The following is a 136317-nucleotide window of genomic DNA, read 5'->3' on the forward strand; positions in this document are numbered from 1 at the left end:
ACACCAGCTTCTGCCTTAGCATGGGTGGGGGGCAGTGGGGAAAGCCCCCTGAGCCTGCGGAGCAGGGACCACACCAGTCAGCCTCGCTCCTGCTGTGCACCCCCAAACCATCCCTATTTCAGGAAATGGGGATCTGGACCGTCCTTATTTCCCCCGGAGCAGGAGGCAGCCGGGCAGTGCGAGCGCTGCTGGAGGGGTGCATTACAAAAGCAGTTTCCTACGCTGCAGGAGGGGTGAAGCAGGTTGGGCAGCTGGGCTGGAGGGTGTGTGTGGGGTCAGTATTATAAATAATTCTGGTTCACCCTACCCCCATGCCTGGGGGCTCATCGTGGGGCTGCAGCCCTAGAACCAGCTGACTTGGTTGGATTTGAGTCCGGTGAAGCACATGTTGTTGGAGCAGCCCCCGCCGTAGCTGGGGGGGCAGGCTGAACATGGCCTCCCCACCTTGTACGGCGCTTCTCCCAGCCAGTTGCCCCTGAAAAGAGAGGAGGGCATCACCTCTGAGCACCAGCAGCCCTCTGCTAGCACTGGAGCGAGGAGGGAGGATGGCACAGGGTGGGGGCTTCCCTCCGCGCACTTACTTGATGGCGTAGTTGCAGACGAGGAGGGTGGCGTGCCGCCACGTGCTGCCCCACACTTGGATGTTGGTGCAGGTGCTGAGGGCACAGCCCAGGCGGCTGGAGGATGCCCACACCATCTGCATGGGGACAGAGAGCAGACAGTGGTAGTGACCAACATCCTGGGCAGCCCACAGCCAGGCACCCTGGCACCCCGCGCAGGGCTGCGTCCCACGGGGGCATCGCATTCTGCCCGCCCAGATTTCTCAGGCCGGCTGCTGTGCCCGGCACTGGCACTGCCTTGTCACAGAGCTGCTTTGTCACTGTCCCTCTCCCACCTGCAGCCCATGCTGCCCTGGAAGGGGCTGCCTTGCCAAGCTCACTTCAGTGAGCAGCAGAGTCTGAGTCACTTGTCTGATTCACCCAAATTAGTTCTCAAGCCTCATCCTGAAGCATGTTGGGCAGCTTACCCTGCACACAGGGAGGTGAACCAGAACCAGAAGCTCCTCCTAAAGCCTCTCCAGGCTGAATTTCTTCCTTACAAAATGTACCCTCCTGCCTGTTTGCAATCCAAAGCATCCCCACAGATGAGCTGCATGGGGATGCAGGTGCTCAGGTGCAGGTTGGAGCCAGGCTGAGGAAGGAATCAGGGGCTGGCACAGCTTTTCCACCAGGCAAGGGAGCAGAGGGATGTTTTTCCACCCCGTGCTGGCCAGGCTTCCAGTATGTGCCAGGGGATGAAGGTGCTGAATTTCCAGGGAGCTGGACACAGCTGAGCACTATAAAGCTGCCCCATCACAGAGGATTCATGCTCAGTGATAACACAAAAGGGATTTGGCTTTACCTTCACCTTGAAGGTGCCAGTGGGGTAATAAGGAAAAAAAAGGCCAAAACAGGGAAAAAGGTTTTGAAAAAATGGAAAACCTCCCAGGCAACTGTCCAGAAGGTCCCAGCTGTGCCTTGGTACCACAGAACCATTTTGGAAGTGACCTTTAAGATCACTGAGCCCAGCCCTAAACCCCGCACTGCCAAGTCCATTTGAAGGAGGCAGCTGCCAGGGTCTGACCCCAGGGGCAGCTGTCACAGGGAGAAGGGCTGCTCCCTGCACCAGGGGCGACCACAGCAGCCCTGGCTGCTGTCCTGTGGGCTGTGGGGGGCTGCACTTCTCACCTGTGTGTAGTGGCTGCAGACAGAGCCGCTGCATTTGGAGGGGCAGCGGGGGTTGCACTCCCGGGGGTGGGGGAAGGAGTAGTGCTGCTTCTCCTGGTGCCACGACCTCACCATGTCCACCACGGAGCGCTGCCTGCAAGAGGTGCTGGGTGTGAGGGGGGCTTCCTCCACTTCAGCTCATGGGAAATGGAGAGGAGGGGGCAGAAGGCTCCACATTAAGAGACTGAAGGAGAGAAATGGGATGGGGCAGGGGCAATGATGTCTTTGTGCCAAGTCCACTTGTGCCCAAGGCCAGAAGACCTGGCCCTTGCCAGAGGCACCTGAGCTATGGGACCCATGGCAGCTCTCTTCTCCCACAGGGAGTTAAGCAGGGACAGAGCAGATCGCTGGTTCCTGTGCCCTGAAGAGAAGGGATTCATCCTCCCCACAGGAGCAATGGGCATCTCTGGTTTCCCACATCTACCCTAGTGCAAGACTTGGACCCTCCTCCCTGGGGGCTTGATGTGCTCCTTGCTTGCATCTCAGCCCTCTGCAACTCCAGTTCAGAATCTCTCTGCTCCTCAAAGGGCTACTGCTGCTCCTCCTCCTCCTGCACCACCACAGGAGGAAGGGGGTCTCCAGGAGCACTCACCTGCCTGACTGGATGGAGAGGTTCTGCCCCATGTATTTAATCAGCTGGGGGGGGCCGTGGTCCCACAGGCAGCGTGCAGCCCACGCCTCCGCCGCCCTGGCCAGCTGCTCGTCCCACACCTGGCCAAGAGGAAAGGAAAAGGGCAAGCAGAGATGTGGAGTGCCTGGGGGAGTGTAAAGGAGAAGCCTGCTCCCTTGGGCTCCAGGAGGGTCTCTGTGCACTCACAGGCATCCAAAAACCAGCACTCACAGCTCAGGGTGGAAAAAGCCCAGTGGAAGCGTGGCAGCATGACCAGGAGAAATGAGCCACTCCAGCTGCCCACCACAGCTCCTGGGCATGGATGCCCCAGAGTGGTGCAAGCCCTGCATGTGTATCTCCCTCCAGGGATGGGCTCCTTCTTCAGAAGATGAAGATGAGCCCAGGGCCCTGCACTCTTGCTGCAGCTTGCAGCTGTCCCCAGACTCCACCTGCAGACTAACTGGTGAGGACAGCTGGTTCCTTCATGCATCATTGAAAGGTTCCTCACCCATCCTGAACCACTTTGGGAAGATGTCTGGAACAGTTACTTCGGAAGGCAGGAATTTAGGCCAAGTAATAAGCAGTGCAGGATGCTCCTGGGCATGTCTGACCTGCTCTGGTACCCAGCAAGATGGGCTGCCAAGTGCTTCTCCCAGACTGGCATCCAGGGACCACCCATCTGCTCCCATCCCCTCTCTGGGAGCAGAGCAGCATCTGGTACCTCCTGCCCCAAGGGTCCCACTCTATGCTGGCTGGAAATCCCTCCTTTTGGTGTCTCACATTTCTCCTCCCTGTAGGGCTGGGTTAGGAGTGACAAGCAGGGTGGAGACAGCCTGAGGTGATCTCAGCCCAGGGTGGCCTTCCTCCCTCTGGAGGTGCCCAACCCATCGAGGCTGTGCAGCTCCTCTCTGACCTGGTCCTGCATCTTTTTTTCTCTCCGGGGCTGCCATCTCTGAGCATGGTTCCAAGGAATTGGCACTTGGGACAGGGCTGGCCTCCCAGCTGCATTTAGGGGAAAGGCATCTACCTTGGGTTGGGAGCTGAGCTTTTCATGTTCACAGCCACCTCCCTTCCCCCACTGCTGCCTCTGCAGCTCAGCTGGATGGATCCTGCATCCCACAGCCTGCAAGCGCACAGACAGTCCCAGGTAGGGGACCAGGGGTCCTAAATCTGCCCTGTGTGGAAACATCACTCTGTTGGGACTCTATGTTTGCTGTGCAGAATCTGCATGGGTCTGCCCTGCACCAGGGACTAGAAATGTCCCCTGGGACAGACGTTCAGCAGTGAATCCAGGGCAGCCCCCTGACATCCCCATGTGTGGGTACCCCATCCCTACCAGGCTGGGTGTCCACATCATAGGCAAACCCTTGGCCCCCACTGCAGCACCTGTGAGCTGTGGACCCAAAGCCACGCTGCCAGAGCCCCACTCACCATGTACTCCATGTTGGCAGCCGGAGGGGACACCTGTGCCCGCACTTGGTTGTGATAATCCAAAACCAGACCCATGTCGTGGGGGGAGAGGTAGCGCTTCCGACGGCCCCGGGGCATCCCCGCGCCCCACGGCAGGCCCACGGCTCTGCCCTCGGCGGGGGACAGGAGCTCGGTGGCATTGGGCAGCAGGAAGGAGCTGGACTGCTGAGACATCCAGAAGCCCAGGGCGGTGAGGTACAGGTGCAGGCGCGGCAGGGTCATGCTGGCCCGGCCCGGCCCGCGGCGACCGCGGCGGCTGCGGCGGCTCTCTGCTCCCCACGGAGGTAAGCAAGGACAGAGCCGAGCGCCGGTCCCCGCTGCCAGCACGTGGACCTAGGAGAGAAAACAACACAGGCACTGCTCAGGCTTGCAAGCTCCACTTCCCAAACAAGATGGAAATAACTTTTTTTAATTGTTTTTATTTCTTTTTCGTTTTTTCTTTCTTTTCCCCCTTCCCCCCCCCTTTTTTTTTTCCTCTCTCCTTCTTCTTCCTCCCCTCCCCCCCCCCCCCCCCCCCCTTTTCCAAGTACTTCTTTGACAGCAACCTCCCTGATAACCTGTTTTACCACAGCAACTTCCCCAGGACAAGCCAGAAGATGGCTGGGGATGGGGAGATGGTTTTCTTCTTGTTTCTTTAAAAAAAAACCCCAAACAACAAAACCAACCCAACCCAACCCCAAAACACATAAAATCCCCCCCCAAATCGGTACAAAATCTCCCCCATTTTTCACTCCTTGCACATACCTGCCAGGCAGGGGCTACTCGGGAGCATACTGAGCATACTGCAGCTGCCTGCCTGGTAACTTCCCAGGCGTGTGGTGTGCGGAGCAAATCCCCGGCACAAACGGGACTCACACAGACGAAGAAGGGCACAAGGAGTGGGAAAAGCAGCTGTGAGAAATCCTTAGCAGCCTTAGCTCAGGGAAAGGAAAATGAACCGCCCCGAAAGCAGGATAATTGAAAAAGAAACAAGGAAAATGCTGAGCTGTCCCCTGGTCCGTCAGCCGGTGCAGCTTCCCAGCATCTCTGCCAGCCCTTCCCGGAGCGGCGGGGAGGATGTTCCCCCGACTACGTACCGTGAGGACTGAGCCAAGGGCAGCCGAGCCCGGCGGCAGCGGCGGCGGCGGCTGGGGTTGACCTTTGCGAACAACCTGCTGGGTCGGATGCGGGCGGCAGGTTTAGCCTAGCCCCGGCGGGCAGCCCGCTGCAGCATCTGACGCAAAAGCTGCATCTTAACTCTTCCCCTGGGAATGTCCTGAAGTTTGGAAGCAGCCCTGCTAGGAGATTTATAGGCTGGTGGAGGCATCCGCGCAGTCAGGCGCACGCAGGCACGCTGAGCCCTGCTCCGTGCCCCTGGGGGAAGTGAGCAGAGCCCAGGGGCTGCTGGGTGGGGGAAATCTCACGCTGCCTACCTGGAGAGGTTCCTAAAGTTGTCTGTTCATTCCTCCCCAGCTGGGGTCTTGCTGGGATGTGGGGATAGGGAAGGGAATCCAGGTCATCGAGGGATGTGGAAAAGATTTTCCTCAGCAAGGCAGTGGCAGGGCTGGCAGCTGGGAACACCTCACTTTGGTGTGAGCTGAGCAGAGGGCAAAAAGAGCCCTTTCTGGAGGTGACTGGGAGGGGACATGGTGACCACACATGTCCCTGGGCCAGCAGCTCTCCCTGTTAGAAATAAAGTCACTTGTGGGCTGGGCACTGCCACCCATGGGTTCCCCAAGGACCAGGGCTTGTCACAGCCTATGGGGCTCTACCCATATCCTCACCACTGCCTTGGGCTGTCAGTGCCCAGCCAGGAGCATCCCAGGGGAAAACAGCCCTTCCCCTGCAGTCTGGGCTCCCCTGGGCAGTCCTACTGACATCCAGGTGACTGTCCCCAGGGAGGGGAAATGACTGAAGAGGTCTGAAAGCCGTGGACAATCCTGCGGCATCGAGAGTGCTTCCCTGCAACATCCCAAGCAGGCACCATGCCTGGGGCCAGCAGAATTATTGCAAGGCATAAAAATGAGAGCCTGGCAGGCTGGGGTGCAATGCCCATCGCATCTCTTCTTGCCACCATGCTTGGAGACAGTGTGAGCAGCCACATGTGAGCTGCAGGGGGGCTTGCTGCCATCATCCCCCTGTGCCACAGCTCCCCAGGCAAGAAAGGTGCTCACCCTGCACCTCACCAGGACACAGATGGGTTTGGAGCTGGGATTCGACTTTGGGCTGCCTGAAGGGGAGTGCCGAGGCCAAGCTTCCTCTCCTCAGTGGGCATGAGGCATGGAGGCAGAGGCATGAAGCTGAGACCGGAGCATGACCACAGTAAAGCTGGTGCTCAGATAGGGAGATAAGGAAGCTGCTGGGATGTGTGGGGAGGAGAAGGCAGTCCCACGGCAGTAGCCCTTCACTGCCTTTCATCCTCACTGGTTTGACTGGGGTGAGAGTTGAGAATCCTGGACACACAACTCTTGCCCCATGCTAGGACTGACAGCACATCTCAGAGCCTGGCTGCACCCAGCTCCCCCCAAGACTTGTCATGAAACAGAAGCTGAGCAGGAGCTTGAGAAGCAGACCTGAGCATGGGGAGGGAACAACGTCCAGGTGCTGAGCTGATGTGCTCAGCCTCACCCTGCTGTGAGCCTCTGACGACACAGTCCCCTGTGTATATTTTTCCTGGCATCCACTCTCTTCTAAAGCAGCTCAAGATGCTGTGGGCCCCCAGAGCAGATGGAGGGATGTTTCCACCCCCTCCCCACTCAGTGGGTGGGATTTTGATTGTGCCAGCAAGGAGACAGGGAAACTGCTCCCAAAGCATCTCTGGCCCTGTTGCAAGACTGTGAGAGGGGATCCCTTGGTGCAGAGGGCAGCAGCACCCTGAGCACTGGCAGGGCTGGGCATACTGCTGGGGGCTGTGCCATGCTGTGAGTGCCAGTGCTGGACGTGTCAGGGTGGCTCCCAGAGCCCACCAGCTTTCCAGGCTACTTGTCCTAGGGAGTCTAACCAGCTCAGCTTCACCTTCTGAACACCAGACCACCTCCAAACCACCTCTCTGCAGGTGCTGGATAAAGCACCGTGCCCAGTTTGCCAACACCCCTATTTTATGTTCACCTGTATGCAGAGGTGCCAGCCCCGGGGGCTGGTGGCAGGACAGCCCTTGGTAATGCTCCGGGAAGGCACACCCAGAGCTGCCTCCAGCCCGGCTATCAAATCTCAACGGCAAAGCTCGGAAAGGAGGTTTCATTCCCAGCGGATTAGAAAGGCAGATGGGGACACGCAGCAGCAGTCTCAACTGGGGTAGATTGGGGACGTAGTCTGAGCAGGCTGGGAGGAGCTGCTGCTGCCAAGCGCACACCAAGGTAGGGAGGACTCTGGGGCTGCCTGATGGGGAGGGGTTTTTAATGATGTATTATTTCACAAAAGGCAGAGCCCTGAGCACTGAAAACTTTCCCAGGCCCATGAACTGCAAAGCTTTGCCCTGGAGGGTTTGTTAGGAGGTTTTATTTCCCCGGAGCTGGGGCAGAGCAGACCCACTGCAGCTCCTGCTGCCACGCAGAAGCCACGCAGCAGCCCTGCGGCCCCGAGCCCCTGCGCCGAGCCCAGGCGAGGGTTTTTGTCTTGGGTGCAGCCTGAAAGCACTGCTTGATCAGCACTCCGCGAGACAATCCAAATTCCAGGAACTGGAAGGGGGTTTGTGTCCCTGCCAGGCGCAATATCCTGCAGCCCAGACTGGCCCCGCTGCCAGAGCAGACGGTATCTGCCGCCAGGCAGCCAAGAGGCTCACAGCGCTCAGCTGGACACCGCAGCGCCGGCAGAGTCCCGTTTGAACGAGCCTCGGGGGCGGGGGGAAGAGAGGGAGAGAAATCCCTGGGTTCACAACGCTCTCTTTTGCACAGACGACCACCCATGCTTCTAAGAGCAGCAGACAGAGCAGCTTGCTCCGGAACGAGCTGTCCAGGCACTTGCAGGATGTCTCTGCTGTGGTTTCTTCTCCCACCTGTTGGCTTTGGGCATCCCCCATCGCTCCGGCGATCCAGGTGGCAAACGGTGACGTGAGCCCACACAGGACTGAGCAGGGCTTTGCCCTTTGCTGAGGGATGGGATCTGCTGTGGTGCCTGAGCATCCCTGTGCCTGGAGGTTGTTGTGGCTTTCCATGGCAGGAGCCTTCTCTTTGCTGGGGTGAAATAGAACAAAACCAGAGCTTTGCTTGACCAAAGCTCTTCCCCCAGGTAATACACAAACTCTGTTGCCCTAGTGAAATATTCCCCTCTTATGAGCAGGCAGAAAGCTCATTTTCCAGCTTTGCTGAAAGTTGTTCCTTTCCCACAGTCCTGCTTCAAACACCACCAACAGCCCCAGCCACCCCGGTGCCCATCCTGGCAGGGAAGTAAAGTCAGGCATTTCTAGAGCCCTGTAGAGGTCCAACATCCAGGGCTCTGTTTCTGCTCATGCATCATGAAAGGAGATCTTGATTCTGACTTAGAGGTTAGGAGATTTGACCTCCTCATCTTGTGAGATGAGAAAATCCAGGCTGAAATCCTGTGAATTTATTTGGGATCTCCCTGGTGTGAAGCACCCTGCTGAGCTGGAGCCCAAGTGAGACCAGTCCTGAAGTCTGAAGATTTCAGAGTCATCCTTCTTGCCAGCTAGGACCAGCTCCTTGTAGATATTGAATCCCTTTCTGAACCAAGCTGAGCCTTGGAGGAAAAGGTGACTGAAGGTGACACTGAAGAGGTGACTTCCCAGACTGGGAAGGAGGGGATGAATTCCAGGCTGCCAATAGAGCTGTCTGCCCTCCTTGGACAGAACATGGGGATACCAGATTGGGATGGGCTCCTCCAAAGAATTCAGCTTTTTTTTCATTGAAATTAAAGATGTTTGACAGGTTTTGAACCCCTTGTCCCTGGCATCTCAGACACTGAAGGAACAGGGCAAAATTGCCTAGGGGAAATGTCAGGATTTTAATGAGAAACAGAACTGTTCCTGGCATTCGCTGCTAAAACCTGGGGCAGAGCAGAAAGCCAAGGTGCAATGTGTGTTTACCTCAGTGTCCCCTGCTGTGTCAAACAGGCCATCTCCACACCCAAGAACCTGATTTCTTCATGCCAGTGCAGAACAGTCACGCCAGAAAGGGGGAGAAGTTAAGCACAGGCTCCTCAGATCACCAGCAAACAAGAGGGCCAAATGAGTCTGGCTTTCAAGGGGTTCCCTTGCTCCTGTTGATGCACTCACAGGATGGGCTCAGTGATGGGCACAGCACAAGGCAAAGTGAGGGTCTGGGTGCTGGGAGCCCAGGATCTTGCTGAAGGATTACATCTGCTCCAAATGCTGGTAGATTGCAACACTCTGGGGTTTACCTTTGGAGCAAACCTGAAGACAGCCCATGTGCATTGGCCAGAGCTTGCAGGACTGGTTATGAAGGGTGCTGTCATAGCTTCATCCCAGACTTTTCCCTGACACTAGGCCCATGGAGACTTTTCCTCTCCTAACCCACTTGGGCAGTGACCATGCCTCCTGAGCAGGGTTTCTGCTCTGGTCAGCCAGCAGCAGCAGCACCACAGCTAAGATCCTACAGAGCAGCCCCTCAAAGAGAACATCTCCCCTCTGCTGGACTGTGGTCACAGAGGGAGAGGAGGTGACAGTGCTGGCACAGTTCATGCTGGGGATTACCATATGTGTGACCCCAGATGTGCAGTCAGGTGAGAAGGGACCACAGCAGAGAGATCAGTGGGACAGGCCAAAGAGGGTGAAGTCCTCTTTAGCTATTGTCTCAGCTACTCAAGGCATCACAGCCTGCCTAAGGCAGCATGCTGATAGGGTACCTTGCAAAGCCTGGCCCAAACTCTGGCCTTTGGAGCATTTCCATTACCAAATGTGAGCTGCTTCACTACTGCCTCCTGCTCTTTCCAATCACAAAAGCACAGAACCCTCTCTGGCTGTCTGCAGCCCATGGAGCTTGCTGTAAAATCCACCCAGGCTTGTTCCTGTGCCAGGGCCAGGGACTTGTGTTCTCTGCAGTAAAGCCCACAGTCCTGAAGCCACAATGCCTGGTGCCTGCCTCTGCTTCAGGTGCAATGTCCACTTCTAACCCACTGGTTCCACTTGCACATGAAAAAAAAGCCAAAGGAGAAAACCCAGGCAGGTGGCAGCAACATGGACAGAGCCTGTACATCTGGGTCCAACCACCCAGGCTGGGCTCAGCAAGGTGGCCCAGACCCCACAGCCTGGCTACAGACCCACTCTCCAAAGGCTAACTGGGCACTGACCCAGCTCTGTGAGTCACAGCCTGGTCCTCTTCCTGGTGTAACTGGTCAGGTCCTGACAGCAGCCTGCTCCTGGGAGCCTTTAGTGGCTGAAAACATGCCAGGACCAATGCTTTGGTGGCATAAAGTAAAACCCACTAGTTTTGAGTCCATCAAGGCTACTGGGATCCTGCATGATCTCCTTGGTCAATAGGTGAGAGTCAGCCCCCATCCACCCCCTGCCACCATCCCCCATGACACTGTTGGAGTTGTGGTCCCCACCAGCAGCCCATGACTGCCCACAAGGGAGCTGGGAAGGCCACTGGCTCCATCCAGCACCAAGGTATAACTGGAGCCTTTGAAAGGTGAGACATCTTTCCACCAGCTCTGGAAATAAATCTCTGTGAATCTGAGTGCTGCGGACAGCAGCCTCTCACAGAGGGGTTTGACAGGAGCTGGGCTAAGTTTGGAAGCCACTTCACAACTCCCATGGAAACTCCTCTCAGCACCATCCAAAGAGAGTTAGTCTTGTGTTTGCTCACAGCTTACTCCTCAGCCCGGAGATGTGGGTGCGTGGTGGTCTCGGGGCAACAGGGAGAAGAGTCTGGGAAGTGGAGCTCATTGCACCTCCTGTCAGCTGAGACCAGAACAGACCCAAACCTGGGGCTGGGTCTTGGCACTCCTCACCCCACAGCAGCTCCGCGCTCACCGCCCAGCAGCCCATCCCCGCTGCACACCCACCGCCTGCCCACAGGGGTGCAGCCCTCAGCCAGCTCTGCCCCTGCACAGACAGGCATCAGTCAGCAGCCCCGGAAAGGTGATGGGGGGTGGTGGGGGGTGGGGAAGGGCGGTTCTTACGTTGCCTATCACCGGCTCCCCACATGGGTGAATTTCAGGTTCGGGGGTGGGAAACTCGTCAGTCCCAGCAGGAGTTTGTTTCCCATCCCATGAGGCAAAATCAGCCTGCACAAAAAGCATCATCTGGGGCCAGCTGAGATCATCCCACACAGTGAGCACCACCTGTGTAATGCCCAGAAAATGCTGCAGCCCTGGCAGAGGGCTGGATCAGCTGCTGGCTGGGGGCTAGTGGGTCACAGCCCCAAAAGCCCAGACCTGGCAAAGTGAAGCCAGGATGCTCTGGCAGCCTTACTGTGCCATATTCTTGCTTGGCCAGGTGTGTGGCACAGCCTGGCTGCAGCCCCTGTGCGCTCAGCCCCTGCCATTTGTTTTCCAAGATCAAAATTAAGACAGCAACTGAGTACCTGGCCCCGGAGCACAGGAGGGTTTGTCGTGGCTGCACAGGGACCTCTTGCTCCTCTAGCTCCTCTTCTCAGGGGTGGCCCTGCTGCTCATGTGCCTGGGTCTCCACTGTGGCACTAGCAAAGAGCCTCCAACCATCCCCACCAGCGCAGGGTTCACTGCAGACCACTTTCCATACACATTTCTCCACCTGTGCTGTCACGTTGGTCACATCTACCAGAGGACTTGACCAGTCCTGCTTCGGAAGCATGGGAAAGGACACCCCTGAGGGCTGCACAGTTCCCAGCTGGGCCCCTTGCAGCCCCAGCACTTCCTTCTGTGTCTGTCAACATCCAGCTGTGGGCTCCTGGCTCAGAGAAAGGGAGGGTGGCATTGCCCCAGGGGTCATGTCCGAGCAGGGGGTGCTGGGTCAGGTTTGGGCAGGGGAATGAGCCCCCTGCACCCTGCTCATCTGGCACTCAGCTCTTCCTAGTTTTTCCCTTCCCTTTTTCCTATTTAGGCTGGGATTCTCCTGCTGGGCTGATAAGAGAGAGGAAGTCTGGGAGCACTGATGGGTGGTTTGGTGGCTGGGGTCAGCAGCTGGGAGGCCACATCTCCCCCTCCACTGGCTGCTGCAGTAGAGACACCACAGATGGGGTGGCCCAGCAGAGCCCTCTTTCCAAAATCAACACTCTGAACCCCTGTAAGTGGGTTGGGGAGGGATGTCAGAAACTGGATCTATTGGTGGAAGCATTCCATGATGGTATGAGTCTGTGTCTTCTGGCACGGGGGGCTCACAACGTCCACCATTAAGCCTGTGGCAGCAGGAGGGGGATGCCATGAACAGCTGATGCCCACCTGGACTGACTGGGATGAATGAAGTGGTTATAAAGCAGCAGTGCTGGGAGCAGGGCTGGTTTTCTCCCCAGACAAGAAAAGGCCTTTCCTCTGCAGTGATGGAAAGGATGAGATGGCTCTGTGAGTTTATGGACTCTGCTGAGGGAAAGCCTCTAGGTCTCCTCACCACAGCATTTTGTGTCTCCCCACCTCCTGAAGCAGGTCAGTAAATCAACAAGGCTCCCCTCTGTGCTGCTGAACCCCCTCCAGCCCACTCACATAGATGACTGCTGAGGTGATGAGGGGAGTTAATTGACTCTGACAAATATTTACCTGCTTCCCTGGCTTTGCAGAAACCTCACTCCAGCCCCAGCTTTGAAGTGGAGTTCAAAGCCCCAGCAATGCTGACGTCTTAGGGGGAGGGAGAGCTGCAAAAATACTGCTGTACAAGGAGGGCACCAGGTCTCTTGTCCTCCTTGGAGGGCACTTGGTGCAGTACTGGCATCTTCCATCATCTCATAGGGTCCTGCTCATCTCCCCACGTCAGGGTACGATCTGCTTTGCCACTTGTCTGGAACCTACATGAAATACCCAGCCCAAAGACAAGCCTTTTCCATTTACCTTTATTTTCTTTTTCCAGTGAAGTGGCAGAAACTGCTTTGCTTCTTGTGGCTTTTCTGCTAACCTCTAAAGGGTGGCAGCAGTCTGGGCTGAGTCGCACATCTGCGGTGGGCTCCCGTTTAGCAGAGTGCCCTGTCTGAGCTGTGCAAACAAACACTTGTGAAGAGGATCCTGCTTCTCCAGGTGAAGCTGATAAATGCTCTGATTTAGCTAAAGCTCCAGGGTTTGGCTTGCATTTTATTTTTCAGCAAGCTTCAAGCTAAAGGGGGGAAATAAATGTTTATTCTCAGAACCGGCAGAACCCGGGCAGCGGGGGCACAACCTTCAGCACTCACCTCCTCCTCTTCCTCAGGCTGCTGCTGACACCCCTGAAGCACTGTTGATCATCCTCCATACTTTCCTTGCCCATGGTAAGATGCAGGCTGGATCACAGCGTTATGGGAGCTGCTCTGTTCCTGGCAGACTGGGATGTGCCAGTCTGATCTGCTTCATGCCAGCAAACTGGGCCAGACCATAACGGACCAGTGGTGGCCCTGCCAGCCTCTTGTGCCTGACACTAAAATATCATCAGAAGCCTTAGAGAAAGTGCAGAGGCTCCCTAACATTCACTGTGGGCTTCAGCTGCTGTTTGGGAGCATGTAACCCCTAATGGCAGTTCTCCTTCTGTAGCTGGTGGGACCCCACAGGAAAGCAAAGTGAAGGAAGTGCTCCTAAACTCCTGCAGAAGCTGAAGAGAAGAGCTCTGGATGGGACAAGGCTTTGGGTTTCTCCTTGAGGCAAATTAGTTTCTCTACTGCCTTAACCCTGGGGTTGGCTGCCCTGAGCATTGCTCTGCATGCTGCCTTGCCTTCTCCCCTTGCCGTCCTGCCCATCCTGTCTTTCAGATGTCACCCACACCACAAACCCCATGGCCTGGGGCATCCTCCTTTCTCCTGCTGGTCTGAGGTGTGAGGCAGCCTTCGGTGAAGAGTGCAGCAAGGTGAGTCAGGTGAAAACCTGAACTGAGGATCTACAGAGCAATCATTTCATGGTATCATAGAATCAACCAGGTTGGAAAAGACCTCAGAGATCATCAAGCCCAACCTATTACCTAATACCTAACACCTCCTGACAACTAAACTATGGCTCCAAGTGCCACAACCAAGCCTTTTTTGAACACCTCCAGGGATGGTAACTCCATCACCTCCCTGGCCAATCTCTCTTGCTGGGAAGAACTTTCTCCTCACCTCCAGCCTAAACCTCCCCTGGTGCAGCTTGAGACTGTGTCCTCTTGTTCTGGTGCTGGTTGCCTGGGAGAAGAGACCAACCCCCACCTGGCTACAACCTCCTTTCAGGTAATTGTAGAGAGCCATAAGGTCTCCCCTGAGCCTCCTCTTCTCCAGGCCAAACAACCCCAGCTCCCTCAGCCTCTCCTCAGAGGGTTTGTGCTCCAGACCTCTCATATTTCTTGTATTAAAGATCCAAATGAAGGCTGCCATGACCCTGAGTGCACTGCCCTGCCAGCACACCCCCTGATCCTCTTTTGTGGTTATTAGTTTTTATCTACAGAGCAGTTCAGTAGTCACCATGGCCAGGTCAAACTCAAATCCTGATTTCCAGCCAATACTTGTGTAAGGACCCAAGCCAGTAAAGCACAGCTCCAGTGTTCTCTACCTATATGTTTTAGGTTTACACTCAGTGTCTGTGACTTTAGATTGGGGACTGAAATAGCCACAGCCACGGTGTGTGGCTGGCTGTACCACTCAGCCAGCCAAAGAAACAGGGCTGTTCACTGTGGTCCCTGCAGCCACTCAACATGAAGTCACTTCCAGAGCTTGCCCCTGAATCCATGAGTGGTTCTTTCCTGCAAACATGAGCTAAAAATGCTCCAGGCAGGTTGGAACTGTTCGTATTTCTGACTCTGAATGAACAGACACAGACCGTTCCCTTCCCCTCTTTGATCAGTTCCAATAAACAGCACTTCCTTCAGCTCAAATAAAAAGGAGGTATTTTGGTACATCAGCTCAAGGGCCACCCAGCAGAGGGTTTGAGGGAAGTCATCACCACGGCTTTTGCACAATGTTTAATCTATGGTTGATAATCAAAGACTCAGAGAATGCACTGGGCTGGAAGGGACCTTTAAGTTTCATAGTTTCATAGTTTCATAGTTTCATTCAGGGTTGGAAGGGACCACAAGGATCATCTAGTTCCAACCCCCCTGCCATGGGCAGGGACACCCCACACTAGATCAGGCTGGCCAGAGCCTCATCCAGCCTGCTCTTAAACACCCCCAGGGACGGGGCCTCGACCACCTCCCTGGACAACCCATTCCAGGGTTTCACCACTCTCATGGTGAAGAACCTCCTCCTCACATCTAGCCTGAATCTCCCCACCTCCAGCTTCATTCCATTCCCCCTAGTCCTATCACTACCTGAGATCCTGAGAAGTCCTTCCCCAGCCTTCCTGTAGGCCCCCTTCAGATACTGGAAGGCGACAATTAGGTCACCTCGGAGCCTTAAGGGTCATCTAGTCCACCCCTCTGCACTAAGCAGGGACATCCCCAGCTAGAGCAGGTTGCTCAGAACCCCTTCAAGCCTGACCTGGAATGTGTCCAAGGATGGGGCCTTCACCACATCCCTGGGCAGCCACCCTCAGAGTAAAGAACATGCACATACAATCGATCACAGGGACTAGCACAACAGATGTTGTCGTCTCACCCTGCTTCTCCTGCTGAGGGAGCTGGGGTTGCTTAGCCTGGAGAGGAGGAGACTCAGGGGTGACCTTATTGCTCTCTACAACTACCTGAAGGGAGGTTGTGGACAGGCGGATGTTGGTCTCTTCTCCCAGGCGGCCAGCACCAGAACAAGAGGACACAGTCTCAGGCTGCACCAGGGGAGGTTTAGGCTGGAGGTTAGGAAGAAGTTCTACACAGAGAGAGTGATTGCCCATTGGAATGTGCTGCCCAGGGAGGTGGTGGAGTCACCATCATTGGAGGTGTTCAGGAGGAGATGGGGTGCTTGGTGCCATGGGTTAGTTGTCTAGGTGGTGTTGGATTGGTTGATGGGTTGGACACGATGATCTTGAAGGTCTCTTCCAACCTGGTTCATTCTACTCTATTCTATTCTGCTAAGGGGCTGTTTGATTTGGGGTGTAGGAAGAGGAACTCCCTAACATCTCTGGGAACTCTGGTTATTTTTAAGCTCTTCAGACCATTATCCCACCCCTCTGCAACCTCACAACCACCTCTGAAATAAATGTAGGAAGGAGGAGAACAGAACCTCTCCCCTGTCCTCCTCAGGTTTGGAGGGTAGAGAGGAAAAGGGACTTGCCTATGGCTGGAGAGGGAGGTGATGACAGCCACAGACTGAACCCAGCTCTTCAGAGCCCACACCCATCACAGGACCATCCCTGCTGCAAACCAAAGCCTATCATTAGTCTGCTCTGCTGCAGCCTGGCTGTGCAGAACTAGAAATGTAAACGTTGGGCAGCAGCAGGTATTAATTTGTAGCACTAATAAAGTTTGTGCTGCTGAAAACTGAATTGATTCTTTCTTGTGCTTTGCCCCCCTAGCCCCAAGTATTTTGCTCTTTGGGTATAACCACTAAATAGGCTGAAAATTCCCTGCAGCTCAGACCAGACCCTCCCTATTCATTTGAGGAGAGCTGGAGGGGAAATGTGTGACCTGCAGACGTTTTTATGTTGAGTTCAGTGATACTTCAGCCTGCACAAATTCCCTGGGGTCAATTTCCATACCTTTTCCCAAAATTCTTGGGGTTTCAGGACTGGAAAAGCCCTTTCCCATTTGTTTGGGCAGCCACTCAGCTGCTGAGTTAACATGGTCTCCTTTCTGGCTCTCAGCTCAGCACCTCTGCTGTAAATAACCCAGGAGAGCTGCTCACAGGAGCCTGGCTTTGAATTTTCAATTCATTTTTTTTTGCCTTGGTTCTGTCCAGACCAGTGACAAGCCTGGGGTTGACAGCAGGAGCATCCTTCCCCTCAGAGACAGGCAGCAGAGTTCCAGGCCAGCGTTAGGGGAGAGCTGCTATGCCCTTGCCCCAGGCACCATTTCAAAGGCATCGCTGGCAGAAAGGAACACAGCAGAACCTCTCTGGGTTTATCTTTGCTTCTTAAGCCCACAGCTAGAAGAGAAGGCTGCAGAGCTCAAAGCACTGAGGCTGAGGGACAGTGTCTCAGCAAAGGGCTAGAACTGTCTTAAACTCCAAGCTCAAACTCCTACCAGGCAGAGAAAATACAGCACCAATTCTGCTTATGCAGCACCTCTCAGGCAAACACCCCAGGACACTCAAACTCAAACACAATCAGTCATGGAGATGTGAGCAGCCTTCAGCAAGCAAAACAGAGCAGGGGAGGCTGGTGAGGAATGAGGGCAGGGCCACCACCGCCACCTGCATCCAAAAGGAGGGGCTGGGGCTGCCGGGGGCCTGGGCAGGCAGTGATGGGTGAGCAGGTGCCAGGGAGTGTGGGAATCACTGTGAGGCAGGAGGACAGGCCAGGAAGAGAGGAGGTCTCCCAGGTCCAGCTGGGCCATTGCTAGTGGGGTACCCTAGCACTGAGTGTGGAGACACTGACCAGTGGCTCTGCTGGTCCCACTAGGCAGCGTGCTCAAAGGGTCACCATCACCTCCTGCCCCTGGAGTCATAGAATCATAGAATCAATAAGGTTGGAAGAGACCTCAAAGATCATCAAGTCCAACCTGTCACCCAAGACCTCATGACACCTTCCCTGCAGTGCCAGTGTGCCTGTGAGAACCCATCCTAGGCCAAACTCAGGTCAGAAAAGAACCACTGCTTGTCTTTTGTAAAAAGGAATTTGGTAGCTTTTCTCTCCTTCTCCTTCAGGCATCACTCTCTGGCTGCAACACAGAATCACAGAATCAACCAGGTTGGAAAACACCTTCAAGATCATCAAGTCCAACCCAATACCACAGAGCAGTGCACCCAGAAATCTCACAGTTACAAAATAGTGGGGGTTTAGTTCCCATTCAGCAGAGTCAGGAGGCTCAGTTTAACTGTTTGAGCTGAGAGTTCAATCCAAACTTCTTGATCCTGCTCCACAGCAGCCCTCCAAACCTCCAAGCCACTTTGCTTTTCAGTGCCTGGACACTCCCATGCTAGGGCCCCCACGATGCCTGAAGGTTCTGCAGGACTTTGTTGAAGGGCTGAGGATTTAAACCCCAGTAACTCATCCTGCAGGTAGTTTTAAGGCACAATCAACTTTGCAGTAACGATCTGGCCTTCTCCTAGCATGCAACATATCAGAGTGTGCTTAGCAGGAAGAACTTGTGAGGAGGGGGTCTCATGACCTTTATGCTGGAGGCTGTGAACATGGCTGCAGCGTGTTGAGTTGCAGCATCATTTTCTCAGCATCATGCAGCACCATCAGCCTGTCTTCCAAAAAGGTTTGAATTTCTCCATGGCTTATTTTAAGCACCCAGAGCTGCCCCAGTCTCCTGGGAAGGGTTCTAAACTTGTCTCTCCACAGACTGCATACTGAGACTCTGATCCTCAGTTCTGTGGAAGGCATCCACCCCAGTGTCACAGCAGCAAGAAAGCCTCCTCTGCCCTCAGGGTGATTAACAGAATCACCAAAAGGAGACACATTAATTTTCTAAGCAACTAAGTTATTTAAAATACCTCAGAGTGTCTTTGTTCTTGTCCCAATGAACAGTGAAATGCTTAATACAAGAGGAACTCTAGGACCAGGAAAGATCTCCCTCAAACCTGCTGCAGCTCAGGAGTGAGGATGCTCTTCACTCTTACTTCAAACCTCTGCTCTGCTGCTGGGATCTCCACAGTCCATGTAAGTGCCCTAAGCTCCAAGTGGCTGAGCCTGCAGGGACAAGGCTCACCAACCACTCTGAAACTGCCTTCTACAGCCCCTAATGAATCTGGCCCCACAGAGTTTAGAGGCAAAATGTGATTTCTTGATGAAAGAGAAATGAATTGTTGAGGGCTTTGGTTCAAATTCAACCAGAAACAAACATAGCAACACCAATTTTGTAATCAAATCATCTTCAATCAAACTTCAGCTTGAATCAGGCAGTGATATGGTGAGGCTAAGGGAAAAGATATGAAGAAAAGGAAGGACAGACACCCCTGCTATACCTAACACATTAACTCTGTTTAGTATGGTTTTTACCTGCCACAGGTGGACCAGGTCTCTGAGAGCTCTTTGAGAACCTTCTGCAGTCCCCCTAGAACAAACCTTATTCCCTGTTCATGAACAAAAGCCTTTCCTGCAGCCTTAAAAGACCTAAATTCCACTTCTCTGATTCTTTACAGAAGAGCAGTGGGCTCCTCAGAAGGACTGTTGGCTTTGGCTGGTGCACAGGGCAGCAAATACATGGCCCAAAAGCAGAGATTTACTCTGAATCTGCAGGACACCTGGACCCAGCTGAGCTTTGCTCACTGCTCTTGTGAGAATCCATGATTTACAGAGATAATCCTCAGACATTTCAAGCTGGGCTGAAGATAGACACATTTCCAGCCCATGCCATCAACTCCATTCATCTGGAACAGGTGCCAAGCTTATGAAATCCTCCTGCTGTGTGGTAGACTCCACAGCACGCTTCATTAGCGACCAGCCGAGCAGCTCACCACCTCCAGCTCGCAGGCATTGCAAACAGTCTGGAGATCAGAGACCCAAACCTGGGAAGCAAAGGGGGCAAGGTTTCAAAGGCAGTGAGGATTTAGGCAGACAATGCCAGCCTCTGTCAAACCTGCTCCCAGCCCCTCTCATCCTCACTCGTCTGAGTGCACGCAGCTGTCTGTCTTCTCTAATTCAGGGCTGCAATGCTTGTGGCTGGAAGTGCTAGACGTGGCCGTGGCCGGCTGATTAAAAACAACATCTAATAAATTGCCAAATGCCATTTACCCTGGATAACCTCCTTAGCTGAAACTCCCTGTATCTGCTGGGGCTGCTTTGATGTGTCCTCCTGCTCTTTCAGCCCAGATGTTGTCATAGATTTGCTGACGGTGACTGCAGCACAGCTTTGAAATGCGCTCTGGCAGGAGACACTTTCCCATCCTGTCTCGGATGGGATCTGCTCTTTTTCTCCCCTCTCACATTTTTCTTACCGAGGCCATGGGATGAATAAAGGCTCTTTGTTCATGCAGCCGTTCCTCTGCTTGCTGAAGCTTTTCTTATTTTTCACAAACTAAGCTGAAATGGCAGCAGCAGCACTTCGACAGATGAGATGGGCCTTAAATACCAGGGTGATGGCCAGCACTTGAACACCGCTTTCAGCTGCAAACGTGCACACTGAAAAAAGGTGTGGGAACCTTATGAGCCCCAGAAATACTTTCTCCCTCTCTTTTAAGCCTAATTAAAATAATAATAATAAAATAAAGGCTACTGAGTGAGGAAATTCTCCCGTTTTCTCTTGAATGTGATGGTCAGACGCTCTCAGAGGGGCTAGCACCGTCCTCTAGAAGTGGATGCTCGTTTATAGCACGAGAAATAAACAGGCTCAGATTCTGCCAGGGAAGGTTTAGGCTGGACATTAGGAAAAATTTCTTCTTTGAAATGGTTGTCAAGCCCTGAACAGGCTGTCCAGGGAAGTTTTGCAGTCACTATCCCCAGAGAGATTTAGAAGATGTGTAAATGTTTTGCTGAGGGACATGGTTCAGTGTTAGAATCACAGAACACCGGGTTGGAAGGGAGCTCAGGGATCATTTGGTCCAACAGCATGGTCAAGGTAGGAGAAACTTCTTCGCTAAATGGGTTCTCAAGAAACGGAACAAGCTCCGCAGGGAGGGAGGTGGCTGAATCTCCGTCCCTGGAGGTGTTTCAGAGCTGCAGAGCTGTGGTGCAGAGGGCCATAGTTTAGCCCCAGGCTTGCTAAAGTTAAGAGAATGGTTGGACTGGGTCTGCAAGGGCTTTTCCAACCGGAACAGTCCTGTGAGGGGCACCCTGTCAGGCTAGAGTGCCCAACGCTGGGGACTCCGCGACTTCCCTGGGGGAGATTCCCCTGGCTGCTCGCTCTCGTTGTGCAATAGTTCCACGGTGTGTGCGGTTGGCATCTCCGCAGGGTAACCTGCACCCATTCCCCATCCCTCAGCATGCGCTCCCCGCAGGGAGGGAGTCTCCAGCCTCCTCTGGAGTCACGCTGCGGGCGATAGGGAGGCGTCCCCTAACCTCAGCGACACGTGAGTTGCTGCGACACGGACACGTGTGGGCTGGCGAGGCGCCAGAGCCCCGCTCCCCTACGGACCGAGCCCCCTTTCAGTGCCGCTCCCGAGGCGGCGCTGCGGGGACCGGAGCGATGACGCTACGCGTAGGCGCAGCCGTTTGCAGCCCGGCGGGCGCCGCCAGGGGGCGCCGGAGGGATGCGGCTGCAGGAGCGCCGGGCGCGAGGGCCGTGACGCGGTACGGCGGCCGAGCGGCGGCGGCGGCGGCGGGGCGCGATGGAGCGGCTGGAGCGCTGCGGGCGGTGGTGGCGGGCCGCGCTGGCCAACGGGCGGGTGCGCCGCCGCCTGCCCTGGCTGCTGCTCGCCATCGTCCTCGTCGGGTCCGCCCTCAAGGACAACGACCTGGTGCCCGAGACGCCCCTGCAGAACAAGCGCAACCCGCTCAACGTGTGAGGAGCGGCGGGGGGGAAGCGGGGCGGTGCAGGGGACGGCAGCCCTGCGGGTCGGGCCGGGGGGAGCCGGGGGGGCTGGGGACGCTCGGCCTTAACGGCAGCGGCTGCTGCGCTCCGGCCGCCTGTCCTCTCCTGGGGCGGAGGCGCTGCCCCGAGGGGCCGGGGGGGTGGCAGGGGGGTGGGGGCAGGACAGAGGGCTGGAAGCGGCTAGCAGCTACCCCCGGCTCGTGTGGGCCTCGAGCGGGCAGCGGGGGCGGGCAGGCCGCGGGGCTCAGCCGGAGGTGGCTTGGTAGCGGCTGTGGGTGACCCAGGCCGGTCCCAGCGCCAGGGGTTGTAGGGGGTGAGGCTGGTGAGGAGTCAAGACAGCGTGCGCCGGGCTGTGGGGTGGTGGAGATGATGATTCCTGCTCCTGGTGCCTGCTGTGGTCTACAGGACCGTCAGGTATCTGAGCAGGTGGAGTTTCTTGCTCTGTTTCGCTGTTGGGGTGGGTTTTTTTGGAAGAGGAAGAGAAGGGTTATTCTTTTTTTCTCTTTAATTCCCTGATAATTCCTCGTGTTGGACTGCAAACTGGTGGTTACTGATCTGGTCTAAAAGCAAGCTGAGGAAAATAAGTCTTTGAGCACCTCGTCTGAAAACAGAGTTGCTGCTGCCCCTTCCAAGTGCTTAGGAGTGATTTTAGTGGCTTAGTCATCACCTTTGAACGTTCTGAAGGGCATGAGGAAGGCGATGAGCTGGGCCAGGGCACGTGTGCTTCACCTGCTAGGGGTCAGGGAGTTAAAGCACAGCTGCTCTTTTGCCCTGTGACATGGAGGCTTTTGTACTTTACTGATCCCAGTTTGTCCTCTGGTGATGTGTGGGAGAGGAGCTGATTTCAGTGTGGTTGAGAAGGACTGGCAGGAGCACTTAGTGAAACTGATCTTGCAGTAAAGAAATCACTGCAGTCCATTTCTCTCCCTTCAAAGAGAGGAAGGTTCACTCTACTGGCAACTCCTGAAACGATTTCCCCCCCCCCCCAGATTACTTGTCTGCTGAGCTGCTGGCAGCAGTTCTGCCAATAGGCTCTTCTTCTTTTAGCTGTCTGAATAAAATGGGGGTTTCCTTTTCAATTACTGTTCCATGGTGGCAGCTGTAGTTGCCATGCAGATGCTGTGCCTCTGATAAAGGAAGGACTCCTCAAGTCTTGGGCAAGGCCCTGACAGGTTTTGTTAGAGTGTTAATGAAGATACAGCACCCTGTGCCCACTTGGCTCTGCTTGCAGTGCTGAGGTGATGATGAAATAATGACTGTGTGCCATCACACAGCTGAATTTCAGCTCAGCCACAGACCAGAGGTCTGCTTTTTTGAGCTGGGGCATGGGTAACAAGGGGGCTGCACACTTCCCCTCTCATACCAGCTGATGTACCACAGTACCACAGTATCACCAAGGTTGGAAGAGACCTCGAGGATCATCGAGTCCAACCTGTCACCACAGACCTCATGACTAGACCATGGCACCAAGTGCCACATCCAATCCCCTCTTGAACACCTCCAGGGGTGGGGACTCCACCACCTCCCTGGGCAGCACATCCCGATAACCAATGACTCTCTCAGTGAAGAACTTTCTCCTCACCTCCAGCCTAAACTTCCCCTGGCACAGCTTGAGACTGTGTCCTCTTGTTCTGGTGCTGGGTGCCTGGGAGAAGAGACCAACCCCTTCCTGGCTACAACCTCCCTTCAGGGAGTTGTAGAGAGCAATGAGGTCTCCCCTGAGCCTCCTCCTCTCCCGGCTAAACAACCCCAGCTCCCTCAGCCTCTCCTCACAGGGCTGTGTTCAAGGCCTCTCCCCAGCCTTGTTGCCCTTCTCTGGACACCTTCAAGTGTCTCAATGTCCTTCCTAAACTGAGGGGCCCAGAACTGGACACAGCACTCAAAGTGTGGCCTAACCAGTGCAGATTACAGGGTACAATGGCTTCCCTGCTTCTGCTGGCCACACTATTCCTAAGGCTTTTGAAATAAGCCTTAAGAGAGACAGCCAAATGTGAGGAACACAAGTAGCAGACCTGCAGGACCAGAGGAAGGACTGAGCACCTGCTGCTACAGCCTAAGATGGACACAGACACACACTCCATGTCATGAGCAACAGTGCCAGTGACAGGGTGAAGCAGGCTTTGTTGGAAGGTGCCTGTGGGAGGACAGGAGATCCTGGGCTGTGGTCTCCTTAACACATTAATAAATTCACTTGCACGTGCTCCGCTGCCAGATTGGAAAGGAGAAGTAGTGGACTGAGAGGTGGAGGGGTGTGTCTCTGCCAAAGGAAAGCTCTCACTGACAAGGGAGACAGCAAAGGAGCAGACATGGTGCTACTTCATTTTGTGAGGTGGTGATGGAGGAGAAGCTTCATGGGCTGAGTAGGGACCAAAGTCAGCCCTTCTGGCTACCTTATTCTGTGCTGAGAGGTTGAGGTTGTGAAGGGCTTTGAAAGCCAAGATCTTTGGGATGGAGGAGGAGAGTCAAGGGAAAGGGTTACTGTGGCCAGGGTGGCAAGCTAAAAATAAATCCTTTGCAGCTGCATTTCAAGTAGGGCAGAGTGGAGCAGGTTTGTAGGGTAAAAGGGATTGCAAAACTGAACTGCAGAGTGTGACAAGTCTGAACAAGGGCTCTGGGTCTGAGGGACACAGCTGGAGGACCTGGCTGAGGGTGGAGGGCCTGAGAGAACAGTGGGGAGAGGGCTGATTTCAGCTGTGCTTTACTTTGGGAGGAGGGCACAAGTGTCTAATTCAGATGGCTCTGAACACTGACACTGAAAAGCCCCTCTTGAAGCAGCACCACATCCCACAGCTCCTGAGAAGTTTCACATTTCTCTCTTGGCTTTCCTCTGACAGGTTGCTGTATCTCCCAGGGAGGTGGTGGAGGTGTTCAGAAAAGGATTGGCCGAGGCACTCGAAGCCATGGTTTAGGTGTCAGGAGGTGTTGGGTATTAGGTAATAGGTTGGACTTGATGATCTCTGGGGCCTTTTCCAACCTGGTTGATTCTGTGGTTCTAGGTATTTCGTGAAGGTGGCTTGGGCATGGACCTTGTGGCTTCTGCTTCCCTTCATGGCGGTCACCACCTACCAGTTTGCCAAGAGCAAGTTCCGTTACGGCCGCACCAAGAGCGTCTTGCTGGTGCTGCGGCGCCTGAGCGCCCTGCTGGTGGGCACCGCCGTCTGGTACGTCTGCACCGGGCTCTTCCTCTACATCGAGAACCTCACGGGGACGTGCTCCAGCCCCGCCGGGGCCGGCGAGCTCCGCCGGCCGCCCGCCACCAAGCAGGAGTGCCGCCAGGGCAGCGGCGTCTGGGACGGCTTCGACATCTCGGGCCACTGCTTCCTGCTCTCCTACTGCGCCCTGCTGATCGTGGAGGAGGTGGCGGTGCTGGAGGGCCTGGCCACCGAGCAGAACTCCAAGCTGCGGGCCCTCATCGACGGCCTCTTTGTTTCCCTGTGCCTCCTCACCGTGATCTGGGTGTTCATGTTCCTCTGCACTGCCCTTTACTTCCATGACTTCAGCCAGAAGATCCTGGGTGTGCTGATAGGCCTGGCGGCTTGGTACGGGACGTACAGGTTTTGGTACTTGAAACCCTTCTCTCCTGGACTGCCTCTTCCAAGTCTTCCTCTGAGTTCCAAGAAATACAGCTACAGCAGATAAAACCACTTGTGGCAGGGCTGGATTTTGCTTTCAGCACTGGAGTAGTTGATTGTAGGATGGTTACTGTGTCCCCGCTGTACGGTACGAGGTGCTGGGCTGGAGGAACCCAAACTGTAGTCGCCACTGGCTGACAAGTGGCAATGAGCTTCTTCCTTGGGAGAAAAAATATGGCTGCTGGAAGAGATCAGCTCTGGGTTAGGAGCTGCTGGCTGCCCTGCTCAGCAAAGAACTCGGAGCTTGGATCTGTTCCTCTTGCTGATGAACGGAGGAGCGGATCCAAGGCTGACAGAGGCCTTTGCTCAGGTGTCAGATTCATTCTCCCTCTTTCTTTTTGGTTTATGTCTGTCTTAACTATCACAGGTGAGCCAAACCTGGCTATTCATGCTCCTGGTCATTGTCTTACGGGGAGCTCTGACAGTGATGGTGCTGCTGAGTGTTGTGGAAGCCTCAGCAGTGTGCAGCACTGCTGGGAGGCTGCAACAGCTCAACCTAACGACACTAATTTGCCACAATGCTGCTTAGCTGTCTGCACCTTCTGCAGCAGGGTGCCCCTGAGGTGGAGTGTCTGAAGCAGACTGACTAAATCCCTGCCTGCCTTTGAAGATGAAACTCTTGAAAACCAAGCCTTAACTTTCTCCTTAGGTGAAGTGTCTGCAAAAACACTTTGGTCATTTTATCCTTGACAGGGAAAAAAAACCCAAAACCCAAACCCCCTTTCAATGTTGCTAAAAGCTTTGATTTGAGAACTGGAGGTTGATTTTGTTTTTAGATCCTGAGAGTTGCAGCCTTTGCAACAAGGAGCACTTTGTGGTCTGTTCCCCTAGAGAAACAATGATGTGGTGTTAAAGCCACATAGCTTGTAGCTGCTCTTTCCCCAGCAGCCTGCTTGGTAGTGGGTGAGACACCTTGTTTGTCCTAGGAGCTGCAAGCAAGGGTGCTTGGAGCAATATTTATTCCTGCTTAGCCAGCAGTATCAGCAAGCTGCTTCATTTTGATTGCACATAAAGCTGTGTGGCCACTTTGGATGTGGCTGAAAACCCACTACTGAATAGAACACTACTATTAGGTAATGAATAGCAGTGAGGTAGGATGGCTTTACTCATCATATCTCTCAGGCATTTATCATAGCCTTTATCTCAAAAAGCCTTTTATTATTTCATAGAGGCTTGTTGATGACCCAACTGCACACAGCTCACTTGGCAGTCACAGTGTGAGGCAGCCAGAAAGGGCTGTGGGCAGGCATGTGGGCAGGCATGTGGACAGTGTCTGCTCCTCTGACAGCAGCCTGTGACTCCAAGGGGATTGTTCTGCTAAGAGCAGGGCATGATGCACCACAGCCTAATCACCACACCTTCCCTTTTGCCATCTCAACAGCTCTCTTCCAGCAAGAGAGCAGCAGTGTTTGCAATAAATGCAGCAGTGTAAGTTCCCCCCTGTGGCCTGCCTCTGAGGAGAGTTGAATTCAGCTGAGTGCCTGCTGAATTCAGTGGCAAGTGGAAGGTGTTCTGGGGAAGCAGACATCACCTCTCTGAACAAAGCTCTTTCAGCAGGTTCTGTATTTTCTGCTCCTCCTTTTGTTTGTTGCATTAAACTGCCTTTTGAGCTGACCCTTCAGAAAGCTTGCACTGAATAACTCATATTGGGTTTAACTCAATCTGTTTGAACAATGCAAATTCATTTGCAGACTTCTTTTGGTGTAATGATAAGCCTGCTCCCAGCAGAGTTAAGCTAAAGCAGAAGCCACCTTCCCCATGGAAAAAGGATTAAATACCCAGAGGGTATTCTGGTTAATTTCATTACATGGAAATGTCTCTGTATGTAACTGTGCTGCACAGACCCAGCCTTGGACCAGGAAGCAGTGTTTATTGAAAGCAGCTGATTGCTGATGTTCAGCTCCACAGGTACTTTGTGCAGCCACTGTGTTGGATCTCTCTCCACTCCTCACCAGTGTCCTTTTGGTTCTGGAAGCCGTGTGGCATGTGATCATTTGCAAAGCTTTTGTTTAAACAATGAAAGAAAGAAAAACACTGGGAAACTTTGGTCAGTGTTTGTGTCATTGAGAATCTGTTCCTGATGCCTAAAGGGATGCTGCTGCTCTTCATCTCCTGGGGTGTTCCAGCCTCCTGGTGCTCCCGTGACTACTGAAATGGGAACAGACTGACTTTGATCATTCTGCAGTGTGTGGAGAGGTTAATGCAGCCCAGGTTCTCAAAAGTGCAGGGCATTAGAAGAACCAAACCAAAGCCATGCCTGAGAAAAGCCAGTTCCCTGCTGTGTGGCTGTTACCCCAGGCAGTTCATTTCCTAGACATGGACAGTTGCTTATGGGAGCAAAGGGGCAGCCTGATCCTTGAAGTAGATGGGAAGAGCCCTGCAGGCTGCAGCAGTGCCTCTGAGTTTGGAGCTCTTAGTGCTGGTGTCATTCTTGGTACCCAGGGACCATGTGCCAGCTGTGGGCTTCAAGTTCCCTTCTGCTCCAGACCTTTGAGCCTTTGGGCTCTGTTTCAGGGCAGGTCTTTGCTTCTTTGCACTTTAACTGGAAACTAAAGTTGCAGGTTTGCTGTTCATGCATTTGCCATCACTTTTACCTGACTGACTTCCCTCTCCCACATGCCCTTTTCTCATGAGAATGAAAATGCCTCTGTGCAGCAGATGTATAGCCAAAGAGAGAGTGCTGCACGTGGCCAGATGTGATGTCCTGTGCCAAGGCACAAATCAGCTGGCAGCAGGCATGAATTTGCCCCAGGCTGGTTTAAAAGGTGTCACGTTTTAAGGGTAAATTTTCCTGGTTGGTAGTGAATTCCTGGAATCATAGAATGGGGGTTGGAAGGGACCTCCAAAGGTCATCCAGTCCAACCCCCTCTGCAGTCAGCAGGGGCATCCTCAGCTAGATCAGGTTGTCCAGAGCCCTGTCAAGCCCCACAAGGGCAGCAGCTGTAATCACAACAAACTTTGCCTTTCACTGTTTGCTTTTCTGCATTAAAGTGTTCCTGCTGAGCCATCTTTCTGTGTCTGGGGAATTACCTGGGGAATTCCTCTCTCTGGCTCCTTCCTGGCATATTCCTTCTTTCAGTGTCTGCTGATGTTTGTGCAGCCTGTTGTGCGTGCTCTGTGTCACAGCATGTTTACAGGAGCAGCTGTGACCCAACTGATGAGGCTGAGGCAGGGCTTGGTGCCTTACACATTTTCCTCTGTAGGGGCCAGGAGGGATGGGACTCTCAGCTGGAACACCCTGGGAAGATTAACTGGATTAGGACTCATTTTCACTCTTCACTTACCTGGGACTCCTCCAAAAGTTTGCATCACTGGAGGCAAGACAGGAAAGTTCAGATCTTCTGTAAGAGCTCTGAGCAGCCCAGACTTGAGCATGCCTGAGCCCAGCCTGTGATTCTTCCTTAAAGTCTCAGTCTGAAGCAGACTCTTCCCTGCTCAGCAGTGTTGTTGGGTTGTCAGTTTCTTTGTGCTGAAACCTGGGTTGTGGAGCGGCTGCAGAAGTCACCCTCTGGAATGTTTGGATGTGTGGCCATGAATGGCAAAGGGACAGACACCCAGCTCTGCACTGCAGGGGCTGCTGTGATAAGCTAAATGCTTGGGAGAATGGTCAGCACAGGTCTGTGGTCACCCCTCACAGGGAAGCCATACCACTGTAGCTCAGAGTGGATGCCTGCAGCTCTGCAGTCAGCCTTTTGCAGCTCTGCTCAGCCTGTGTTTCTCTCTGCTCACTCAGAAGCCTTCTTCCTGGCATTATTGCTTTCCATAGCTCCCTCGTGCCTCCTGGAGCACAGATTAGTAATAAATGCTCTTTACCTCTGCCAGGTGCTTGCTTCCCCTGTAGAATTCTCTCTTCTTTTATGTATGTCACCAACTCCTAAGATGGAAGTAATTAATTCTAGCAAAGAAAGGCTGTTGGGACTCTGAGCTCCTAGCTGAGCACTGTTAAAAGGAGCTGTCTGTAAGGTGTGTGCCTGGACAGGACATCCTCAGTGTTGCCCTGATGTGCTGGAGGAGTTCAGAGCCATTCCCTGCTCAGTTGCCCTCTTCCTGCCCCTATGTCCAGCAGTTGTGCTGTGTCTCCCCAGTGGTACAAGGCTGGAGAAAGGAAAGCATGGCACAAAAGTGAATGCACATTGGGATTGGTTTTTGTCTCATGTCTCTGAAGCCTTTTCCCATGTCCAGGCTGGGTCTGCTGTGCAGGTTTAGGTTGTGTGTTCCCCCTAGTCGTGTCATTTGGTGGGGTTAACCTGTGGGAGATGTGGTTGCTGTCAGAGCAGGCAGCAGGCAGATCCTCAGTGTGATACCAGCTCTCTGCTGAAATGTCTGCCCTGAATCCTGCTCTGTGGGGACTGGGGAGAGGAGCAGCGCCGAGAGGTTACACGTGGTGTGCCTGTCAGTGGCAGCTTTACATCGTGACTCACTGCTGGAGAAAATGCAGTTCAATAGCTCCTGCCTCAAAATAGCTGTCTCTGGTGGAGGGAGCCATGCAAAGCTGATGGCAAGTGAAGATGCAAAGCCTGGGGAGCCTTGCAGGCTGAGCTGTGGCACCCAGGCCCACCGGGGTGGTGCCAGCGCAGAATGGCTCCCGGGAGCTCTCTCCTTGCTGCTGGTGGAAGCAAGGACAGGTTTCATGTGTGCTTGCTCTGGACTCAGCCTAGCCCACAGCTCTCCCAGCACTGTGCACTCTCACTCCAGCTTTGCCAGAGCCTGACCTAACTGGGCTGGGGTTCAGGAGAATGGCAGTGACAGAGCTGTGAGGGGCTGAGGAAGATTTTGTCGTCTCTCGTGATTGGGAAGTTTAGAAACAAAACTATACCTGGGTGGCTTTGGGGCTTGTTTGGTTTGGTTTGGGTTTGGTTGGTGGGGATTTGGTTTGTTTATTTGGGGGGTTTTCTTTTTTCTGCTTCTGGCCAAGAATCCTCCCTCCCAGTTGCTGTTCTGCTGTTGGCTGGAGGGAGTGGAATGGAAATAAATTGCTTTTGGTAATCACGAACAGAAGAGCATTCCAGCTCACCCTGCAGGGCATGGCTGGCATGACCTTGAGCTGCAGAGAGTGTGGGGAAGCAGCACTGAGCAGAGTGCTCAGCTCCATGCCAAGCAGTGCCTGCAACCCTCAGAGCTGGCTGCACCCTGGTCTGGTTGCAGAGCAGCTTTATTTGGGTAACTCCTGCAGCTAAAAAGGATTTAGGTCACAGGAGAATTGCAGTGCTGGTAGGAAAGGGCTGAGGCAGGAGGCAGGGAAGGTGGGGGGTGGAGGTGTTAGTTTGAGTGAAGGATTTTTAGCAAGGCTTTGTCTCCTCCATTCCTTGGCTGTTCCTTCTCAGATGTTGGGATGGGAGGTGCTGTGTCCACTGGTGCAGAGCTTCACAACCCACGGGCTCCTGACTACAGAAATGGCTCTGAAGATGGTCCCCAGCTGTCTGCAGCAGGAGACTGAAATTGAGGGAGGCCAAGGGACAAGAAGAGGGTAGGACAGCAGAGACTGGTAAAGAAAAGAGCTGAAAGTAGGCTGTTGTGCAGAGGAAAGAGACAAAGAGGAAACAAAAAACTCCAGTGAGGTCCTGAAGACTGGGTGGAGGTTGGGCCTTGGCTCATCAATACTCATCAGCCTCCTGGGGACAGAAATAATCTGCTGGGCAACAGACTCTGCTGGCTGCAGGGCCAGCCTTGGGCTGCATTGCTGCTGGCTGCAGGGCCAGCCTTGGCCTGCATTGCTGCTGGGTGCAGGCTGAGCCTTGGCCTGCAGCAGTCAGGTTGCTGCTGGCTGCAGGGCCAGCCTTGGGCTGCACTGCTGCTGGGTGCAGGCTGAGCCTTGCCCTGCAGCACTCAGGTTGCTTCTGGCTGCAGGGCCAGCCTTGGGCTGCACTGCTGCTGGGTGCAGGCTGAGCCTTGGCCTGCAGCACCCAGGTTGCTGCAGTCAGCAGCCCCTGCAGCCACAGTGATCAACAGCTGTGTCCTGACAAAGCAGTTCCTCAGCTGCAGCATTGGTGGCCTCTATGGGGTTCTGCCTGGCACTGGCAGGGTTTGGAGCTGGCTGAGTGTGAAAGACAGTGATAGGAAAGGTGTCCTTTGGGCACATCTGGAAAGCAGCCCCAGGGGAAGGAGAAGGGAGTGTTTGCCATGAAGGTGCTCCATCTGTGAGCACAGGCTCCAGTGTTTTCCCTGCTGCCTAAAGCTGGATTCAGTCTTGGGAATGGCTTGCTTTGGATCCTCTCTGGTGTATCACTGGGGCCATGCTTCAGGGAATCCTTCAGGGGTACAGAATCCGTTCCTGTTCACAGCAGCTTTCTGCAGATGTTTTCATGCCTGCTGGGGGGCTTCAGCTTTTCTCTACACACAGCCTGCTGAGTGTGGGCTGGGGGCTTGATCGTGTCCCAGCAAGGCAGAAGTCACTTTTCTACAGCCCTGTGTGGTAAAAGTAGCTCTGCTGATGGCACAGATGGGAAGTTTGCCTCCTCACCCTCCAGAGTGCCCCAGGTAACTGCAGGTGAGGAGCTGCAGCAGGTAGCTCTTGGGTCATACACCACGTGCTGGCTCTTTGGTTCTTTCACTTTTAATTCCATGCCATCCCATTTTGTGTTATCCCTGGGCATCCCCAAACACTCTCACCACATGATCCCATAGGATTTCAGTCCCACATACCTCTAAGGAACCTGAGAGATGCAGTTGCTGTCGTTGCCTGTGTTATCTGGGTGGTTCTGGCTTTGATCTCAGTGACAGCAGGGAATGCCACCAAGTGCAGCCTGATGCTGTGTTTTCACAAGCTTTAATGTTTGCTGTGTTCAGGTGGGGAATTCCTCCAGTTAATTCCACAGCAGAAAGGAGGTTTCCCCTGGCCTGAAGGCACAGCTCTTACACTCTCTCTCTTTTGTCCTTAGCCAGGGTGCTGAAGTTGCAGCTGGGTAGCAAGAATCTTTTCTGTCATTCAGAAGCAGAAGTAGAGTTGGGAACTGATTTCTGAGGGGCCCACGAGGTGGTCCTTTAGTGCTCCATCTCAGTGTCTTTGGCAATGTGTGACAGCCTCTGTGGTGTGTTTCTTACCTTCCAGCAAGCCTGGTCTTGATCCTTTATTCTGCAAGGAGAGGTCTTCTCATCCCCTGATGAGCAAAAGAGAAGGCTGCAGCCAGCTGCAGGACTGACCCCTCCATTTTTGGTGTTCATCACTGAGCCTTGTGAGCTGAACTCACAGGAGTAGGGAGGTTTCAGAAGCTATAGCTCCACGAACCTGACCTTGGGGAGCCTATTGATCAGGAGGCTTGGGAGTAGGGAGGAGTGACTGCTTCTTGTGAGCTTGTGCTGTGTCATGAAGCTTCATCTCAGAGGTGCTTAGGAGGGCTTGGACTTGACAAATGGGCCCTGATTTCCTGCCCTCTGATCGCTAAAACTTCCACCTGTCAGCACAGACACAGATTGTAGGGCCCTGAGGTGCCCTGAAGCACGTTTGTCTCCAAACCACACAGATCTCAGAGGGTGCAGATGTGTTTGTGTAAAGGAGCCTATGCAGGGCAAAGCCTGAGGAGGAGCCTGGTTGGCATCAGTTGGGTACACAGAAGTACCTGGTGCAGGAGCCCTGCCCTCTGCTCAGCACTGCAGCCAGGCCCTGCTCCAGCCACAGCAGGTGCTACAGAACAGCAGATTGTGAGGTGTCCCACAGCAGGCATTTGCTCCAAAGGGTCCCTCTGAGGCACCTCACCTCGAGGCCTCACCCCTCGGGTGCTGCTGCTGCCCCACAGCTTGCTGAGAGCAGAGTCAGAAGCCCTGGGGTGAGAGGAGAGTCTTGCTGTCATTTTCATCTTCTGTGCAGAGTGTGCCTTGGGCAGCAAGCATCAGGCCAGTGCCTGGCTTAAGGCCATGTGGTGCAGTGGTCTCCTCTTTTAGCTGGCACTGGAGCAGGAGTCTGATTAGGCTCCTATCAGCTGCAGCAAAAGGAGCTGCTTACGATGAGAACCTGTAATCACCACAGGGCTGTTAGCAGTACCTTGCTAAGCTGGATCAGCTTAGTTGGGGTGGTGACATCCATCTCCCAGGCCTTCCAGCAGGGGCTTGAGCATCGATCCAGCCTCTGCCAGACGCAGGAACTGGCTTTTATCTCCCTCACAGATTGCTTTTCCCTGCAGCAAAGTCCTGCTATGCTTTCATCACCAGGGCAGGGAAACAAGGCTCAGCACCAGGGGCTGGCACCATCTTCCCTCTTACTTGGCTTCTTTAAAATGTGCTCCAAACCAAGGCTTGTTGGTGAACATTCCCAGCTCAGAACCTCTACAAAACTCAGCACCACAGCATCTGTGGCCTCCCAACAGCCCACAGAGGGCCACAGCTGACACCTTACGTGGCTGGCTCTGGCTGGCTTCCTTCTCAGAGCTACCTTTGAGCAGTGCCCTCCAAAACAAAACTGCCCCCTGGTTTGGGCAGTGTTCAGAGCTCTGTTTTGCTCCATGATTTAGAAGTTATTCTTTACTTTTGCAAAAGAAACAAAATGGGAAGCAAAGCAGCCAACAGCAGCCTTGCCAAGTAGCTTCCTTCTGCCTTGTTCCTGGGCTGACATTCTGGGAACAGCCTATTTGCTCTGGGGGTTGCCCTGGCTTTGTACCCTCATAAATACTCCTTTCTACTCTTCAGTCTGCATTTCATCAGCTCTTGGAGACCACCAGGGGATGTATGTGTAGGAGAACAGAGAGAGGTAAAAGGAAGAAATGCTGGTAAGGGGTTTGTGTAGTGCCTCTTGGACTTCTTTGGTGGAATCTGGTATCAGCTAATGAAGCACCACAGGTCACTCTGGGTGTTTTACACCCTGCAGGTTCAGCAAAAGGGGTGACCTCAGGGGACTGTCTTGCCTCCCTCTTAAAGAAGGGAAATAACCCTGTCTTCCAAAGTCACTGATCATAGAACCACAGCATGGTTTGTGCTGGGAAGGACCTTAAAGATCATCCAGTTCCAACCCTGCTGCCATAGGCAGGGACACCTCCCACCAGAGCAGGTTCCCCAAGGCCTTGAAAGCTTCCAGAGCTGGAGCCTCCACAGCTTCTCTGGGCAGCCTGTTCCAGTGCCTCACCATCCTCATGGTGAAGAATTTCTTCCTACTGTCTAATCTAGATCTGGATGGTTTCAGACTGAAGCCAGGTTTTCCCCTCCTAGTGCCCTCATACAGGCAGTGTAGCTGTTTGCTGCATGTCTGCACTGCTTGGCTCAGCAGCCTCCCTTGCAGCTGCCTGCTCAGCCTCTGCAGGCTGGGGCTGGGGTCCTGCATAGCCATTTTAAGTGTGACCCTATTCACTGGGTGGGGGGTAACAGGGATCACAGAAACACAATGATAGGGACTGGAAGGGGCCTCTGGACATCACCCAGTCCAACTCCCTGCTAAATCAAGGCACCCACAGCTTGCCCAGGATCACAGTGGCCAGGGGGGGTTTGGAAGCTCTCCAGAGAAGGAGACTTCATGACCTCCCTGAGCAGCCTGCACCAGGGCTCCAGCACCCTCACACCGAAGAAGTTTTTCCTTCAGAGCTTTGCAGCTGCACAGGTTGTCCTGCCCCAGCAGTGTGGCAGAGCAGCCCAGGCAGCTGGGAGCAGCATGGCACTGAGGAATGCGTTTTGCACTAGGCGCTGTGCGCTCATCCCTGCTAATTCCTGCTGAGCATTCCCAATTGCCTGGCTGCCAGGTTGTATGGAGAACCGAAGCTGCTGGGTAATCCTGGTGCTTTCAGATAGATAAAGCTAATTTTTGAGTCAGAGGCAAATGCAATTTGCATTGCTTTAGCCACACTTGGCAGACATTCCCCAGCCTAGGGATGCAGCTTGGCTCGCTAGGGATCACCGGAGCGCTTGGAAAAGCAGCCAGCAGAGTTCCCAGCAGGGTAGTGCTTGGAGGAGTGAGTGCTTTGGAAGAGGAATGCCTGCTGCTCTGTGCCAGTTTTACACCAGTGCAGGTACAGGAGAAGCAGCACATCCCCTTGCCTGGGGGCATGCTTTGAAGCAGGCCTAGAAGGGTGGTGAACGCAGGTAGAAATGTGAAGCCGTTTCTCCTCCCAAATGGTTTATTGAGGATCTCAGTTTGCAAAGCATGAGTAGCAGTGAGGTTATCCTTCCCAACATGCAAAAGGCACAAGAAAGTCATCAATGTGATTCTGTGCAAAGTGTCTCTGAGAAAACAGACAGCGAGGAAATGACAGAAAAGAGCCCCTTGGTGGGAGGGAAAAGCAAAGAGCCTTCAGGAAAAGTGCTGAGGAGATCTGAGAGTGGTCAGACTTTGCCGAGTCCAAGTCGGTGAGAGATGCTTTGCAAATCCGTGAAGGAAAACGCAAGAGGCAGAGCCAGAAGGCTTAAACCAATAACCTCCTTCGTGTGCCAAAACACAGGATGGGAGTCAGAAAGATTTCTCTCAAGGAAAAAAAAATAAAGTGTGGCAGTTAAAGACAGACATTAAATCCTCTATAAAAAAAAACCCACCCCTCCAAAGGCCCACTAAGACCAGGGGATACATTCTGAGAGCTGCTCCAGAACAGAACATTCCCTTTCCTGAAAAGAACTGGAAAATGGAGACTTGAGGAATGCAAACCCACCCTGACCATGACCAGCTACTGCACCCTGCCCCAGGAGAGCCTCCAAGCATAACACAACACCCTCTGGAAGAGAGTCCTCACCACCTGCAGGTGTGAAATCGTGGCCAGTGAACGGTTGGGAAAGGCGAAGGGACAGGACCCAGCATCCCAGTCCCCTTGGGAGCCTTCCCAGGGTCCTCATCTCCCGCTGGAGCCAGCCGGTGCCGCAGGCAGCGTCGCTCCCCGGTGGGCACGGCCGAGCTGTGGAGCCCTGAGGGTCTTACTGGAGCTGGCATTTAGGGGTGCTGGTGGTGGTGGTGGTGTTGCTGTGGTGGTTTCCTGGCGGGACAGGTTTCTACTTCTAGCCTATGGAATGTTACACTGCACAACGCGGCGGCGCTACCTTGCTTCGGAGTCGGCTACTGAGGGCTTCGTCATGACTTCACACGGCACACAGACACCAAACTAAACACCCAGCAGCCAGCACTAGATGTATTTTTTCTTTAAGTACCAATAAGCAAAATATCCCATTCCCCCCAGAGATCCCATCAGGAAGGAGGCTCCGAGGAAGGAGGGAGGTTTCCGCTTGACCAGCCGGAAGGCGTTGGGCACCACGGCGGAGAGCAGCGTGGTGTGGATGTCCCCCAGAACTTTCCTGAAGGCGAAGCGTTTCTGTATCCTGTCGAAGAAGGACTGCAGGTTGGGTCTGCTGCCATCCTCCCAGTATTTCTTAGAGAGTCCCAGAAACTTGAGGCGGTGCAGGGTGGCTCCCAGCAGGATGTCGGCCAAGGTAAAGACGCAGCCGCAGAGCCAAAGCTCACACTTCTGCCCTGCAGAGAGGAGTGACAGAGCAGGCAGGGTAAGAAGAAACCCCTTGGGTGGGCACCTAAAGGCTTGCTCAAAAGATCCCTGAAGGCAGGAGCATTTGCACGGGTTCTCAGCTCTCTGGCATCCTAAGAGGTCAGACCCTGTACCAGGCTCCGTGATGGAGGAGATAGGAGGCCACCAGGCTGGGAACAGGAGATGAGCATCAAGACACAAACTGCTGTCTGCAAAATGGCTCTGCTGCCTCTCTCCCAAGTCAGGAGAAGTAGCAGATGGCATCCTCCTGTACCCAGGAGATCCCTGGCAAAGGGCTCTCAGCTGCTCTTGAAGATCTAGTACAGTGACCCCTTCTGCTGTATTGGTGCTCAGGGACAGCAGCAGCATTTGTCCTTGGTGGTGCTGGGAGCCATTCCAGGGGGGTGTCATGTTAAACTTGTCCTATTTTAGGGATGTGAGAAGTCCTTAGGAATCAAAACCATTTGCTGGCCCAGCCTGGCTGCTCTCCTTGTGTGCTATTGGAGAGGTCCTGCTTCTGTCCCCTCCTGCAATGGGGACCTTGCTCCAGGACACCAAAATTGGCAGTACCAAGAGCCAGGTGTGCAGGGCAGGCAGAGCTTGGTTCGAATGTAGGGCATGGGGAAAGACAGCGATGTGCTTGATGGCCCCTGATAATGGGTGAACCTGGAAGTAACCTCACCAGACAGATGTCCAGGAATTAAGCAAGCTGGTGTTAGGCTGAGAGAAGCAGGCTCAGGGCAGGGCAGTTTTAAACTCCTCCTTTTAGTGCTGAAAAGCTGGGCTGGAGGTATCATAGTATCATTCAGGGTTGGAAGGGACCACAAGGATCATCTAGTTCCAACCCCCCTGCCATGGGCAGGGACACCCCACACTAGATCAGCCTGGCCAGAGCCTCATCCAGCCTGGGCTTAAACACCCCCAGGGACAGGGCCTCGACCACCTCCCTGGACAACCCATTCCAGGGCTTCACCACTCTCATGGGGAACAACTTCCTCCTCACATCCAGCCTGAATCTCCCCACCTCCAGCTTCATTCCATTCCCCCTAGTCCTATCACTACCTGAGATCCTGAGAAGTCCTTCCCCAGCCTTCCTGTAGGCCCCCTTCAGATACTGGAAGGCCACAATGAGGTCACCTGGGAGCCTTCTCTTCTGCAGACTGAACAGCCCCAACTCCTTCAGTAAGGCAGATGAAGGGAGATGCAGGTATGGAGGAACAGGAGAGGGGCAAAACTTGGCCCCATCTGGCCTCAGTCCTTGGGTTTGCAGCAAATCCTTAACTTTAGGGCTCTTCCACTGTCCTGTGGCTGTTGTATCAGGTGAGGTGAGAGTAGAACCTTTGCAGCCTTGGGCAGGCACTGGTGCTGCTGGGCCAGGCCATGGAAACTACTGATAATTAGCAGCTCTTGGCCTCCTGCCTAATCCTGCTGGAGGCACAGCCCAAGTGCACAGATTGTCTGGACCTAATTAGTCAATAAATGTTTGCAGTGACTAATGAATTGTTGGGGTGTTGCAGCCAGAACCTCCTGGGTGCTGTTGGGCCCCTGAGGATGCTGCGTCTCAGAGATAAGGGAAGCAGGGCTGAGGTGGCTGCCCAGCTGCCAGCCACTGCTGCAGGTGAAAGCATGTGTCAGGATGGGGACTTTGGGAGAGAGCCGTGGTCCAGCCCTACCCCTCCTGGCTCTGGGCTTGTGCCCACTACTGAGGGCTGGACACAGCTATGGGTTGTGCCAGTCCCCTGTACCCCTTCCCAACACCAAATGGAGCAGAGGTGTGGGCAAAGACAGCTCATCCACTTCACACCCACGGAAGCCCTGGCTCAGGCCAGCCTGTCCCAGCTGTGCCTGCGGCAGGGGTGTCCCCCTGTGCTCCTGCAGCACCTCCCACCCTCCCGCTGCCCACCCTGCCCTGCCTGCAGCGCTGCCTGTCGGGCCTGCAGCCAGGCCTGCGTGGGAGGAGAGCTGCTGCACTGCGGCTCCTGGGCCGGTGCCAAGGGGCTGGTGCTTGTGCCCACTGCTGAGATCCTGCCCTGGCTCTGGGCACGGTGGGGAGGGTCTGGATGCCTGGAGCGGAGGGAGGAGCAGCGTGTGAGTGCCAAAGGCAGCAGCAACCTCCCCTCTGCCCCAGGCACACGGGATGTCCTCTGGAGGCACCTCATTAGGCTGAACTCTGCTGAGCTGCCCCGGATCAGTTAATGAGGGCAGCACAAGGTGGCACTCGGAATGCCTGGGGGGTCCTGGCAGATGCCCAGCCCGGTGCCTTGCAGGGCCCGACCTTGGCCCTTCGGTGTGGCCCCAGGCGTGACGCACAGCTCCCACAGCTCCCAGCTGCTGAGGCCAGCGCTGAGGGCAGGGGCAGCCTGGGGGCTGTCCCCTGGTTAGCTGTGTCTGGGCTCTGCTCGGGGCCTGGCACTGCAGCTGTCCTGGGGAGGGGTTGTGAGCCCTGCCAGCAGCGGGGACAGGAGGATGACGACATCAGCCCGGGGTGGCAGCAGGACAAGCCGTGCCCAGCTGTGCCCATGCAGCCCTGCCTGCCAGGGCACCAGCAGGCACCCAGCAGCCTGTGTTTGATGTTGGGGGTGGCTGCTGTGGGTCTCTCCCACCCGCTGGCATTTGACGCAGGCCCTGTGAAAGCTGCCACCCCTCCAGAGCCCCTCAGACTCCCGCCAGGTTTCCCTGTCTGTGCTCCATTGAGATGTGCCTCGGCACCATGGCTGGGGGAGGTTGGCTGCAGGACATGTCCCCAGCCCTGTGTCTGTGCTCCTTGTGGTGCAAGAGCTTGGGGCCAGCCTGCTCCACCCCAGCCAGAGCATCGGTCCCTAGCAGCTGGGGTGGAGGGGACCTGCCACCCACCCTGCAATGGCTGCAGAGTTCCCTCAGAGCAGCCATGAGGGCAGGGGCCCTGCTGTCCTCTGTGGCAGTGAGTATGGGGGTTCCCTGCAGCAGGGGTGGTTTGCTGGAGATTGGTGAGTGCACCCAAAATGAGGAGAGCCCAGCAGCAGCCTGGCTCCACTGGCAGTTACCCCATAGGGGATGTTCATCATGTGCAAAGCTGTTGGCTGTTCCTGGTGTAGCACCTCAGGCTCGTGTGGGAAAACACCCCATGAATGCAGCCCAGCACCTACCTTGGTACTCCAGTTTCCTCTTCTCCAGCTCAGCCTCGATCTGGTCTAGCACCATCCCCAGCTCACCAAGGATCTTCTTCAAGTAGCTCACGTTGTCATGCTCCAGGATCTTGGCCTGAGTGGAGGACGGGATTAGCAGGCAGGGAGGGAAAGACAGGTGGGTGGGTGCATGGATGGATGGATAGACAGACACACAGACACGTGCACAAGGCACCAGGTGCCCATGGCAGATCTATGGGTTGTGTCCCACAAGCACCAGAGATGTGTGTGGCTTTGACCCACTTACCATGAGCTTCTTCTGCTTGGAGAGGTAGGGCTCTGATAGCTGTGGCTCCTCTTCGTGGTCCAGCTTCATGAGATCTGTGCTGGCATTAGCTAAATGTCCTGGGAAGAGACAGAGAGAGGGGCTGGGGGAGCTGAGTTTGGAAGAGGTCAGAATAACTCTGCATCCAGCAGCAAAGCACCTCCTCCTACAGGCAGAGTGCTGAAGCACCAAGAAAAGCACCCCAGAGAGCTCAAATGGGCCACAAGCTGATGCCATAGGCAGGCTTGGCCAAGGCATTATGCACCTTCCTAGGGGCAGGTAGCTTCAGCCCCCCATCCATGGCTCACAGCATTGGCTGCAGGACAGGGCATACTCCCTTCCCTAGCTGTGCTGAGTCCCAGCTCTGTGGTTCAGAGGGGTTCAGCTCTTTGTTCCCTCTGCTGAGCTCACATTAGAGCTGCCAGAAGATCCCTGGCTCATGCAGTTTTGAGAACATCCCTCAGCTTTCCCCATAACCTGGTTCCTGCAGCTCCATCCCCAGCAGGCTGATCCTTTGGGATGTCTGAGCCAGCTGCCCACATGTGGATGTGTGTGCAGAGCAGTGGCCTGGGGGGGCTGCTCCCTCCCAGGTGAAGCTGTCCTGACCCAGCTCAGGGTCCAGGGGTGCAATTCAGTAGTGTGGAGCCCATCAAAAGCATGGGGAAGATGCTCACCCTCCTCCCTCCTAGGGCATGGGAAGGAAGCCAAGGCTTGGTGCAAGGGAGCTAACAGAGGAAAGGAGCAAAATAAATGGAAGAGCAGACTATGAGAGGCAGAGTAACACCTCAGGGACAACATGAATTGCCCAAAGCTGGGCAAATCTCTTCCTGCCAGGGACCATCTACCTCTCCCTCCTTGTTCCCTCCGGCAAGGCCTTGGCTCTGCTGATGAGCAGGTGCAGGAGGTGCCAGGGCTGGCCAGGGTGGCAGCCAGCAGCAGGCTGTCCACTGCCACAAGATGATGAACCCCCCTGGTTTCCATCACAAGCCTGGAAGCTGCTGCTTGCTGAGGCTGCCAGCCAGCTCTCCTGGAGCTGCAGCTTGGATGGGAGCCTGGATGTCACCCTGCTTTCGTTCCCCTTGGGAGAGCCTGGCCCTCAGTTTACCCTCTCACTGGGACACAACTGCATGGATTTGGCTTGGCACCCACTGTAGCAGGGCAGCCCAACCAGCTCCTGGGCATAGGGGATGTACTGGGGAGGAAGGACAATACTGGCACTGGGGCACCCCACAGGCCTGTCCACAGCAATGGCTTGGGAAAAATGCCACCGGGGGGAAGATATTTTTAAGGACCTCAGCAGAGTGCTGGGGAGGTGATGTGAGGCAGGCAGGGTCTGAAGCCATCACAGCAGGACCCTTTGAGGTCAGGATGAGCTCTGCACCCTACATCTACCCAAGGTCTGGGGGTGGAGGTGATGCTTGGTGACATGGGGACAGCTGCCTGTGCAGGGTGCCAGCAAGCAGCCTCTTTCTCTTTGTGGCTGAGTCTGCCCATCTCAGAGGGACCATCTGTGACTCAGGCAGCTGCAGTGGGGAATGGAGTTTGCTGTGGGTGTTGCTTGGGACCACAGCCTGGGCATGGGGCACACTCTGGTGCCCTCCTAACAAGGTCACTTTTGTGGTGAGGGACTCTCCAGCAGCAGCCCTTGAGTTATATTAAGCATCATCAATGTTTTATGAGTGCTTGAAGGTCAGGCACAGCCTTATGCCGATTCATCCACAATCTGCTACCCAGTCTAGCTGTGCTCTCCCTCCCTGCCTTGAGAGCAGGGATGTGCAGAGGAAGGACCAAACCCAGGTGCTTCAGAAAGAGCTGGGTGAGAAGCATGCATGGCCCATGGGAACCCAGATGCTCATAGGGCTGGGAAGCCTCTGCAAGGTGCCTGCAGCTCCCAAATCAGCTGTGCTTTGCTGTTTCCCAGCTCTGTCCCTGCTTGCTTCGGTGGAAAGGGAGGTGATCAAGAGCAGGGCGGTTAGCTGGTCCCTGCAGCCGTAGGGAGCCTAAAGGAAGGGCTGTGGGAGCCACCCCCCGGCAGCAGCCCTGGCAGCCCTGCTGGAGAGGAGACTTACTGCGGATCTCGGCGGTGGCGTACTTGGGGATCATGGAGTCGGTGGTGAGCTCGGGGTGCAGGATGCAGCCGTGGGTGTAGGCGTCCATGGGCAGCGAGTCCAGCAGCTCCCGGTACTGCAGCACCCGCGAGTGCAGCAGGCTGCCCGGCTCAGGGATCAGCTGGGGCACGTTTTCTGCCAGGCCAAAGCAAAAGCTGTCAGCATGGTGCTCCTCAGGGGCTCCTTAGCCCCCATGGGCCCCCAGCATGCAGTCCTGGATTGAGATACTTCTGAGTGTGGGCTTGAAACTGTCCCCATGGCTGGCTCTGCTCCCCATCCTGGCTAGGAGTGTGCCCAGCCTGTCCCTACAGACAGGCAAGCCCCCAGGACCACAGGGACATGTACTCAGGCCCACAGCCCCCACGTCCCCAGGAGCTCAGGGCAGCAAAGCCCTCCACCTCTGCAGCTCCTGAACTTGTATGCTGGTTCTACATCTCTTAGAAGGGGAACAAAACCTTGTCAGGCTACAGAAAAGAGCTAAAACAGGGATGTGAGTTTGGCATCTCCTGGGTTACACTCCTACTAGAAATCACAGTATCACCAAGGTTGGAAGAGACCTCAAAGATCATCAAGTCCAACCTGTCACCACAGACCTCATGACCAGACCATGTGTCCAATCCCCTCCTGAACACCTCCAGGGACGGTGACTCCACCACCTCCCTGGGCAGCACATTCCACTGGCTAATGAGTTTCTCTGTGAAGAACTTTCTCCTCACCTCCAGCCCAAACTTCCCCTGATGCAGCTTGAGACTGTGTCCTCTTGTTCTGGTGCTGGTTGCTAGAGAGAAGAGACCAACCCCTTCCTGGCTACAACCACCCTTCAGGTACTTGTAGAGAGCACTGAGGTCTCCCCTGAGACTCCTGTTACACCAAGCAAGGCACCTGCTCTTCCTGGGCTCCCTTGAAAATCCCTTTCAGAACGGGTTACCAGGGAGCAGATAACCAAAGAAGGAGCCCAGCACATCTTCCCCCCACGCTCCCCTGGTTCCTCAGCTGCATGAGTGTCCCTTGCCCCGCCCAGCTTGGCGCCTCCCTCGCCTTGCTGGGGTTTATTCATCGTTCGTGGATGGCAGTTTGCGTCCTGCCCTTTTCCTCACACTCGCAGCTCAGAATACACAGCAGATGACACCACGAGCAGCGAAATGTTCTTCTTGCCTCCCCCAAGAATATCAGGTCCATTTTTTTATGGGCTCATAAATGTTTATGGCATTTTCAGGCAGCAGTTAACAGGCAGTGAGTAAAGGACTCGGGGCACCGGCTGCCCGTGTGCCCGTGGTCAGCACACAGCACAGGGCTCACCACGCACCCTGGCTTCAGGCACTCTGGCAGTTGTGACCAACACAGCTCCTTAACTGAGGGTCTGAAATGACAGCTCTGCCTGGCCCCACTGCTGGTGGCAGTAGCAAGGCTGTGGGCACAGCCTGATGATGCCTGCCCAGCACAGATCAGACACACAGCTGGCCCTGCCCCGGGCCAGGCAGCGCCGTTCCTGGACAGGAGACAGGGAAATTCTGGCAGCCCCTGTACTGCAAACCTCCCAACAGCTCCAGGTCAGGGCTGGCTCTGCTGGTGGGCTCCATAAGCTCCTTCTAACTGATGGGCATCAGCATTTCTGTTCCCAGAGAGAGGGCAGGCCTTGGCAGCTCCTCCCTGCCCACAGGCTGCTCTCTGCCTGGGTGCCAGCTCTCCAAGTGGGGATTTTCCACCCGAGAAAAGCGACCAGCTGAGTGAAATAGCAGTAACTGACCTACAGCCTGCATGCTGCTTCCACAGGGCTGCCTGCCAGCACCAGACAGGCTGGGGCTGAGGCTGGGTCCCAGCACTCCCAGAGTGACCGCCACATCTGGCAGCAGGACCCAGTGACCACAATGAATTAGCAGCAAGCTGGCCACCAGCCCACGGCCTTCAGCATGTCCCAGGGAGGTTTTCCAGTGGAGTGGTGCTGGCCCTGCCTTTGCACACCACAGCAGACCTGCACATATGGGCTGCTGATGTGTGTAGTCCACAAGTGGTGGGCTGTGAAAGATGGGATGGGAGGGGGCTCTGAAGAATGGGGCTAGGGGTGCCCTTGGAGAAGTTCCTCACCCAGGCTCTGAGATACATTGCCACCAGCCAACTCATCAGTGGTTTCCTGACTCTGCTGGAAAGTGCCCTGGTGAGAATCATCCGCCAAGGTGATTTATTTGCACTCTTTACTGCTTTTTGGGGAAAGAAAACCCTTACTCAAAACACCACCCTGCACTGGGAGCTGACACTCGGGGGAGTGTGTAAACAGCTGAACAAGGTCATGCTCCAGCCCAGGGGAAAACAAAACTCAGTGAAACACCTTTCTGCAAAGGCATTTCCAAGCCCTGTGTGTTCCTGCGAGGTGGATGATTCACCCTCACACCAACCCTGCAGCCCCCTGGTGATGCTTTTGTCGGGGGTGCTGGGAAGGAGCTCGGAGCAGAGCATCAGGGTCCTCTGCCCTGGAGTGAAAAGGTGAGAAACTGCACCTGGCTGGAAAATCTCCGGGGCAGGGGCAGCAGCGTGTTGCCCTCCTGCTGGGGCCAGCCTGTTGTCACATATGCTCAGCCCACCTGCCCCTCACTGAGCCCGGCCGAGGCTGCTGCGCGGGGCGGGCACCACGGAGCCGTGCTTCCTGCAGCCCCTCGGCGGGAATGCCGCTGCCATTCCATTCCCCGTTCCCAGGGAGCCTCTGCCGGTGCTGGCCGATCCCGGTCGATCCCATCCCCGCTGCCCCGCCGGCGAGAGAGCAGCGAGCCTCTGCCGAGCATCGGCGGCGCGGCGGGGCCGGGAGAGGACGGCAGCTGAGCTGGCAAAACGCCCTTGCTTCGGGAGCTATTTTGAGATGTTTTTGATGTCTCTGTTGCAAGGAGGATGGATGCTGGGGCGAACATCGTGATGGCACAGCCCAAGCTCCCTGCTCAGCTTTGAAGCCTCCTCGGTGGAGCGTCCCAGCCTGACAGCCCCCAGGCTTGGGGAAATGGGGGCAAAGGGACGTGAGATGCCGAGGGGGAGGCTGCTTGCTGCAGCAGACATGCAAAGAGCCACCTTTGAGTGCCACCTCAGCATCCTGCTGCTCCGGGCTCTGCTGGCTGCCATCCTGCTCCAGGGGGAATATGAGCTTCTGTCTTCCAGCTGTCCCTTCCTCTGGGTTTGTGTCACATCATCCTCCCATGGTCCCCAGCACCGATGGCTTGGTTTGACTTTCAAAAGGCAGTTTTCTGCAGGGCACAGTGGCACCAGGGGCAGCAGGGTCCCCTGCACACAGCTGGCTGCACAGGACCCGTGGAGGAAGGAGAGAGGGGCAGCAGCACCTGGCTCACACACAACCTCTTTCAGCAGGGCCACTCAGGGTCGTTTTTATGCCATCATCCAAGGCCAAAGTACAGAGGTGGCCAAACCCAGAAGCATTCCCTTGCACTGTGTCCCGGTGGTGGCTCCAGTGAGATGCTACCACACACCACAGGAGCAGGGGGAAAGGATCCAGTGTGGGAGCATGGCCCTCAAGGTGGAAAAAGAGGCACCCAGCGATGCTCTCTCCCAAGCCCTCCACTGGCACTTCCAAGGGACTTTTGGGGATTTCTACTGGATATCTTTCATTTTCAGGGAAAAGCACAGTACTCTGGAGAGGAGAGGTAGCTTGCTGCTCTCCTGGAGTAAAGCTGAAACTTCAGAGGGTGAATCGGCAAACAGCGCCTGGCTGAAACCCGAGTTTGCCCCGAGGTGTAGCCCACCCCCACCCTCCTTACCTCCCGTGAAGTTCTTCTCCATGTAGTCGATGATCTGGTTGTAATCACTGATGATGTTGTCCTTGTGGATGATGACAGGCACCTCCTCCCCCAGGTTGAGCCGCATGAACCAGGGCTCCTTGTGCTCCATCAGGGGCAGGCTGACATCCCGCTCCTCGCAGGGCAGCCCCTTCTCCGCGATCACCAACCGCACCTGGGCGAGGGAGACCAGGGACAAAGGGCTCAGCCCTGCACACCAAACTGGCCCTCAAAGCTCCCTGAGAGCCCCACCACCACCCCATCACACTTCCATGGCCCATCCCAGTCACTTAAGCTCAGCGGTGTGCCACAACACATGCTTGTCCTGCAAGAAGCCAAGCGGCTCTTGGCATGGGGTTACTGCAAAATCAAGGCAGCCAGGGGAAATCCTCACAGCAAACAGGGGAGACCCAAGCTCATCCTAACTTCACAGGCTCATGGACCACCATCCTCCTGCTGGTGGCCTGTGTGACAGGTGAAGGGGCCAGGACTGCTAGTATGATCTGAGCTCATCCCTTGGCAGCAGGTAGGGAGAGGAGGCAGTTCCCCAGCTGGGAGGAATCAGTGATTCTGCTGTGAGTTGCAGAACAGCCCAGCAGACACATGAGGAAGAGAAGAAAAGGAAGCAGAAGTGGGCCTGGATGTGGGACATCATTCCCATCACCTCTGGCCAGCCCTCAGGTTTGCTGCTGCTTTGCTCTGTGCTTGGGATGATGTTGAGTGTGCAGTTGGGGAGGGCATTGTAGGCTTTGGGGTTATAGAAACCTGACTGTTAGGAACTAAGTGTGTCAAATAGGCCAAAACCCCACCCCCAACTCTCAGTGGATGTGAAACAGCCACACCTCACAGAACCCCTGAGGGAGGGAAAAGCACTCCTTTTCCTCCAGCAGCAGCTAAAAATACAGCTTAACAAATATAAGCATTTCTATCTGTACTTCAGAGTTCCTGGGGAATTAGTCATTAATTATTTACAGGGTTAGCAAATAATTTTTTTCTCTCTTTTAAAGCCAAAAGGAAAAGCCTGGGTACCTCAGCTGCAGCTTGTGCTTGGCCTTCTCCTCCAAACTGATGGATAAGTCCCAAGTAGGACCACCCAGGGCATCTGTCCCCAAACATTGTCCTCAGGGGAGCCCCTGAAAACACCCCAAGGTGTGGTCCCAGCTGGAGGTGACAGAACATTCTTGGATACCTCATCCAGTCCCCTCAGCTCCTTCACAGGCAAGGCAGATCCTTGTCAGGGGTCTCAGGATCCTAGTGCCCATGGAGGGTGGTTCCAAGCAGCTCCCAGAGCAGAGCAGGAAAAGCTTCACCCACAGCTGGACCTGAGCAAAACTCCTCTGCAGGCCATCCTGTGCAGCCCCTGATGCCCCCTGCCCTGCGATGTTCATCACAGCAGTTTGTGCTCAGCTGCCCTCCAGCAAACACTTTCCTTGCAAGTGACCTCAAAACCAAAGCTTGAAGCTGTGACGGCAGTGTCGTGGCTCTAGGTGTGCCCTGCCCTGTCCCCCGAGTTTCCAGCCCCACAGAGCTGAGGGTAGTTGTAGTGACCCGTCTCCCCCGCCCCCCGCAAAGTGCCTTCCCTGCTGCTCGCCAAACGAGCAAGTCGGAAACCAGAGCAAGCCCAGCCCGTGCGGGGGAGCCGGGCGTGAGCTCCCCTCGCCGGTGCGGACCAGCCGCTGCCGGTGGAGCCGACCATGTGCGGCCACCCTGCTGCATCGGGCATCCTCCCTTCTTTGTGCCTGCAAGCAGGGACGGGCATCTCTGCCGCCGGCCTCCCCCGGCCTCCTTGCCTGGCTGCGGGGCTCTAGGGGCCCTTTGCGCTGGGGGATCTCTGTGCTCCCCCCAGCCCTCTGGATATCCCATTGCCCACATAACAACAATGGTGTGGGAATGACGGGGGGGTTGGCGCCGGGAGAAGAAGGTTGCTCCATAGCTGCTGCGCTGCAAAATGAGCATTTACTACTATTGCCTGGAAAAAGGGATAGCGGGGCGGGGGGGAGCACACAGCGGGAATAGGATTTCCTGGGCGCTGCTGCTGCAGTGTCAGGGGTAAATCGTGGCTGGAAGGAGCCTGGCTAGGGGGATGCCTCCCCCTCTCCCAGTAGCAGGGTGGTCCCGGGGCCTGGCTCAGCCTTTGTCTGTGCTCCTGGCTGCAGGGCTGGGCTGAGAGCGAGCGCAAAGCCAGGGCTGTTCTCGGTGCAAGCCACGATCCTAAAGCAAAAGCAAGGTTCTGGCTGAGCCCCCCCATCGCCGTCCCTTCCCCAGGCAGATGCTGTGAAAACGCAGAACCGCAGGGACAAAAGAGCTGCCGGCCACAGGCTGCTGCCCTCCCCAGCCGGGGGGCAAGCTCCTTGTTCTGCCCGTGACTGTATCCATGCTCCCCAGGCAGGGGGATGCTCTGGGCTCCGGAGGTGATCCTTCCCCGGAACCCTGCCAAGCCCTTATTGTTTTACCTTTTGTGAGCTGAAGGACTGGGTCCAGTGGTACAAAACCAGTCTGTCCTGGGATTTGAGAGCGGGGTCTGTCGGGTCCTGGTTTTCCTCCCCTTCCGTGGATTTCCCCGCGTCGCTCTCCAGCGCCGAGATGGGCCACCAGCTGCAGTTGGTGGGAGTAACGTTGTTGGGAGTCGCCATGACAGCCTGCGAGCGAGCGGGAGAGGGACGGGAGAGCAGCGCTAGCCCAGCATCACATGGCTCCTGCCAGCATCACTCCCGGGGCAGCTCCGGCAGCCCGCCTGGGGTGGGCAGCGGGGGTCACGGGAGAGGATGGTGCTGGCCGTCGTGCGGGTGAAATCCCAGCCCGTCCCCACGCGTGGCGGGGCCGCCGCGGAGACGTGCGGGCATCGCTTCAATGGGCGAGGAGGAGGCGGCGGCGGCGGCTCCCGGTGCCCGGCAATCCGGGGCGGCGGCTCCGGCCCCTGCGGCTCCCCGGGTACGTTTTGCAGCAGAGATTAAGGGGTTTGGGGTTAGAACTGTGTCGTAAAAGCTACACTGGTGGATACTGGCTTGAAAACGTCCTGCCTGCCTTACAGCCTTCACGGAAAGAAGCAGCAATGGTCCTCTAAGGGGGTTCAGGGATTTTTGGAGAGCACAGATTAAATAATTACTTCCTAAGAGGTGTTGTGCAGCCTGTACTGGGGTAGAGCTCAGGAGCTCTCAGTGTGTCCCAGAGCCCCGGGCCAAGCAGGACAATCTCTCCTGCACCAAATCAGGCACAGCTTGGGGGGTCATTGCCAGAGTTATCAGGGTGTGCCACAACAGCAAACTTGTTGGGTTTCCACCACTCATGGAGCTCCAGAAGGAGCTGCTGCTCTCCAGGCACCACAAGCCTCACCCAGAGGTTTGCGAACACATCTGGGCAGCTGACACCTCTCTGGGCACAGCAACCTGAACATCTGGGGCTGTGGTTTATGACACTTGGCTTCATCGTGCTCCAGCACCAGCTGGTAGGCTGGAGATAATGCCCCACACATGGGACTAGCTGCCAGTGCCAAGGCAGGGTAAAACCAGCTTGGTTATGGGGGGCACTAAGAGCAGTTTCTAGAGAGAATTCAGGCAAGGGCTCTGCAGGTGCAAGGAGCCAGCTCACGTCCTGGGACTCCAAGAGGGCTCTGGGTGAAATGCAGCTCCTCTGTGTGTTGCTCCCATCTCCACCAGCGCTGGAGCTGGTAAGGGTGGAAACGGGAGGTTCTGGGAGACCTGGTTCAACTGGGGAAACTGAGGCATGCTTCAGTAAGGAGCACTGGGAGGGAGCAGGGCCAGACTGATGCTTGGCTGTGTGGAGCAGATTTCTGGGAACTGGGAGGTGGAAATGAATCCTTTGGTGTTGTGATGTCCTGCTCCAGAGGACGTACAGGAGGGTGAACCGCAGGGGGGACATGCACATGGACACATTGCTTGGCCTTTCTTTTGGGGATGCAAAGCTGGCAGAGTGGCCTCTGTTGCTGCAAACTCAGAGAAAACAGCTTTAGAGAGCTGTCCCTGCTGTGCAGCACCCTCCTGCACCCTGTTCTGCAGCATCCTGAGATCACTCACTGCCCAAGAAGCATCTTTTGGGGCTTCTTTTGTAAACATTACTAAGTTAATGCTTGAGTTCACAATCGTGGTGCTGGCTGTTGGGAGGAAGTGACAGTGACAATAAAGGTCCTTCAGAGCAGGGAATCGTCTTTTAATCACCGTGTGCCAGCACCTGGGCTGGGGCAGGGCCTCGGCTGTAATTAGAACTAATGAATATGAGCACAGGCTGCTGGGGGATGTGGTGGAATCACCATCCCTGAAGGTGTTTAAAGGCTGTGTGGTGCTGAGAGTTTAGTGGCAGTGACTTAGCAGCGGTGGTGCGGTTGTGAGCTCTGGGTGAGTGGTTGGGCGGGATGAGCTCCAAGGTCTCTTCCAACCTTGGCTGTTCTATGGTTCTTTCAGTGGCAGGGGACACCTTCGGCTCTAGCAAAGGGAAGGAGCAGCCTGACCGAGCAGATGCTTGTCCTCTCCCGTGGACACCTGCCCGGAAAGCCCCATCTAGTGGCACGTTCGGTGACGAATTAACGCTGCGTCTCTGGGAGCAAAAATGACAACCGGCTTCCTCCCTCCGGGTCCTGCAGGTGCGTGGTGCCTCTGGAGGTGCTTATTGGTTTGACCAGGGTTTGGCTTGCTGAAGTGAAGAAGCCTTGAGGGACAGGATGGGCGCCAGCCTCCTTTTGGGGTGCACTGACCTTGTGTGACCTTGAGATCACCCCCAGCTCTTGGCCCCAGCCTCCCTGCCTGCGACAGGGTCCATGCTGGGCTACCACCCCCACCTCGGATGCTGTGTGGCTGAACCCAGTGGCATTGGCAGAGCCCCGGGAGAAGGTGCCATGGGGGCAGGACTGTGTGTGCTGGCAGTTTGGGAATGCCCAGTCTGGGGTGTCTTGTTTCAGAGCTGCTGCAAACATTTCAGAGGGGAGAGAGAGCAGGTGGCCAAAGCCAGTCACAGGACTTTGCAGGCACAGAAGCACCTTCCCTGCTTTGGAAGCAGAGGGTTGAAAAATCAGGCTGGGGAATCAGTTCCAGTGATTTTTTTGTTTGGTTTTGGGTTGGTTCTTTTGGTCCCCAGTGGCCTGATTCAGCATCTGCCAATGTAAAGCTTAGCTAGGACTTGGTTTGCCTTCTGTAAGGTGAGAAAAAGCATTTCACTGATCCAGGGTGCCCTGCTGCACCTCACTTTGGTTGAATCAGTCCTGAAACTAGACAGGCAACTAACTTGTGAAGTGCTGGGGGGAAGCCACCATGAAAAAAACCCAAACATCCTGGATCTGTTGAGACAGGAAATAGAGAGGTGGGATCTGCTCTGAGGGAAGTCCTGGAAGCACTACAAACCCACCTGTGCTTTCTCAGAGTGTTTTAGACCTTCCTCTGTAGACAGAGTTGGGGCATATCCTAGAGCAGCCATGGGCAGAAGAGAATCCCCCAGGCTTGTTGGGGCAGGCACATCAGGAGGCTGGGAGCAGGAAGGCTGGCAAGGCTGTGCTCAGCACTGCTGGCTCAGGGCCACCTCTGAGGCCAAGTGCTGATGCCCAGGGATCGCCCTTGCTGCGCAGGAGTTCCAGAGGAGCTGCTGTTTGCTGGTCATGCTGCAGACAGGCAGCAAGCAGGAGCCACTGGGTCAGCAGAGGAGTGAAAGGGGAAGCCTTGAAGGAAACAGTAAGCTGGGCATTGGAGCCTCTCCTAGAGCTTGTCATTTTACTGAGATGAGGTGGTTTGAGCAATTCAAGTGTCATCAGCAAGCTGTCAGTATGTTGGCTACTAGCCTGGTAGTCACAGTCAGGAGCCCAAGGCACCTGTCAGGACCCCAAGGTATCTGTCAGAATCACAGAATGTTAGGGGCCAGAAGGGACCTTGAAAGATCATCCAGTCCCACCCCCCCTGCCAGAGCAGGAACCCAAGATCCCTGTCAGGAACCCAAGATACCTGCCCTCCCTCTGCTGCACCCAGCATGAGATGTTTTAAACACCAGCACAGACAGGAATTTGCACAGAATACCTTTTTTCCCCTCTAGTCTCTTTTTTACTCCTTCCCTTCCCCTCTTGCTGCCAGGATGTCCTGTCCAGGATGCTACAGAGATGTGCATGGAGAACCTGCTTAGGGTTTTCTCTCCCATCCCACCTTGTCAGTCTGCATTTGCTTCTCAGTCCTGACCTTCAGGGTGTATCCTGGACTAGTTTAAGCTCCACAATTTCCCCATGCTCTGCTGCACACTGTCCTGCTCCACAGCTGAAAGTGGCCTTGTGCCCTCCCAGCATTGCTGCTCCCTGCTAGGCTTATGTTACACCAGCTTGAAGGTCTAAGACACTTCCAGGAGTCTGAGCTCTCTTAAATGAGAAGCAGGACTCTGCTCCATGGCAGAAGCTGCACTGAGGTGACCTGGAGCCAGGCTGCCACATCATGTTTCTGGGAAAAGGATCCTCACTTCAGCCCTTTGTAGCCTCCAGCTGCAGAGGGGAGTGGGGACAAACAAAATGGGTTTGAGATAAGAGTTTGTGAAGGTTACAGATCTGTGTCCCAGCTCTGTGTGCTTGGACTGAGTGCAGGGCAGTGCTCACAGGGAGGCTGGGCAATCATCAAGGAGTCTCCAGGGGAGAAACACTGAGTCTAGCAACAGGATCTTCAAATGTTGTTAGAAGGCACAAAACTGTGCACAGAAACACGAGCAGACACTGCTGAGGCAGAAATAGCTTCTGGAACAGCAGCTGCAAAGCTAACTGGTACTAAATATGTTAAGTTTGAAAACAAAGTACATGTTGGACCAGACTGACTGTGAGGAGGAAGAAGGGGGAGTGAAGCAAAGCAAAACCACGTGGGTGTGCAGGGCAGTGCTGAAGGAGGGAGCTGAAGGGGTGAGCAAAGGGCTCAGTTAAACTGTCTGGGAGCAGGAGCCAGTACTGAACAGCTGAGCATCTGAGTAACAGCAGCACACTGGTGAGTAAAGGCACAGCTGTGGCTCTGTTCTTGTGTTACCTCATTTGGATTTCTTCACTTTAAATCTGAACTTCCTGGGTCCATGGTGTGAACTGTAGGGCTGATCAGAAGGAAATCTGCAGGCAGCAATCATCACCCAGAACATCTGAGTCTGCCCTAGCACGGCACCAAGGCCAACAGCCCACATCTGCTGTGATCTACTTTTATCCAATGGCTTGTGACTCCTTGGCTTGCTGACCACTGAATTCTCAGCAAGCAAAAACTGCAGGGTTTCCCTCACCCACAGCTGTTCACATCTGGGTACAGCTGACACTGACAGCAGAGTTGGGGGGGGGGCTTCTGAAAAGGCTGTGAGAGGAGATGAGTGAAAGTCAAACTCTTCAGTCTTTAATTTGCTGGGGTTTGACAAACATTTATTAATGCAAGTCTCAGCAACAGCTTTTTTATTTCAGTATTTCCAACCAGAAGGAAAGGTAAAGCTCTACAGCACAAAGCCTGTGTGACAAACACTCCTCATTTCCCCCATTCCCACACTGCTTTGTGTACCAAACTCAGAAACAATCCACGTGGATGGCTCCACCACCTCCACTCCTGAGGCAGCATGGCTCAAAGATCCTGCCAGCCTGCCTCCCTCCCCCTCCTGGAAAGCACAAGTAACAAAATATACTTCTTGCTTCTAAGAGCTTCACTTATCTGCAGAAAAATAGAACTGCTTAAGAGTGAGCTGGGTACATTATGAAAGGGTCCAAGCACAGTCTGGGCCTCACAACAAATCTGTGAGGAGGAAGCATTTACAATTTGATCAACCTAGAAAGGAGCCAGACAGTGCTCAGGCAAAGGAGATCCACCCTCTCCACAGTAATGGAAGCCCCTTGCTCTTCTCTCCCTCTCTCCAGAGCAGGAAGAGGAATAGAGGCCTAGCCCTGAAGTCTTTATCTAAGCGCTGGGACACGTTAGGAACAAACTTTCCCAACACTGCAAAATCTCAGAGCAAAACCTAAACAGTGCTTCCTCCCCACACCCCAAAGATAGTGAAAACAGCAAGCTGACCTTGAGGCTCCACAACACAAACCCAGAGCCAAAGGGAGCTCGTTGGATCTACAGTGCTTTTGTTAAGGTGTTCAGAGGCTTTAGTGCATTCTGTTTAGAACTAAGCTTGGAAACTAGATTCCACTTTTCATTTTATTAGAAAACTAAACTGTATGAGGCAAAGAAACATCTGATGGAACACACAACAGTGAAAACATGGCACTGAAAAGGCATTTAATCCAACCCTTCCACCAACTGCAGGACCCTCGCTTGCTCTCAGTCAGGTGTACATCATCTCTGCCATGTGAGACATCTTCTTGGGGATGTACAAGTAGTATTCCATGTAGCCTGAAAGATCTTCAATAGTCACATCATCCACATAGGCCCTGGCTTGCTCAGAACAAGACCTTGGAGAACCTGATGAGGCTGTCCCACAGGGGGATCTGTTCTGAAGTGCCTGGACTCCCAGGACAGCCTTCTCGCACTCTGACAGGACGCTGCGCAGGCCAGAGAAGGAGTAAACCTGCATGGCTCTCCACTGCCTGCACTGGCACTTCTGGTCCCTGCAAGGGCACTGCTTGCTGTTGCTGAGCATGGACAAGGACTGGAAATCAGAGGTTTGGCTAGAATGCAAGCTGCTCTCAAAGGATGAGCTGAGAGCAGGGCAATTCTCTCTTGACTTCTCCAAAGGCTCTTTGGCGGTGAAAGCTTCCACAGGTTCTGTTCTGGCATCAGCGGCCTCCGAGCGAGATCCGCGCCCGTCCCTGGTCCCGTGCTCTGCTGTCACCAAACTGTCTGAGCTGCCGCTGCCCTTGGACACGTCTGCCTGGGCTTTGTGTTTCAGCTGGCTGCTGGCTTTCAGACTGCAATAGGTGAACTTGGGAGGATGCAGGACGGGAGACTTGGAGCGTCTGCGCCGCGGGACTCTCGCTGATCCTCGGGAAGGCTTCCTCACACACCTGCGGGGTTACAACAACAGAGCAGGGAGGTGACTCCAGAACCCACAGCTCAGTAAGCTCTAAAATGTGGCTGCAAACTTTTTAGGAGGTTATTTTATTTCTGCTTAGAAAAGTCAGGTGGCTGGTCACTTGCAATCTCTGACAGCAACACAGAATAGACTAGAAATAGAATAGACCAGGTTGGAAGAGACCTTTGAGATCAATTTGTCCAACCTATCATCCAACCAAACCACAGCACCAAGCACCCCATCAAGTCTCTTCCTAAACACCTCCAGTGATGGTGACTCCACCACCTCCCTGGGCAGCACATTCCATGGCCAATCTCTCTTTCTGGGAAGAATTTCTTCCTAATATCCAGCCTAAACCTCCCCTGGCACAGCTCGAGATTGTGTCCTCTTGGTGCTGGTTGCCTGGGAGGAGAAACCAACCCCCGGGACCTGGCTACAACCTCCCCTAAGGCAGTTGTAGAGAGCCATAAGGTCTCCCCTGAGCCTCCTCTTCTCCAGGCTAAGCAACCCCAGCTCCCTCAGCTGTTATAGAATGTTAGAGTTTGGAAGGGATCTCCACAGATTAAGTCCAATCCCCATGCCAAAAGCAGCATCACCCAGGGTAGTCTGCACAGGAATGCATCCAGGTGGGTTTGGAGAGTCTCCAGAGAAGGAGACTCCACAGCCTCTCTGGGCAGCCTGCTCCAGTGCTCTGTCACCCTCACTATAAAGAAGTTTCTCCTCATGTTGAGGTGAAACCCTCTATGTTCAAGTTTGTATCCACTGTTCCTTGTCTTATTACTGTGCAGTGGGGGAGTCTGAAGAGTCTGGGGCTCCCCCAGAGGAAAGACACAACCAAGCAGCCCCATTCTAAAGGTACCTTCCCCAAAATCTCCTGTGTTAAGCACATGACATTTTTGTCATCCCAAAACTGGCTGCAGTGCAGAACCTGGGTACTGGTTGGAGCTTCTGGCAGTCACACTGTGGTGGTTTTGGAGAGAAGGGCTTAGCCTTCTCTCCCCCACAAAGAGGAAGAAAAACCACAGCTAGCCAGCTAGAGAAGCAAAGGAAAAATGCTATATTTTACAAGCAACTTTGGACAATGCAGGATATGTACACAATTTACAGTATTTACAACACATACACAGAAATATAAAGCAAAGTAAAAGAAAACAGTAATACAGGAACGAGATTCCCTCCTCTGGAGGAGGGTTCCCCGGCCCTGTACCCCCTTCTCTCCCCTTTTTCCCCAAAGAGGGTTAGAAAGAGAGAAAAAGAGAGCAGTTATTAATGAAAGCAAAGTGTTAGTGGGCCTTATCTGTTCAGGGTCACTCTGGCAGGGAGCCCAGAAGCAGAGGAGCTGGAAAGGGAGAAGGAAAGGAGCGAACTGAGGAAAGTTCCAGCTGCACCTAGACCTAAAACTGCATTCTACCAATCCACCAATGAAATTAGTTTAGAATATCTGATTGTTTTCGTTAATGTTCCAAAACATTCAGCCAGAGAGTCCCAGCACTGTCTCTTTCTTAAAGGCACAGCCTCAAGCAGTCACACACACTGAGTGTCCAAGTACTTCAACACCGAAATAACACAACCTGAGAAAGAGGTGGGAGGGGGCTGCAAAGACTTACAGAAAAGGACTTGAGAGGAAAGCAGTGAAAAGAACATTTCAAGCACCCTCTCAAAGGGAAAAGGCAGAGCTGTTTTTAAAGCCTTTGATCAGAGCCCTTTAAAATCCATCCAATCAAACTGTGACAGAACAGCTTCAGAAGAGAAAGGAGAGGAAAGGTGATGATGAATGAACTGATTCACAGCTTTCACTGGGAGCTGGATGCAAGAGCTAAATGCCTGAAAGCAGAACCACATGCCCAGAGCAGAGAACGGTGTTTTACCCATGCCAGGCTTCCTTGCAGCAGGCAGGCTGCTGTTTGCCCCCATCCGTGGCTGCTCTCGTCGGGGTTCTGAGCACCGCGCCGTCGCCCACGGGCAGAGCTGCAGTGCACCTGAGTGAAGAGGGAAATGCCACATCACAGCAGTGCCTGGACCTGCTGCTTCAGCCAGCCTTAGCTGAGCCACCCAAGTGTGCAGCCTCCACTCCCCCTGCAGCCAGTGGTTAGAAACAGGACAGTACAGAGATTCATCTAACTGCTCTCACCATCCTGACCCCAGCCAAGTGCCTAAAGATAGGGGAGATGAACTGAAAGGGAGCCAAAATGCCCAAAGGCTGATGTCATGCCTTATTCATACCAAAATGACACAGGAAAGGAATGCCAACTCAGGTTCCAACTGTTCTTGTCAGACAATAGCTGTTAAAGATAGACTCCTGCTCATCTAAACCACCAACCCAGAGCAGCAGGCTGAGGAAGAGTCGGTGCAGCAGTGGATAGGGCACAAGACAGGGGTAGATAACTGACTTATTTCTCATTAAATTTCCCAGGTAAACATGGAATGGAGAAAAAACTCTGACCTTGGAGGTTCAGACAACAAACACAACTGTCTCAGCATGTGAATCTGTTAGACTGCATGGTTTTCTTAACCCCTGGTTTGGAGGAAGATGCTTGCAGCACACACTGTCAGTACACTCCGTGTGCTACGGAGTAAACTTTTAGGAGAGGACTTCTGCAGACATTGGACTCTACAGAATCCTCCAAAGCAGGAAAAAATCAGTGCTGATATTTAGCCTCACATTTTTCAGTGAGGCTGGGCTCTCCAGAACATCCCTGGGCTCTCTGTCACACTGCAAGGTGACAGTGCTGTCCTGCAGGCGCCCAAGCAAACCTTTGTGTGCTACAGTGGCGATAATGTGGCTGGTGGACAGACAAACGAGTTCTGTCATGCACAGGTGACTGCCTACCACTGCAGCTGGGAGGGGGCTTGCCTCTTTGGGTGAATCACTTCACACATTGTCTCACTACAGCTGGATACCGTGTCAAAATCAGTCAGCAATAAAGCACTGCTTTGGCTGCTAGGAAGTTCTAACAGCTGCAGGTCACATGAAGCCAGGCAGTTGCCTCCTCTTAGAGAGTAAGGAGCCTGTCACCAAATTGTGACCTTTGTTTAGAGACTAGCAAAACCCAGACACAAATATGTGTGAGGCACCAGCAGGCTGCAGAGCCCTTTTTGTTGCTCACTTACCCTGCTGCATCCACTCTCAGCTTTTTGAAAGCTGTTTGCAGACTCTCTTCCTCTTCATCCTTGGCTTCCAACTCCATTGAGGGGCTCTCAGTGTGCAACTAGCAATGCCACACAGAACAAGTTGAAATACAGAAATTAGGACGTGATGCTGACGTCTGAACACACAGAACTGAGATCAGACGTGTAACAGGTGCTCATCCTTCTGCAGGCAACCCCACCGCCTCCTGAGCAGCCTCGCTCAGTGCTTCCCACAGCGAGCTCCGAGCTCAGTGCTCTGCAGAAGCGGCACCGCCTGTGCCAAAAGTGCCAAAGTGATTCGGTTTTTGCTGTTCTGGTCACTGGTACCACACATAACACGGAACGCTCTGTCAGCTGATAAAACTCCAGTATCGGTTGTGAGCGCCAACACCGCCGGGAGAGCCGGGGACAGGCGGGCACTGACACTGCCGCAACAGACATCTCCTAGGAACCACCGAACGGACACCAGCGAGGGGAACGGAACGGTCGTTACGGCCCCGATGCCGCCGCAGCCCTGCCGCCCCGATGTGCCAGGGCCGCGGTTCCACACCCCGCCAGGGCTCCCGCCAGCTCCCCGGGGACTCTCCCCACCGCGGCGGAGGCCCCTGCGCCCCGCCCGGCCTCCCATGCCGCCCCCGCCCCGCCGCGCTCGGCAGCCTCTGCCCTCCCCGGCCCCGGGGGCCGCCCGCCCGGGCGCCGCGCGACTCCCGCCATGGGGTGGGGGTGCTCGGAACCCCCCAGGCGTCACTCACCGCCGCCTCCCGGCCTGGCTCCGCGGGGTGGGCGCGGAGCACAACAGGAAGTGAGGTCACAGCCCCGCGGGCGCGCGCATGCCCGCCCAGCCCGCGCGGCTGCCCGCGCCCCCGCCCGGCCGCCGTTACTTCCGGCGGAGGGGGCGCGGCCTCGCCCGGGCAGCGCGGCCCGGCGGGAGGCGGCGGGGTCTGGCCCGAGCCGGGCCCTCAGGCGACGCGGTGAGTGCGGGCTGCGGGGCTTCTCCCCCTGCGCCGGTCCCGCCGCTCCGCCGCGGGGGCTGGCGCCGGCGGGGCTTCGTGTCGCCGTGGCGGTGCCCCGGAGCCGTTGTCGGTCTCCTCGCTGGGCTAAAAGGCTCCGGGGGATGCGCGGGGGTTGTGCTGAGTCATTCCCTCCGCTGTCTGCGCTTCCGCCGAGGGTCGGGACTGAGGGCCGGCCGTACGGCTGGCGGGGGGCTGCAGGGCCGGGGTGTCCCCCGGGTCCTGCCGCAGCCCTCTGGGGCAGAAAGCAGGTGCCGCGGGGCACGGGGGCTCCCCGGAGCCGAGAGCGGGCGAGAACGGCAGGTGTCGGAGCTCGTGGAGCGGGCGGATCGAGCGGCAGCCCTGGGTCGGCGGCTGGGGGACGGCCTCTGCCGCTTGTCCTGGTGCTAGTGAGCTGCCCCGAGGATGCTCAGTGCCCCTGCTCGGTGTGTGTGGCCTGTGGCCGCAGGCCTGCTCCGGGAACGTCCTGGGGCTTCTCATCGCTTTGCGTTGTTAAAACCGAACGGCCGCGCTGGTGCCGGGGCGGCGGCGTTCGCTGTGGGCAGCGGTGATGGCTTGCAGCGCACCGAGCCAGGGTCGCAGTCCTGTGTCGCTGGGAAACAGCTGAAGCCAAAACGGGGAAGGTGGGGGGAAGGTGTTTCCCCAGGAGATGAAGGACGTGTTTCAGTGTGGGCTTTGACACAGCTCTACCCTGCGGTGGGTTTTCCCGGTAAATCATTCGTCTGTTGATATTTTTGCTACCTGGCCGCCGTGTCTGGAGTGTTGCAGCTTATACTTGGCTACCACGGAGCGGGTTTGGTCTGAGTAAATCCTGTATCAGTTTGAGGGGTTGCTGTGTCAGGGATGAAGGACAACGTGAGAACATCCTGGGGCTGAACCTGGGAGTATGTGTAGAGCCATGTCCTGTGTGTTTAAAAACCTTTTTTGCTGTCCTCTTGCTAAAGTTATGTAACACAAAGGGCTGGGCCTTCAAACCAAACCAAAGAGCTTGCAGGCTGAATTCCTCTTAAATTTAGGTTTTAAGTGCATTGTAAAGAAACTTCTTTTTGGTTCAAGGGAAAACCTTACTGAAGTAGGGCCCACATCTCACTGCCTAAGAGTATGTAATGGTAACTTTGCTGTGGTGAGCATCATCTTGTCCATCTCTGGGTTAGCTTCCTCCTCCCATGTTTACTTGCTGCCTGACTCACAGGACACCAGGAGCCATGAACTTGTTATGGTACATTATCCCCTGGGTGTGTCCTAATGGCTGTCTGCAGTACAGGACACCTGATGAAATCAGAGCAGGCAGCTGGGGCCTCCCTTCTCCAGCTGGAATCAGGCTGTGAGGGAACTGAAAACACCTCTCCATGTCCACCTGTGTAACTGAGGTGCACAGGTTCATCTCCCTCTGGCTTCACCAAAGCCTTTTCCATGCTGAGGAGAAGCTGGTGCTGAGCTGTCAAAGCAGTGCTAATGATGCTGGGGTTGAAAAGCTCCTTTGGTAGGGAGCAGCATTTCCATTTATTTAGTGCTGAATAAAGGCACCTTAGGGGGAGCATTCCCGGGGGCCATGAAGTGAAGTTCTTACAGCTATTCCTGCAGGAGCTTTCACAAAGTCACTCCTACCTCACAGAATGATTCCTCCTACCTATTGCATGTCCATGGGGGCACCACTCATGAGAGGAGATTTATATCCGTGCCTGCACCCTTGGTATGGGGTCCTGCAAACCTCCTCCTCAAACTGTGGACAACATGGCTGCTCACACCTAGGCTCATAACTTTCTTGTCTATGTCTGGCTAACATGCTAAGGGGGAGGAAAAAGGTTGGAAACAACCTGTGACAAAGGCAATGTCTTGTGACCAAAGCAGTCTGTTTCATACTGTGTGAGAGACTACCAAACTATTCCCCACCAGGCAGCGAGAGCCCATGAGAGGTAAATGTGTGAGGAAAGCAAAGCCTGCTTGGCACTGCCAGACAAACAGAGCAGTCTGTCTGGCCTGCAAGGTGCTGTTGACACCAAGCTTTACTCCCAGTTGCTGTTTCACCTGTGTGGCTGCACAGCAGCCTGTTTGTTCCCTTCTTTGGGTATCATAAAGCTTGTTCTGAATCAACCCTCAGAAATGCTCTGCTGGAGTGACCTCAGCTGTGTGTGCTCACTGTGCTATTTTGGGTTTATTTTCATGTATTATGGTGCTGCTGGGCAACTGATGTTTTTAACAAGGTCCTTGCATTTGTGTCTCCTTTTGTCTCTGCTTGTAGCAGCGCGTGGTAGCTGTCACCTGCTGGCCATCCCAATAATGAAAACTGAAGCAAAGGATGGAGAAGAGGAAAGCCTGCAGACAGCTTTCAAAAAGCTGAGGGTTGACACCACTGGGTGAGTACCACTGGAGGGAGGTACAGAGTGAGGGTGTTGCAGATGGCCTGGAGGAGAACAGCCCTGCTGTTAAACTGGAAGGCATGAGGTTGCTGCAGAAGGTTACACACCGGGAGCATTCATGCTGGTGAAACAAACTGGAATCAGCTCACCAGCTGCAGACTGCTTCCCAAGGCTTTACTCACTGTTGGGGTTGGACTTGAGGATCTTGAGGGTATTTTCCAATCTAAATCTTCTATAATTCCACATGCTTGGAATGAATCTGGGCATGAATCTGGCTGCCAGAGGTTCTGTCCCTAGCACCAGGTCTCTACTATGGCATTAGCATGTTGTTATGGCTCTGAGACTGTCAGGAGAGTGAACTCCTGTCTTTTCCCAGGGCAGAAACATTCTTTCCATGGCAGTCAAGGAGAGTGCTGGACTTGGTGCACGAGTCCCAGACCCACTCCTTGCACTGCTGTCACAGATTCCCTGTTTATAACTGGGGAAGAATGCTTTTCCTGTTGTTCTGTGGGAGATCCAACTCGTGGCTCTTGCCCTGCCTCTCCCTGGGAGCAGAGCACAAGCAGCAAGTGTTGTCTTCTTGGTGGTGATCATGGTCAGCTGAAATGGAAACCAAGAGAGGTTTGTCCTGTACTTGCTGCTAGCAAACATGCACCGTGACCCAGCACTTGGGTAGTGCTGTGCTTCAGGGAGGTGTCCCTGGTGCAGTCACAGCTGGAATGGAAGTGTGAGTAAGGCAGTGTGTCAGTGTCGAGGTGCTAACTGGAATTGCCATTGGCTGGGGAGTAGACAGGCTTCTGGACAGGCTGCTCAAGTGACTAGTTCTGGAGGCCCTATTACAAGAGGGATCTGGAGGTGCTGGAAGGTGTCTAGAGAAGGGCCAGGAGGATGATCAGAGGGCTGGAGCACCTCTGCTATGAGGACAGACTGAAGGAGTTGGGGCTGTTCAGTCTGGAGAAGAGAAGGCTCCCAGGTGACCTAATTGTGGTCTTCCAGTATCTGAAGGGGGCCTACAGGAAGGCTGGAGAGGGACTGCTCAGGATCTCAGGTAGTGATAGGACTAGGGGGAATGGAATGAAGCTGGAGGTGGGGAGATTCAGGCTGGAGGTCAGGAGGAAGTTCTTCCCCATGAGAGTGGTGAAGCCCTGGAATGGGTTGACCAGGGAGGTGGTTGAGGCCCCATCCCTGGAGGTGTTTAAGCCCAGGCTGGATGAGGCTCTGGCCAGGCTGATCTAGTGTGGGGTGTCCCTGCCCATGGCAGGGGGTTTGGAACTAGCTGATCCTTGTGGTCCCTTCCAACCCTGACTGATTCTATGACCTTTCCTTGAGTAATTAAACTCGTTAGAAATGAAGCCCCACACAGACCTCCTCTCCTTGCTTCAGGATCTCCAGTCCCACCCCCGAGTCAGGCAAACTTCATTGCTCTGGAGATTTTACCACTGGCCTCCAGTTCTGTGCTCCTTGTCCTTTACATGGAAACCAGCAGGTGTCTGACTAACAGCCTGGGCTCTGTGAACCAGCAATTAACCCTTTCCTTAGCTCAGTCTGTGGAACCCTGCTTACCAACTTAATTCAACGCAGGGTTTGCAACGTGATTTCCTTGAGAATTCCCAAGTAGTAGCTTGGAAAAAAACTCTTCTTTGGTTTATTACAGCCCTTAGAAAAGGGCAGTTTGGGATGAGTCTATAGCACCAGAAAAATCAGAACATCAGATGAGGTCCCTGCCTTGAAGACCTGATGCCTCCGTTGCTCCGGTGATGAAACTTGCAGTAGTAGGAAAGAGTTTTCACTTACATTGTCCTAGACAGAGGCTTAAGTGTTCTTCAGCTAAACAAAGTCTATTTCTGTCCAGAGAACATTTATTTTTAGGAAAGAATGACTTATTTGTCTCTGGAAAGAAAGAGCCTTCTTTCTCTAGTGATGATGTTTTTCCCCTCCCCTCTCCCGGGAAGCTGAAGTTTCGGCGTTGTGCGAGCTTGGTCAGGGCCACGTGGAGTTGGGATTGGAGTCTGGCTGCTGAATGGCATTGTGTCTGCTGGAAGAGTCTCTTACGCAAACTTTGGAGATAGGAATGTGTAAACATCACCCCTCTGATGGGGCTGGCTTTGGGGGAAGTTCTTTTAAGGCATATTGTAAATGATCTGGAGCAATCTCTTCTGGGGAAGAGGATTCACAAGGATTTCTTACTGATACTCGTAACGGTCTGGGCTGGTAACTTTTCATTCTGTCTTTCACAGATCTCCTGCTTCTCTCTCTGTGGGTGAAGGGACAAGTCCCATAGCACAAGTTAGAGCAGTGGCAGATGAAAGCAAGCCTAAGAACTTGTGTGCTTCTAAGGAAACCTGGCATGGGTAAGAGAAGCTTGGGATTATCAGACTGCTTCAGGTGATACAGCACTGAAAGGTGTGGGGGGTTGTTGATAGGCAAGGTTTCTGGTAACTGCACCCCAAAGCAAGAGCTCCAGTTCCCTTCATGAAAGGACTATTGTAAATACTCCTCCCCTGTTTTCTGCTCAGCTGTTATTTGCAACCCAGCAGCATGTCCTGTGGGGACTCTTCACTCCCTTTCTGTGTCTCTCCATGGCAGGTCTGTGAAGAAGCCTTCAAAAGGGGCTGTGAGGACTCAGCGTCGCAGGCGTTCCAAGTCTCCAGTCCTCCATCCTCCCAAGTTTATCCATTGCAGCACAAAGTCACATCCCACCTGCAGCCAGCTGGTGCACAAGAGCCACCTTGGTGCCCAGGAGGACAGCAGTGGCTTTGGGATGCCAGTGCCAGAGGAAGCTCCTGCACAATGCGGTGTCGCTCCTGATGCCCGCCAGAAGGCAGCTGATGTCGAGGCTTTGGCACCTTCTGTCACACAGTCGGCATCAGAGGCCAGCCAAGAGGTGTCTCCAGCTGCCCTTTCTCTGGTGTCCAAAGCAAACCTGCAGCCTGCAGAGCTTTCTGACTTCCAGTCCATGTCCAGGCTGAGCAGGGACGAGCCGTGCATGTGTGCAGACGAGGCCTGCCGGTGGAGGCGGTGGCAGGAGATGGAGGTGTATGAGTTCTCAGGCCTGCAGAGCACCCTGCCCCTGCCACCCCTGCCACTGCCCCCTGAGAGGAGAACACTGCCTGAGGACCACTCCCAGCCTGTGCCAGCCAGAACTCCCTCAAGTTCCCCACGCTCTTGCTCTGAGCAAGCCAGGGCCTTTGTGGATGATGTGACTATTGAAGACCTTTCTGGGTACATGGAATACTACTTGTACATCCCCAAGAAGATGTCCCACATGGCAGAGATGATGTACACCTGACAGCACTGATGCCAGGAGGCTTCAGTCTGCCCTCTGCCACACTCATGGGAGGTGCAGCCCACTGTCTACTCACTTCTTTCCATTGCAGCTGATGTTCATTATTTAAGCTGGACAAATGATTTTGCTGGAGCTTTATAGTTTGAGCTTGGAATAGATAATGAAGTAAAAAAGTGAATGTGTTCAGAGTGAGCCTGCCTCTACCTAAGTGACCTCATGCTGGGAAATTCTGCCTGCTTTTCAAAGTCCTCCCTGCTGCAGTTCAGTTTGTGGGCTGGGAAAAGTCTGCAGATGACCTCTGGCATCATTTAGGTTCTTTGATCTCATGTTGCTAACACCCAAAAAAGGTTAATTGTGGCTTTGGAAGGCTGTAACCAATTAACTTGTAGTTCAGCTTTCACAGTTAGGAGCTTCACCACAGATAGGGATTTTCAGTGACACTCTTAGCTGCAGTCATCAATAATGTCATTGTAAAGCTCTCCTTCATTCTGGGCTACATTTCTTCTCAAAACATAGCCATGTTTCATTCCTGTCCAGGACCTTGGCATCATCTCTGCTTTCTATAATTTCAAGAGACTCCCCTGCTTAAGCTTCCAAGTCTTTAAATCCCAAAGTCCTCTGGGATGAACCCAGTACTGTGGTGGCAAAAAAACTTTACTTTCACCTTCAAATTGGAACTTTTTCTCTGAACTCTCTCTTCCCTTTCTAGTTTTTTTGCATCTCTTTTTCACCTGATTTGCTTTTTCCCCCTGGGTTTTGTGGTGTGAGCTCAGGCAGTGTGCTTTGGGACACCTGTGGCTCTGGTTTTACTTCATGAAGGAATCTCCTGCCCTCTTCTTGCTGCTGTTACCAACTAGGCCAATTGAGGAGACAGAGTTGTCTTTCCTTTGGCTCCAGGCATTGTTATTTCCTTGTGCCTGGGGAGGCTTTTCTGTCTGATCAGCTGAGCAGGCCTCCTCCTGCCCTGCCATTGATGATGCCAGTGGGATCAGATGCTCTTAGGCTGATACAACATTTGCTTGCAAGCTGCCTGGTGAGATAAAGCTTGGATGGTCAAAGCAAGACTGTTTCAGGAAGTTGCTCTGATCTCTCTGGTGGTGGTTAGTGGAAAGTGTAAAGCAAGTAGAACTTGCTGAGTGTCCAACAGGCCTTAAGAGACTTGTCTACAGCAGGAGAAATGCCCTACCTTTGCCAGGGGAATGGTTTCTCCAGTTAACCAAAGGAAACATGAGGTGAGGGACTCTGTTCAGTGTGGGGTTTATGAAGCTCTAAAGCATTTGCTCACTTCAGTGATCTTAATTCATGCACTCTGGGAGTTTTGGGGTTTTTTTAGCTTCATTCAGCTGTGGCAAGTATGACCTTTGGAAGTCCTTTCCAGCCCAAACCATTCTATGAAGTCTAATCCTTCAAGTGTTAAGAGCTGTAGCTGGAGGGGGCAGGGATCAGCTGCACAGCAGGGAAGTCTTGAGCACTGTCTTGCTGCTTCCCTGCAGTCTTTTTACCAAACCATTGCCACTTTAGATGCCTTGCCCAGGTCCAGAGTACTGGTGGAGCCTTGCAGTCTTCCTGAAATCAGCAACACCCAGCTGGCCATGCTTTGTGTGCATCAGCACAACCTGCCTGTTCCAGCTTTGTGTGGAGCAGAGGAACATCCCATTGAAGAGTCTGATCTGGTGAGGGAGAAACTGGTGGTTAAGTTTGTCCTCATTTGCAGTGCTTGAACTTTTCTGTTCTGTAAGGTTTGGAGGAGAAATGAAGACAAACATTTCCCTGTGAAATCCTTTAGTGTTGCTCTTGGAGGGTTTTTGGTCACTTCTGTGCCAGTACCTTGTGTCTGTGAACTAAGTGGCTGTGCAAATTCACCTGGTTGCCAGCCCTGAAGTGCCATCTCCCCTTTGCAGGGTGTATGTAGGTGCCACATCTCTCTTCATGTTCCCTGCTCTTAAAGAGCTGTATTTCTGCATTCTGAACTCCAGGTAATTGTTTGGAGTCTGGGCTGCAAAGTGCAGAATGCTCTTACTGCTTCTTACTGCTCCAGTGCGTGCAGGCAGCAGCCACAGCAGCGTCATGGGGCTGGGAATGCCCTTTGGGACCACGCTGCTTTGCACCAGTCCCTGCACTGGCCACCACAAAGCTGTGGTGTAGGGACTGCAGCGTCAAGTGCTGAACACTGCTCATCCAGGAGGTAATGTAAAAGATGTGAACTGGTGCAGACTGGGAGGGGAGAGCAGTGCTGGGCCGCTAGAGGTCAGCCCCAGGCCGGCTGAGGGCTGGCTGCCTGCAGCAGGCTTCTCTTCCTGCTCAGCCGTCCTGGAGCTGTGACCTCTGCCAGAGTGAGTCAGGGCAGCCCTGGGTGGTGCTGGCATGCAGTGCCAGGGCTGTCTGAAGCTCCATTGTGTGGTGATGTTAGTGGTCAACAAAATCTCTTCAGATGCCACCATCTGCACAAGTCACTAACCTGTGAGCAGGGCACTGCCAGCCTGCAGCTGTGAGGTGGAAAAGCTGCTGGGTGAATCGTTGTGTGCTCCTGCACTTGGCATCCTCAGGGCAACTACAGCATCTTGGGGCTGGTGAGTGCTGGAAGGTTGTGAAATAAGAGGCCATGGGTAGCTGCAACTGCTGCCTTCACACTTTCCCTTCTGTCACTACAAGGTGTTTTAAGATGTTTTGGTCTACCCAGAAGCCACAACCCAAATACCTCTGGTCTTGCTTTGAGAACATGTGAATGGCCAGCCCTTAGTCCTGCAGCATGAGCCTTGAAAGCTTGCCTGAATAGCCTAAAACTTGAGCTTTAAAAACCAAACCAAATGGAAGGAGCCAAGCTGAACTTCTTAATGTACAATAAAGAAGCTGCCTGATTCTGCAAAGCAGCAATTCTGAGCCATGCTGGAGCCCCTCACCAAAGTGCCTGCTCCTGCCTCTGGCTGAGTACTTACAAAAGGCTTTTCAGCAGTGGTTGCTCCCTCTCCCTGCTGCCTGTGGGCTGCTGCTTGTAGTTTGTATGCTGCATATCCATGCTTCCCTGTCTGGCAGGTGTGTGGTTTTTCTATGCCTCTTCATCCTAGAAACACCAAGGGGGAGGTTGTCCAAGCTGCAAACTGTTACATGAGTCTGAAACTCGCTGTTGCCTGTGACAGCTTTGCCCCAGAGCTTGGGCTGCGTCCCGGGAGCTCAGGCTGCTGACAGCACGGCCTCACCACACAGCTCCTGCAGCTTCTCAGCAGCCTGTGGTCAGTGAGGGGAAGGTCATCTCTTCATGGTCTTGCTGTGACAGTGTCTTCAGGAGATGGAACAGGTGTGGCTGGAATAAAGGAGGGCTTGGATGAGCCTGTGGCTTGGTGTTTTGTTCCTTGTCCTCTACCACCTGTGTTTGATGCTGGGGGTGGTTACAAAGCAAGCTGGGCTGTCACTGCTTTTTAACCTGTCCCACGGGCTGAGTCACCCCTTTGGTTTGCAGCTCTAGTGAGACCAAACTCTGATGCCAGCAGTTAACCAGAGAGGTTTTGAGTTTGGTGAGAGAGGGAGGGTGGGAGTTTGACTGCTGGTGTCCTGCTGTCCTGAAGCAGTGCTGGAGATCTGCTTCAGAACTGGCAGGCAGGGAGGTGTCCACTGTAGGGCTGTGCTTTTACCCCGTGTCCCAACTGCCCGCACTGGTGTCACCCATCCTGTCCGCAGGGTGCTCCCAGCTCGGAGCATCCCTCGTGGGGCCGGTGGAGCTGGGCTCGGCTTCCCCCCGCTCCCTCCTCTGCGGAGCCGCTGCCGGTGCGCCCGGGCGGCTGGGAGGGAGGCAGGGAGCGACGCACCCCTTCCCAGGCTCTATTTTAAGCAGGCATTTACTTTCCCAGCCTCTTCGCCTGGATCCCTGCCCGGGGCGGGGGGGGATGTGTCTCTTCCCTCCTTCATAAAAGGGGCCCCGAGGCGGAGACCGGGCTCCGGGGGGTTATTTTTGGGAGCAGCTCCTGGGATCCGATGGCCTTGTTAGGGCAGCGCTGACCTTTCTCCCGGCGGGGGAGGAGAGCAGAGCGGTGCGGCGGGACGGGACGGTCCGGACAGGGGAGCGCAGCCGGTTCCAGATCCCCTTGCTCGGCTCCCGCTCCCCGCGGGGCTCGGCCCCAGGCCGGGGCAGGTAGCGGCGAGGCTCTGCTGCCCCTCCCGGGGGGGGTTCGGCCCTGGCCCGCCCTTCTCCCCTCCCTCTAATTCCTCCTTCCTCCCGTTCCCCGGCCCCTCGGCCACCCCCGGCGCCCGGCCCGGCTCCTTCGGGGATGCGGCAGCCGCACTCCGGAGCGCTGTCCTGGGAGAGCTGCCCGGCTGAGGGGGCACCGGGGGTACCATGAGCGGAGGCAGGTTTGATTTCGATGATGGAGGTGCCTATTGTGGGGGCTGGGAAGGGGGCAAAGCCCACGGGCACGGCATCTGCACTGGCCCCAAGGGCCAGGGTGAGTACTCGGGCTCCTGGAACTATGGTTTCGAAGTGGTGGGCATCTACACCTGGCCCAGCGGCAACACCTACGAGGGCTACTGGTCCCAAGGCAAGAGGCACGGCCTCGGAATCGAGACCAAAGGACGGTGGGTTTACAGAGGAGAGTGGACCCATGGCTTCAAGGGGCGCTACGGCGCCAGGCAGAGCATGAGCAGCGGAGCCAAGTACGAAGGCACCTGGAACAACGGCCTGCAGGATGGCTACGGCACGGAGACCTATGCCGATGGAGGTGAGGGGGCTGCGAGGGATGGGAGGGGGGGGAAAAGCCTGCTGCCCAGCTCATGGTGGCAGATAGTCTGCTGTCCCTGCTGAAGGGCTGGCCTGATCCTGTCCCCACCAATGAGATCCAGGCAGGCACAGTGGTCTGCAATGAGCCATTGGGTGCTTCAGTCGAGAAGCACAGCTTGGGGCACAAACGTGTGTGTGTGTGCGCCTTGATTTTCACCATCAGGTGCAGTGTGTGCATGGGCAGAGCAGCAGGAGCACTGCCCCCACCACCCCTCCCTCGGGAGCTGCTCTCAAGTGTCCGTATCAATAGTTAACACCAGCCAACTCGGTTTGTGTAGTCTGTGACTCCTGCTTCTCCAGGGACTGGTTGTTCAGGTCATCACCAAACCAGAGGCTCCTCAGCAGTGTGTGACTGCAGCAAGGTGTTCACCGGCTCCTCAGGCAGCTAGCTGGGGATGTTCTCAGGTTGGGTATAAGGCACCCAGAGCACCACAGCATGCTCTGCCAGTGCATCAAACACCTCTGGCATGCCCCTGACAGGCTGCCTGGCCATCTGCTTTGCTGAACCCTTTTGCTGGAGTTCATCTAAGCTGTTTAGAACACGCAGGCACACGTGCCTGTCCCTGGAATAAATCCCTCTGGTTACTTGGAAGCTCCCAGTCACAACTGCACCATGCAGTCAGATACTCCTTGTGCTCTATGAATGCAGGGCTGGTTGTGCTCTTGCATTAGTGGCAATTTTGGGGTTAGAAGCATTGCAAGAATCTCTGTCCAAGTAATCCTGTAGCTCTCCAGTACTGTGCTGTTCCAGGCTGCTGTACTTAGGAGAGCTAAAGAGAGAGGGTGATTTGAAATACTCTTCAGAAGGTGGAGCAGAATTGCAGCTACATTTATCTAGAGCAGGCAATGGAGTTAGTTTGTAAAGAAAAATAGCAATAATGGCACAAATCTTCAGAATGAAGAGCCCTGTTCTGGGGACATTAGAAGATTGGACTGGTTCAAGACTGGCTGTCAGGGCTGTGCTGGGCACCTGACTGCCTTTAAGCTTGGAGATACAGGACTGTAACTGATTTTCTTTGTGCCCTTGGGAGTTGTAGGTACAGACATGACCTGATGTGTCCCTGCAGCTCCTTACATTGTCTGTCCCCTCTGCTCCGTGGCCACACAGCAGCTGGGCACTGAGCTGTGCGGGTTGCAGCGTGGCAGCGAGCTCAGGCTGGCACTGCAGCGCCTCTGTAGGGCTGCAGGATGAGCAGGTTCTGTGTGAGGAGGAGAGCAGCGATCTGGTAACTGTCAGCAGTGGCTGCCCTTGGGGCCATCATTCTGCAGGTGCCAAGCTCTCCTCTGAGTTTGCACAGGCCCTTTCTTACTGCTTCCTGAAGTGCAGGGCAACTGGGTTTCAAGTTAATGTTGCAGAGGATCTCAAGAGGCAAAACTTGACACAGGAGTTTGAATTTGATTAGCTCTGCACATGGAAGGTTTCAATAGAAGAGAAGGAAAGATGAGTCGAGGTTTTTTTTTTTCCCCCCAAGGATATGTAAGACACTGCTTCAGTCAGCATGCACCCCCTGGGCTGCTGTCCTGCACCCAAGAACGTGCCATCTACATGATCCCTGCTGCCACCCCAGGCTGGCAGCTTAGCCTTGATCCATGAAGATGTGCCCTGCCAAAGCCATCCTGGGTACTGCTGAGCTGAGCCCCCCCTGGGTGCAACTAGAGCTGGCTCATGGGGGCTAGTGTCCAGCAGCTGCTCCTTGCCTTAAGTTATCATGTCCTGGCTGCCCCAAGCTGCTCATGCCAAGTGAGTGGATCTCTGATGGTACAGGAAGCTGCATCTGAAGCCAAGGTGAGGACCACCAACCAGCATCAGGTGTGGAGTGATCTTATTTGCTTGCAGGAACTGCTCCTACTTTGTCTGCTTACCTGTACCCAGTAACCATCTGCAAGATCCAGATGTCACCAGGCTGCTAACTGGACCTGCTAATGTTTGAGGTTGCCAAGATAAACATCTGGAAAGGCTTTGGAAATCAGCTGTCCCTTGGGTAGGGGACATGGTTCCCAAGCCCCCTGGAAGCCAGCCACACCAGGAAGAGGGCTCTGGGAACATGCAGCCCTTGCCAGGTCATTAGAAGCTTTAGGTCATGGTCTGGTTGCCTGTGGATTTCAGGGAGGTGCAGCTGATTCAGAGGTTTTAAACCAGGCTTTAAAGTGAGCTTATTTCATTTTTGTTTATAGATACACACATCCAAACTTTAGATTCTAAAGCAGTTTTACAATTCACAGCCCCACAAGTGTGTTTTACCTTGGCTGGCTGAGGTTGGTGACTAAACAAAGCTCAAATATGGAGTGAAGGGTTTTGAAATCCCCTACAGGTTGTTGGTGTCCAAGAAGAAGCAGCCTCCTGGTGTGAGTTAGCTCAGACACCCTGTGGGTCATTCACTTTTGGTCTTGACTACCAAGAGCTCATTTTTGTTGCAGCTATGGGAGACTGGTGGCCTAAAGAGCTCTCCTGTAACACTGGTGCCACGGTTTAGTCATGAGGTCTGTGGTGACAGGTTGGACTTGATCTTTGAAGTCTCTTCCAACCTTGGTGATTCTGTGATTGAAGTCATCCAAGGGGCTCAGAGCTCCTGGTGTGGCTGGGCAGAGGCAGCAACACTGATTTGTTTCCTTGGGAATCCAAGCTGCATGCACCTGTGTGGCTGCTGCTGTTACCAGTGAAGAGCCTGGAGCCCTCCCCAGGCACTGGATGCCCAGCTAAAGTGGAGGGTGTCTGGAGCTGTGAAAGGCACAGCATGAAGGAGCTCCTCACTTTGCAGCCCAAGCTGTGAGTAAGCACCTGGTTATTTGGCTTCTAACCTGTAGGTTTTGCCTTTGCCCTAAGAAAGACTTCATCTTTTGGCTGCTTTTGAGTCCAAGTGCTTGACCCAGTCAAGGTTAACTGCAGGAAAAAAATCTTACTGCTGATGTTGATTCAAGGGATCTGAGCCCAAAGCTGGGTTTTGCTGCACAAACAACTCCTCCTTTCTGGGAGGAGGAAGGGAATGGGAAACTCACCTGCAGCTGAGCAGCCTGAAACCAACTTATTTTTGATGCTGCAGTTTGGTCCCTGGGGCACTAAGAGAAAATGGTGGTGCCTGTGAGCTGCCTGTGGAAACAACTGGACCACTCAGTGACCACCAGCCCACAAGAAAGGGGAAAAGGAAACCAGGAGAGATGAATGGGGTGATGTGGACAAGTCCCAGCCCTCCAGTGCTTGGGGCAGGGAAAGGTGGTGGGAAGGGACCTGGGCTGAGGCAGAAGGAGAAGCATCCATGGGAGCTGGGATTGTTTAGCCTGGAGAAGAGGAGGCTCAGGGGAGACCTTATTGCTGTCTACAACTACCTGAGGGGTGGTTGTGGCCAGGTGGGGGTTGGTCTCTTCTCCCAGGCATCCAGCACCAGAACAAGAGGACACAGTCTCAAGCTCTGCCAAGGGAAGTTTAGGCTGGAGGTGAGGAGAAAGTTCTTCACTGAGAGAGTTGTTAGCCATTGGGATGTGCTGCCCAGGGAGGTGGTGGAGTCACCATCCCTGGAGGTGTTCAAGAGGGGATTGGGCATGGCACTTAGTGCCATGGTCTGGTCATGAGGTCTGTGGTGACAGGTTGGACTGGATGATCTTTGAGGTCTCTTCCAACCTTGGTGATTCTGTGACTGCAGCTGGGGGAGCAGGGCTGGGCTCTGGCTGAGCCGAGATGGTGCTGGCTTGTGTCTGCTGCCTTTGTGGTACAGCTCCTGCATGGCTGCATCTGACCCACGAATTAATGCTGCACACTTTCATTTCTTTTTTACCCCTCTCTGGGCTTTTTTCGCCCTTCCTTTCCTTTCCAGGAGAAGCCATCAGAGAGTGCTGCTGGCAGCAAAGAGAAGCACGAGGCTTCCCCTGGCCTGTCTCCTGTGTGGTGCTGATCATTGATTGAATGTCCCCAACCTTTTACACTGAGTTCTTCCAACACACCTGGCACTGCAGGGTGTGGGTAGCAGCAGAGGGTGGCAGGGCAGTGACACAAGTTGTTGGCATTATTCACCTAGCTGGTTGTGTTATTCATGTTAATTGCTAATTGCACTGGGGCTTTGAGGCTGGGAAGGGGAAGTGTGACACTGCTGGCTGCAGGCTCTTGCTGCTGGGCTGGGTGTGCCCCAGGAGCTGAAGCTTTTGCTGTTGATGCAGCCAGGCACTGTCCTGCCCTGCTGCCAGGGCAAAATGAGGGTGCTGCCATCCTGTGGTGTGTCTGCAAGTGAAGGCTGCAGGGATACCACTTTCATCAATCCCCCAGTTTCATCCTTCCCATTCTATGAAGTTACTCAGGTAGGGCCAACCCCTGCCCTGCTTTGGCTGGGGCCAGGCAGAGGTGGTGAAGGGCACACCTGAGGGGCACAGAGGTGCCAGTGCTTTTTGTCATCATGACAAGAGAAAGCACAGGCACTAAAGGATTATTGGGGTCCTCTCCCCCCAGTAATCATCAGTGGGGTTCAGTGGCGCTGTCCTGGTGAACTGGGCAGGGAAGAGGGACTCTGCCCCATTTTCATCCTAAATAGAGGTGGTTGTTTTTTCACATCCACTGCTTTTCCAGCCTTTGTTTTCTTCACAGAACCTCAGAGGTGGGTGGGCACAGCTGGTTGGCAGCTTCATGTTTAGTAGTCATGAGGTCTTGGGTGACAGGTTGGACTTGGTGATCTTTGAGGTCTCTTCCAACCCTATTGATTCTATGATTCTATGTCCTGCCTGGCCCCCCTAGCCCAGGCTGCTTTGATACTCAGAGGCTAGCAGTGGCTCAGGGACGTGCAGCCCTGATGAGTGACAGCCTGTGGTGCAGGAGGGCTTTGCACAGCCCCATTCTCTTGAACTGGCTGCACTGGGACGTGCTGGTGAGCCGAGGCTTGGCTCCACTCAGCCCCTGCGTGCCCTGACGCACGGCCCTGGCGCCTCCAGCCACACTCAACAGCCGCTGGCTCTGCTCCAGGGATGGTTTATGGCTCTGTCCTGGCACGAAGCCTCAGCCAGGCACTGGATCACAGCATGACAGGGACATGGCAGTGCCTGCTCGGCCCCATGCTGGTTGGGCAGCTGCAGGCAGCACGGTGTGTCAGTGCCAGGCAGGGTGGGCACGTTTGGTCACACCACATACCAAAGGGACAACTTTGCTTGTGCAGTAGACTGAAATCAGGCAGCTGAGAGCAGCTTGAAGAGCCAGTGCCAAACCTTATATTGAAGGCAGGCATGTGTGCCCCTGGGAAGAGGCACCTCAGACTCTCCTTCTTGAAAACCAGGTGTGCCATATGGCTGTTCCCCTCCAGGCAGCTCTGGAACTGCTGGAAGGACTTGCTGGAGGGCAGAAGCTTCTCTGACCTGACCCCTGAGGACCACGCTGAGCCCCCTGAACCTGTGAGATTTTCCAGAGCTCCTCTCCCAGGGGGTTAATTTGGCAGCTCTATCAGCTGCAGCCTGCTATGTGCAAGGCTGTCCATCCTAGGAGGAGGTCTCCAGTGTCACCCTGATCATGTGTCAGCCCTGCTCACTGACTGGGCAAGTGGGGCTGGAGCACTGACTTCACCACTGACTTCTCCAGACCTTCATGCTGTGCTGGGACGACTCAACCCCATTTTAAACAGAAGGATTTTGGAGCACAGTGAGGAGCACAAGCAGATGCCTGGACATCTCTAGCAATGATCCTGCTCTCCCAGCTCATGCCCAGCCCCCTAACCTGTGCTGCTCATCTGATTATTTTTTTAACAGAGCTTCAAGCTCTGCCAAGAAACTGGGCAATGGTCCCTGGCTCTGGCAGACTGCTCCTCATGGCTGACTGCCCATGGCCCACAGATGCTCTACACTACCTCAGCTCCTACATTTTTCAAGTAGAGGAGGCCAACTGTTGCAGGGAGCCCGAAATCCTGGGTGCCATGGGGTGTGCAGGGGCTGGTTGGGGGTGGCTCACCCCAGGGCAGCAGCTGCTGCCTGCTTGGGCACTTCTTGTCTTTCCTGGCCCCCAGCGCTGTAAGCTAACACCCCACAGGCGGGTCCAAAGAGGATTTCAACGAAACCTGAAGCTTGGGAGGAGAGATTATGCTGCAGAAGTGGCCTGGGAGAGTGTAAAATATGCACTCCCACAATAGCCAAAGAAGGAACTGGATTTTCTCCCTGAGGAGCAGGGTCAGCCCTGATAATGGTGTCTGAGGGGGGAGATGAATGCCTTAAAGATAGGTCACCCCCTCCTGCCTCAGCCCAGTCCTGCTGAGCCTCCCTGGCTTGCTTGCTCTCCAAAAATTTGGTGCCTCCTGGTAGATAACAGCTTAATGAAAACCATATTTAGGACAGATGCCTGTGAAAATGTCCCTGGCACAGCTGGTCCTTAGCTTGCACAAAGCAGCACGTGAGAGGCTGAAGGAATGGGGTAGCCTTTCTGAGGGTGTTCCTGCTCCCCCAGCACCCTCTGCCCATGCCCCAGAATGGAGCCTGTCAGTAGCCTCTGCCCCAGGGTGCCAGTCTGGGGTGAGATGGCTTGTTCCAAGTCCTGTGATGAGAGAAGCAGAACTGAATGCTGCTTTTGTTTAGGGTGGTTTGCTGGTTTCTGAGGCAACAGCCTCTACAGACTGAGACTCATCCCATGTTGTCCCATCTCACAGGGCTCAGCAGGGCTGTGCTGGCCCTTACAGCCTGCTCTGCTGGTATGTGGGTGCTGCCCCAGCAGCTCTCCTGCCCTTCCTTGAGCTCTTCTTTCCAGAGGGCTTTGATGCTACTAATTTAAGTCTCCACATCTGGTGAGAAAAATCAGGGCAGTGGTCTCCAGTTCACTCTTCTGAAGCCTGCAAGTGTGCAGACCTGGCATGGGCTGGTGAGGAGCTGTGTGCTTTGCTCAGTCCCTCCAGGTGTTACTGCCAAGGTGCTGCTGGCTCTTAGCAGGGTCCTGTTGCTGAGGTGCAACCTTGGCCATGGTGAACATGATCCCTTCTGTGCTCCCCATCACATGATACCATGGTCCCTCTTCAGGTGGGTCTGGAGGAACATGGTAGAGCAAAGTTTTGTTGGGGCAGGGCTGAAGGAACCCCACATAGAGCTGCTCTGCTCCTCTCCTTTTTCCAGCCATCTGTTGCTTTGTGCAGTGTGGCACAAGCCTTGGCCTTGGGACTACAGAGAAGCTGTGTGGCAGAGCCAAGCAGATGTGGGCAGAGGTACCAGAGCAGTCTGTGCTGTGGCCAGGATCCCAACTCAGGGGCTGAGAGCTGGTCCTGGCAGCCTGTGAGTGACAAACTGCAGAATGGGCTGAAGAGGATTGTCACTGAGCCAAGGAGTGGCCACCACAGATTGTGTGTCCATTGGGGCTGCTACCACCTTTGGCACAGCCTGAACCCCAGCCCTGTGGGGCTACCTCCTGCTCTGGATGCTAATGCAGGACTTGTCCATTGAGTGGCCTTGGGTTTGCAGCAGAGTTCCCTGGCACCCCAGCTCCTTCCCATGCTTAAATGTGTCCAGAGAAGGGCAACAAGGCTGGTGAGAGGTCTGTGAGGAGAGGCTGAGGGACCTGGGGTTGTTTAGCCTGGAGAAGAGGAGGCTCAGGGGAGATCTTCTTGCTCTCTCCAACTCCCTGAAGGGAGGTTGTAGCCAGGTGGGGGTTGGTCTCTTCTCCCAGGCACCCAGCACCAGAACAAGAGGACACAGTCTCAAGCTGTGCCAGGGGAAGTTTAGGCAGGAGGTGAGGAGAAAGTTCTTCCCAGAAAGAGAGATTGGCCATTGGAATGTGCTGCCCAGGGAGGTGGTGGAGTCACCATCCCTGGAGGTGTTCAAAAAAGGCTTGGTTGTGGCACTTGGAGCCATGGTTTAGTTGTCAGGAGGTGTTAGGTACTAGCTAATAGGTTGGACTTGATGATCTCTGAGGCCTTTTCCAACCTGGTCGATGCTGTGATTCTGTGAGCTGCCACCTGCCAGCAGCAGCTCCAAGGTGGGCATCCTCTGCTCCCTGGGCACCACTGCTTTTGCTCCTGAGCGAGCACTGGTGGCACGGAGCTTCTCTCCCCGAGGGCAGACGGGCAGCGCTGCCCCAAGCCCGCCTGCCTTTGCTGACTCAGCCAGGAACGAGCCTCCTCCTCACCCTGTGCCTCTCCTCTCCCGCAGGCACCTACCAGGGGCAGTTCACCAACGGCATGCGGCACGGCTACGGCGTGCGGCAGAGTGTGCCCTACGGCATGGCCTCGGTGGTGCGCTCCCCGCTGCGCACGTCGCTGTCCTCCCTGCGCAGCGAGCACAGCAACGGCACCCTGCCGCAGGACTCCCCCGCCGCCAACCCCGACAACCTGCCCCTCTCGCCCACCATCACCCGCGGCGGCTTCGCACTCAGCCTCTACGCGGAGGCGGAGGCCGGCAAGCCCAAGAAGGGCGGGGGGCTTTTCCGCAGGGGCTCCCTGCTGGGCAAGCTGAAGAAGTCGGAGTCCAAGTCGTCCCTGGCCAGCCAGAAGAGTCGCGTCAGCTTCCTCAAGAGCGAGAGCGGCATCAGCTCGGCCGCCAGCGATGCCACCTCCACTGTCAGCCTGGGCGAGGGTGCCGAAGGCGAGGAGTACCCCCCGTTCGAGTCGGACATCGACGCCACCACCACGGAGACCTACATGGGCGAGTGGAAGAACGACAAGCGCGCCGGCTTCGGCGTCAGCGAGCGCTCCAGCGGGCTCAAGTACGAGGGCGAGTGGCTGGACAACCTGCGGCACGGCTACGGCTGCACCACGCTGCCCGACGGCAAGAAGGAGGAGGGCAAGTACCGGCACAACGTGCTGGTGAAGGGCATGAAGAAGCGTGTGATACCGCTCAAGAGCGCCAAGATCCGGCAGAAGGTGGACAGGAGCGTGGAGGGGGCGCAGAGGGCTGCGGCCATCGCTCGGCAGAAATCAGAGATTGCAGCTTCCAGGTAGGTGCTTAGGGCTCCGGTGGCGGGCGGTGGTGCCCCAGCCATGTGTCTCTCTGGAACTCTGCCGTGTGCCTTCCGCTGTGCACTGCTGGGGGGGTCGCACACGTCCCTCCTCGGTTTCAGTTAAATTCTTTGTACTAAGTAAGGGCAGAGCAGGGCCAAGAGCTTCCATGATAGCTTGGCAGTGTTCAGGACTTGTTCTCCTTGTTGCCCACTCTCCTGTCTCCCTGCAGCACTGGTCCAGGAGGAGCCAGGAGGAATTGGCATCAGCCCCAGCACTTCAGTAGAATGGAGAGTATGAGCTGGAGGGATGGGTAGCACCCTGGTGCCATGCCAGGTTGCTGGAACCGCTGGGAGTCATTGACAGGGAAGATGAGGACCAGCAGGGTCTAACTGTGATAAATCCAGCAGGCTCCTGAGCAGCCACCAAGTTGTGACCCAGATGAACCAGGTCTGCAGCACAGCACAGTGGCCCCACAGCCCCCACTGTGGCTCTGTGAGGAGGCATCAGGGTTGTCACTCAGTTTTAGCAAGCTCAGAGTAATGGACTCTGGGACAAACACTGCTGTGCTGGAATGCTACAGGCTGGGAGGCAGTTCCTATGGCAGATGTCAAACCAAGGAGGGAGATGCTGTGAGGAGTCTCATCTGTCCCCTAGGACCCAGCTGCCCTCAGCCAGGTTTTGTGTGAGTGTCTCTGCCACAAGGAAAGTGGTCAGTGGAGCCAAGGGTGGGTGGCTGATCCTGATCCTGTGGCACAGAGCCACATCCCACAATGCAGTACAATGCCAGGCAGGGGAGAAGCAAGGAGAACTCAGCTGGGTGTGTCCCCTTTTGTCCCCCCAGTTTGTCCTGGCCAGACCCCAGGAGTGGGAAGAGGGCCATGGCAGCCATCAGTGAGGAAGTGGCAGTGTGCCTGGGGATGTGTGCCACAGGAGTGTGAGAGGCTGCCCTGAGCACATGGAAGTCTCCTGCTGCACTGCTGTCCCCCATGCCAGTGGATACACAGGCACTGCTGGGCACCACGTTGCCCCTACACCACTCAGTACATTAGGACCAGACAGGTGGGCACCACTAAGAATTAGTTAGAAATTAGTGGGAAAGTACTAATTGCTCCCTCATCCCTCATGGAACAGAGGAGGGAGGAGATAAAAGTGCAGCTCCAGTGTCTGCCCAGGAAGGGCAAGAGAAAAACCACCTTTTGCTTGTGTCCCTGCCTGTATCTGGGTCGTGCTGGCAGCACACTCCTAGACCCACAGCATTCCTGCCAGTCTCAGAGGCAGCCTGGCAGAGGCCAGAGATCACCAGGCTCTCTTCTTCCTCAGAAAAACGTGGTTGTGACAGACCTCGAGCCCGCACCTCAGCTGCCTACCAAACGCCCGCCCTGCGCAGGCTTTGCTGGGCAGCGACTGAGGCTCCTGCCTTGCTCCGTTTGGCTGCTGTGTAATTATCAGTCGCTTCATTGCCGAGCAGAGGTGAGAAGTGGTGGCAGGGGTGGGCAGTAACAGAGGTTCTCTCCACGGAGAAACCGCAGCTTTGCTATCCTGGTGACCACTTCTGCTCCAGAGCTTCGCAGGCAGCCTGGTAGGTGTGCTCTTAGCAGGAGGCAGTCGCCTCAGAGATCAGCGGAGAGAAACCGGCAGGGCTGCGACTGAAATGTTGCGCGGGGCCAGCTAGGATAAAAATAACAGCCTGGGGTGGCGTGGGGCCCGTCGGAGCCTCCTGGCAGGACAAGCTCAGCCTGACACCAGCTCCGCCGTGCCCGGGAGCTGCGTGCGGCCGCGGTGCTGCGCGCCCGTAAACAAGGGGGCTGGAGCTGCAAAGGCTGCTTCCCGAGAGCAGGGCTGGTTTACACAAACCTCTTTTTATTATACACTATTTACACTTCGGATCAAAAGCGGCTCTGCAGTGTTTTCCATCAGGGCTGGAATGCGCCTGCTGCCCTGACAGGGGACTGCATCCCTCCCCAGTGCGGCCAGGGAATAATTTCCTATTAAGGAAACCTTGGAGCCGGAGGAAATAAGGCGTTAAAGGCGGTTTCCTGCAGGGAGCCCGCCCCTCGCAGACCCTGCCGTTGTGCGGAGGCTGGGGCAGGGCAGGAGAACGCTGCTGGCCCTGGCACTGCGATGCCCCCGGTCCCTTCCCCGCAGCTGAGCTGGCCCCGCTGCGAGAGGAGAATTCGGGCTCCTCGGTCCTGTAAACTGTAACTCAGCGTTTCCATCAGCCTTTACTCCTGGTGTATGTCACTCTGGGCAGAGCTGTTCTCTCTACCTGCTGCCCTTTGAGAGCCTGTCTGGTGCTCCTTACTCTTCCTTTTAGCTCAGTATTGGGCTTGAGAACTCCAGGTCCAGATGATTTTGCCTCGAGGAGGCTCTTAGGCTAAACCTCAGCTCTGCCACCGACTGGCCTTGAACTTTGCCTCGGTTTCCACTCCCAGGACAGAGCAATTGCAGACAGATTGTGAAAATCAGTGAATGTGGTTTCTGAAAGGTCTGGGCTGGCATGAACATTGCCTCTGCTTGTCACTGCAAGCAAGGTTTTCTGGATGGAGCATTCCCTTCCCCCTGGGCTGGCAGTGTGTGCCTTAGGAAATTAATGACTTGGAAGCTACAGGAATGCTTTGCCAGGGGAAGATGTGGCACACCTCTGTGTGAGGCTCTTGCTGGGAACTGACCATCAGCACTCAGCAGCCAACTACCTCCACCAACCTGTGCAGTTGCTATGGGTGTTTGAGTTTCTTTTGCTTCTGGCACTGTACAGAGCTGAATGATCAGAACATGGAGCCTTTTGCTCTCCAGGGGGAAGATGTCAGGAGAAGAGCAGACTTCACTCTTTTGCACCATAAAAGGCTCTTCAGGGATAGAAATCCTGAGGAAAACAAGCCCATGCACTGTGAGCTGCCTTGGCTGGTTGCACCGCAGGAATCCCAGGCACATGCCCAAGCTCAGGGGGTGCACAGGCAGGAGGCTGCTGGCAGCACTGATGGGCACCCTGCCTGTCATCTGCCCTGTGGTCAGTGATGGTCAGGGAGACTGGTCAGCCATGGTCAGCAAACCTTCCTCAACCCCTGCTCTGCTCTGTGAGTATTTGAGGCACCAGACTGCTTTGCAGCTCCTGCCCTCTCTGCCTGCTTGGTTTGGGTGTTCCAGCCAGTGCCAAGGGCAGTGCCAGCTATCATCTGCCCTGCTGCCTGTCCTGACTGAGTGGTGTTGCCTGTCCTGCCTGATTAGCACAGCACTGACCTCCTCAGCTCCCCTCCAAACCCTCCTGGGTCAGTAATCCAGCTGCTTTCCCTGTTGCGCAAGAGGCTGGGCACACAGCTAGCACTGCCTCACTGCCAGATGAGGGAACAGCAATTTCTCCTTTTTTCATTCTTTTCCCATTATTTCAGTGAAAATCATTTAGCATAGGGTCACACTGTCCTGAACAGCCTAGCTAGCTCAGCCAGCTGCTCCTCACCCCAGGCAATGGCCCTTGGAGCTGCTCAGATGTCAGGCAGAAACCTGGAGCTTGTCTATCAGTGGGCATCACCTACTAGGATGGTGGTACTGGAGTTAAGGTCTGATGAATCCTCCCTAAGACTGCTGGCACTAGGGAGAAGTCATCCTGAGGTGTGGCAGCCAGTGGGGTGTCAAGCCCTGGAACAGGCTGCCCAGAGAAGTGGTGGAGTCTCCATCCCTGGAGGCACTGAGAAATATGTAGATGTGGTGCTGAAGGATGTGGTTTAGTGGGGGACTTGGCAGTGCTGGGTTAGCAGCTGGACTTGATGGTCTTAAAGGTCTTTTTCCAACCTAAAGGACTCTGATTTTTCTGATGGCTTTACTCCAGCCCTGGGATAACCAACCACAGATGGACCTGGGGGTTAACAGGCACCTTCTGGCTGTGCCCTGCACTGCTGGTGTCCTGGGACTTTCCTTGCTGTGATCCCAAGTGATTCCTGTTGGAGCTGAAACATGGCTGCTCCTGCAGTGCCAGGTGAAGCCACCTGCCACGTCCCTCCTGCCCTTCCATCCTCTGCTCTCTTGGGGTGGGTGGGAAAGGCAGTGAGGTCCTGGGGTCACAGCCAGAACATCATCTCTGCAGGGCTTCAGTAGACAAGCTGATAGAGGACATCTGGCAGGCCTGTCCCGCACCAGCCCCTGCCAGGAGGGGACAGCCACCACCAAGCCAGTGAAAAGCCATCCCGAGGCGTGTAACAGCTGCCCTGGGAGTGTCCTGGGTGTGGTTGGTGCTGAACAGGGTGCTCTGGAGCACCAGCAGTTGGGGTGCTGCTGTTACATGGGGAGAGTGGTCCCACTGTAAGCAGGGAGAGGAGCATGGAAGTGGTCAGCTTTTATCTCTTCAGGAGAGACCAAAAGCCAAGAGGAAGGGCAGGGCTGGCTGCAGGGGAGCCTCTGATTTGTTGAAGGCTGCATGCTCAGCAGCTGGGCAGTTCATCCAGGGGATTTCCTTCTCTCTGGTGCTTTTGGGGGACAAAGTGAGTGCAAATCCTGCAGATCCCACCTCCCTCCCACTGCCTCTGCACATGGCTGTGCTTCCCAGTGACTTGAACCAAACTCAATGGGGAGACTGTGGCTGTGTGTCCTGCAAGGCACAGTGTGACCATGCACAGGTCTGGCCACACTTTGAGATTGTTTGAGGGGTGCACAGCACCTCAGAACTATCTGCCAGATGTCACAGCATTGAGAGGAAGGCAAAGCAACAGAGGCACAGTAGCCATTGTGCCTCCTCCATTTGTCTGAAGGTGGCCCTCAAGCCCATGTGCAGCTGAGAGGGCTATGCCTGGAGAGTACAGCTGAAAATGAACGCTGATGGATTTGTCTGGGGGTTTAATGTACTCTCTGTAGAGGTTCTCATAACACTACTGCTTGGACAGGTCCCTGCGGGAATTGCTCAAGTGCATTCTGAAATGCTGGGCACTAATTCCTGTGAGAGCAGAGTTCAATCTCATCACAACGAGCCTGGGCTGCGTTAAGTCACCGCAGCGCTGCAGTGAACTCGCACTGGTGATGAATTCCTGGCAGCAACAGGCGGCCACCGCCCCTGGGGGAGCTGGTTTGAAGCTCAGGTTGTTTTTTCTGTCCGTACCCGTGGCTTTGGGGCACATCTTAGCTCTGCCTTTCAGCAGTGAGAGTGTTTGACAGCTCCTGTATCGCTTCCCGAGCCTGCTTTTCCCGGCCGCATTCCCGGCAGCGCTGCTGCCATTCACTGCGCGCCGGCGGCGCGGCCCCGGCGGCCGCGGGCAGCTCCTGTGTGCTGCAAATGACGTCCTAGAAGCGCTGGAGTCAGCAGAGCCTCCTGGCTAAATAAGGGCAGGCAGAGCAGGGCGTTATCAGCGCTACCCGAGCGCGACAGCTGAGACACGGGGCCCAGGACAGCCCACGCCGCTGCAGCTCGGCCGCCTGCCCACCGGCGAGGTGCTTGCCTTGGCAGGGCTCTGCCTCAGCCAGCCCCTCGCCTCCTGGGCTCTCGGGAGTTGTGGGGCTGGTGGGGGAGGTGGGCAAGCAAAGCGATGTCCTCCCGATGCACCTTTGTGGTGATGCGTGGTCTGTGTTCAGAGCTGGGCTGATGGCCGTGGTGGCCTTGGCTGTCCTGGGGCTGATGGTGAAGCTCAGCTTCCCTGCAGCCAGAGAGTTTGGACCTGGGATTTTCAGGTCTGTTGAGTCAGACTCGGAGCTGCTCTGAAGGAGCTGCAGGGGTTTATGTTACATATCCTTTGCCTGCTGCTCTCTTCAGGCTTTCAGCCAGGGGCATGGTTGTCAGACCCATCAGGAGTCCAGTGTGTTCCCAGACCTTTACATCTGAGGTCAGATGGCAGGATGCTCATGGTCATCCCACGAGAGCAGGCAGCAGTGGTGATTCAAGAGAGGCCCTGCCAGGTGGGCTTCTTGCCTGGGAGAGCAGCTGATGGTCCTCTGCTGTCCCAGCTTGGTGACCTCACTGCTCCAGGACTGCATATCCCCCTGAGATGAATGGGGGGGTGTCCAGGGTTGACAGGGTTGATGGTCACAGGGTGTAAGGAGGAAGCAGCAGCAGCAGCCAGGAGAGGGGCAGAGCTTGTCCTGGCCCTGGGTGGGATACTGGCTGCAGTTCATCTCCAAGCAGGATTTGCCAGGAAGAGACACAGAAGTTGGGGGCTGCATTTCTGCAGCTGTGCAATCAGACACTGAAGGCCTGCTGCCTGGCATCTTGGGGTAGGTGCAGGTGAAGGTGGGGACAGGACTACCCTGGCTTCATTAAAATCCTGCCAGACTCCCTGTGGGGTGCAGGGGGAGGCTCACACTGAGCAAGGTGCAGCCACAGCTGAAGGTGTTCGAGTGGCAGGAGCCAAGGGCAGGTCCTCGACATCTGGGTGTTCTGGTTGCCCTACTGCCCCCACAGTGGCAAAGAGCATCTCAGTGCTTCCACAGGGCTGAGGGAGAGCCAGCAGGCACCTGGGCAGAGAAATGAGGGCAGCCAGGCAGCTGCTGCATAGCTGGGTGCCAGGACACAGCAGCAAGGGGACACTCCTTGGTCCTGCTCTGCCAGCAGCCGTTTCTCACGGTGCTGGGTGTGTTTATCAAGAGGATAATCTTGCTGCTCTCCCTGCTGGCTGATAGAAAGCCAGGAGCTGGCATCTGTTTCTGCACCAGTGGGAGCCCAGGGCTGGGGCTCTGCTGCTTTCCTCTCAGTGCTTGGTGCCAGCAGTGCTCACTCTGCCCAGGGGTGCAGACCTTTCCCTGGCAGCTCCTGAGGAGGCACTGCCTCCTCCACACAGCTATCAGCAAACACCGAGGTCACTGTCCAGAACAACCCTCCCTAGGGACAGCAAGGGGAAGCCTGCCTGGCCTGTGCCACCAGCATGATTGCAGCTTGGGTTTCTCTCTGAGCTGCCAGATGCCTTGTGCCACGACATGATGTCACCACCCGTGGTTTGGTTAGGAGGAACACTTCCACCTGAGCCTCTCCATGCCCTGGATTGGGAGCTCAGGGAATTTGTGTCACTTGGTGATGGGGGACACCCAGCTCCTGTCCCAAAGCCAGGGAAGTCTTGTGGTCAGAAGTGAGCAGGACTGTTTTGGGCTTGCTTGGGCTGCGGTTTTGTGGTGGCTTTGCTGCCTCAGAGCACGAGTATCCAGCTCTGTAGAAAAATTGTCTGCTTTGAACTGCTGCCTGGTCTATGCCTCACCCCAAAAGGCCCTTGGGCTCACCCCTCCTTCTGGCTCACCCCTCCTTCTGGCTCACCCCTCCTTCTGGCTCACCCCTCCTTCTGGCTCACCCTTGCTGTGCTGCCTGCTGAAGCCCGGTGGGGAGCAGGCTGCAGGATTCGGGTGGGCTCCTTCCCATTCCTGGTCACATGCAGCCACGAGGGCAGTGAGCCCCAGCATTAGGGTCCAGCACCAGGACCAGCACCTGCCACAGCTGTGGCACCCCCATGATGTGTCCCCCCTCACGTGGGGCTCTGTGTCCTGGAGGGATGTGGTGCTGTTGAATGGGTGATGTGGTGACATCTTCACCCCTTTCTTTCAGTACTGGCCCGGAATGGCCTCATCCCCAGCCCAGGCTGGCTGCAGCTCCAGCCCTGACACATTTTTGGCCCACCAAGCCTGTTGGGCTGATGTGTTGTGGCTCCAGAAAAGGGGGCATGGCTTTATCTGTTTTCCACTCGCCTTGCATGAATTTCATGAGGCACTTTCATGCCCTATTAGGGTAAGAGAGAGCCTGCCCTCTCTGTGCACTTTCTGTAGCTCCGAGGAGAGAGCCTCTGCTGGGCAGCACACTGCCTTCTCCAGAGCTCCCCAGGTCTTGGGGGTCAAAGCAAGTGAGGCTGTGTCTTGCAGGGATCTGCTCCAGAGGAGCAGTCTGACGGCAGGACATCAGTTGCAGGGATGGGTAGGACTCAGGTAGCTGGCCCAGGGGAAGTGGAATCGATGAGCTGTTCATTCAGAGCCTGTGGGAATCCTTCCCTCAAGAGCTTGCAAACACAGAAGGGGAGAACCAAATTGTGGCTTTAATCTTGCAAAACCAGCTGTGGAACGTGGAGCTCCTGCTTCAGTCGGTCTGCTGCTGTGTGGAGCAGAAGGTTTTGACTCCTGCCCACATGGCTGAACTCAGGCAGCAGGGAGCCAGGCTGTGAAGCCATCGGACACGGGCGGCTGTGCCGCAGGGTTGTCGTCACGGCAGTGGAATGTGGGACAGGCTTATCTTGGAAAAGAGAGACTATTGGAGTGAAATGGCCAGTTCAAATAGAAAGCCTGAGATATGGCAATCCCTCCCTCCTCCTGCAGGAGATGTGGGCTTTTCAGCTTATCCTGCTGCTGCCTTTGGCTTTCTGAGCCCAGGGTTTTGTCATTTTGCTCCTGGGAGGCCTCCTGAGCCTTCAGGGAGCGCTGGGAGGGACCTCTGGTGTCCCATCCACGCGGGTGTCCTTGGTAGCCTTGAGTGCAGGTGCAGAGGATGTGGGCACTGCAGCCTGGCAGCCCCCACAGCTCTCTGCTCCTCTCTTGTTTCTCCTGGACTTTCAGATCAGCCCAAGAGACTGAGAGAGCTGGGAGAAAAGGCTGCTGCTGTAAATTTTGATGAATAATTTGGCTTCTGGCCAAATGCAATATGTGCAGAAATCTGCCTGCTTTCAAGTAAGAAAAAAAAAAAACAGAGATTAAAGCCACCACCACCAAAAGATAACAAAATTCCTGCTTTCCTTTTTTGTCTGGGGGAAAAAAATAAGAAGCAAAAAAAAATAGACCACACAGTGCAGTTCCTCACTCTTCTGGATTGCTGAAACACGAAAAAGCTGGAGTTAGAAGTGGCTAAAACTTGTGGTTCAAAGCCCTCAACAACCTTGCAGAGCAAACAGCCCCTTCCTGCCCCAGTGTGGCACTGGTGGGGCTGGGATTGTGGATGCCCCCCACCTGGTAGGGCTTGGGGCTGGCCAGGAGCTCCTGGCTTAAGGTGGGCTCCCTCAGAAGAAATGCCTGCTGCAGCCCTGATGTTTTCTTGGAAGTGGGAATTCATTCCCCTGGCCAGGGCAGGGAGCTGTCCCCGCTCAGTGCAGGTACAGGCAGGAGCATGCAGAGGACCAAGGGCTGGATGAGCCTGGCTGTGGGTGTGGGGTGAAGAAATCTTGATCTACTTCTCAGTGGGGTAACCCAGCTGCTTTGATCTTGCTCAGGTAGCTAATTAAACTAGAGTCTCCAGAACACTAGCTGAGCCCCTTTGGAAATGCTGTGGTGGAAGCTGGAATAAATCAGTAGTGTTTGTGTGTGATCCCAGGGCTGTGCTGGACCTGCTCTCAGGGCAGTATGGAGGAGAGTGGGCCCAAAAACCAGGGAGAAGAGGAGGCAGTCGTCCTGTTGTCAGCTGCAAATCCCCCCTTTATCCCTCCAAAGATGTCTCTGTGGATGCTCTCACAAGCCACTCCCAGCCTGGCTGTGCTGGCAGGATGAGCTCTGGCAGGGTGAGAAGCTGCCTGCCCTGCCCAGATGGGACCAGGATAGTGGCCCCAGCCTTACTGGTGGCCAGCAGCCCTTGGAGCTGGCAGGCTCTGACTTGCACTGCTCCAATTAGAGCTGACCCAGGCAGCTGCTGGCTGGCATCCAAGGGCTGGGGAGGAAACAGAGAGCAGCTGTGGTCTATGAGAGCCCCATCAGCTCGTTGCAGCCCGTGGGCTCCTGTGCAGGCTGGCAGGACTGAGCCCTGATGGTTAACTGCCCAGCCGGTTCCCCTGGGCCCATGGGGCAGTCAGGGTGGCAAAGCTTAATTGAGCAAATCTCCCACTGGCTGGGGTGTGCAGGTTGTCATATTACTGAAGACAGCTGCAGATCTGCCTGGTCTGAGATTGCTGTCACTTGGAGTGCTCTGAGGGGAAGTGTCCCTCGGTGAAAGCTGCAAGTGGCTCAGGGCTATTTCGAGCTGAGGTTGACATTTCACTCTTTTAAACATTCCCCAAGTAACCACAAAAGCTGGGGCTGGCAGGGAGCTTGGCCAGGCCTCTGCTCCCAAAGCACTGCACAGGAAAGGATGTTTTTCTCCTGGCCCAAGGGCCTGTTCTTGCTCTTTCTGTGGAAGGAAGGAGGAAAGGTCTGATCTAAGTGGTCTCAGCATGTACAGAGTGCCACCACTTCCATTGAGCGCTGGTGCCACGAAGTGAAAAGCCTGGGGCGTCTCAAGAGCTGGTTGGAAGGGAGGCTGGAGAGCAGAGCTGCTCTGCAAGGGCAGGATGGCTTCTCTCCTGGGACACTGGTAGGGACATGTTTGCTTTAGGTTTGTGATGGGTTTATGCTTAAGTCACAATTTCGAGTCACACCTTGCATCTGCAGAGTCCACAACATAAACCAGCAAAGACTGAGGCACCCCAGGGATGTCAGGGTCTTAACTGAGTGAGAAGGTGCACATGAGTGATGGAGCAAAAGGAAGGTCAAAAGTACAGCTGGCTCTTGGGGCAGGACCCCCACGGGGCAGGACACAGATAGGTTTGTCTGTGGACATGGAAAGTGGCACAAGGGATGGGCTGAAAGGGGATATTCAATCCCATGGGCTGGTTACTGGCAAATGAGGGTACCAGAGCTCTGCTGATATCTGCATGCACATGGAGGCAGGGGGAGAGGCACAAAGGGGATGGATTTTGACAGGCCAGGCAGAAAGGGATGCTCCTGCTGCAGAGGTGATGCGAGTGTGGAATAGAGAGAAGCCATAAACTGTCTGTCATGGTCAGGTCATAGAATCACAGAATGGTTCAGGCTGGAAGGGGCTTTAAAAGTGACCTTGTGCAGCCCCCAGCACAGGTCTGTGTGTCCTTGTGCAATGTGAACAAAGGGACCCTGTTGCCAACAGCAAAACCACTGCTGCAGCTTTCCCTCTGCCCCTCTGAGTGCTGTAAATGCTCTTGCCAAGGCAAACAGTTATCTTAAGGCTCTCCAGAGGGACAAAATGATTCCTGCTGGATGCTGGAGCAGGGATTTGCCTGGGGTTGGAAAAGCCAGTTTCTGGGAGATGGAAGTTTAGCAGAATTCTCCCTTTTTAGAGCTGGCTGCTGAACTACATTTGGTTGATGGCCTTTTAGCAGATCATGCTACCAAGCATAGCAAGGAAGAGCTGTACAGTTGGTCCTTGTTCAGGGTTTGCACAATCAGCGGGAGGAAGGACAGCTCAGAGAAGGAGGGCCAGTGCTGGGCAGGTCTGCCTTTCCCTTAACAAGCAAATGTGCAGCAGCCTGGGAGGAGAGCTGAGCTCTTCCCCTATTTCTAGCCACAAGGTCATGGCTGCACCTGCAGGCGCCCCAGCCCCGTCTGGTATTTGCAGCATTCCCTGCTAATTCCAATCTCATTTACAGTCTAATCCAACGTGGATGTGCAGAGCTGCAGAAACTGACCAAAGATCCGGGTGTGCTGGCTGGCCTCTGGGGCTCACCTGTTAGCAGGGTGCTCAGCTGCAGCTCCCGTGTCCCCAGGGCACTTCAGACTGGGGCAGTGATCCTGAGAGGTGGTCAGGAAGGGCAAGGAGCGGTGCTGCTCTGTCCTGTACTGGTACAGAAGCAACTAAAGCATTAGAGCTGTGCCAGAGCAACAACTAAAACATTTAACCCTGCCTTCCCCACCTGTCCAGCTGGGGTATGAAGCTGTGACCCAGCTGGTGCTGCTGGGCTGGGGGCTGCAGGCGTTGCCTGCATACCTCCCCTCGCCTCAGCAGGGCTGCTGCTCCTGCTTGCAAAGAATTCACCCCAGCTATTTTTACCAGTGCTGCCTGGGGAGATGGCTCAGGGTGCAACTGGGAAGCACTCACCCAGGGCAGTGCTGTGTCACTGGGAACAGAGAGCACTGATGTTGGTTTGTGAAGGCCCCTCTTTGTTTATTGCCCCTGGCTGGATGTGATTAATCTTCATGGCTCATTTTCCAGCACTGCCTTGAAAAAGGGCTTTTGAATTCTGCTGCTGAGTACTATAAGATCCATGGGCCTCTGTTTCAACTTCACCCTGACCTCCTCCAGCTCCAGATTTTCTCCTCTGCTGGTTTTTCCACAGGCTGTTTTCTGCAGCCCTGTGGATAAACACATTCAGAAAAACTCCAGGCAAGTTCCATGGTTTATCACAGTGTTGCTAAACCCTCAGAGTGGCTCTCTGGAGGCTGGGAGCAGCAGTGCCTTCCCTTGGTGCTCTGGGGCTGTGTGGCACAGCCAGGAGAGATGCCCCTAAAATACCATGCTGTGTCTTAAGCCATGTGTTCATCAGCTGGCTGCTGCTGTAATAAATGATCTCAGCAATGGGGGAGCCCAGCACAGGGCACCAGCATCCCTGCCAGGGCCAGGCTGCTGGCTGGGGAGAGCAGTGCTCTGCCTTGTGCCACAGCCTTGGGTTGGGGCAGCAGAGCCAACGTGTGGTGTGCTGGAGCTGCCAGATGTGAAGCTGCATCTGTGTTGATCTTTGACACCCCCTCACCCTCTCTCCCCTTGCCCCCAAATCAAACAGGTCAGCTGTGTCCCTGCTGAGCAAGGAGACTGCTGGCCTGCAGCTCACAGCCCCAGGGCAGTGGGGATCCTAGAGCTGTGCTGCTCAGCTCACTGTCACAGCTCCACGCATGGCGCTCAGGAGCTGCCCCATGGCCTCCCTGGCCTCATGCCCTTCTGTGCCCAGGAGGGATCAGTGTGGAGCCCTGCTTCCCTTGGGGCCATAGCATCCCACAGTGATAGCTCAGACCCTCACCACAGCCTCTGCAGCTGAGGTTGGGGTGTTCCTGGCCTCACCATCTCTTTATCTGCAGGAACTGTAGTACTCAAGCCCTGCGCAGCAGCCAGATAGCATCCAGCAGCTTCTCTGGATAAAAGAATATCTCCAGCAGAGAGGAGTACATTGGGAGCTTCCTTGTCATTTCCAACACCCTAAGGATGTTCCCTTGCCTTGGACCCAGATGCTGGGGGAGAGCAGAGTGTGCAGAAGCCATCTGCACCCATTTGGTAACATGCTGGCCTGAGTCTGGCTCTGTCCTTACTAGGGGAGGGAGCAGACCCTGCATCCAGTCCACTTCCAGACTACTCTTTTGGAAGTCACCTTTAAGAACCATCCACCCACCGGTTTGGAGCTGCCTCTTGCTGCCTCAGCTGGGGCCAGCTGGCTGGTTGGATGGGAAGTGGTTGGGATAGACTCTGCCTGGCTCAGTGAGCAGCATAAAGGGAGGATTTTGTCACCCTGTGGTCCTCCAAGAGCAGGAGGACAAAGCCAGGAGTGGGAGCATATCCGGCCAGGGTGAAGAGCTGGATCCTCACTTCACAAGCTGCTTTCTGGGGCTGAGGCCAGGCCGGCTGTGTGCCCCACGCTCAGCACATCCAGCCTGCTCTGATCCCCCAGGCATGGAGAGCACAGAAACATCCCCCTTGGCCCCTGCCAGGTTTTAGTGGAATTAATCACACTGATTACATGCTACCAAAAAAGGAGGTGCTTTCTCTGTTCAGAGCTTCCTCAGACCTCCTGCTTGCGAGCAGAGGCTTAAAATTGCTGCTTTCTGTCTCATCCTGCCTTGTCTCTGGGTTTTGCAGGAGCTGTAATAGTTTTTGGATAAAAAGACCAGGAATGACAGCAATCCCAAGCAGCTCAGCCTGCAGAGAAAGTGGGGAGATAAGGAGTGAGTGTCAGCAAGGAGGTGAATCATGGCTCAGTGTCATCCCAGGGAGGGCCAGGCTGAGCCACAGCAGCTCCACACCCTGCTCTCTATCACAGGGCACTGAGCAGTGTTTTTGTCTCCCCATCAAGTCACACTGTTGCCTCTATCAGTTGGGATTAATGCCCTACCTTTAGTTCTTTCCCCACAGCTACTCCAAATGGGGTGGGTGTCTGTGGATGTATCTGCACATATTTATCTCCCACCTTCCAAGGGTCTCAGAGCAGCACTCCTGAAGACATTTTTCACTGCATTCAGAGGAAGGCTTGTCTTGCATGTGGAATGCCTCTCCATTTCATGGGAAAGAATCATCTGGACCTCAAATCCAAAAATTCCTCTAGAATATTTTCACTGCAGGGATGAGAGCTACATTTTTTTCCCTTATTTTGAGCTAAACCATGACCACATACCAACCTGAGCCCGAAAAGAGCTCATCAGGCCCCCTCAGACCACATGAAAGGTTGTAATTCAGAGTGGTATTTGAGGGCTGCTGCCTGCTTATCTCACTCTCCACACACGAGCATGTGGGTTTGCATGTGCAGCAATGGGTGCTTCATTGTGTGCAGCAGTGGGTGCTTCATCATGGGCAGCAAGGGAGATGTGGGGAGCCTCAGCAAATGTGCCAGTGGGAGCAAAGGCAAAGCAGCTCTCTGCAAGCCCCGGGTGGAGCAAAGCAGCTGAACCACGGTGCTTCACCCTCCTTATTTTCAAGGTTCCACTTCGCTGTTTGAAGTCAGCTCCTTCCCAGACTGCCAGCAGCTGGGCTGTAAAGCCAGCCCTGCTTTTAGCACGAAGATCACAGGGCCCCGAGTGTGAGGCATGCGAGGAATACGACAGCCGGGCAGAGGAATCACTCTGGTAGCCCTGTGGAGCAAGGAGATCTGCTGGGAGGCAGAGGAGAGGACTCAGGAAGCTGAGCTGAGAACAAAGCAATGGCTCTGCCGTTCCTAGCATTGCTGAGAGCAGCTCCCCAGGCTGTGATGTGTGAAGGAGCCCCTTGAGCAATGTCTGTGCTTTGCTTCTGGAGAGATATTTGGGGTACAACTTGTCTGGTGTGATGGGGATGGGCACACTGCCTCTGGCTAGGTGCAGCAGCTCAGGGCTGGTGACAGCACAGCGGTGTTCACCCATCCTGTTATTGTCCTGTGCTCCAGGTGCCTGTGGTGATGCTTAAGGCTTTCCTCTGAGCCCTGTTTTCAGTGCTTCTCAGGGTGGCAGCCAGTCTATTTGGCAGTGCCCACTGCCTTGCTGCAATGCCTGAACGTGTTCCTGCCTGCACATGCACCTGGCTGCTCCTTCCTATGGCAACCTCCAACCCTCACACCTTAGCCTTAAGTAGCTTGTAGAAAATATGGTCTTTTCCCCTCAAATATGAGGGTTCTGGGTCAAGTGGGCAGGAGCTGAGTGCTGTTGTGCCAGGTGTGCTGACTTAATTTTGTTGCTGGAAAAGATCCACTGCTCAAGCTGACAATTTTGGCTCTCACTACTCCCTGGTGTCCCCTCTTCTCTCTGCAGGACAGCTCATGCCAAAGCCAAAGCTGAAGGGTCTGAGCAGGCAGCTCAAGCAGCCAACAATGAATCAGGCATAGCCAGAATGATGGCCAGGGAGCTCTCCCCAGACTTCTACCAGCCAGGTAAGACCAGGGGGATCTGCTAAGAGGGGTTTTGCAGTTTCCTTGGGAAATCTCGGGGCTATTCAGTCTGGAGAAGAGAAGGCTCTGAGGAGACCTTATTGTGGCCTTCCAATATCTAAAGGGGGCTCAAGAAAGCTGGGGAGGGGCTTTTTAGGGTGTCAGGTAATGATAGGACTGGGGGGGATGGAACAAAAATAGAAATGGGTAGATTCAGGGTGGATGTTAGGAAGAAGTTCTTTCCCATGAGGGTGGTGAGAGACTGGCACAGATTGCCCAGGGAGGTGGTGGAAGCCTCATCCCTGGGAGGGTTTAAAGGCCAGGCTGGATGTGGCTCTGGGCAACCTGATCTAATGTGAGGTGTCCCTGCCCATGGCAGGGGTGTTGGAACGAGATGATCCTTGAGGTCCCTTCCATCCCTGACAATTCTATGATTCTGTGGTCTGTTGGCTGAATGCTTCACCAGCTTTGTAACTCTACAAGTCGCTCTCCTTAACCCTCTTTCATGCAAGTTCAGCCAGCCCCTGCCCTGGGTGATTTGCTGTTCTCCTTACACCATTCTTTTATGTGCTGGAACTTGTTACTGCAGCCTGGAGGAAAAACCCACAGTCCCTCAATTTCCCCTCGTGTTCTCCACATGGTGAAGCCCTCCCCAGACCAGGCAGAGCAGGCAGTCAGCTCAGGTCTGTTTGTAGATAAATCCCTCACAGCTTTTTCTTGGAACGGCTTTCCACATTGACTCACAAGCCTGTGTCCTGTGGGGCCCCACACTGCTCAGAGGGACCATCAGACTCGGCTAATTAGGGGCTGTAATAGCCTGTAGGAAAGCCACTAATGCAAAATCCTGCTTCCTGATTCCCTGTTTGTTAGCATCACTGCTGATTATTTGGCTGGGAAACACTTGGGAGCTTCCTTCTGTGATGCTGAGCACTGAGGGATTAATAGATAGGAAGTGTAATAGTAGAGGCAGCATTGTGGATGCCATTACCTTTCCCTAGACTGTGTTAGCTACAGATGTGCTTTTGCTGGAAAACCTCCCTTTCCAGAGAGGATAGGAGATAACAGAGCAAAAAACAAGGAGCCAAATGCCTGCATTGTTATGCTGTCTTTCCTATTATCTGGCTTTGTCACCTGGAACAAGCGCCCTGCTGAGGCAGGATCATAAGGGACCTTCACAGTGGCACAACTGGGGGTAGAAGCCAGAGGCTGACTCCTGCTCAGCAAAACCTGCTGCCTGTGCCAGGAGAAGTTTAGTCTCGAGGTGAGGAGAAAGTTCTTCCCAGAGAGAGTTGTTAGCCATTGGAATGTGCTGCCCAGGGAGGTGGTGGAGTCACCGTCCCTGGAGGTGTTCAAGAGGGGATTGGACGTGGCACTTGGTGCCATGGTTTAGTAGTCATGAGGTCTGTGGTGACAGGTTGGACTTGATGATCTTTGAGGTATTTCCAACCTTATTGATTCTATGATTTTGGTGCCTGGGTGTCCAATACCACACCCTGCCACAGGACACACAATAGGACAGGAGAACGGTTAACACCTGGCCAGGGAGAGCCAAGCTGACAGATTTGCCTAATTCCCTGTACTGCCTCATCTTGCCCTGCACCTACCAGATGGGGACATGGTGCTAGAGGACTGCCCCTTCCTCCCCACTGCCTAGGTAGGCCTGGGAGCTGGCTTTGAGTGGGGGAAGCAGCACAGAGCCTGGGCATGGGCATGAGCCAGCGTGTGGCACTTCACTTAACAATAGCTAAATGTCGCTTGATCCTGACATAAGCCCTCAGCTGCCACTCACAGCTCCACACTCACCCTTTGCACACTGGGGTATTTATAGCACAGAGGCAGAAGAAACTGGAATTCCTGATGGGAGATTTTTGACATCCAGCTAGATTATTTTTTTTTCCACCCATGGCAATTGAAGGAAACAATTGAAATGGTCTCTGCAAAATGCCTGAAGGAACCTCTGCTCCTGGCTCCTCGGGAGCTGGAGCTTCTCACTGCTTTTATGCAGGGCTTCTCTTGGTCCTGGCCTCTCTCAGTGGCCTTCTGAGCTGCTGATGCATTTTTCTTCTATGATTCCTCTAAATTCCCTAAGTGCACAACCAGGGAAAATGTCTCTTCCTGAATTACTCACTGTCCAGCACCAAAGAGACTAAAGTTCATCCTTGGATTTTATTAGGACTTGGAGCTGCTGGTCACATAGCCAGGACAGCCTGGCAGGGTTCTTTCTTTCCCCCTGCTGTCCTGGCACAGACCCTGCAACGTCTGGCACAGGGCAGTCTCAGCAAGCCTCGTATCTCTGATAAGTACTGAGCCTTGGGCTTCGTTTATTATGTCAACCCTAACAGCCTAGAGGAGCAGGGTGTAAGCCAAAGCCCTTGCTGAAATGTCATGCTGGGAGGTGAAGGTGGGGAGGTGAGGCCGGAGCATGGGAGCTGTGCAGTGCCCTGCAGGCAGTTGGAGGTTTTTTGGTGTGAATTATTCCGAAGAAAGCAGCAGGAGAAGCAAGGAGCCTGGAGTTGCAGGCAGCCTATTTTAAGGAGTCTGAACAACTGTTGAAATGGCTTCCAAATAATCCACTTGCAGCCAGAAATAAATGGCCCTGAATGGGTTTCCTGCTGATTGACAGGAGAGTGCAGGCAGGGCAGAGCAGCTAAAAGCAGTGCCTGCTTTCTCCCCACTGCCCCCTCTGAGCAGGCATTGCCTGCGTGGGCAGGAGGTGGCAGCGTGCAAATCACTCTGCTGATTCATTAAGGAGAAAGAGCAGCAAACCCTATTTCCCAACCAGGCTCAAGTCCCGAGGGCAGAGGAGATGAGGGGAGGAACCACAAGGCAGCTGGGGACAGCATGGCTACAGGCTCCATTCAGGAGCGCAGAGCAAGCCCTGTAAGCCTGCACCGCCTCAGCATCCCTTGGATTCAGCAGAATGAGGCCAAAGCCACTTTGAAAAGGAGGTGCTTTGCTGTCAAAAAACTCTGCCTGGTGACCTCATGCTGCCCATAAGGTGCATGCTCCTCTTGCTCTCACTTGCTCTGAGCATTGTGGTGACAGGCAGGGACCCCTGTCCCAGCGCAGGTCCCAGCATGCAGAGCACTGTGCAGGGTTGTTATCCCAAAAGATATTCCCAGTTGTTCAGTGCTAGATTTTGCTCAGCCAGCTGCCCAGCCTGATGGATAGGTTTGGTGTCAGGCTCTGGCTGATTTCTCCAGAACTTAGTTGGGCTACAATTTGCTTTGCAAGCATGGCCTAGGGTTCAGAAGAAGTAAAGATGTAATGATAGGTGAATAATTGAAGGGCAACACTGGTAATAGATGACAGCACTTACCAGTCAGCATGGGACATGAGGCCAGAGTGAAGGCAAGAGACACCTGGTGTGGTGCTGACAGGTACTTTTGCTGATGCTGTGGGGCTCAGGGCAGGCAGGAGGGCTGTGAAGCTACCACCCCCCCTCCACACATAAGAAGCATGGTTTTCCCATCCTGAGGCAGGCAGATCATTTGTGGATGCTGCCTTTCCCAGGGAGGCTGGGCATCCCCTGTTACCACTTGTGAAGTTGTGACACTATCAGTCACCAAAGAAGCAACATGGAAGGGTTTCTCAGGCATTAAAAAAACAAATAAGAACAACAAAAATACACCTGGATGAGGGCTGGACCCACCTTAGTCCCAGAATACCTCATCTGTGTGACCACAAAAAGTTGGGCTGCAGACTTCCAGCGTTTCTTTAGCGCCACATGTAGCTCCCTGCCTGCTCCCCCAGCTCTTCCCAGCTGCCAGCATGGGACAGGGCTCAGAGCCTCTGGCTACTTCTGGAGGGCATCCCCCGTGGAAGCAGGCTCTGGACTGGGAGGACCTCCTCTCCTTGCCTCCAGTCTAGGCTCTCCCGCAGCTGTCCCCAAACCCAGCGGCACGCTGGTGGCACGGCGCTGGAGCGGGACCGACGTCCCTGCAGCGCCGGGGCATCTCCTCACCCCAGCTTCTGTCTCCCCAGGCCCCGAGTACCAGAAGCGCAAGCTGCTGCAGGAGATCATCGAGAACCAGGAGCACGCCGTCAACATGGAGGAGGAGGCTCCGCGGCCCGCGGGCGCCCCGCCGTCCCCCACGCCCCCCGAGAGCCCCCAGCTCCACGAGCAGGACGAGACCGGGCGCCGCGCCAGCCCGCCCCCCAGCCCCGCCGCCACCCCGCCCGAGGCCAAGCGAGCCAAGGCGGCCCCTCGCCAAGACGGTGCCCTCCGTCCGGGCAGCTGGGCAGAGGCAGGCGGCAGGGCGGGCGGCGGCAGCCCCGCACCCCCCGAGAGCGAGAGCCGGCCAGCTTCGAGGGGCTGGACTCGCCCCGCCGAGCAGATGGAGATCGGCCCGCTGCAGCGCTTGGCGCAGGAGCCCGACGTGGATGTCGTCAAGGGCTACCACAGCTACGCCGTTCGCACCTCCTCGGTCTCCCCCGTCGAGGACTATGAGGAGGAGCCGCTCCCCGAGCCCGAGCCGCCCTCCCCGGAGCGCCGCGGGAACACCTCCACCCCACCGCAGGAGCGGGAGGAGAAGCCGATAGCCAGAGCGGACGCCAAGCCGGAGCCGCCCCGGCCAAAGGAGCTGAAGCAGCGCCCCAGCCCCGAGCGCAGGGCCGCTAGCCGGGCCGAGCCCATTGCCGACAAGAAGACTGAGGCCAGGGCGCTGGGGCGCACGGAGCACAAGGCGGGGGCCAAGCGGAGCCCGGCCCCGGCGGTGGCAGCGCGGGAGGCGGAGGACGGCGAAGAGGTGACATGGGGCAGCCCGGGAGGCACCCCTGGGAGGCATCGTTGGCTTTTCGTGGGTTTCTTTTTCCCCAGGAGGTGTGGATTTTCCCAGAGATGCAGAGCCCACTGCCTCGGGGGTGCAGAAAACCCCGAGTCTCTTTTAGGGATCCCGGCTGGAGGAGGGTTTTGATTTCCTTCCTCCTGCCTTCCCAGCCCGGTGCTGTTCCCACCCCCATTCATAACCCCCGCGATGATTTTCCTCTCTGCACTACAAACACACTTTCAGACGCATCCCTCTTTCAAAACTTGAGGAAAAGGGCATTTTCTGATTAATTTTTTACACTCTTCTCTCCCTTCCCCATCGCTTTAGCTGCCAACATGGATCTGGGAAGTTGGAGGGGGAAATGTAGAACGGGGAAAAACGAGTGGGGTTTCTTTTTTACCTGTTTCTTTTACTTATTTTCCCTTTTTTCCCCCCCCTTTTCCTCAGTAGGGGCACATTGTGAGGTGAAAAATGACAACTTAGAAACGTGGGTGAGGTGGGGGGCAAAGGAGTTGGGAGGAGCAGCTTGGTGTGGACTTGGCAGTTTGTGTGCCTGCAGTTGGGGGTCTCCTATAATCTGCCTTAGCCTTAGAAGAAGCCTGATTTAGCCTGCTTAGAATGAGTTTGTGGGGAAGAAATAGAAGTATGGAGTGATTGATTGATTGATTGATACTCAACTAGTCTATGACTGGTTAAGTGTCTTGAGTTGGGAGGGGATGGTTCTGGTGGTTGTGAACAGCAGAATTAACTTGTGTCTCTCTTCCTGCCTTGAGCTGTGGTGTGTAATGCTGTGGTTTGGGTTTTTCCTCCAGGGACCTAACACAATTGTGATCTGCATGGTCATCCTACTGAACATTGGTCTGGCCATCCTGTTTGTCCATTTTCTGACATGATGTGCCCCTCAGACAAGGTAAGACAAGCATGGGGTACCTCCCTGTGGGTGTTTTGGGGTTGACTGGCTTTACTGCCACCACAAATCATTCACTGGTGAGGAAAACGCATGGGCATTACCTCAGTAGATGCAATTGCCTTCCACTGAGTGTTGAGATTCTCAGTAAGCCTTTATCTGTTCTAAGAGAGGTTTGTGGAGTAGTTTTCAGTGGAGAGTTCTCAAGTCTTTCCCTAAAATCACTTCCTCAGAGTTAAAAGCTTGAGCTGTGTCAAGCAGATGAATTCCCACGGTATAGATTCGCCTTCCAAGCTGGATGGACATAATTTCACGTACACTTCCAGTGCAAGGCTGTGTGATGGTAAATTTTAGATTTGTTTGAGCCTTAACTGGGACTTAAGAGCTCAGATGGGGGCAAGGCTGAGAATCCCTGCCCCGCTCCCCCCTACTCCCTCCCAACAGAGAGGAAAAAGAAAGGGAAGGAGCAAATCCACCAAGAAATAATTTGGAGTCGGCTTGGAAGTAGAAAGGTAAAGAGTTTCCTTTAAACAATATATATATATAAAACAATAACAGGTAAGGTTCACAAGGGCAAGGAACAAGGATGGATGGGAGGAAAAAAAACAAGAATACAGAACCAGTCTCTCTGGAGAGGCACAGAGGCAGCAGGGAGAAGGATCAGGCCAGACCACATGGCAGAGAAGCAGGAAGGCAGCTGCAGTAGATCTTGTCCAGGAAGGCAGGAGCCAAAAAGAGCTAATGGCTGCAATGCCCTCCCTTTTATACCCTAGCTGGGCAGGGAGGGGGGAGTGGAACAGTCTCAGTTTCCCAGGGGGAAAACGCCCTGCAGGGAGAGCAAAGCACTCACAAGCCCTCCCCACCCTGTTTTCAGGATGGGCTTTAACCCATCACAATTCCCATGGCATAGAGTTGCCTTCCAAGTTGGATGGGCATAATTTCACATAGATTTCCAGTGCAAGGATGTGTGATGGCAAATTTTAGCTTCGTTTTCTGCAAGTGGTCTTCCCTGGCCACTGCTGCCAGGCTCCTCGTGCAGTGCAATATTTTGTGGCACTCAGCACAGCGAGAGGCAGAAACACAAAGAGAATGTGAACCTCTGAAACTGGCCCCGGTGCTAATTCTGCCACTGTTGTTATGTAGTTGTGTTACCAAAGGTAAATAGCAGCTGAGATGCCTGACTAAGGTTAAGCTGGAGCTTGCATGTGACTTCCACTGGAACTGGGATGAGGGTTTGCCTTTGGATTTGGTGGCAATAAAGCTTTGTGAGATTTCTTGTGCTAGTCGGGTTCCTGCACACAGGAATGTGTCATGGGTTAGCACAAGATTTCTGTTGCCTTGGGCTCAAATACTGCAAAAAACACCCCAAACCCTATCAAGGCTGAACCTGACTCTTGGGCCTCCTGTGAGCATGATGTGAGAGGCACCTCCTAAGCCCCCATGAAGGTGTCAGGCTGCCTTCCTGGGGCATAAAAGGGCTCCCCTGGGCACTGCTTTCTGCTGTGTCCTTAGTCCCCACTCAGCTTGCACAGCCAGAATCAAGTATCGGTGGTTTGTTTTGCTCCTCCTTGACTCCTGTTCCTTTGTGTCTGGGACAGGCATTGCTGCTGATGGAGACCACAGACCTTGGTGGGGATTAAATCTCAGCCACCTGGAAGCCACCTAAGAGGAGGACTTGAGATCCCGAGGTTGCACTGCAAACATCAACCTTAAACGAAAGTGCCTGAAGATGAGTGCAGTCTCCCTGCTCCCAGGCTGTGGCTGGCCTCTGTGATCTCCCCAGAAGAAGCCAGGGTTTCTGCACTTCAGCCTCCTTCTCTTCTTTCTGTAAAATAGCAGTTGCCTTAAATTGTTCTCACCGAAGCCATCAACTGTCCTGTCGTGCCAGGGATGAGGGATTCTTCTGTAGCTGTAGGAAAATGACTGAGAAGGTCTCATGTGTGCACACTGATGTGTTTTTGTAACTCCCTTGGTTGACTAAGTGCCAGAGACTTCCCAAAGAGTGTCATCCATGGCGTGGACATGGAGCAATGCACAGCAATCAAACTGACTTGTGGGAGCCGTGCCACGACTAGGGGTGGACGACGTCGCCCACCGTGCATGGAGGTCATCCAGAGGGATGAGCAAAGTCTTGTCTTTCCCTGTCTCCTGGAGTTGTTTTCCATGTAAGGAGGACTGAAAGGAGGAGCAAGTTGTAGTTGGGCTCGCTGAAGGGTAACCAGAGTCCTGCCCATGCCTGCCAAGGTGCCACAGATGGGGGCCATGGGTGGGGGTGCCAGGGCCTGGCTGATCCGAGGCTGTTTGTGCGTGTGGGGGTGCTGCAGGTGGGGATGGTGCCCGTCTTGGGGCCAGGCACCATCTGAGCGCTCTCCTGCCCCCAGCAGTGCTCTGCTCAGAAGAGTCCTGCAGTGGGAGACTTCCACTGTGATGGGAGAGGAAAAGAGGGAGCTGAATTCGTGCCTGTAGCCCTGTCTCTGCCAGGGTTGTGAGTGACAGTGGGACGGAGGCACGGACTGCAAATCCCTCTGGACGCCCGCAGCTTCCTGCCCTTGGCGTGGGCTGTAGGGGGTTCCTGGGATCTCTGAGCAGACTTCCCAGCTGGAGGATGCAGGGTGGATGCCATAGCAGAGGTTGCATTATTCCTGAGAGACAAAGTGGTGCTGAGACCCAAGGGGCTCTGCTGTGGTTGGGTGCTGGGCTCAGAAGCACGGAGCAGCCAGACCTGCAGCAGTGGCACAGCACAGTGGGCAATCCTGGCTGTGGTTCTTGTGTGCCAGGCTTAGAGGACTGGTGGGTTTGCACCGATTCTCCCCAAAGCTGCAGCAGAGAGACCTTTGGAAGGAGATGTTTCCACCATGATCTGCTCTGGTCCTCAGCAGCGTGAGCTTAGAAAGTCAGCGCAGATAAGTTAGGGTTTGGTGTGAGGCTGAGTGCTTTGGGCTTGTTTCTTCCTTCTCCGAGCAGTGTGCATTTTCTATCTTCTTTAAGATAATCAGAAATGTTCTTTACAGTTGGTTGTGCACCTCTGTGTATCCTGAAATCCCACAGCACAGGACTGGGCAGGAAAACTGAGGGACTGGGAAGAAAGGGAAGACGATGGTTCGGGATAAAACCAGCTGCCCAGTCTGCTCCAAAGGTCAATCTGAAAGGATTTCAGAGGTGGGGTGGCAGACAGGCAGGGGTTTACACTGACTGGAGACACAGGGCAGAACCTGCCTAATTTATCTGCTCTAATCATGGCATGAGAGAGTGAGAATCATTCAATACTTTTCTTGGTGAACCAAGTTTATTTTTTAACCTTATTGAGCTCAGGAACGTCGCCACAGTAGCGAATCCGTGGTGTTAACTGTGGGAGAAGTGAATGTGATCCCTTCCTAAGAGCCATGTGGCTGTAACCAGTCCTGAGAAAGCTGTTGCAGCGTCATCTACCCTCCCAGAGTTTAGCAGCAATTTGCTTCTTTTCCTCTTTTTTTTTTGTGTTTCCTTTTCCCTTTCTTTTCTTTTCTTTTCCCTTTTTTGCCCCCCTTAAGTATAAATGTGTTGCATCCCCCAGGCTCTGCTGCCTTTGATGTTTTACCTGTTTGCTGGCGCTGCCTTGCCAGCTCTGCAGTTTCCAGAAGCCAACTGCTGTCGTTAACCACCAAGACGATTTCCATTGAGAGAGCTGAGGGGCTTTTATTTATCACTAAGCACAAAAATGAGCTTTTTGAACAGTGCTAAGGTAATTTCCCCCCCCCCCCCCCCCCCCCCCTTTCCCCCACCTCTTTGTTGTTGTTTTTTTTATGCATGTGATGTGCACTCAGTGATGTGCTTTCCTCTTAGCAGCCTTCTGAGAAAAGTAGATGTGCTTTTATTGCGAGGCAGAAACACATCCACAGCCTGCTGAGCTGGGGGTGTACCCACACACACAGACACTTCAGCCCCTGAGGGATTTCATTTTCTTAGATGCAAGCCAGCAAACAAACAAACAGATGAAGAAGGAACAGATTTACCTCAAGCTGCATGCTTTCAGAAAGTGCCTAGGAGGTTGTGTTGTACTTTTCAGGTCTTACAAAGATGCAGATACCTTTCACTCTTCACTCAAACACCTTCCTCACAGACTTTGCAAGCTGTTTACTCCAATCTGTGTACTGCTGTCCGGAGTTTTCTGTCGGTTGTTCTGCTGGATTATGTGCAATAATAAACAGTTATTTGCTCACTGTATCCAGCAGGTTGCTTGCCAGGCTGACACGCTCACTGCAGTCTTAAAGAGAGAGAGTTTGTCAGCATGGGCTGCAGAATTTCCCAGGTGGCTTGTGGCTTTGCCCCAGTGTCTGTGTCAAACTCTTGCAGTCTTGTGTTGGTGTGGGGTTCTTTGCAGAGAGCTGTTTTCACTTACTGCCTTACAAAAGTGTAGTGGCAGATGTTTGAGGGCATCTCCAGCTTTGTGAGCCAGCCCTGTGAGCTGCCTTCATGCTGCCCTCCTCCAGAGGTTGCATGGGGCCAGGAGGAAATGCAGCTTGCTGGCCCAAAACCTGCCCAGGCAACGCAGATGGGACCTTTGGCTGCCTACTGACCCCAGGACAGCTGCCAAGTTCTTTCAGGCCGTGCGTCACTGCCTGCTCCCCAGTGCCACAGTGCCCCTGGGCTTGGGGAACAGTGGTTCTGCTCTACCCATAGCCTGCCTTCTCACTCAGCCCCCTGAAATGGCCAAAGTGAGAGGCAAACCAGGCACGGGGACAGGAATATGGGAGTTGGGGGAAGAGTGATTTATGGGGAGGATGGGAGAGCAAAGGCCAGTGGCAGCCTGGGGGCCTGAGGAATCCAGACTAGCCACAACCATCCATCCCTCTTCTATTTCTGGAGTGCCTCACATGAGCAAAGCCAGGCTGTGCATGGTGCCTGGTGGGATGCAGGCTCAGTCTGCATGGGCAGCAGGGGGTCCTCCGGTTCCTGCAGGACACAAAAGGTCTCATGGCAGAAGACTTCATGCTCTGGCAGAGCCTGGAGGAGCTGGGTTTGGTGAAATGATGGCTTTACTCCCCTCTTAGCTTGTTTTGCTTCTGGTATGGGAGGAACCAGCAGCATCTCATTCATGCAGTCACTGGGAGGAGGCTGGGGCCACAGGGTAACCAGAGCCCTTGGAACCTCATAAATCTCAGGCTGATGAATGGAGCAGATCTTTGGCCCCTGTGTGGCAGAGGCAGTGGGGAGGGGGGGTGGGTCTGCTGCTGAAGCAGCAACACATTGCTTCAAAAATATTAATGAAGGTGGAACTAAAAGCCTGCCCCTTCCCCAGGTCAGGGGTAACCGTGCTGGTCCCAGGGGTAATGTCCCTCACCCTGCTGCTGGCTGCGTGTCCCTGGGTGTGGGCAAGGAGGTGACTGACACCTGAGAACCAGGATCAGGGCACTGGCCTGATCCTGTGACCGAAGGGCAGCAGCCTTGGCCTCCACAGTGCGAGGGAAGGTGCAACCTGAGCCCCTGTGTCCTTTGTGAGTGATCTGGCCGGGCACAGGGACAGCCACACTGCCCTCCACTGCCCTTGCAGGGCATCGGGGCTCTCGGGAGCAAGCCCCTCTCTTGGCCCTCACCTTTCCATAAGAGGAAGGGCCAGAGCTGGGGCAGAGGTGGCAGAGGGGTTGCAGTGCTCCTTTGTGGTTCAGGAGCCAAGAGTGGGGCTGGTGCCACACCACTGCCTTTGCTTGGGAACCTTTCCTGGAGAAAGCCAAAGCAAGGCCGTGGGGGTGCTAATGCATCAGGGGACAGCCACCAGGACCGCCCCAGGACCTTCTCCTCAAGAAGAGAAAGCTTTGAAAGGCTTCCTCTCTAGTTCCATTTCCGAGGAGGGGTGAGCAGCAGCCAGTGCACTTGCAGCATCCTCTGTCTCTCTGGAAACAGCACACTCAGAGCACAGCTCACAAGGTAGTTACTAAGGACAATTCAGCAGTTATGAACCACAGATTGTCCTTAATGCCTCTGCCATCAACCGTGGCTCTGGTTGCAGTGGGGTGTTTGCTGCTTTGGTGGTCCTCTTGTCCCTTTTTTAAGCACTTGCTGGTATCTTGTGGGTTACTCCTTCGTGTGGCCCTGGGGCAGGCTGGTTCCCAGGGTGCTGGCCAGAGGAGAGGCTTTGCCAAAGAGCCATCAGCTTGGCCATGCTCTCCTCTGGCACAGGCTGGCATGGGTGCCTAATTTCCTCTCTCAAAGTATCTTTACACCTCCCAAATCTGAACACAAGCTAAGAAGACAACTTGGCTGGGGCTTAAACTGAAGATTTTGGTAAGTTATTTAAACTCCTGTGTGTTACAGGAGTACATAACCCTTGCTGGGCACCCATCCATGCACTGCATGGAGGTGATTGCTTTGTGACCTCTACCACCAATACACTGGGAACAGCCAGATTCAGGTAAACGTGCTGAGCGTGCTGTCTCCACACTGGGTGTCTCTGCTACATGCTGTGAGCTTCAGCCAACCTGTGGCTGGTTCTCCCAGCCCATAAACCTCACTCATCCCTCTCCTGCCAGCCCTTCCCCACGCTTCTGCCCCCTCTGTGCCCCTCTGCTCTGCTCACAAATTCAGCCCCCCTCCCTGGGACTCTGCAGCACTGCCAAGTCCCCCCAAAGAAAGCAGATGACATTTTACCAGGTCAGTGAGCACTGGAAGGGCTTTAATTAAGAGACAGCCAGGGTAGATCAAGTTGAGGAGCAGCTTCAGTATGGTGAATGATTGAGGAGCAGCAGATCCTCTCTTCGGTGGCACATTTATAAGCCTGCAGCCTACGCAGTGCTGTTGAGAGCAAATAACTGCTGAGGGTGAAGTGCAGCCTCAGGATATAGAAGCAGGGTGAGGTGTTGCAAAACCATCCAGCCTGCTTGAAGCTGGGGGGGTGTGGGGGGTGTGTTGACTTCTTCTAAGGAGTTACAGTTTTGAGCCAGACCCAGGATGTTCAGAGGAAGTTACAGTGATTGCTTTTCATTCCTTTCTGCTGGTGATTAATTTCCCAGCAGCACACCACTGCCTGTCCTCCCAGGCAGCATCTCCTTAGCAAGCTGAGTGCTGACCTTCCACTTCCACCTACAGCTCTCCTAACTCCTCCTCCCCACAAATGTTAGCATAAGTGTGGAGAGAGGGAGCAGGAGCTCATTTCTCATCTGCAGAGTTTAATGGCCTGCTGCATTTGCTGGAGATCTCGTGGTGCTGGGGGAATTTACCTGCCAATTACTTCTCAAGAAATAAGAAAAGGTCCTGCAGCACTTGGCAGATAAGGGCAGGAAGGAGAGGAGAGAGCTGGGGTTTAATTGAATCCCAAGTATGTTGAGCACAAATTTCAGAGCTATCAATCAGCTGTTGGCCTGGGGCTGAACGTTAATTAAGAGAACAGTGCTTTTAGGATGTCTCTGTCCACAATAACAAAGCATAGAGGGGCTCAGTGAAGACTGCAAATGTGATGAGGAGGTGGAAAAGATCCATTGGAGATGCTTCAGCATTGAGCTGGTATTTAGGTTCAGAGACCAAGGGTATCTGTCAGACTGCACATCCTACACCTGACAAATGGCTTAGCTCAGGACACAGGTGGGTTTATGGTTAGGAAATCTTCTTCCCCCGTGGCCTCAGGGCAAAACTGGCTTGCTCACTGCTCCCTGCACCCACAACCACATGGTGAAGGTCTGGGGGCCACAGGACACCCTGTCCTGAGGAGATGCTGTCTGTGCTAGAGGCCCTGGGGAAGCACCATCCTCTGTTTGGACGTGATGATCTCGAAGGTCTCTTCCAACCTGGTCTGGTCTGGTCTGGTCTGGTCTGGTCTGGTCTATTCTATTCTATTCTATTCTATTCTATTCTATTCTATTCTATTCTATTCTATTCTATCACCATAGCTGCTGGGCTCTGCTTCGCTGCCATCATCCAGTTCCTGTGCCAAAGCAAACAGCACAGGGATGTAGTCTCAGTCTCAGCTCTTCCTTTCCAGCCCCACCATGCTTACAGGGTGTTGCCAATTTACTGCCCTGCTGAGAAAGGTTAACTTGCTCCTTTTCATTCCTTGCCAGCCCCAGCCTCTCATGGCTGTACAGATTAGTTGGCTGGAGAGTGGGAAGGGAAGGAAGGAGGGGAAGATGGGATACTGCTTGCTTTATGTCTCTGGCTCTCAGGGCTGACTGTGGCATGTGTGCACCCAAAGGTGGTTCAGGACACTGTGTCCCAGGGAGCTGCAAGCACAGCTCTCTGTGGAGATAAAGAAAATTAGTTCCTGTCCTGGCTAGACAGGGCATGGAGCAGCTGAAGGGGAACAAGGTGACTGACACATTGGAAGAACTCAGCACAAGAGCCCAGCTGAACTCTGGGCTGTGCAATAAAGTTGTTTCTGTTATGTTCATGTAAGAGCTGATGCATCCAAAGGCAAGAACTAAGACATCCAAACCTCAGCCTTGGATTTTGTCACTTCCAGGAGACCAGCAGTCACCCCAGGGCTCCCCTTCCTCACCCTCCACCTCACCTGTGTGTTTCTTTGAAGCACCCTGATCCTACTGCTCTGGTTTGTTGGCAGATGCTTTGATCAATGGCTTGTTCTGAGCTGCCAGGGAAAGTCTGTTCTAGGAGGAAAAACCAACAACAACAAAGCCAAACCCAAAACCACTCCACTGGGATGAGCAGAGCTGCTCCTGGGAGTGCCTGCCTGTCCTCCTGAAAAAGACTGAAGAGGAGCAGCTCACCTGGGATGGTTTTGGTGCAGGCATGGAACAGTGGGTAGGTGACTCTCACCCTGCAAGACAACTGGCCCAGCAGACAGAGATCTTCTTTTTCCCTGAATGCCCTTCCTGGATTTCCTTTCAGTGCTCTGGCCTGACCCAACACACAGCTGCACTGGCACGTAACACAGCACGGCGCTGCACCGCTGCAGTTAACTACAGATTCTCTAAGGATGCTAAACATTGACCTGTGCCTAACGCTTCACTAAACAAGAATAAATGAGCCTTAAGGAACAGCAAATTAATTTGCCTCTCAGAATGGTTTGTCAAATGCCCTGGAGAGGTTTGAAATGAAGCTTGCTGCAATGCCAAAGCAATTTCTGTTGGCACTTTCCCAACGCAGCACATGCAGCCTCGCAGCTCCCACTGCCTGCGTTGCTCCAGGGTCCCAAGACTTATCTGGCAGGCTTGTTCCTCTTGAGAGGTGCAGGGAGACTGTTCAGATCGTCTTGCTCAGTGGCAGTGTGCTCAGTGCTGTCGTGGGAAGTGTCCTTGACCCCGCTGTAGTACACCGGGGCAGCGTACGGCGCTGCCTTCTCAGCGCTCTGCTTGTCACACTTGCAGAGCTTCCTGAAGGCAGCCCTGAACTTCTGTGACATGAGGTTGTAGATGATGGGGTTGATGGCACTGTTCAGGTAGATGCACAAGCGGCAGAAGAGGAGGAACCAGATGTTCAGGTAGGGAGGGTCCATGAAGGAGTTCACCACCACCAGTGTGCGATAAGGCATCCACAGAAGGGCGAAGAGGACCACCACGACTGCCAGCATCTTGGTCACCTTGCCAGAGGAGACATGCAAAAAGAAAAAGAGATGATGATAGGTCTCCAGTGAGCTTCCCTGCCTGCAGACAGGGTGCAGTCTGTGCACTGCTTATATCTCTCTTTCAGCATTTAAAGGCCAGGCTGGATGTGGCTCTGAGCAACCTGATCTAGCATGAGGTGTCCCTGCCCATGGCAGGGGGCTTGAAACTGGATGATCCTTGAGGTCCCTTCCAGCCCTAACAATTCTGTGATTCTAAATATGCCCCCAGACCATGAGAGCATTCCTCTCTGAGTCTCTTTTGTTCATTAAGTGATTTTACTTAAATAAATCCCCTAATTCACAACTCTTCGTCCACTGCTGAAGAGCCTTTAAACCTCCTTAGGACAAGCATTCACCAGCCTGGAAATTTGCTGGGACAATCATGGAGATGTCTGCAACCAGAAAGCCAGCTTGCAAATTGCACATAGTACTCAATCAGTGGAGAAAAGAACCTGTGCAAAAGTGAGGAGCTAAGTTTGGGGGTGCCACGGGATACACCTCAGCTCCCTGCCTAGCATCTCCTGGTTTCCTGTGTGAGCTGTGCTGTTCGCAGGGACAGGCATCTGGTACAGAGCAGCACTGGGTGCAGAGGAGGGTGTCTGGGGTCTTACACTTCGTCTGATTCCTTCCTGTGCTGAGATGGGAGTTCCTCGGCCGATTGGTGTGGGTTATTTTAACTTGCAGCACAGAAGGGGAGCGGTGCAGGCAGTGCCCCAGCACCTGGGGAGCGGGAAGACGTTAACAATCCAGAAGTGAGCAGTGAGCCCTCAGCTCAACTCCAGCTTGTTCAAGAAAATGGGATTCTGTCCCGAAGCTCCAGTGATCCTAACAATTTCAACAGCTATTTCTGGTAGGTGACAATCATCCTCCAGCAAATACCTAGAGAATACACGTCCCCAAGGAGGAAAGTATGAGTAACCGCTGATGCCACACACACACATCAAGGCAGTGGCATTTCAGAACGTCAGAAAGGGAGTTGTGCAATGGTTCCAGTTCTCAGTATGAAAGTCAGCCCTTGGATCACGTTCACAGTCTCTCAGCTTTTCCTGGAGTGCTTTTTTTACTTCCTCATAAGCAGCTATGCCTTCCTCTAATCCTGTCAGTAGAAACTGGAGGTGGTTGGGAGTGGCAACAAAGCTCTCCCTGCACGAAAGGGACTGGTATCAAGCTGAGGCCAAAACAGAAATGCTTTGCTGTGTGTGGTTTAGTGGCAATGGGAGGACACTTCCCTGAATAAGTTTTCAGTGATGCAGTGAGTGCTGGAGCTGCTGCTAAGACTGCAGCATGTTTGCTGCTGCAGTTTGTTGCCTTTTGGGAAAGGTATGAGAGGTTGTACAAGTTGTGTCAGTAAAAGGTAGCTTCAGAGCTTTTCAGTGCCAAGGGCTGGCTGGATGCTGAAGAGCACGAGCCATTTCCCAAGCTTTTGGTTTTCACAGTATCACAGAATCACCAAGGTTGGAAGAGACCTCAAAGATCATCAAGTCCAACCTGTCACAACAGACCTCATGACTAAACCATGGCACCAAGTGCCACATCCAATCCCCTCTTGAACACCTCTGGGGATGGTGACTCCATCACCTCCCTGGGCAGCACATTCCAATGGTTAACAACTGTCTCAGTGAAGAACTTTCTCCTCACCTGCAGCCTGAACTTCCCCTGGCACAGCTTGAGACTGTTTCCTCTTGTTCTGGTGCTAGTTGCCTGGGAGAAGAGACCAACTCCCTCCTGGCTACAACCACCTCTCAGGTAGTTGTAGTGAGCAATGAGGTCACCCCTGAGCCTCCTCTTCTCCAGACTAAACAACCTCAGCTCCCTCAGCCTCTCCTCACAGGGCTGTGCTCCAGACCCCTCCCTAGCCTTGTTGCCCTTCTCTGGACACCTTAAGTGTTTCGATGTCCTTCTTAAATTGAGGGGCCCAGAACTGGACACAGGACTCAAGGTGTGGCCTAACCAGTGCTGAGCACAGGGGCAGAATGACTTCCCTGCTCCTGCTGGCCACACTATTGTTGATGCATGCCAGGATGCCATTGGCCTTCTTGGCCACCTGGGCACACTGCTGGCTCATGTTTAGGTGGCTGTCAACCAGCACCCCCAGGTCCCTCTCTGTTTGGCAACTCTCCAGCCACTCTGACCCCAGCCTGTAGCTCTGCATGGGGTTGTTGTGGCCAAAGTGCAGCACCTGGCACTTGGATTTGTTAAATATCATCTTGTTGGACTCTGTCCATCTCTCTAGTTGGTTGAGGTCCCTCTGCAGAGCCCTTCTGCCCTCTAACAGATCAACATCTGCTCCCAACTTGTTGTCATCTGCAAATTTGCTGATGACTGACTCAATCCCCTCATACAGATCATCAATGAAGTTATTAAAGAGGATGGGGCCCAGAACTGATCCCTGGGGGACACCACTAGTGACTGGCCACCCTATCTAGCCTACAACTGCTAGGGTGATAATCTGGTTCATAGAAATGCTCCTGAACAGACAGGCTGGGAGTGCACAGCAGCTGCTTGGCACACAGCTGACCATGATCAAAATCTCAGCACAGTTGTAGGCTCCACCGAGGCTGGCAGTTCAGTCCAGGCTTGGCCACCACTTGCCAAGGGAAGGAGCATCCTGACGGCAGTGACCAAACAGTACCACTGCAAGGCCTGGGAACAGAGAGCTCCCAGATATCAGCCCAGCTCAGTAGTGAGCAGATTTTGTTTCAATGCCATATGGCACATGAGCAATGCACATGGATGGGACCCACTGGGCTGTATCCTCCACTGTTCTGAGCATCTCTACTGCAAACAGACACGGCAGCATTGGAGCATTCAGCCAGCCTGCTGCCTTCCACAGACCTGCTTCTCTAGTCTGCTAAGGAAATTGCTTTTGCCAGGTTCTTGATGCTTCTGAGCTTTATTTCCTGAGAACCTGAATGAGCCTGATCTAAAGAAAACTGTGCTAATAGCTTAACCCTGCAGCAAAATGCAACCAACTCCTCAGCTAAGTGATTGTTAGTGCCATTTCAGTCCAAATTTCTTTTCTATTAAGGAGTTTGCTCCTCCTGGGAGATGAGGGCAGGCTCTGTGCTTTTCCATTCCATGCAGAAGCCAAAAACACCTGTCCTGCCTTGAAGGGTCCATGTTAAAGAGCTGTCTTGGGGGTAAGGCTGATGGGAGTCTTTCCATCAACTTCATCAGTCCTAGGCAGCAGGAGTGGCACAAAAGACATCCTGGGAAAGTGAAACCCCACACCTCTGTAGCTCCTCACTCATTCCTCACCCAGTGCTGGTGTCAGTCCCTGAGATGCAAAGTTAACCCCACAGGGCTGGGGACAATAAATCCCTGAGCAGTTACACCCCTAGCTCTGCTCATGGCAGGTGTCCCTTCCCAACAGTGGCTTTCTGTATGGCTGAAATGTCTCCTTTAAAGCTAATAGATGAATACTGCTCATGGGCTGCCTCCCAGGACTGAAACATCTTTGGCTTTTCAACTGTTGCAACTCTCTGCCTTGTGTTATTGCTCAGGAACCGCAATGGTTGTGAGCAATGCTCTGAACTCTCCACCCGAGTAGACAGCACTAGCAGGAGTCTATCCTGACACAGCTGAAGTGCAAATCCCTTGTGGTCCTTTCTGAGCCCCAAAGAAATGTAATCTGGGAAAGAACCAGTGATTCATCTGCCTCTCAGCCTGTGTTTTTCAGCTGGTTGTTATGGAAATGCTGGCAGTGCCAGTGAGTGCTCTCCCAGCTCCCACCCAAGCAAGCTTCCAGCACCTCCCTCCAGACCGCAGCAGACCACACAGAGCTGTCACCCAAAGAGCCCTGGCAAAGAGCTGTCTGTGTGCTGGGAGGGGAAGCTGGCTGGGAACAGCACTATGAGGATTTACTACATCTGCCTCACCAGATGCCTTCAGTGCTCCCTGAGGGTGCTGCATCCGGACCACAGGCTGGGATGGGCAGCCCCTGCAAGGTAGACATTTGCCCTTTAGCCAACCATCCCCAGCACCAGAACAAGAGGACACAGTCTCAAGCTGTGTCAGGGGAAGTTTAGGCTGGAGGTGAGGAGAAAGTTCTTCCCAGAGAGAGTTGTTAGCCATTGGAATGTGCTGCCCAGGGAGGTGGTGGAGTCACCGTCCCTGGAGGTGTTCAAGAGGGGATTGGATGTGGCACTTGGTAGTAGTCATGAGGTCTTGGGTGTCAGGTTGGGCTTGATGATCTTTGAGGTCTTTCCCAACCTTGTTGATTCTATGATTCTATGATCCTTGTGAATCATCCTCTCCTGGGCTCGACTTTGGCAAAGTTGTGTCAGCACAGGCTGTTTCCTCTGGCTGAAAGCTAACAGTCTAGCCTAGACTCACTCTCCTATCTTCACTGTGGGGAAAGAACTCTCCAGCACTGTCTTCATGCATGACTGAAGCCTGTCTCCATGCCTTTCCTCACTCTACCTTGCTAAGGGGAGTGACTGTAGTGCTTCTGAGAGCCTCTGAACTTACTTGTGGTACTCGTGGGGAAAATAAACCAATCAGCACCGAGAACAGCTTGGGACCTTTATCCCTAACCAGTGAAGTCCTGAATTATGGTCCCCACGAAACAGCTGCCCCCAGAAAAGACAGAGCTTTGCCATGGCCTCCAAGCATCTCTCAGGGAAGCAGCAGCTCAGGGACAGCAATTTTTCCGACAAGTGTTTTTCCCCCAGCCCTGTCACAGGGTGTGACAACAGCTGTGAGGGAGCTGTGGAGAGGAGCAGGGCAAGGGTTTGCAGCCAGCAGGGAATGTTTCAGGAGGACAGTTGGTACTTAGCTGAAAACACAACTCTGAGCCCATAAGCCAGTGCTGGTGCTGTGTGGCCAGGGATATCTGCAGCACAGACCCCTGACCACATCCTAGGTCCCTGTGTCAAAGCTCAAGGGTGGCTCATCGTGCACCAGACCAAGCCCAATGCACCTCCCAGTGCAAACCCACACCAAGCGTCCTTCTCGCTCCCTACGACGTGGTTGGCAGCTTGCATCCCTAGGCGCTTCCAGCCCGTCCTCTCTCCTAAGGCTCTGTCCAGCCTTTGCCGCTGTACGTGAGGCCAGAGACGCTCCTCTCCACCCGGTGCCAGCCCTCCCTGTCCAGGCACCTCCTCACCGAGCTGCTGCATCCCTCTTTCGGGAATGTCGCTCCCTCTAGTGGCCCTCGGCCGGGCGAAGTCCAAGCTTGGAGGCGGCGGTCCCTGTGCCTGCAGGGCTTCGCTGCTGCGGGTGTTCAGCGCGGCACAACTCGTGCCTGGCCTTGTCCTCCACGGGACCTGCGTATCTCGGGGGCACCGGCGAGGGCAGGGCAGCATCTGTGTGCCCTGACAAGCAGCAGCGGGGCGCCGGGGGGTGCAGGAGCACACGGCGAGGATTTCATTTCCCAGCTCTGTGTTGCCACAGCAAATTACACACACACACACACACACACACACACACACACACACACACACACACACACACACACATGCACACATACACTCCTCACCAGCCTTCAGGTCACAGAGTGAGGGGAAGAAAATGGGCACCTCGAGGGTAGGCACTTTTGGACATCTGCCAGGGGACTCTGGAGCAGCCAGGGGGTCAGAGGGACCACCTGAGCTACACGTACCCAGCACCCACCCTTCCTTCCCACTCTGCTCTCCTGGCAGAGCTGTCCTCACACCAGTGGTCTGTGATGGGAACCCAACAGATGCTGGACCCAAACAAACACAGAGGTGCTTGTAGGGTTGGTGTTTTGCTTCGCTGCATCACCGGGAGGCAGCCTGCTGCCTGCAGGGCTCTGTGAAGCTCTTGATGAATGTCTGAAGCCTGTCAGGCAACACTATTGCCATTTTGGACCAAACCTACACATGCTTTCCAATGGTACCTTTAGTGGCCTGCTCTGCATGGCAATTGCATTTAAAGAAGCTGCACCTTCACTTCAGTCTTCCCCACTGGTAGCATGTACATCACTTTCACAGCCTCCTCATCACCCTGTCAGATTGGAGACCATTGGCATCTGCTATGAGGACCAGCTGTGTCCTCACTTCTGATGCTCAGGGCAAGATCTTTTACCGAGGGTCCCTGTGGAAATTCCAAGTGCCATGTTCCAGGGCTGTCAGCACTTCCCAGGAGAACATAAGAGGTCGATGGCATTACCTGTCAGGCTTCCACCCTGGTCACTGGTGATTAATGAGCAAGAAAACCTGCTTATGAGCTCCTCAGCCAGCATCAGCTATTGCAAAGCAGTGTCTGGTGGTCCAAGCTGAGATCCATCTGTGTTTCTTCATTCCACAAGTTCCCTTGGTTTCTGAGGGCAGTAATGCTATGGCTATCAGAAAATCAAGGAGTAAACCTTCTGGTGAAAGTAACACAGGACACTGGTATCCACGATGCTCCCTTTTAGGGCTCATTACATTGGAACCCTTTTGCCATTGGTTCCCTGGGAGGTGAATCCCACCTGGAGATCACCACTCAGGTCCCTTCTCTGCCTCTCTCCCACCTTTGCTAAAACCGAGGTGGTGAGGTGTCCCATGGGCTTGCTGCTGGGGGTGCTATGGGGACTGAAGCCCCTGTGGACTTTACCCTGCCCCTTCACAGGGGCACATGCACCTCTGTCTCCATCACCCCACTGGCCACAGGAATGGTCTGTGCCATGGTCTGCCTCTGTGCTTGATTTCAAGCCCCTCCTGCTACCTAGCATCCCCATCTGCCAGTTCTGCTGGCACGAGTGCATTCAGCTACCTTCTGTCACCCATTAAAATCCCTTTCTTAGTGATCTGCCCATTCTCCAGCACTCAGCACATGCTTCCCCTCTGCTCTGCCCCCACCACCCCTCTGGGATGCTGCACTCTGCAGCATCTCCCCAAAACCATCATTCCTGTGGCTCTGGCTGTCCCTGCTCAGGGAGAGAAAATCCAGGCAAAATCCAGTGCTGATTCCTTGGGGATTTTTGGAGACCTCTTCCCTCCCTGGGCTGTTAGATTTCCCCTCATAACTAGATGCAAAATCATCACTGACTGCAGCTTCTGCTCCTCAGTTCACTGCACCACCAGCAAAAACCTCTGGCTGGATTTCAGGCAGTGCTCAGGGGGATGCTCTGACAGGACCTGGATTCTTTATGCTCCAAGCTCTCCTGTTCCCACTGCCCAAACCTTATGAAACAGCTGCATGTTTTTTCTTGGCTTTGGTGCACAGGTGACTTATTTCTGCACAGAGCATCCAGAAGCTCCCCAGCATGGGTTGCTTTGGAGAGCTGCTGGTGTGAGATTAGAAGGAAGCATTCAACAAACCATAGCTTGAAGCCCTTGGAATCTGCTTTACAGTTAAAAAATCTCAGTGCCATCTTTATTCTCAGTGCTGCTGGCTCTGCAGCAGTGTCAGGCCAGCCAGGGGAAGGCTTTGCATGCTAAGATATTTTAGGAGGTAATGATGACCTCAAGAAAACTCCCAGTGCAACAACAAAAAAAAGAGAGCACAAGATGTTTTCAAGAGCTGAAGTGCCTGTCAACCAGTCCCACCAGCCACTTCTCCTATTGAAGCTGGGGCACACTCTGTGCAGCATGGCCAGCCCGTGGCCCAGCACTGCAGGGGGAGCGGCACAAACCCTGCAGCAGCTCCTCTGGAAGGAGAGGTCCGTGGATCAACCTCACTGCCCAAGGCAGCTAGTGATCCTGTGAGAGCAGCAAAATACTTCTGCAGGTCAGGGTTTGCTTTAAACCTTCCTGTGCTGGAGCAAAAGGGAGAAAAGTTTGGAGGTGGAAAAACTCAGAAGTTCATAAAGCTGTTGTCAGGGCTGTTTGCCTGCTCTCTGTGACTGAATCATCACCCCTGGGGAACAGAGGTTGCTCTGCAACTCAGGCAATGAGATCCTGAGCTGGAGAAACAAAGGCTTCAAGACAGGCTGAAGCCTATTTCAGGTTCTCTGGAAATCATGTCCTGCTCACTGAGACTCACACTGGAGCTGCTGATTTCAGGGGCTTAAGCCAGACTCCTACATCCAGCCTGCTCTGTTAGGATCCCCATGTCTCTGCATCTGCAAACCAGAAGGATGTGTGTATGGGTGTCTCCTGCAGACAGCCAGCAAGCAGGCAAGACTGTCCCATGGCCAGATGCTGACCTATGCAAGGAGATGGAGCAAGAAACAGTAATTGCCCATGTGGACAGAGAAAGAGGAGGAGTGAGGGCAGGAGGTGGAAGAAGGTGGCAGCTAAATGACAGGGGAGTCACCAAGGAGCAAATCCACCACGCTGAGGTGCCTTCCCCAGCTGCAGGGACCTGAGGCTGCAGCCAGGGCTGGATCTCGAGGGCAGAGGTCACACCAGTCCTCTCCTCTCTTTACTCCTTGAAATCTGAGGTCACCTGTGCAGGACCCTGCCTGGGAAGGGAGTCCCACTGGCATAAGGTGACCCATGGCTCCCCTCTGCAGGGAAGCAACCAATAATTAATTATCCCCAAATAGCCCTGTGCTCCTGCCTCTCCCAAGAGATGCTGGAGCCCTGACCTGCTCCACTGAGCTTAGTCAAACCAGGGGGGCCCCATTTGTGCTCCCAGATCCCAGCCGGGCTTAGGAAGGCTTCTGTGCAGCAAAAGAACCCTCTCCACTCCCTCCACAAAGGAAAGCAAAGGCACCCCATCCCCTGCCAGGATGCCCCTCGAAGCACTGAGCCCCTGCCAGTGCTTCCTGCAGCCCAGCGAGCCCCAGCCCCTACCTGCTTGCGGGAGCTCAGGGCCCCCTTGTTGCCCCGGCAGGAGAGCTTGAGGGATCCACCCTGGTGCGTGGAGCCCAGGCAGGAGCGCTGAGGGGTGGCAGGCAGGGGGCTCATGAAGAGGATGCGGGCTATGAGGCCATAGAGGACAGTTGCCAGCCCCAACGGGATGACATAGAAGACAGCAAAGTCCAGGAAGTAAATGGGCATGTAAAGGCTTCTGGAGACGCGGTAGCCGCAGCTGACCTGCGCCCCATCCGAGAAGGTGACCTGGGTCGTGTCCACCAGGAAGAACCACATGAGGCAATAGAGGGAGGTGAAGAGCCAGAGGCAGGAGATGATGCGGCGGGCGCGGGACACGGTGCACAGCAGCTGCGCCCTGATGGCGTGGCAGATGGCGATGTACCGCTCCACCGTGAAGGCGGTGATGGACCAGGCGGAGGCGTTGATGCCCAGGTACTGCAAGTAGGTGATGCAGAGGCAGCCGGCGTAGCCGTACACCCAAGAAGCCATCACTTCTGAGATGTTGGGCAGCCCGGCCGCCAGCAGCACGATGAGGTCGGCCACGGCCAGGCTCACCAGGTAGCAGTTGGTAGGGGTCACCATGTGTTTGCTGCGCAGCACCACCAGCACCACCATCACGTTACCCGAGATGCCCACCCCGCAGATCAGCAGCACCAGCAGGATGGTGACCACCTGCAACTCCAGGGGCTGCCGAGGCATCCTGCCCAGGGTCTGGTTGATGCTGTCGCCCAGTGCGGCTCCCGGGATGACAGAGCCGTTCTCCATCGGCCCCCTGCAGCGGGGAGTTAGGAGAGCCGGGATCGCCGGGATCCAGGAGCCAGGAGAGCCAGGAGCCGCGGAGCCCCGCTGCCACCCGCGCCCCCTCCCCGCCCTCCCGCCCGCCCCGGCTCCTCCCTCTGCTTTTCTCTCTCTTTTTCCTTTTTTCCCCTTCATTTCCACCCCCCTCACGATTCACTTCAAGTCTTGCCGCTGACCGCCTCCTTGCACCCACCTCGCTGCGAACCTCCCTGCTATAGGACCACCCCATTCCCCGGAGCCCCCGAGGCATCCAGGACCTCACAGCCTAGGGAGTCACCCGGAACCGTCTAGGATTCCCAGCTGGCGAGACCCTCCAGGACCTCTCCCAGCCACCGAGACCCCCGAGAACTACCAGAAACCCCCCAGAGCTACTCTAGCCCCCACCCCCAATTCACCTCCCGGTCGTACCCCCTGCCTTTGCCCGCGGGGTCCTAGCACTCCGCTGAGCCGAGGAAGAGGAGGAAGGAGCCCAGGCAGGGAACGGAGGTGGCAGAGAGTGCAGAGAGGACGGAGAGGCATAGGGGATGGGAGCACCCTAGCAATGAGTGGATCCACTCCTAGTCTGGGTACTGTGGGTGACTTTCATCCACAGCAGAGCCACCTGAGGGGGGGCACACTTGTGGGACAGCCAACATCCTGAGCTCTCTTTGCTTTCACTGAGATTCGAGACCTTTCAGACCCTTGAGATCGCTCATCTGAGCAGGAGCAGAGCTGAAAATGGGAGCCAGCTTCCAACTGAGCCCTCTGCTTGAACCACAAGATAATGTTTCCCCTCTTCTCCTCTTTATTTGATGTGTGGAGGCACCAGATGGGGTGTTCAGCAGCTTCACATGGCCACGCAGCCCTGCACAGCCCCGAATCTGATGCCTGCCTGTTAACAATCCTGCAAGCCCTGAGCTGTGCCCTGCAGCACAGCACCAAACCCAACAGGGGCAAGGACCTCGTTCCTGGCACATCCCTAACTGCAAAGCAGGAATGGGCAAGCTGCTAGTGTGGTGGCACCGTGTGTGGGAGGAGAGAGGGCACAGACACTGCGTAACCATCCTGAGAGGCGGCTTGGGGTTCACCTGCTTGCTCAAACCCATCCCAACAGTGAGGAAACAAAAATTAAGCAAACTCCCACACGACTGCAGAAAGTTGCTGTTTTGGTTCAGACCTGGACCATTGTGTTGGATCACTGCAGATAATTATTTCCCTTGCTGATCTGCTTTGTGGCACTGACAATTCAGCAGTTATTAGCACAGTGATAATGGCTGTGTTAAACACCCAGCTGAAGCAGCTCTGCCTGCCCAAGTCCCCGAGCTAATCTCTGTGTCCATCACAAGGCTGGGCAGAGGCAAATGTCTCTGCCCACACCTGGGTGATGTCTCCTGCATATCAAACTGGCCAGGCTTGCTGTGGAGACTGATTGACCTTTCCATGCTAGACCCCTCCAGTAGCACAGGACGTGACTGAGGTTTGTGTTTAAGATGAGGCCAACCAACTCCACACAACCAACTCCACACCTACGTATTTTCTTTCAGCTAGACTTAAACCCAAATATTTCAATAGCCAACAGGCACTGATTCTTTTAAATAACACTTTGTGGCAGGTTCTTTTAAGATGTTTCTGCTTTTCCTTCTCTGCTGGCATTGCCTCAAGCTGCCAGCCTCTGTTAATATCTTCCATCACCCACTGCCTTGAAATGTCAGGAAGGAGAGGTCTTCATTTGCCTGGTGGTCCCCAAATAGGGGTGGCTGTGTCCCTGGGCACTGGCTGTGACAGGGCTGTTTCTGGGAAGGTTCTGGGACCCTATGGCTGGGCCAGCAGCACTCCACCCAGGCTGGGTGCTTGGGAAGCTCAGCACCAGCTTCAGTACCTTCCCGCACTCCTCATGCAGCTCACCTCTCTCATTCAACCTCTCTGGGCAGCTCATTCAATCCTGTAGACAGAAAAGACCTCTGAGGCTTCACATGTTTAATAAACAGAGCTGAGAGGAGGTGATCCTTTTACCCAAGTCTGTGATAAACACCTCTCCATTCCCTGCTGCTTCATAACCTACAAATATTAAACCCATAAAACTTCTGCTGTTGGAGCTGAGGCACAGAGGCTGCATCCACATGGAGCTGGGGGACAGGAAGAAGCTGAATCACAGCAGCCACCAGTGGCTTTGAGGGGCTGGGCCACAGGATTTGGGGCTCTGGGGAGCTGCAAAATTCTGAATGTGAGCGGTTGTGGGGAAGTGCTTCCCACCTCTGCACCCCTGCAAGGAGAGGGCAATAAGGCGCTCCAGGGCTCTGCAAAGCAGCCTGAGGGCTGGCAAGTGCTGTTGGAGGTGAGGTATGAGTCAGTCTGTTAAAAGCAGCAGTTATTGATCCCTGGGGGAAATTCAGGAGGGAGTTGTTCTGTCAAAATTGCCTTCACCTGTTCCACAGTCACAGCCTAGAGGCAAAATCACTTTGGGGCTTTAGGGGTTAATCTCCTCAGAGGTTATTAAACCCAAGCAAAAAGGCAGCTGTCAAGGAATTAAAAAGATGAAAAATCGACCTGGGTGTGTGCTACATGCACCTCAAAATCAGCTGGCTGGTGCTTTTCTAATTTCTCTTGTGAGAAGAGAAGGTTCCCTGGAGGGATGAAGCTCCTGGAGACCCCCACAGCGACCAGCTTCACACACCTGGGCTGCATAGGAATGGGAACAGCATTTGGCCCCTCTGGAAACCTTGTGGATTACAAAAAGACTGAGGGAATGGGAAAAGATTAAGAGGAAGGCAAGGATGTGGATTTTGTGGCTGAAAACCCAATTCAGGCTTGAATGTGACAAGAGTGTCTTTAGGTTCTCAGATGCAGGAATGGGGCAGGAAGCAGCTCCTGTGGCAGCAGTGGGGTGGATGGGATAACCTGCCGGGTGGTGCCAGGCTTAGGGAGCTCTGGACACCTACTGCAGCACTGAGCTCAGGAAGTGATGAGGCCAGGGGTGGCTTTTGTCATCCCCAGGCTCAGGGAGCACAGGCAGCTCTACAGAGTGTCTCAGGCTCCTCTCTTCCCTGGCTGGATGGCACAGAGCTGTCTCCTGGCTTTTGGGGAGTTTTCTCTCTGGTTTACTTAATCTCTTCTAAAGATCTTTTGTGAAATCTGTGATAAACTCTTCTGGAAGCTCCTTTGGGGCACAGAAGACCTTGGCGATATTTTTCTCCAGCTACTAAGCTTTTAAAGAAAGTGACGAGGACAGACTGAAGGAGTTGGGGCTGTTCAGTCTGCAGAAGAGAAGGCTCCAAGATGACCTAATTGTGGCCTTCCAGTATCTGAAGGGGGCCTACAGGAAGGCTGGGGAAGGACTTCTTAGGATCTCAGGTAGTGATAGGACTAGGGGGAATGGAATGAAGCTGGAGGTGGGGAGATTCAGGCTAGATGTGAGGAGGAAGTTCTTCATGAGAGTGGTGAAACCCTGGAATGGGTTGTCCAGTGAGGTGGTTGGGGCCCTGTCCCTGGAGGTGTTTAAGCCCAGGCTGGATGAGGCTCTGGCCAGGCTGATCTAGTGTGGGGTGTCCCTGCCCATGGCAGGGGGGTTGGAACTAGCTGATCCTTGTGGTCCCTTCCAACCCTGACTGATACTATGATACTCTGATACTATGTGAGGCCACAGTCACTAACTAGGGGGAGAAAAAAAACCCCATCCCTTCTGCCCTCCCCTGCTTCCCTGCTGTGTTCAGAACCCCAGTCCTCAAGGAAAAAGCCACTCACTCTGCAGAGATTAGAAAACAGATTAAAACAGATGCTGCAAATGAGGAGCTTGGCCACAGCCAGCCTTTCTGAGCCTCTTGCCTGTGGCAGGTACCTGGAATAGCTCCTGCTGGCTATCTGCGGTGGTTGAGCTCCTCACAGACCTGCAGCTGGGACACAAGTGCAGGGAGATGGGGAAGTGTTGGTTCTGCTTCCCTCCAACACCCAGCTGTGGTGTGCAAACCTGCATTTCTGAAGCAGGGAGCTGCTGTCACAGTCAGTGTAGAGTCAGATAATTGTTGCTCTCTCTGTTCACAGAATGCATTGGGTTGGGAGGGACCTCTAAAGGTCATCCAGATGCTCTTCAAGGTCTTTTCCAACCAAAGTGATTCTATGATTCTAAATTGTCCCACAGGCAATGGGGAGATGACTTCAGACCTCACACACTCACCTGACTGGGGCTGTGAATCTGGCATTGCTAATGCCATGGTGGCACAAAGCTCAAAGCTTTGGGCACATGGAGCAATTTTTTTTCTCTCCCCTGGTAAAAGAAGAAAAGGTGACTCAGCTCAGCCCCTTCCTATGAACTCCTCCTTCCTGTAATTTGCAGGGTTCCCACTTTGAGTAGCTGTGCCACATTTCCAGCTAATTGCAAGAGGAAGCTTTCAGCCTTTGAAAGCCACCATCTCAGGTTCTCAGCCTCTTCTGTCCAAGCCGTGGGGCCCCTGGCTGCTCAGACCTGTGTGGCTTTTCAAATCACATGGGAAATAAATCCACAGGATTGGCTTCTCCCCCTTCTCAGATAGGAAAGCTCCTCCCCAGCTATTTCCAGGTAGGATGAGGAACTACAGAAGGTTGGACAGGAACAGTGTGGAAGTCAGGAGTGTGTGGGAATGTGGCACTTTTCCCTACCTTATGTTTGCATGTTGGAAACATCTCTTCTGGTGATATTTCCTCAGCTGCTCAAACTACTTCTGCTCTGGTCCTTGGGCAGGGCTGTGAAGTGGTGGAAGCAAGCCTCTGAGTAACTTGATTTCCTCAGCATGGACTCAAGATGTTACCACATCTCATTTCCCCTGTGAGCCACTGGAGCTGCTGGCTGCTCGCAGGACTTGTGGTTTCCCTGAGAGCCTGAAAAGTGAGCTGCTGGTCAAATTGCCCCTCACCTTCAGAAGTCAGTGATGTCCACAAAGTCCTGGGAATCAGGGGGCAGAGAAACATGCCTGGGAAGTGGATTTGTGTATCAGCATCCCAGCCTGGGATAGCCAGCATCACTTCTTCCTCAGTTCCTCTCTTTTTCTTATAGGCTGAAGGGAATTTTCTGTTGCAAGATGCGAGGCATTGAGTTCAGAGAGGAACCCTGATGCAATCTGCATTTGAAAGAGCCAGGACTAGGGAAACTCTCCCTCTGAATTGCAGACCTTTCCCCTTTCCTTTGCAGCTTCTCATATCTGGGACTCATTTTGAAATATCTTCCTTCCTCCTCTGAAAACAGAATTAATAATAAATGTTGGTCTGAAAGAGGATTTGCTCAAAAGAACAAGAGGCAGCAGTGCTGCCTGCTCCTGACTGGAGTCAGAGTGGCTGAGAGCTGCCAAACAGAAAGGGACCTGGGGGTGCTGGTTGACAGCTGGCTGAACATGAGCCAGCAGTGTGCCCAGGTGGCCAAGAAGGCCAAGGGCATCCTGGCCTGCATCAAGAACAGTGTGGCCAGCAGGAGCAGGGAAGATGTTGTGCCCTGTACTCAGCACTGCTTAGGCCATACCTTGAGTCCTGTGTCCAGTTCTGGGCTCCTCAGTTTAAGAAGGACATTGAGACTCTTCAATGTGTCCAGAGAAGGGCAATGAGGCTGGGGAGAGGCCTTGAGCACATCCCTGTGAGGAGAGGCTGAGGGAGCTGGGGTTGTTTAGCCTGGAGAAGAGGAGACTCAGGGGAGACCTTCTTGTTGTCTACAACTACCTGAAGGGAGGTTGTAGCCAGGAGGAGGTTGGTCTCTCCTCCCAGGCAACCAGCACCAGAACAAGAGGACACAGTCTCAAGCTGCACCAGGGGAGGTTTAGGCTGGAGGTGAGGAGAAAGTTCTTCATGGAGAGAGTTGTTAGCCATTGGAATGTGCTGCCTGGGGAGGTGGTGGAGTCACCATCCCTGGAGGTGTTCAAGAGGGGATTGGATGTGGCACTTGGTGCCATGGTTTAGTCATGAGGTCTGTGGTGACAGGTTGGGCTTGATGATCTTTAAGGTCTCTTCCCACCTTGGTGATTCTGTGATTCACATCACGTCTCCTGGCAGTTGCTTCAAGATGATTATGGGATCTCATCTGAGGTGTGATGGGATGCCTGGTCATCAGCTAATGCTCCTAACAGTCCTGGATCACATCTAGCAGCCTGCTACAGGTGCCTGAGCACAGTCAGGTCCTGGGGGTTTATGAATTGGTGTTCTCAGCCTCAGGTCAGGAAATGGTCACTTTTCAGCATTGGTTCTGGATAATGTGGTGCTGACATCTCTTTGCTGCTTCAGACCTGCCTCTGGCAACCTTTACAATTCAGCAGCAGCTTGTTTATCACCTCATACCTCTGAAGATAATCTTCCCTCTTTGCTCTACCTCTTGTTCTGGCACCAGCACCTCACAGCCCAGCCAAGACTCTGGCTGTCCTCATGGGAAAGGCAGGAAAAGCCCTGTCCCACTCACCAGCTTTCCCACTCACCGGTTGAATTTCCTCATTTCTTGTCTCAAGGGTAAAAGCCTTGGGCTGGAGCTGCTCTTTCTGGGTGACAGTGCAGTGCTCAGCACAGTGCAGCTGCCCTCAATGGGGCTTCTCATGCACAAAGTGCTCCCTTAGGCAAATGCTGCCTTTGTAGTTTGCTGCCTCTGCAGGGCCTAGCTTGAAATCCTGAGCTGCCCCATCTCAGTTGCAAGCAGAGATGCAGAGCAAACCAAATGCTCCCCAGGCCCCCCAGAGTACCCCAACCCTGCCTCAGTCTCATCACACACAAACATCTGACCCTGAAGTTTGAACTTCATGGATTTCCAAACCTAGAAGCTAGATGTGAGTGAATCCCTGCCTGCAGAACACAGTTAGATGCAGAAAATGAGCTCCTGTGCTAGTGCAGGAGCAGCACTGCCCAGCTGCTGCCTCCTGGTGCAGGAGGTGGTCAGGAAGCAGCTTCCCCATGGGCTCCAGGCACAGCACTGGGGGCTGCTGGGTCCCTCTGTCCCCAGCTCCTCCTGCCTGTGACCGAAGGGTGCTATGGAGTGACAGTGAAGGCAACAAGAGCCACCAGGAGCAGAAGTGAGGTTGGGATCATGGAGGGGCTCTGAGGGCTGAAAACCCCTCAGCAAATAATGAGGCTTGTAAATTAGCCCTGCTTCATAAAAATCAGTGAAGAGATTAACCCTGGCTGCTGCTTAAAGCTGCTCACTGGGTCCCTGCTGCACCATCAAGCCAACCCTGGCAGGGCAGCTTACCTCTCCAGCACAGACCACAGCTCAATAACTAGCAGCATTTGCTGTTTTGTCATGCCTGGATCTCACTGAGGAACACCTTGCAGGAGAGCAAAGCCATTTCTAGCATCTCTGCCTCCCTCCAGCCTCCCTGCCCAGGGAAAGCACTACAGCCCAGCTCAGCACCAGGGACGCCCTGGCTGATGTAATTACATTTATTGATGATCTGGATGAGGGGATTGAGTCCATCATCAGTAAGTTTGCAGATGACACCAAGCTGGGGGCAGGAGTTGATCTGTTAGAGGGTTGAGAGGCTCTGCAGAGGGACCATGATAGGCTGGACAGATGGGCAGAGTTCAACAGCATAAGATTGAACACATCCAAGTGCCAGGTTCTACACATTGGCCACAGCAACCCCATGCAGTGCTACAGGCTGGGGGCAGAGTGGCTGGAGAGCAGCCAGGCAGAGAGGGACTTGGGGATACTGGTTGAGAGTAGGCTGAACATGAGCCAGAAGTGTGCCCAGGTGTCCAAGAAGGCCAAGGGCATCCTGGCCTGCATCAGGAACAGTGTGGCCAGCAGGAGCAGGGAAGTCATTGCGCCCTGTGCTCAGCACTGGTTAGGCCACACCTTGAGTCCTGTGTCCAGTTCTGGGCCCCTCAGTTTAGGAAAGATGTTGACCTGCTGGAAGGTGTCCAGAGAAGGGCAACAAAGCTGGGGAGGGGTCTGGAGCACAGCCCTGTGAGGAGAGGCTGAGGGAGCTGGGGTTGCTTAGCCTGGAGAAGAGGAGGCTCAGGGGAGACCTTCTTGCTGTCTACAACTCCCTGAAGGGAGGTTGTAGACAGGCAGAGGTTAGTCTCTTCTTCCAGGCAACCAGCACCAGAACAAGAGGACACAGTCTCAAGCTGTGCCAGAGCAGGTTTAGGCTGGATATTAGGAAGAAGTTCTTCCCAGAAAGAGAGACTGGCCATTGGGATGTGCTGCCCAGGGAGGTGGTGGAGTCACCATCCCTGGAGGTGTTCAGGAAGAGCCTGGATGAGGCACTTGGTGCCATGGTTTAGTTGATTAGATGGTGTTGGGTGATAGGTTGGACTTGATGATCTCAAAGGTCTTTTCCAACCTGGTTAATTCTATCCTATCCTATCCTATCCTATCCTATCCTATCCTATCCTATCCTATCCTATCCTATCCTATCCTATCCTATCCTATCCTATCCTATCCCATTCCATTCCATTCCATTCCATTCCATTCCATTCCATTCCAAGCAGAAGACCACAGGGTGTTTTCTACAGCAATCTAAGGACAAAGCTCCCTGGTTGCTGGAGCAAAGGTGCTTGGATTAATCATCAGAGCAGCAGGGAATTGAGAGACCTGTGGGGATGATTGCAGGGTTTTGTTAGCTGGGTGCTTAACAAAAGAATAATCCAGACCTACTGAGTCTCAAGCACCTCAGAAGCTGAGAGAATTCAGTGCATCTGGCTGCAGCTGCCACTTCACTTCTGTAATTTAATCTCATTGAGGTGCATTATGCCTAATAATTACCTTAATGAAGACTCTAATGGGAGAAGGCAGGAAAATAACAGTGATGCTTTGAAGAAATGAAGCTGCCAAGTTGCTTTGTTTTTAATTTAGCACTGGGTTAGCTCCTGCTCCTTGGGGCCTTGCCATCACAGAGGTGTCCAGTAGGCTTCTCTCTCCAGAAGCAAGGTTTCAGATGGTACACCAGTGATGGATTTTTGCATCTTGGATACAGTACCACAGCTGCTGAGATTGAAATGACCCAACACATCAGACCAGCCCTGGGTTCAGCCAAGTCCAGCCCTCCAGCTCCTGCTACTTCCCTGTTGTCAAGGTCCGGAGACACTAGATGTCTCAGTCTGGAGACACACTTCTTTTAAGTATTCCCGTGTTGTGAAATTAGAGGCACAAACGAGGCCAAAGTATCAACAGCTAGATTATTGATTACCTAAATAAAGTGGACATAAGAAGGGGAGAGGGAGAAAAGAGAGAAGGAGAGAGAGAAGAGAGAGAGAAGAGGAAAGGAATTATATTACCACACCCCTCATCCCCCCCAAGACAGTTAAAGTCTGTGGAGGAAAGGTGCTGCAGGAGATGTTGGGTTTGTAGAGAAACGGTGGTGAGGCTTTTGCTGGAGGACAGCTGTGGTCCTCTGGGGAGATGTTGGGTTGATACAGGAACGGTGCTGAGGCTCCTCTGGGCAGCCTGGGTCTGTAGAGAAAGGGTGCTGAGGCTTGGTCCTCTGGGCAGCTTCTTTTCTCCGGAGCAGCATTGTCCCGGCTTTCCCTTCTCAGCGGCCTGGCCCGTCTCCTGTGTTTTCCTTCATCTCCGTTTTTCTCCTCTGTTTCTCTCTACAAACCAGTAGTTGCTCAAGTCTTTTATACAGTTTTTAGTCCTTAGGTATGTATTCAAATATTGTCCCTCAGGAATTCCAGTGGCAGGAAATAATCCTCAGGTTCTGTGTATTGCTGTGTGTTTGGGCAAGATCCTGGCTGGCGGGGGGCGGGGGGGGAATCTCCGTCTACCCCATCTCCGTCCACACAAGGCACAGGAAACAGGTGGTAAAACCCATTGTGATGGGTGGAGATTATCTTGCCCTAAAGGTGTGATGGCTGGCTGGGTCCTTGGGTCCATTGTTGTAGTCCAGTGTTACCACGATGCAATCACAAGCTGATTTGCATCCAGGATTGGTGGACAGGATTCTTTCCACCTTCTTTCCAGTGGCTCTGCTATCACTTTATCTTTGTTGACTCACATAGAGAGAGACAAACTTATTAGACTCTCACACCTGTTCCCTGTAGAACACCAGTTCAGATCTCAAGTTTCTGTCTGCCACTTTGGAAACTTTCCAGGATGTTAGCCTGAACTGGAATCACAGAATCATTTAGGTTGAAAAAGACCTTTGATATGATTGAGTCCAGCCATAAACCTATCACTGCCAAGACACCTCTAAGTCATGTCTCTCACCACAGCATCTACAGGCATCTAAATCCCTCCAAGGATGGAGACTCCACTGCTGCCCTGGGCAGAAGCTAGAGGCATTTAGATCCCTCCAAGGATGGTGACCCCACTGCTGCCCTGGGCAGAAGCTAGAGGCATTTAGATCCCTCCAAGGATGGTGACCCCACTGCTGCCCTGGGCAGAAGCTAGAGGCATTTAGATCCCTCCAAGGATGGAGACTCCACTGCTGCCCTGGGCAGAAGCTACAGGCATTTAGATCCCTCCAAGGATGGTGACTCCATTGCTGCCCTGGGCAGAAGCTAGAGGCAATTAGATCCCTCCAAGGATGGTGACTCCACTGCTGCCCTGGGCAGAAGCTAGAGGCATTTAGATCCCTCCAAGGATGGTGACTCCATTGCTGCCCTGGGCAGAAGCTACAGGCAATTAGATCCCTCCAAGGATGGTGACTCCACTGCTGCCCTGGGCAGAAGCTAGAGGCATTTAGATCCCTCCAAGGATGGTGACTCCACTGCTGCCCTGTGCAGCCTTTTCCAGGGCTTGGCCAAACCCTTCCAGTAAAGAATTCTTTTTCTAATGTCCTAAGCCTCCCCTGGCACAACCTGAGGCCATTTCCTCTCATCCTAAAACTTGTTACTTGGGGAAAAGAGACAGACACCCCAACTAGCTTCATTGTCTGGCCTCAGTCTCTTCTGAAGCCCTTCAGCTAATTTATTTATGTTTTATTTTGAAGAGCTGTTGTGAAGTAGTTCCACAAAGTCCTCCTGTGCTGATTTCCATCACCACCCCTGCCCAGGATGTGCAGCTCATGGTCATATTGGCCATGAATTTCGTTCAGTGGGCTGAAGTGACACTTTCTGAGGTGGATAAAGTATCTCTCCAGGTTTCTCTGCATGAAACCTGAAGAAAAATGCTCTGAAAATTCATCAAGTCCAATGAGTTTCCCTTCTTGCTGCCTGAAGGGATATCTTGAGAAAGAAAGGAAGGTAAATGAGCTCTTCCCCCACCCCAGCTCCCACAGATTTCCTAGGTAACTTGGTCTAATGCTGGAGATATGCTCCAAGTCATATGAGCTCTCTCACCAGTCCTGGAACAGCTGATTCCAGACTGAAATAAATGGGGGGAGGGAAGGGAAAAAAATGAAGAAGGAAGTAAATGCCACCCATTTTTCTCACAGTCACACAAAGTGTGACATTTTTTCTCCTCTTCTTCTTTTTTCCTGACAAATATTTTTCCCCAGAGCCTTCTCCAGCTCTGGAAAATGGAACGTGTGGCCCTTTGCAGAAGTGGCCAGCCACTGCCACAGGTCCTGCACTTGGCTCACAGCAAGTCCAAGCAATGCTACAGGCCTGGGGAAGTGTGACTGGAAAGCTGCCAGGCAGAAAGGGACCTGGGGGTGCTCATGGACAAGCAGCTGAATAAGAGCCAGCAGTGTGCACAGGTGGCCAAGAAAGCCAAAGGCATCCTGGCTGGGATCAGCAATGCTGTGTCCAGCAGGAGCAGGGAGGGGATTGTCCTCTTGTACTCAGCTATGGTGAAGCCACACCTTGAGTACTGTGTTCAGTTTTGGGCACCTCGACACAAGAGAGATGTGGAGGTGCTGGAGCCAGGGCAGAGGAGGGCAAGGAAGCTGGGAAGGGCCTGGAGAAGAAATCTGGTGAAGAGCAACTGAAGGAGCTGGGGCTGTTTAGTCTGAAAAAGAGAAGGCTCAGAGAAAACTACATTGCTCTCTACAGCTACCTGAAAGGAGGTTGTGGAGAGGCTGCTGCTGGTCTCTTCTCACAGGTAATTAGTGATGGAATGTGAGGGAATGGCCTCAGACTGTGACTGGGGAGGTTTAGACTGGACAGTAGGAAACATTTTTCCCAGCAAGAGTGGTCAGGGATTGGAATGTGCTGCCCAGGGAGGTGGTTGAGTCACCAACCCTGGAGGTGTTTAAAGGTGGTTTGGCTGTGGTGCTTGGGGCTATGGTTTAGGAGTGAGCCTTGCAGCGTAGGGTTATCAGCTGGACTTGGGGAGCCTGAGGGCCTTTTCCAACCTGAATATTTCTGTGATTCTGTCCCAGGCATGGCCTGTAGCTCCAAAAGCACCCTTAGCTTCTCATGCCGTGCTCCTCCTTGTGCTTCTGGCAGAGCTCCCTGAAGAGGTGGAGGGCTCTCTCCTCCTCCCAGCTCTGGAAGAAGGCTCCCGCGATCGCCCTGCACAGGCGGCGGGCGTAGGCTTGCAGGAACACGGTAGTGTAGAGGATGCAGAAGAGCAGCCCCACCACGAGCAGCACAGAGGGGTTGGGGGGCGTTGGGGGGCTGATCCTGCACTGGGCAGAGCTGAAGGTCAGGTAGTGGGGGTAGCTTCTTTCAAAGTCCTTAAGTGATACATCGCTCTGAGGAATCAACGGAGAGATCCTTATTTTCGCCTGAAATAAAGAAAGTTAGCAGTTAAGTGGAGTCTGAACAAACCCAAATCAACTGGTTAATGGAAACCATCAGCCTGGGGGTGTGCAATCACCACTGCAGCTTGTTGGGCTGCACAAAGAGAAGGGCCCTGAAGTGCTCATACACTTCAGGCTGAGCTAGAATAAGAGCACAGAACCATAGAAGAGGCCTTTGAGATCAAGTCCAACCATTAACCCAGCACTGTCAGGTCACCACTAAGAGTTTCCCTCAGCATCACACCTGCAAGGTGTAGAACATGACCTAGCTGAGTACTTGGCATGGTGAGACCCAGCTCTATCTGTCATCTGCAGCTACAGAGATCACAGCAGGTCCTCACTGTGTGAGAGTTACAGGGGAAGCCACTGCCCAGAGAGCAGCTTTAGTGGCTGCAGGGTTCAGCTGCAGAAGGTTTCTCTAAGCCCCAGTTTTACTGAGAATTCAGCAGCAGCAGCAGGACTCTGTGCTAAGGAACCCTGGGGCTGGGGAAGGAGGCAGGCTGTGAGGCAGGAGAGAAAAGCTACAGCACTAAACCAGACCCAGTCCAGATAAAGGATATTAAAAATAGGCACAAACTGGGAGAGTTTGTGCAGAGGCTTGCCCAGGGTGCCTGCAAAGGGCTTTCTCCTCAAGGAACAGCCAGTGCAATAAGATAAGGAGATGACCTCACAGCTGAGACCTGCTCCTCTGCTTCCCCCTTCCTTCTGTGCTTGCGCCCACACTGTGGAGGCAAGCTTCTTCCCCCTCCCTGCTCAGGGCAGTGACCTGGAGGTACGAGGCCATCTGTCTGTCCTGTGCCAGCAGTGTCTTTGCTCCCCTCCTCACTCCCAGGGGGCTGTCATGTGTGTGTGGTGCTCTTTCATGCACTGGAAGGAGCAGCTGAGGTTGTGCTTCTACCTCCTCCCCTCCAAACCTGTTGCTTCTTCATTGATGATCTGGCTGAGGGGATTCAGTCAGTCATCAGCAAATTTGCAGATGACACCAAGCTGGGAGCAGATGTTGATCTGTTAGAGGATAGAAGGGCTCTGTACAATGCACTGGTTAGGCTACACCTTGAGTCCTGTGTCCAGTTCTGGGCTCCTCAATTTAAGAAGGACATTGAGACTCTTGAAGGTATCCAGAGAAGGGCAATGAGGCTGAGGAGAGGTCTTGAGTACAAGCCCTATGAGGGGAGGCTGAGGGAGCTGGGATTGTTTAGCCTAGAGAAGAGGAGGCTCAGGGGAGACCTTATTGCTGTCTACAACTACCTGAAGGGAGGTTGTAGCCAGAAGGGAGTTGGTCTCTTCTCTCAAGCAACCAGCACCAGAACAAAAGGACACAATCTCAAGCTGGGCCAGGGGAAGTTTAGGCGGGAGGTGAGGAGAAAGTTCTTCATGGAGAGAGTTGTTAGCCATTGGAATGTGCTGCCCGGGGAGGTGGTGGAGTCACCATCCCTGGAGGTGTTCAAGAGGGGATTGGATGTGGCACTTGGTGCCATGGTTTAGTCATGGGGTCTGTGGTGACAGGTTGGACTTGAGGATCTTTGAGATCTCTTCCAACCTTGGTGCTTGATTCTGTGATTCTGCTTGCTCAGCTGGCTGCTGGGGAGGGCCAATAAGGGTTGTGTAAGGTCCCCACCACCACCTCCTGTGAGCCCCAGCACTTACATTGTATTTGATGTTGAGGGCCACGGGCACCTCGGAGAACTGGGCTGCCTTTGCCACCACCGTGTGTGCCATGCTGAAGGCCAAGTGCTCCATGGCCATGACCAGCAGCAGCATCAGCAGGGCCACACTGAGGAGCATGACCCGCACCAGGCACGACACCAGCTCTTCCCGGGACAGCTTCAAGCCTGTGGGTCGAATGAGCTTTCTGGATGAGCCCAGCAGCAGGTGAGCTGCTCTGCTGTCCACAGCTAGCTGCTCCAGCCTCTTGGTGATGTAGAAGTTGTCAAAGCGGAGGTCAGTGAGGTAATTTTTCAAATACCAGCTGGACTCAAAGCAGAGGTAGAGGATGGAGAAGGCAGCAATCAGCCTGTTGCCTACTTGTACAGAGCCTCTGACCAGTACCTCGGCAGCCAGGAAGTCCCTCCTGATCTCCTCACCAGCAAGGTGCATTTGTTGGTTAATGAAGGAGCTGTTTTTCCTCAGTGAGAGTCGGAATTGCCCATCCATAGGCCTGTAAAAATGAATGGCGCTAGCAATTTCTTGGATTGCATTCCCAAACTCCCTGTATGCTTCCTCTAGCAGAGCAGTGGAGTTCAAAAGACTCTCAGAGGAATTCTTGCAGATGCACTGAATAACCTGCAGGATGCTTTTGATGTTGCTGATGATGTTGGGGGTGATGTTCACCGCTGCTATCGTGATGCACGCCGACAACAGAAGCTTCCGGCCTTGTCTGGTGCCTATGGTAGGCATGATCATAGTGAAGACACAGCGGGCAGGATGCACCAGGAAAAGGGTCAGGAAAAGGAGCAGGCTGAAGGAGATGGCCACTGCCATGGAGATGTGCCAGGAATACTCCAGGGAAGCAAACATCCAGTTGTAAAAGAGGCCTCCCATCACTGCTGTGATGCAAGAGCACTGCAGAAACAAGGTCCACAGCTCTCTGCTGTTTGCTGGGACAGGCTTGGAGTAAATGAGCCATAGGTCTGCCACAGTCCTGTACACTTTTGGGAACAGAAAGTCTTCACAGTAGATGTGGGCTCTCATCCTGTAAAACGAACAGGATGTCAGCAGAGAGAGTTCAGAAATGCACTCACTAGAAAGCTTTCTCCAGACGACCACTCGTGGGTCCTTTAGCGTCCTTCTCTGAATGCCTCTGGTCTCACTCTTTACTTAGAATCATAGAATCAATAAGGTTTGGAAAAGACCTCAAGGATCATAAAGTCCAACCTGCCACCCAACACCTCATGACTAACTAAACCATGGCACCAAGTGCCACATCCAAGCCCCTCTTGAACACCTCCAGGGATGGGGACTCCACCACCTCCCTGGGCAGCACATTCCAACAGCTAACAACTCTCTCAGTGAAGAACTTTCTCCTCACCTCCAGCCTAAACTTCCCCTGGCACAGCTTGAGACTGTGTCCTCTTGTTCTGGTGCTGGGTGCCTGGGAGAAGAGACCAACCCCCTCCTGGCTATAACCTCTCTTCAGGTAGTTGTAGAGAGCAAGAAGGTCTCCCCTGAGCCTCCTCTTCTCCAGGCTAAGCAACCCCAGCTCCCTCAGCCTCTCCTCACAGGGCTGTGCTCCACACCCCTCCCCAGCCTCATTTCCCTTCTCTGGACACATTCAAGTGTCTCAATGTCCTTCTTAAATTGAGGGACCCAGGACTCAAGGTGTGGCCTAACCAGTGCTGAGTCCCTGCTGGCCTGAGTCGCTGGGACTGAGATCTTGCCCGGAAGCAAGCAGGGCAGGGCAGTTCAAGGTTTATCTTGAAAGATCAAACAGCAAGGAGAATGTGGCTGCTCCTTCCCTAACACCAGCACAGGAAAGCAAAGTATTATTATGTGAACATCCTCCTAAAGTCATTCAGAGGGGTCAGCTCCATGGCAGTGGCTACAGGGGAGTTTGGTGGTTATTTAGAGGATGCTTGAGGGAGAAAGAAGAGATTCCTGGCTGCTGTGGAAATCTCTACAGCAGCCCTGTAAATACAAGGTGTTCAATGGTGCAGTTTCTGCTCTCTCTGCCTCTTAAGAGGAGACCAAACTTAAGAGGAGTCTGCAGGATTAAGGGTGAGAAGTACAGAACTGACCAGAGAAAACAGTTCCACCCTGAAGCTTCACCCTGGGATGAAATGTCCCATCAAGCTATTTAAATGTCCAATGAAAATAGAAGTTTGGGAAGGAATATCACTTCTCAGGCTTCACATCTGGAGTGACTCTCCAGAGACCAGAAAACCTGGTGGAGATACTGAGCCTGTCCCCAGGATTAAACCCAGCCAGGGAACCCCCCATCTTCCCTCACTCAGCTGCATCCTCAGATATGCTTTGAGGGAGATTTTTGACTAGAAAATGAGATTTTTTTCCAGGGGAGGGAAAAGTCCATTTAACAGCTATGAAGACAGAGGAAGGAGAGAGATTAGAGCAGACACTACATACCCAGCAGCAGAGAGTCTTGTAAAGCCCAGTCTTGCTTGAAAACTCTTTGTGCTCCTGTGCCTCACCACTGAGAAAGGATCCTGGATAGGAAACCAAGGCAGCTGGCACCAGTGAGCCAGCACTCAATGAATAAAAAGATGTTTTAAGGCAATTCAGATCTGGCAGTCCCTGAAGTGAGCAGGCACAGTGGTCTGTGAAGCTTAGGCAATGGTCAGAGCCAGGATGCACAGCACTGCCTGGGCTTTACACTCCTTCTGGTCTCACTGTTGTGGCAGAGAAGATGATGTGTAGCTGAAAACAATGAGTCAATGACATATGGACTGAGAAAGATGGAACAAGCGTCACATGGAACCTGGGATGTCACCACCCCTCTTGGGGAAATCAGCTGACTTCTCCCACTGCCCATTAGCCAGCAGCAAGGTTGGGATCTGTCTCAGAGAGAAGGGGAGCTTTGCTTCTTTCAGCCACCAATAGTGGCCCAGAGGGCATGGCAGGATCCAGCAAACCATGTGCTGAAACAGTGAGCTGGTGCACAAACTGCTTGAAGGCTCATCCCACAGGTCCAGCAGAGGAAGGCAAAGCTTCAAACCTGAACCTTTCCCAGTTCCCTCTAGCCAGCAAATCCACTGCAAAGAAAGCCCTGCCACAAGCAGGGTTCCACAAGTCCTGGGGAGCTCCCAGACATGCACACCAGGATGTGTGGTCCTCCATAGGACAGGCTTGTCTGACCCCTAGGACGTGCAGACGATAGAGCTCTAGCCACCCACTCACAGGGAGACAAGGGCCAGCCCTTGCTGTTTGCTCCTCAGTTATATGTGTATTCCACACACACCCCGCCCCCCCTACACCTTGCATGGAGCTGGTGGGCTATGGCAGCCCCCCCCAGCTCCCACCACTCTGGCCCCTTTGCCAGACACTCTCACACTAAGCCACAGCTCCTGAGCAAAGGTGACACAGCTCCCCCAGCCACCACTGAGCTCACTTCTCACTGGGACCTGCTGGCCTGTGCCCAGCCCTCCTGCTGGGTGGGAATAGTCAGGCCCCTGGGATGTTCTCATGCTCCCCTGGGTAGGAGAGGGCAAAGGGCTGGAGGTCAGCCCTGCCCTGGCCACCCCCAGGGATGGAGCAGAGAGAGTGGGAGAGCAGCACCTCTCCCAGGGGACACAGCCAGAGCACCCAGCAGCAGCAGTCACACCAGGACAAGCAACCATGAGCTCAAGGGAGCAGAGCAAACCTCTCTGCTTCCTCAGCCCCTCAGCCACCACACAAGGCACTTGCTGCCCTCGATGCTCCTCTCAACAGCTCTGCTTCATTGCTGGAGTTTCTCTTTTTCCCATGTGGCTGGTAGAGCAAAGGTCTCCCCCTGGTTTCCTGGAGCACAGATACCAAACACGAAGCTCTGACTGGCTCCAGCCAGTCAGAGGCACCAGCCAGGGGGACCTGAAAGGCAAGTACCATTTGTTTGGAGCACCCTTAGCTTGCACAGGCCACGAATTAGGTCTTGAATTCAATTTGCAGACTGTAAAGAGCCACTCCAAAAGGCCCAGAGCTGCATTCTGCAAAACTCATCAGGCTCCCCTTAGTTGCTGTTCTCAGATGAAACTTCTTCCTCACCATATTTCTGAGCTGATTTCAGCAGTCCCTGGGACTCCATCCAGGCTAAGC

General features: G+C 54.2%; 8 protein-coding genes across 12 annotated transcripts; 3 read left to right on the forward strand and 5 right to left on the reverse strand.

Annotated features, from left to right (window-relative positions):
- Positions 1-236: 236 nt before the first annotated feature.
- Positions 237-4068, reverse strand: R3HDML (R3H domain containing like). Its single transcript, XM_068150379.1, has 5 exons — positions 3808-4068; positions 2359-2477; positions 1728-1860; positions 582-697; positions 237-475 (listed from the first exon to the last, which is right to left on the reverse strand). Exons 1-5 carry the CDS (start codon positions 4066-4068, stop codon positions 343-345), a joined length of 762 nt encoding a protein of 253 aa, XP_068006480.1. The 3' UTR covers positions 237-342.
- A 17066-nt stretch (positions 4069-21134) lies between these two features.
- FITM2 (fat storage inducing transmembrane protein 2) lies at positions 21135-27048 on the forward strand. Its single transcript, XM_068149798.1, has 2 exons — positions 21135-21340; positions 24367-27048. Exons 1-2 carry the CDS (start codon positions 21168-21170, stop codon positions 25007-25009), a joined length of 816 nt encoding a protein of 271 aa, XP_068005899.1. The 5' UTR covers positions 21135-21167; the 3' UTR covers positions 25010-27048.
- Positions 27049-35027: 7979 nt separating this feature from the next.
- GDAP1L1 (ganglioside induced differentiation associated protein 1 like 1) lies at positions 35028-48568 on the reverse strand. The gene is made up of 6 exons (XM_068149799.1): positions 48144-48568; positions 45673-45865; positions 41879-42052; positions 39792-39889; positions 39506-39620; positions 35028-36370 (listed from the first exon to the last, which is right to left on the reverse strand). Exons 1-6 carry the CDS (start codon positions 48321-48323, stop codon positions 36027-36029), a joined length of 1104 nt encoding a protein of 367 aa, XP_068005900.1. The 5' UTR covers positions 48324-48568; the 3' UTR covers positions 35028-36026.
- Positions 48569-53040: 4472 nt separating this feature from the next.
- LOC137446825 (oxidative stress-responsive serine-rich protein 1-like) lies at positions 53041-58578 on the reverse strand. Its single transcript, XM_068149805.1, has 4 exons — positions 58518-58578; positions 57748-57845; positions 56505-56615; positions 53041-54628 (listed from the first exon to the last, which is right to left on the reverse strand). Exons 2-4 carry the CDS (start codon positions 57822-57824, stop codon positions 53950-53952), a joined length of 867 nt encoding a protein of 288 aa, XP_068005906.1. The 5' UTR covers positions 57825-57845; positions 58518-58578; the 3' UTR covers positions 53041-53949.
- Positions 58579-58632: 54 nt separating this feature from the next.
- LOC137446823 (oxidative stress-responsive serine-rich protein 1-like) lies at positions 58633-65306 on the forward strand. Of its 5 annotated transcripts, none has more exons than XM_068149803.1 (4): positions 58633-58736; positions 61018-61132; positions 63373-63486; positions 63722-65306. In XM_068149803.1, exons 2-4 carry the CDS (start codon positions 61056-61058, stop codon positions 64422-64424), a joined length of 894 nt encoding a protein of 297 aa, XP_068005904.1. In that variant the 5' UTR covers positions 58633-58736; positions 61018-61055; the 3' UTR covers positions 64425-65306. The 5 variants fall into 5 exon arrangements, with proteins under 5 accessions (XP_068005904.1, XP_068005905.1, XP_068005903.1 ...); XM_068149804.1 differs by having other exon boundaries at positions 58643-58736; positions 61021-61132; XM_068149800.1 differs by lacking the exon at positions 58633-58736 and adding an exon at positions 58797-59484.
- A 3057-nt stretch (positions 65307-68363) lies between these two features.
- On the forward strand, positions 68364-103198 carry JPH2 (junctophilin 2). The gene is made up of 6 exons (XM_068149806.1): positions 68364-69130; positions 77278-78061; positions 93204-93322; positions 97304-98067; positions 98901-98998; positions 100594-103198. Exons 1-5 carry the CDS (start codon positions 68752-68754, stop codon positions 98979-98981), a joined length of 2127 nt encoding a protein of 708 aa, XP_068005907.1. The 5' UTR covers positions 68364-68751; the 3' UTR covers positions 98982-98998; positions 100594-103198.
- Positions 103199-108119: 4921 nt separating this feature from the next.
- On the reverse strand, positions 108120-117994 carry LOC137447112 (thyrotropin-releasing hormone receptor-like). Its single transcript, XM_068150380.1, has 2 exons — positions 117209-117994; positions 108120-108500 (listed from the first exon to the last, which is right to left on the reverse strand). Exons 1-2 carry the CDS (start codon positions 117992-117994, stop codon positions 108120-108122), a joined length of 1167 nt encoding a protein of 388 aa, XP_068006481.1.
- Positions 117995-130026: 12032 nt separating this feature from the next.
- Positions 130027-134719, reverse strand: OCSTAMP (osteoclast stimulatory transmembrane protein). The gene is made up of 3 exons (XM_068150381.1): positions 134653-134719; positions 132220-133264; positions 130027-130557 (listed from the first exon to the last, which is right to left on the reverse strand). The coding sequence occupies exons 2-3, from the start codon at positions 133261-133263 to the stop codon at positions 130237-130239; spliced, it is 1365 nt and encodes a 454-aa protein (XP_068006482.1). The 5' UTR covers position 133264; positions 134653-134719; the 3' UTR covers positions 130027-130236.
- Positions 134720-136317: the final 1598 nt, after the last annotated feature.

This window comes from Melanerpes formicivorus, unplaced genomic scaffold (genome assembly GCF_026170545.1).
Source record: "Melanerpes formicivorus ecotype bairdi unplaced genomic scaffold, bMelFor1.0.p_v2 SCAF_19, whole genome shotgun sequence".
Taxonomy (NCBI): Eukaryota; Metazoa; Chordata; class Aves; order Piciformes; family Picidae; genus Melanerpes; species Melanerpes formicivorus.

Bases quoted from the DNA above. Each gene is read 5' to 3' on its own strand.
- LOC137446825 (XM_068149805.1), bottom strand. From the start codon at position 57,824: ATGGAGTTGGAAGCCAAGGATGAAGAGGAAGAGAGTCTGCAAACAGCT. The intron at 56,616-57,747 runs GTAAGTGAGCAA...CTCTTCACTCAG, and splicing joins CTGAGAGTGGATGCAGCAGG to GTGCACTGCAGCTCTGCCCG. The intron at 54,629-56,504 runs GTAAAACACCGT...GTAACCCCGCAG, and splicing joins TGCAAGGAAGCCTGGCATGG to GTGTGTGAGGAAGCCTTCCC.
- R3HDML (XM_068150379.1), bottom strand. From the start codon at position 4,068: ATGACCCTGCCGCGCCTGCACCTGTACCTCACCGCCCTGGGCTTCTGG. The intron at 2,478-3,807 runs GTGAGTGGGGCT...CCTCTTGGCCAG, and splicing joins CTGCCAACATGGAGTACATG to GTGTGGGACGAGCAGCTGGC. The intron at 476-581 runs GTAAGTGCGCGG...CTCTCTTTTCAG, and splicing joins GTCTGCAACTACGCCATCAA to GGGCAACTGGCTGGGAGAAG.
- LOC137446823 (XM_068149800.1), top strand. From the start codon at position 59,181: ATGCTCAGTGCCCCTGCTCGGTGTGTGTGGCCTGTGGCCGCAGGCCTG. The intron at 61,133-63,372 runs GTGAGTACCACT...TGTCTTTCACAG, and splicing joins CTGAGGGTTGACACCACTGG to ATCTCCTGCTTCTCTCTCTG. The intron at 63,487-63,721 runs GTAAGAGAAGCT...TCTCCATGGCAG, and splicing joins TCTAAGGAAACCTGGCATGG to GTCTGTGAAGAAGCCTTCAA.
- GDAP1L1 (XM_068149799.1), bottom strand. From the start codon at position 48,323: ATGGCGACTCCCAACAACGTTACTCCCACCAACTGCAGCTGGTGGCCC. The intron at 42,053-45,672 runs GTAAGGAGGGTG...TTGGCCTGGCAG, and splicing joins GGAGAAGAACTTCACGGGAG to AAAACGTGCCCCAGCTGATC. The intron at 39,621-39,791 runs GTAAGTGGGTCA...TCCTCCACTCAG, and splicing joins CCAAGCAGAAGAAGCTCATG to GCCAAGATCCTGGAGCATGA.
- JPH2 (XM_068149806.1), top strand. From the start codon at position 68,752: ATGAGCGGAGGCAGGTTTGATTTCGATGATGGAGGTGCCTATTGTGGG. The intron at 78,062-93,203 runs GTAGGTGCTTAG...TTCTCTCTGCAG, and splicing joins TCAGAGATTGCAGCTTCCAG to GACAGCTCATGCCAAAGCCA. The intron at 98,068-98,900 runs GTGACATGGGGC...TTTTTCCTCCAG, and splicing joins AGGCGGAGGACGGCGAAGAG to GGACCTAACACAATTGTGAT.
- FITM2 (XM_068149798.1), top strand. From the start codon at position 21,168: ATGGAGCGGCTGGAGCGCTGCGGGCGGTGGTGGCGGGCCGCGCTGGCC. The intron at 21,341-24,366 runs GTGAGGAGCGGC...CTGTGGTTCTAG, and splicing joins AAGCGCAACCCGCTCAACGT to GTATTTCGTGAAGGTGGCTT.
- OCSTAMP (XM_068150381.1), bottom strand. From the start codon at position 133,263: ATGAGAGCCCACATCTACTGTGAAGACTTTCTGTTCCCAAAAGTGTAC. The intron at 130,558-132,219 runs GTAAGTGCTGGG...TCTTTATTTCAG, and splicing joins CCCTCAACATCAAATACAAT to GCGAAAATAAGGATCTCTCC.
- LOC137447112 (XM_068150380.1), bottom strand. From the start codon at position 117,994: ATGGAGAACGGCTCTGTCATCCCGGGAGCCGCACTGGGCGACAGCATC. The intron at 108,501-117,208 runs GTAGGGGCTGGG...TCCTCTGGCAAG, and splicing joins CCCTGAGCTCCCGCAAGCAG to GTGACCAAGATGCTGGCAGT.